This window comes from Leptopilina boulardi, unplaced genomic scaffold, assembly GCF_019393585.1.
Source record: "Leptopilina boulardi isolate dan_hultmark-lab unplaced genomic scaffold, ZJU_Lbou_2.1 LbouV2_144, whole genome shotgun sequence".
In the NCBI taxonomy this organism is placed as follows: Eukaryota; Metazoa; Arthropoda; class Insecta; order Hymenoptera; family Figitidae; genus Leptopilina; species Leptopilina boulardi.
The window spans coordinates 400,848-545,026 of record NW_026137690.1 but is presented as its reverse complement, the minus strand read 5'-3'; the positions used below and the strand labels follow the sequence as shown (position 1 = coordinate 545,026).

The window sequence follows — 144,179 nt, the reverse complement described above, 5'->3', positions numbered from 1 at the left end:
GTTAATTATGCTGAAATTTATGCAATTCAAACAATTTAATTATGTACAGCTATGCGACTAATATAGAAAAAAATTATGTAAAATTATAATATATACAATTAAAATAAATCTACTATGCGTCTACTGTTATACCAAAGATTATGCGGAATTATACGACTAATTAATAAATTATGCGTCCATTATATTTATATACTGAAATTATATATGTATGTTCGATTATGTATACAATAAAAAAATAAATAATTCGCAATTATGAGAAATGTAAAACTAAAATATAGTTATTAATTATGCGTCAATTATGTCTTAAATTCTAAATATGTGAAATTATATGCGTCAATATTATGCCATTAAAATTGGAAAATAATGCGTCTATGTAGTGCTCAAATTAGATAGCCATTTTTATGACCAATTTATATGCTATTAAAATTGAATAATTATGCGTCTAACAATTTTGATAAAAATTATGCGTGATTGCGATTTAAATATATAGATAAATTATGCGTCCATTATGTTCTTTAAATTAATACTCAACGTTTGTTTGATAACAATTATTACAATTGAATTAAAAATAAATTAAAAATTTTTTATTCGCAGTAATTATGCGTCTATTATATATGACAAAGATTATGTGCGTAATTATATATATAAAAAAAATTAATAAGTTAATAAATTAATGCTGCGAATTAGCTTTCTGCGCAATTCTTAGCTGCGCACTAGTATTTTTTCACTCCATACAACTGCGCACTAGTTCTGTGCGCATGTTTAATCTTCGCAGTAGATTTCTGCGCAATTCTACGCTGCGCACTAGTTTTCTGCTTAACTAAATGTTGCGCAGTAGTTTAATATACAATTCTAAGCTGCGCACTAGTATTTTTGTACTTTATAGAGATGCGCACTGGTTTTTTGGGCATCTTAATGCTGCGCAGTAGCTTTCTGCGCAATTCTAAGCTGCGCACTAGTTTTGTGCGCATGTTATTAACCTGCGCAGTAGATTTCTGCGCAATTCTAAGCTGCGCACTAGGTTTCTCCTTAACTAAATGTTGCCCAGTAGTTTAATATACAATTCTAAGCAGCGCACTAGTATTTTTGTACTTCATAGAGATGCGCACTGGTTTTTTAGGCATCTTAATGCTGCGCAGTAGCTTTCTGCGCAATTCTAAGCTGCGCACTAGTTTTCTGCTTAACTAAATGTTGCCCAGTAGTTTAATATACAATTCTAAGCAGCGCACTAATTTCTTTTACTCCCCACGTCTTCGTACTATATAATTATTAAAAAAAAATTGTCCTCTTCTGTAAAATTTTACTATAAAATAAATTTTTAACTATTTTTTTCAAATATTCTTAACTTAATCGCATCATGGGAAAATTTTCCGTTATTTCCTAAATTATTATTGATTCAATTTGGATTATACTAGAGGAATAAAATAAATTTCTTCTATTCATCCTAATAATCGTAATTATTCGGTCATAATCGTTTTGTTTACTTTATTTTCAAATCAATTTCGAAAAAAGTACCTGTTAAAAGAAAATTATGGTATACAAATATCAATAATTTTTACAGGTACTTTTTTATATATATGTATAATCTGATTTGTATATAATATAAAAGATGACAGAAAAAAAAATGTGTGGGACCCGTAAAAAAATCGAAAGAGGTTACATATCCATCTTGTCATAAAGAGATAAAGTTTATATCCCAATTTATTTTATTTGGGTGATGTGTGACAAAATAGTTTCCCTTTTGTGAGAATGTCTCGTCTATGTATGTGTATTTTTTTTTTTGGTGTGAGTGGGTGCAGCTTTGAGTTAGTGGCACTTTAAACGTTTGGGATGAGTGGCACCTAGACGATGTGTAATGGTGTAAAAAGGAATTTCTTGGGGTCGATGTTCTCTCGGTAAGAAAAGGAACCGAAAAGAGGACTCTCCTCTCTTCTTTAGTGGGTCAACGGTTTCCCACAATTCGATACTTATGGGCGTCGATATATTCTCTCTTTATATATATATATATATATATATAACTTACCTATAACACCTGTCTCTCTCTCCCTTCTATTTATTTCCTTTTTTTTCATTCTTTCTACGAGTTGAAAAGATTTCAAAATGTGGAAAGACCCAGTTTCCTAAATCGCAAGGTGCATCTTTTATATATATATATATATATATATATATATGGCATCAATTACAAATTTAAAAAAAATTATTTTCCATTCTTTTAAATTAGAAAAAAAAATTAATATTTTTTTATAATTAAAAAAACAGAAAAAATATATTTTTTTTGTAATTAAAAAAACAAATTTAAAAAATTTTTTGTATTTAAAAAAAATTAATATATTTTTCCTTTTGCAAAATTAAAAAAGTAATTTTTTCAAAATGTTTTTTTTAATTTTTGTAATTTAGAAAAAAATATTTTTTTTTTGTAATTTTGAAAAAGAAATTTTTTTAAAAAAATGATTTTATTTCTTTGTAATTTAAAAAAAAACAAAAATTTATTTTAATTTCAAAAAAAAAAATCTTTTTTTTTTGAAATCTTTTATAAAGTTGAAATTTCACGGCTTTTCAAATTTTATAATCAATTTACGATCGCGAGACTATCATATATATATACATAAAGTGGATCCAATAAAAGCATTGAGATTTTTACAGTTAAATTTTCACATCGAAGAGGTGAAATAAATTTTTTTTTTATTCTTTAGAAAAGTATTTGCCTAACGACCGTGAAATAATAGTATAAAATTTATATATTTGTTAATAATACTAATAATAATATGAATTATAAAAGTAAAAAAAAAATTATTATTAAATAATAATAACATTAATTACAATTATACTAAAAATAATAATAATAATTATAATAAAAATAAAAAAATAATATTAATAACTATAATAAAAATTCAAAAAAAAAAATAATAATAATAATATACTTCAAAATATATTCAATGTATCGTTAAAAAATATTTTTTTCTAAAGAAAAAGTAACGCAAAAATCGAACTTTACTCCCTAGGGGCAAAAAAGATAATTTTCCTCCCTAGAACAAAAATAAAGCATTTTACACCCTAATGGCAAAATATGACATTTTTTTATTTTTGTAATAGTTAAAAATAGACTTAAATAATAATAATAATAATAATAATAATAATAATAATAATAATAATAATAATAATAATAATAATAATAATAATAATAATAATAATAATAATAATAATAATAATAATAATAATAATTTATTCTATGTATCGTTAAAAAAATGTTTATCCCCTAGTGGTTGAAAATTGTACATTTTTGACCCTAGTGAAAAAAAAAATCAATTTTCCATTCCTTATTGGCTAAAATAATGAATTTTCACCTCTAAATATTAAATTATTATACACGTAATGATTGAGAATATATCTGAAATATTATTATACACACACTTGAATTACAAATTTAGTTTTTGAATAATGAATGAGATGCAGAGGATTGTCATAATATTAATAATAATTATTGTGTAAACGATATGAAGAGACTTAAAGGCGACCGTGAAACGGCCTTTAAAAGGTTTTAATGTTATGCGGGATTCCCTACCCGGGGTAGGTATATATACATATAGAATAGACGAGTGAGAAGATAGTTCGCGCTTCTCTCCTTGTAGGAAGCCGTTAACCCACTTGTTCTACCGTTTACTAATGAGAATGAAAATGAGATGACTGCCTTTATTTTAATTTCATCAGGTGCAAAATACTTCCTATTCACCTGCTGTCATTGCTCTCCGATATCTTCATATATTTATATATACAAATACAAAAAAAAAAAGAAAGAGAAAGAAAAATAATAAATAATACACACACACACACATTAATTAAATCAATTTATGTACATTTTATATACAATTTTAACATCTTATATACATATTTTCATTCTTAAGTGGAAAGATTCCCCTATTATAAAAACAAACTTTGTGTGGTTATTATATATTATGCGTATATATACAGTGTGTGTGTGTGTAACAGGTTGAATTTCATATTTTAAATATCATTATATATATATATATATATATATATATATATATATATATATATATATATATATGTAACAGGTTTTTTTTAACGTATATTAGAATTTAACATTTTTTTTGCATGCAATTTTAGGATGAAAAAAAATTACAATAAAAAAAAAAATTTGCGACTTCAGATAAAAATAGTTATTTTATATTTGCTTTAATTTTTCGTTTTTTTTTAATTAAATATTTTTTTTTGACGTTTTTTTTAGTTCTATTTTAATAAGTAAAAAAAAAATAGAAAAATTTTCGATTATGCCTCTATAGGGTGTAAAGTGGTTTATTTTTGCCACTAGGGAGGAAAATTGTATTTTTCGCCCCTAGGGAGTAAACTTCGATTTTTTTTTTTTTCTTATTAATTTTATTAATTTTATAAATGAACAATTTTCTTTTCTCTATAGTAAGAAAATTTTTTTTAACGATACATGGAATAAATTATTATTACTATTATTATTATTATCATTATTATTATTATTCCTACTATCATTATAAATGTTATTTTTATTGTTATTATATAAGTCTATATTTTACTGAATTATAAAAATAAAAAAAAATTCAAATTTTGACTCTACGGTGTAAAATTGTTTATTCTTGCCCTAGGGAGGAAAATTGTTTTTTTCGCCCCTAGTGAATTAAAATTCGATTTTTTTAGTTACTTTTTCTTATTAATTTTATTAATTTTATAAATGCACAATTTTCTTTTCTCTATAGTAAGAAAATTTTTTTTAACGATACATGGAATAAATTATTATTACTATTATTATTATTATTATTATTATTATTATTATTATTATTATTATTATTATTATTATTATTATTATTATTATTATTATTATTCCTACTATCATTATAAATGTTATTATTATTATTGTTATTATATAAATCTATATTTTACTGAATTATAAAAATAAAAAAAAAATTCAAATTTTTTACTCTACGGTGTAAAATTGTTTATTCTTGCCCTAGGCGGGAAAATTGTTTTTTTCGCCCCTCGTGAATTAAAATTCGATTTTTTTAGTTACTTTTTATTTTGCCTTTCTATTAATTTGATAAATATATAAAATTTTCTCTTGAGTAAGAAAATGGTTTAATTAAACCCTTTCCGAGAGGTTAAAACAATTTTTTTTACCCCCCTGGGCTTAAAATGCGAATAACTTAAATCCCTAGGGTTAAAAAAGCGTAATTTACCTCCTGAGGTTTGAAACCTTAAACTATATTAAATTTAACCCCTGGTTTTACAAAAAAAAAATTTTTATTTACATCCTGGAGTAAAATTTTGAATTATGTGTTATATTTAACCCCCCGGGGGTTAAAACTTTAAAATATGTTCAATTTAACACTTTGAAGTTAATACAATTAAATTCATTTTTTTTCGCAATTATATGGATAAAATGATTCGTTTTAACTCCCCATAGGTGTTAAATTAACCCCAAGTGATTAAATTCGACGTTTTAATTCTAAATAAATAATTTAAACATTTTTAACCCCAGGAATTAAAATTCCAATCCTATAGAGGATTAAAACAAAAAACCCGAGAGGTTAAAATAATAACCCTAGGGGTTAAAAAGAGTATTTTAACCCCTAGGGTTATTATTTTAATCTCTCGGGTTACTTTTTTAACCCTAGGGGTTAAAATACTCTTTTTAAACCCTAGGGTTATTATTTTAATCTCTCGGGTTACTTTTTTAACCCTAGGGGTTAAAATACTCTTTTTAAACCCAAGAGGTTAAATTATGAATTTTTTTCTGCAAGTGAAAGAAGAAATAAAAATATAACAAAAAAAAAATTTTTTTTTTTTTGTCAATTATTTTGTCTATATAGATTTTATTTAAATTTAATTTTGAAAAAAAAAAACAAAAAAAAAAGTTTGCGTGCATCAAATCTCAACCCCCCCCCTCCCCCACCCTTCCAACACAGTATATATCAGAGGCATGGTCGCGTGCCAACTAACTACCTATGAAGCATCCCGTGCCAGAGTAAAGCTATGCTAATGTATGCCGCGTATGTGCGTACCTATATGTATATATACCATATATTCGTGAATATGCACGTGCCTTGCATTCCGCGACAAATGCACTCCCAAAGCACTTCCCCAACATCTATAAGATATATAGTTTTTCACTTTTTCTTGATGCATATATATTGGAAACCGTATAGCTATATATAGAAAGAAAGGAAACATAATTTCATCCTCTTTCTCCAAAATCTTTATATCCGTTTTGCAAAGGGAAAAAAAAGAATTTTCTAAAATTAAGAATATTTAATAAATAGTAAATACTGATATTTAATAAAATAATAATAATAATAATAATAATAATAATAATAATAATAATAATAATAATAATAATGATAATATAATTTCTAAATTTTATTTAAACAATATTGGAAATTTATAATATTCTCAAAATAAAAATATTATTCCTGAAATAAAAATTTTATTCTTAAAATGAGAATAATATACTTAAAATAGGAAAATTAATTTACAAATAAGAATAATATTCTTGGAATAAAAATTATATTCTTGGAATGAGAATAATATACTTAAAATAAGATAATAATAACATTAATTATAATTACAATAAAAATAATAATAATAATAATTATTATTATTATTATTATTATAATAATAATTATAATAAAAATTCAAAAAAATAATAATAATAATAATAATAATAATAATAATATACTTCAAAATATATTCAATGTATCGTTAAAAAATATTTTTTTCTAAAGAAAAAGTAACGCGAAAATCGAACTTTAGTCCCTAGGGGCAAAAAAGATAATTTTCCTCCCTAGAACAAAATTAAACCATTTTACACCCTAATGTCAAAATATGAAATTTTTTTATTTTTATAATAGGTAAAATAGACTTAAATAAGAACAATAATAATAATAATAATAATAATAATAATAATAATAATAATAATAATAACAGTAACAGGAAAATATTCTAAAATTAAGAATATTTAATAAATAGTAAATACTCATATTTAATAAAATAATAATAATAATAATAATAATAATAATAATAATAATAATAATAATGATAATATAATTTCTGAATTTTATTTAAACAATATTGGAAATTTATAATATTCTCAAAATAAGAATATTATTCTTGAAATAAAAATCTTATTCTTAAAATGAGAATAATATACTTAAAATAAGAAAATTAATTTAAAAATAAGAATTATATTCTTGGAATAAGAAGAATATATACTTAAAATAAGACAATTACTCTAAAAATAAGAATAATATTTTTAAAATAAGAATAATATTCTTAAAATAAAATAATTATTCTTAAAATACAAATTTTTTTTAAATTGAGAATATTTTGTTTTAAAAATATTATATTCTAATTACAAAATAAGAAATAAAATAAAAAATTTTTGGATTAAATTCTTAAATAGAAGCCAATGACTATATTCTTAAATTTAGAATATTTTTTTTTTATTAGTTTTCTAAGATTGTAAATAAAATATTCTTACAATAAGAATAATATTTTTAAAATAGGAATAATATTCTTAAAATAAGAATAATATTCTTAAAAATAGAAATAATTTTCTTCACCGAAAAAAAAATATTCTTGAAAATAGAAAAAAATTTCTCTTGCGAAAATCCTCTTTAATCAAGAATATTACTCTTATAATCGTAGAATATTTTCCAGTTATTTTAAGAGGTATATTGTTAAATAGAGAATAAGCATAATGTAAGAGGAATCCTTTTTGCGTGATATTCTAGAGGAAAATATGCGCATTCAAATATAGAGGAATCCTTTTAAATTAAGAATATATTTATTTCTGTGTTAAAAAAAATTAATATTCTAAAAATATAAAATAGGAATAATATTCTTAAAATAGGAATAATATTTTTAAAAAAAGGAATAATTTTCTTTATCAAACAAAATATTCTTAAAAATTGAGAAAAATTCTTCTTGGGAAAATCCTCTTGAATTAAGAATATTATTCTTAATTCGAAAGTATTTTCCTGTCATTTTAAGAGGAAAATTTGTTAAATAGAGAATAATCCTCTTAAAGTAAGAGAAATTCTTTTATGTGATATTTTAGAGGAAAATATGCATTAAAATAAGAGGAATCCTTTTAAATCAAGAATATTTTTTCTTCTCTGTTAAAGTAGAATTAATATTCTAAAAATGTAAAATAGGAATAATATTCTTAAAATAAGAATAATAGTTTTAAAATAGAAATAGTATTCTTAAAATGGAATTAATATTCTAAAATTGAGAATAATATTCTTAAAATAGAAATAATATTCTTAAAGTAAGAATAAAAATTCTTAAAATAGGCTTAATATATACTTAAAATGAGAATAATATTTTTAAAATGAGAATATTTTTTAATTTTTGAATTTTTTTTTGTTCATATATATATACTTTAAAAATATTTTGTATTTTAATTGATGTAAGAATAAAATGCAAATAAATTATATTCTTAAATTTAGAATATATATAATCTTTTTTTTCGATGCGTGTAATCGTTACTTTGATTTTTATTATATTTTATGCCTATATCGAAAAAAAAGAGGAATTTCACTTTTCTTATTACAATATTCAAAAAACCAATTGACCTTAAACTTTATAACATTATATAGATTAACGTTACATTTTTATCTACTAAATATGCTTCTTTTTTAACATTCACTTTTCAAAGAACTGAATGTATATATTAGAAACATTTGGAATAATCTATGCACATATATTTTATTCTGATTCATCGCAAGTAATATATACATATATAGTGTCAGTCAAAATGAGCATATAATTATTATTATTACTAATATTACTAAAATTATTATTATTTTTATTATGTTTATTTTTATTTTATTATTTTTATTATTATTATTATTATTATTATTATTATTATTATTATTATCCAATTAATATTAATTACAAAAAAATTGTTTTAATTGCAAAAAATTATATTTATTTCTTTAAAAAAAAAAAAAAAATGACAAAAAATTTATTTTTCTACCTTCTTATTTGCAATCACAGTTAAAGAATTCTGAATGGAGATTTAGAAAAAAAAGAACAAAAAAAAAAAAAAAAACGCACATGAAATGATTTGCTGGTGTTTACGCATAGTACATAAATCCTCAACTTGTTATATAGAAATCAGTTTCAAGATTAGAAATATTATTATGACAGCCAATAGATAATTCTTGCGATGAAATATAAAAAGAAGAAAGAGAAAAAAAAAAAAAAAAAAAAGTAAAATAAGTGGCATTTATATCGATTGAAATCCAGGTGAACGTGAACTGGATGAGAGAAAATTCATATACATATAGCCTATTTACTATTAACTATTATATTATATATATATATATATATATATCGACATACAACCCTGCGAGCAATCTTAATCTATTAACTACCGGAATGTCCTTTCCACTATATATAACACTTATCACTTCACGCCCTGTCGGATTTGAAAGCGAGGACATTTTCGATGCGGGAAAATCTTAATAACCTTCACCATGTGAGAAATATCATATCAATTTTTAACCCTCTCTCGCGAACCATGGGAGATTATTGCCGATTAATATTCAATTTCGCAAATGCAATTTTACTGCTAACATTTATATATGTATATATCATTATTATATATAGTATTAATGTTACCAAGAATGTTGCGAATTTTTGTTACCGTTACTGTAATGTAACGTTACTTTAAGTTATAATACGTTTAATACCGTAATCGATTTTTGTTAATTATTTCATTTTTTTTGTAGTAAAAAATTTTGTTATCGTTACAATTTATCGTATCGTAACGTAACGTAACGTAACGTAACTTAACGTTACTTTTAAAAAATTTATATTAAGGCATATTTTTATTATCGTTACAATTATTTTTTGTTACTCTAAGAAATTTTTTGTTACAGTTATAATGTTTTTTACACTCGCGTTCCTTTTTGTAACGCGTTACCGTTACGTTATTCAACTCTCGCAATACCTTACTATTATGTTACGCAAAATTTCCTCTTTCTGATCTCGTTAAATTATACACATCTCGTAACGCGTTACCATTAGGTTTTACTCACATATCGTAACGCGTTACTCTGTTACGTTACTCACATCTTCTAAGGCGTATTTAGTAACGTTATCTACTTTTATCGTAATACGTAAATGTTTCATAATTATATTTTGTAACGCATTCTTGTAACTTGAATTTCGTAACTCGTTACTGATACGTTACCAACTTTCCGTAATTCGTTACTGTTAAATTACTTATATTTGTATAACAGCGTACAGCCAATTATTTTCCTCCTATAATGAGTAATTGTTATTATATTTATATTTTCATAACGAGTTACCGTTACGTAACTTAAATATCGTAACTCGATACCATAAAGTTTTTTATAACTCGTAACGCGTTACTGTTACATTTACTTATAGTTGGTATCGCGTTACAGTTACGTTGCCTAGCTAGTATAATTGTTACATGATTTATATTCCGTTACCGTTACGTTACGTTTCGCACTTTTTATAACCCATTACTGTTATATTACATTCATTTTGTAATCTGTCACAGTTATATTAATGCCTTATTATTACGTGACTCAAAGCTTGTAACGCATTAACGTTACGTTACGTAACACACCTTTTGTAAAGCATCAGTATTACATTACTTATATTTTGTAACTTGTTACGGTTAAATTAATTCGTTAACGTTACTTCATTCAGATATCGTAACGCTTAACGGTAACGCGTTACCGTTACGTAACGTTACGCAACTCTTGTAACGCATCACTGTTACATTACTTATATTTTGTTTGTCACAGTTCCATTAATTCGTTACCGTTACGTAATGTTACGTAACGCATCTCTTATAACATATCACTGTTACATTACTTACATTTTGTAACTTGTCATAGTGAAATTAATGAGTTATTGTTACGTAACTCACATCTCGTAACGCGTTACCATTAGTTTTTACTCACATATCGTAACGCGTTACTCTGTTACGTTACTCACATCTCCTAAGGCGTATTTAGTAACGTTATCTACTTTTATCGTAATACGTAAATGTTTCATAATTATATTTTGTAACGCATTCTTGTAACTTGAATTTCGTAACTCGTTACTGTTACGTAACCCACTTTACGTAATTCGTAAAAGTGTCAAAATTACTTATATTTGTATAAAAGCGTACAGTCAATTATTTTCCTTTTATAATGAGTAATTGTTATTATATTTATATTTTCATAACGAGTTACCGTTACGTAACTTAAATATCGTAACTTGTTACCATAAAGTTTTTTATAACTCGTAACGCGTTACTGTTACATTTACTTATAGTTGGTATCGCGTTACAGTTATGTGGCCTAATTAAGTATAATTGTTACATGATTTATATTTTATAATGCGTTACCGATACAATACTTAAGTATCGTAACGCGTTACTGTTACGTTTCGCACCTTTCGTACTAAGTTACTGTTACAATACCCACCACTTTTAATGTATTATTATTACATTACTTATATCCTATAATGCTTTTTTGTTACGTTATTTATGTCTCGTAACGCGTTACGTTACGCACCTTTTGAAACGCATTACTGTTATGTTACTTACCTTTTGTAAGCTGTCACAGTTATATTAATGCCTTATTTTAACGTAACTCAAAGCTTGTAACGCATTACCGTTACGTTACGTAACACACCTTTTGTAACGCATCAGTATTACATTACTTTTTTTTAACTTGTTACGGTTAAATTAATTCGTTAATGTTACTTCATTTAGATATCGTAACGCTTAACGGTAACACGTTACCGTTACGTAACGTAACGCATCTCTTATAACACTCTTACATTACTTATATTTTGTTTGTCACAGTTACATTAATTCGTTACGTTACGTTACGTAACGCATCTCTTATAACTCATCACTGTTACATTACTTACATTTTGTAACTTGTCACAGTGAAATTAATGCGTTATTTTTACGTAACTCATATCTCGTAACGCGTTACCATTAGGTTTTACTCACATATCGTAACGCGTTACTGTTACGTTACTCACATCTCCTAAGGCGTATTTAGTAACGTTATCTACTTTTATCGTAATACGTAAATGTTTCATAATTATGTTTTGTAACGCATTCTTGTAACTTGAATTTCGTAACTCGTTACTGTTACGTTACCAACTTTCCGTAATTCGTTACTGTTAAATTACTTATATTTGTATAACAGCGTACAGCCAATTATTTTCCTCCTATAATGAGTAATTGTTATTATATTTATATTTTCATAACGAGTTACCGTTACGTAACTTAAATATCGTAACTCGTTACCATAAAGTTTTTTATAACTCGTAACGCGTTACTGTTACATTACGCACCTTTCGTACTAAGTTACTGTTACAATGCCCACCACTTTTAATGTATTATTATTACATTACTTATATCCTATAATGCTTTTTTGTTACGTTATTTATGTCTTGTAACGCGTTACGTTACGTTACGCACCTTTTGAAACGCATTACTGTTATATTACTTACCTTTTGTAAGCTGTCACAGTTATATTAATGCCCTATTTTAACGTAACTCAAAGCTTGTAATGCGTTACCGTTACGTTACGTAACACACCTTTTGTAACGCATCAGTATTACATTACTTATATTTTGTAACTTGTTGTGGTTAAAATAATTCGTTAACGTTACTTTATTCAGATGTCGTAACGGTAACGCGTTACCGTTACGTAACGTAACGCATCTCTTATAACTCATCACTATTACATTACTTACATTTTGTAACTTGTCATAGTGAAATTAATGCGTTATTGTTACGTAACTCACAGCTCGTAACGCGTTACCGTTACGTCGATGTTACTAAGAAAAACAGAAAAAAAAATTTTTTTTAATTTTTTTTTAATTATCTTGTTATTGACCAGTTCCTTTTATATACGTGTAGTGTATTCTTTCTCGCGGCTTATGTAGATTTTTGTAGGCCCATTTTGTGACTCTCGAAAGAGGCAAATGAGGAAAAAAAAGAATGAAGACAGGATTAGAGAAGAGAAGCCACGTTTCATAAAGTTACAGGCCCCGGGGCTACAGACGTTGATCACTATGGCTGACCCATACACGCGAGAATTCAACCTAGGCTGACCTAGCTTCGTTTCTTCGTGTATATTATATACATATATATATATACACCGACACACCTGCTTTTAAGAGTAGCGCAGTAAAATCTATAAACGACTGGATTTCACAGAAAACGAGTCGTTGCCACGTCTATCTGACGGATAGAATCACGCTTCCGGTACCATCCGGCTCTTTTTCTACGGTCTTTCAAAAAATATCACACGTACCAGATTTTTATCAAAAAAAAAAAGAAAAAAAAACCGCTTCAATAAAGTTGTATATCTTCCTAGAAGAGTCTATATATATTTTTTTCCAGACTCGTGTGAAACTTTTATTAACTGGTATTAACCAGATTTTGTATATAAAAATAAAGAACAGATTTTTTTTTGTTGCAAAAAAAGCCGCTTTGTATAGTTCTTATTATAGTTTTACTCACTAGGGCCGAAAACAACAACTTTACTCCCTAGAGTCTAAAATTATTTTTTAATCCTATTTTACTATATACCTATAGAAGGGAAAAAAACCTTTTTATTTTATTTTCTTTTTTCTTTTTATTCTATAAAAATAGAATATTTCTATTTAATCACTAGGGGCAAAAATGTTTATTTTACTCCCTAGTGAGTAAAATAGTTAATTTTAGTTTCTACTAGGATAGGGAAAAAAATTCATTTTTCCTACTAGAATCGAATAAAAGTTGGATTTGTCTCTTCAAAGAATATTCATTTTACTCACTAGGATCGAAACAAACTGTTTTTCTCCCTAGTGCATAAAATAGTTAATTTTATTCTCTAATAGAATAAGGAAAAAATTAATTTCACCCACTAGGGTCCGAAAACAGTTGGATTTTTCTTCAAAGAACATTAATCACTAGAATCGAAACAAAATGTTTTTCTCCCTAGTGCATAAAATAGTTAATTTTTGTTTCTAATATAGTAAAACTTAATTTAATCCTTTGAAATTTATTTATTTTATTTTCTTTATAAAATATTATTCCCGAGAGATTAAATAAGAAGGGATTCTAAATATCCGCAAAGAGTAAGAAATATAAAATATTGAAAAAATTTTTTTTTACTTTTTTTTTTTTTGAAGCAAGACGTTTAGCATTTTCTTGATATTGCGAAAGATTTATTCTCGCAAGTAGCCAATGACGCGGCAAATGCTTCTGGTATTTACTTGACTGTTTAGTTTTCAGACAGAAGAGCGGGCGAAGGGATATATCATATCTTATACTATATACATTTGTCGGGTGTTTGACGAAAAAATTATATAAAATTAACACTTAACAAATTAAACAAATCGGTTAGCTCATCGCAAGACAAATGGTATATGGACGAGTCAATATATATATACATATAAATATAGTCTTCCATTGATAAACAATAATATTCCGCTCCTAAAAGCGGTTTCGTCGTTTCTTTTATATATACCTCTATACAGAAATTTTTTTCCTTTTTCTTTTTTTTCTGTATTTCTTTCTAATTTTCTGCCAAAATAACAATAACAGGTTGTAATACTTATTTTTTTCGGAAGGTAACGGTAACAGATTACAATTGTTTAAAAAAAATAGCGTTGCAGTAACGCGTTATCGTTACTTAAAAATAAATGTTACTGTAACGCACTATCGTTACCTAAAAAACGTTACGGTAACATTCTATCGTTACCTAAAAAACGTTACGGTAACATCGTATCGTTAACTAACAATAAACATTACGGTAACGCGCTATCGTTACCTAAAAATAAATGTTACGGTAACGCACTATCATTACCTAAAAAACATTACGATTTCTATCGTTACCTAACAATAAACATTACAGTAACGCGGTATTGTTACCTTAAAAACGTTATGGTAACATTTTATCGTTACCTAACAATAAACGTTATAGTAATGCGTTATCGTTACCTAAAAAAACGTTACGATAACGCTCTATCTATTACCCAAACGGAAACGTTATACGGTAACGCGTTATCGTTATGTAAAAAACGTTACGGTAACACGTTATTGTTACCTAAAAATAAACTTTACGGTAACGCGTTCTCGTTACATAAAAAGAAAATTTACGGTAACAAGTCACAATATTAGGTAGAAGTAGATTCAATTTAAAGTTAGAAATACTTTTAACGAATGCTCAATTTAGGCTCAATCTAGGTTTATAGTAGGTCTAATATACGTTCAATGTAGACTCAAAATAATCAATATAGGACCAAAATAGGTTCAAAGGAGTTTCATTATAGGTCAAATATATGTCAAATTTAGATCCAATATAGGTCCAATATAGGACCAATATAGGGATAATGTAGGACGAACGTAGTTTCGATATAGGTCAATTTTAGGTCCAATACAGGTCCAACGTAGTTGCAATATAGGTTCAAAGTAGGTCCAATATAGTTTTAATGTAGGTATGAAGTAAGACCAATGTAGTTTTAAAATAGGCTCAAAATAGTTTTAAGATAGTTTTAATCTTAGGTCGAAGTAGGTCCAATGTTGTTCCAAGACAGGTCCAAAGTAGATTCAAAATAGTTTCAATATAGGCTCTAAATAAGGACAATATAGTTTAAAAATAGCTCCAAGGTAGGTTTAGTTTCAATCTAGATGTAAACTAAGGCGAATGTATTTCAAAAATAGTTTCAAAATAGGTTTAATATAGTTTCAATATAGACTCAAAATAGGGCCAATATAGTTTAAAAATAGGTCCAAAGTAGGTTTAATATAGTTTCAATGTAGGCTCAAAATAAGGCCAATATAGTTTAAAAATAGTTCCAAAATAGTTTTAATATAGTTTTCATCTAGGCTGAAAGTAGAACCAATATAGTTCAAAAATAGTCCAAGTAGTCTTCATTAGTTGCAATGTTTGTTTAACGTAGGTTGATTGTTAATACGAAGTAGGTTCAAAGTAGTTTTTAAATAGGTTCAATATAGGTTAAAAGAGGTCTAATATAGTTTTAACGTAGGTTCAAAATAGGTACGTTCAATGTAGTTTAAAAATAGTTCCAAAGTAGGGCCATTGTAGTTTAAAAATAGGTCCAAAGTAGATTTAAAAATGTTTCAATCTAGGCTCTAAAAAAAAGGCTAATGTAGTTTAAAAATAGGTCAAAAATAGTTTTAATATAGTTTTAATCTAGGTTCAAAGTAGGACAATTGTATAGTTTAAAAATATAGCTCCAATGTAGGCTTGAATTAGTTTCAAGTTTTAATATTGATTTAACGTATAGGCTAAATGTTAGTACGAAGTAGGTTCAAAATAGTTTCAGAATAGTTTCAAAATAGTTTCAGGATAGTTCCAGGATAGTTTTAGGATAGTTTTAAAATAGTTACATAATAGTTTCAGGATAGTTTCCAAATAGTTTCAGGATAGTTTCATAATGGTTCCAGAATAGTTTCAAAATAGTTTCAAAATAGTTTTAAAATAATTTCAAAACAGTTTCAATATAATTTCAAAATAATTTCAAAATAGGTTCAAAATAGGGTTATAGTAGTTTCAAAATAGGCCTTATGACTGTTCTATGTATATTCAAAGCAGGTATAAATATGTAATATAACAACCATATGAAAATTTTCTTCATAGGCTTCTCTCACATGTGTTTTTCCGTCTAATTTTTTTTTCGGTCCTCTTTTTTTAATTAATTTTCTAATTGTTATTATTATTAATTTTTTATTTCATTTATATATATATATATATTCTCTGGTCCAAAGCAGTAATCGTCAACGCGTAGATTTACGTTCTTGACAGCTAGTCTCTTGGTGGAAAAAGAGAGAGGGAGAAGGAACGTGTTTTTCAGGGTCGACGCAAAGATATACGTAGGCCCGTATAAAAGTGCTTTGCCTAGTCCGCTATTCAAGTATATATAATCTTATGTATATGTATGTGTGTGAAGAAAAAAATAAAACGAAATTTTTTTTTACTAAAACTTTTTTTTTTATATATATATACATATATATTTCTTTTTTTTTTATCCTGCTAATACTGGACGATAACGATGTAACGTTTATTTGTTGTCGTCTCTTATATTCGTTGGCAGGAACTTCCACTTGTTTCGTTTAAAAAAGATATGCTTATTTTGCTTTGTCTTATATGGTTGAGACTTGCATGGAATTTCATTCAAGTTACACACACACACACACAAATACTTGTGTCTTTGTGTCTTACGTAATATACAATAGAAGAGAATAATTGATTATTGTATATATATATATATATATATAGAAAAAAAATACTTTATCTTACACACTGCGACTAATTAGAAAAAAATGTCAAACTGCGCTTTGCTTTCCAAAATGAAAATATAACTAACAATATATATAGAAATTTCTCTCCTTTTGACATAATACTGAAAAAAATTTCTCTTCTATTGTTTTTTTATTTGACAATTATTATTATTTTTTTCAAAAAAAAAAATTCGAAATAAACAAATAATATATATATATATATATATATATATAAATGTATTTGTCTTTTCTAAAAAAGAAAAAAAACATAGAGAGGTTTCTCGTGACTTCCCAGGGAAAGCTGGTCCGTATCATTCTGGCTTGCATTTTTTTTTCGTTAAGTTAAAAAGAAAAAAAAAGAAACGTTCGCAATGTCGCGAGAGCGAACACAAATGTCCATAGGCACTTCGATTTCTCAAAAACTAGGAAGTCAAGTCTCTATCTCTCACTCATTCACTCTCTCATATATATATAGTGTGTATATGTACCCATTGCTCCATCATAATGTACGCGCGTATACTAAGACTTTATGGGAGACCGGTTGACATGACTCGGACTCTAAAAATAGCTATATAACAACACACACACATATATATACGTGTATATACATATCCGCGAGAAGAAAAAAAAATTCATTGCTTTTATGTTAATTGTCATCACCTCTAACATTCGCCCGTCATATGTATATACGGAAAAATCAAAAAAAAAGAAAAAAAAATATTTTACATTATGAATTAGTTTCAAAATTGTAAAATTTATTATATTATCGATAAAAACAATTATTATTATTTGTTTTTATAATCCTTTTAGAAGAGAGAAAAATAAAATAGCAATGTATAGTGTAGTAGTGCGCATGCTTTAGGATCATTTTTCTACTACTGCGCAGATATTAGTGTCATAGTATACTACTGCGCATGTATTAGTATCAGAATACAGTTATTGCGCATTTGTAAAGGTCGTGCGATCTTACTGCGCATGTATTAATGCGATTCTATGCTAATGCGCATGTGTAGATGCCATAAAACACTACTGCGCATGCATTATTACCACTCTACGCTACTGCGCATGCGTAGATTCCATAAAACACTACTGCGCATATATTGATGTTATACTACGCTACTGCGCATGTGTAAATGTCATACAAACTTACTGCGCATTTAAAATTGTCATCCTATGCTACTGCGCATATATAAGTATTATACGAACTTTCTGCGCATATATTAGCCTGACAATACACTACTGCGCATGTGTAAGTATCGTACAACCTTTCTGCGCATGTATTAGCCTCACAATACAATGCTGCGCATGTGTAGACCCTACTGCGCATATATTAATATCATCCAATACTACTGCACATGTGTAAATGTCATAAAAAATCTACTGCGCATTTATTAGTATCATTCTAAACTACTGCGCATCTTGAAATGTCGTACTGCGGATGTCTTAACTTCATAGTACACTATTGCGCATAAGTAAATGTCAATACAACGCTACTGCGCATGTATTTGCGTCACACTATGCTACTGCGCATGTGTAAATGTCTTACTACACTAATGCGCATGTGTAAGTAATTTTGAGTTACGCAACACGAAAAAAACTAAACAGTACAGTAATTTTGTGAGATAAGAAAATTAAACCCCTGTTCCATTTTACTCCCCCTCCCTTCCATGTTCATTTTTACCCCATGTGTCAATTTACCCCGTACCTCGTTATTATTACCATTAGCATTTTTTCATTTTCAATGAAGTCCAACAAAAAAAAAAATTCGACTAAAACAAGTAAAATATTCATTGAATTGTCAAAAAAAAGAATAATTTAATTTTCGGCTACTGGAAGAAGAGTGGGGGGATTACCGAGAATTCCCCACTCCGGTTCCATGGCCGAAACGTACTTTCTACTATTTTTAATTGTATTTCGAACGAAAAGGAATAAATAAATTTAAAAAAATTTATTTTTGTTTCTTATTATTATTATTACTATTATTATTATTATTGTCATTATTATGTTTATTATTAATATTATTGTTATTATTATTTTCTATTATTATTATTATTTTTTTTTTCATTATTTAACTAAAATTTGGCGGTTTCGTCCTGATTGAAAATTCAAGGTCAAATTCAAGGGCCTTATGATCTATATATTTTGCAAAGTTCTCCCTTTAAAAATTGAGTAAAATGGAAAGAGGAGCAGCAAAAGGAGAAGAGGGGAGGGGAAATTTGAGGGTGCATCGGCGGTTATATTTGGTGCGCGCACGGCTTTTGCCAAAAAGCAGGAGGTTAAACTTACAATTTTATGTGCATTCCGACACTATGCAGACCTCGTTCAAGTCGTCCCTGGGCCTTGTTTGACTGAGGATTTTTGCCGCGCTCTCCTCCTAAGTCACACACACACACACACACATACATATACATATATATACACTGACTGCCCAAATGGATATCAGGTTTTTGGATCTCGAATCTGATTTCGAATTAAAGTGGGTAACCTTTTTTTTTCGTCTTCTTCTTCTTCTTCCTCTAGGTGACTCGACAGTTTGGATTGTCGCGTAAATTCCATAGATTGACCGGACAAAAGAATATTCGATTGTGCAAAACATTTTTTTTTTTTTTTATTTTTTTGTGGTCGAAAAAAGATTTTCCAAGAGAAATTGAATTTTTTTTTTTTTTTTTGGGGGGGGGGGGTTTGGTAAATTGATTTTTTTTCGGAGAATTTGATAGGGAAGTTATATAATTATGCGTTATTTTTTGTATTGTGTTTCGTATTTTGTTATTAGCCATGTTTATAGTTTTTTGAATTGAAATTTAATTTTTAAGCCCCTCTATTTTGGGGTGGATGTAGTAAAATACGTAATTTTGATATTGCGAATTTGATAACAGTAATTTTTTTTGTGCCTAAACTCTCATTTTTTCAGTTAAAAATAAAGTACGATTTAATACAATCAATTCTAATTGGAGCGATAAAAAAATTTTTTTCTAAAAACGAGGACAAAAATTCAGTTTTTTTTTTGCAAATTGTTGCCTTCCATTACAATTTAGAGTAAAAGTACAAGTGAGAAAAAAGAAAATGGGTGAAATTCTGAGAAAATTGAAAAAAAATCGAACCTTTTTGTTCAAAAACTGTCCGAGATATCGTTTTTGCAAAAAACCCGGTTTTTTTTTTATTTTTACAAAAAAGTAGTCAACTTTGAGATAGTGTAACTTGGAAACTATTAAAGCTATCACGTTGGTTTTTTTTGCAAAATTTCCAGAATTTAGTCAGCTTTAACTTTTGTCTAGGTGACTTTTTCAAAAAAATAATTCCAAGCAGTGTAAAACTGAAAAAACTGAAGTGTACCGGTTTTTTTCCTAAATTCGGGAAAAAATCCGGTTTTTTGCCAAAGCGATATCTCGGTTGATTTTTGAGCTACGAGGTTCAATTTTTTTTTTCAATTTTCTCAGAATTTTATACAATTTCTTTTTCCTCACTGTTACTTTCACTAAAATGCAATAGTAGGCAACAATTTGGAAGAAAATTTAGTTTTTACCCAATTTTCGTGAAAAATTTTCGTTTTTCCGTTAAGGAGTTCGTTATTCCAAATTTTATTTTTTTCTATCCCAAATTAATGGGTTTTAAGCAACAAAAAAAATGCCTTTCGAAATTATAGTACTTGCATTTTATTTTTCCACTACCTTTACGAAGAAAAAGTGCTTTTTTCTTAAATAATTTCTGTTTTTTATTTAAAAAATATACATTATAGAAATTATAATCATTTTTTTCTATCTTTCTTTTTATAGTGGAAATAAAGTAAAGTTCGGAATAACGAACTCTATAAAAGAAAAATTTTTATGAAAAGTAGGCGAAAATTCAGTTTTTTCGAATTTGACACCTTTCGTTAAATTTTAGTGTAAAATTAGTTATTACAAGAAAGAAAGTGGGTAAAATTGTGAGAAAATTGAAAAAAAAGCGAACACTTTTGCTCAAAAACTGACCGAGATATGACTTCCGAAAAAACCCGGTTTTTTTTTATTTTTAGCAAAAAAAGTAGTCAACTTTGAATGACTGTATCTCGAAAACTATTAGAGCTACGACATTGATTTTTTTTGCAAAATCTGCAGAATTTAGTTAGCTTCAACTTTCCTTTGAGTCGCTTTTTCAAAAAAATAACAAGGGGCAGCGTAAAACTGAAAAAACTGAAGTGTACCGTTTTTTTTTTGCTAAAGTCGCAAAAAAAACCGGTTTTTTGCCAAAGTAATTTCTCGGACAGTTTTTAAGTAAAAGGGTCCGCCTTTTTTTTAAATTACTCAGTATTTTACACACTTTCTTTTTCTCATCACCACTTTTACTCTATAATTCAATAGAAGGCAATAATTTGGAAAAATAAAAATAAAAAAATTCTAATTTTCTTTGATGTTTAGTAAAAGGAACTAAGGAATAAAAGTTCTAAAAAAAAGAAAAAAAATTCTCTTAATTGAATTATAATTGTAGGTGAAATTTTCCAAATAATCGGAATTTAAAAAGGAATAAAGTGGACAATATATATATATATATATATATATACTCACTGTGGGGTACTTCGCGGCAGGGTTGCTTTTCGACTTATGGGGTCCATTTAACAAAAAAAAAAAAAAAGGGGGCGTTTGGACACCCACACTGGTGAGATGTCGGTCCTTGATAACGATGGTATATACCCAAAAACCTGCGAGGATATAATAGCCTCTTTCTCTCGTTTTCTCTTTCTCTTTTCTTTCTCTCTAAGAATCCACAAGTTGTTATAAGACCATGAGATGATCTTTCCACAATATTGTATGTGTACAGATATAATACTTGACTTCTGAACAAATTTTCTATTCATATATTGATAGATATATACAATACACACTAAACGTTTCCATTGTCGATGATATTCAGTTTCATTCAAATTTTCATACAATGGATATATATATATATATATTTGAGCTTTAGAAATGTTAATTTTTCCTCAAACAAATATTATGACTGTTATCAAAATTTCAATCCTCATAATCATCATCATCGTAAAATTCAATATCTCCGGATTGTTTCTCAATACTTTTTTTCTTCTTCCTTTTTTTTTTTGGTTATAATCTATAAGATGGACCACCACAGGTGATTTGTCATTTATCCTCAAATTTCAGGAAGCTAAATAGTAATAATATATATTTCTCGAAAATCAATTTTAGAGATCTCTACTTTTTGAAAATGAAAAATCAGGTGAATTCCTTTTGTCAGGTAAAAATCACTATTAATCATTTGATCATTGTTATATCAAAATACTGTTTCATTATTGTCTTCTTATTTGGTAAATAATGCACCGATATTTATAAATTAATGTAGAAAAAAATATATTAAGCAAAAGAAAATGAAACCTATTTTTTATGCAAATTGTGAATTTTTTTTTTTTTTTGCAGATTATTGCCTTCTAATGAATTGTAGAGTAAAAGTGGTGATGAGAAAAAGAAATTGTGTAAAATACTGAGTAATTTAAAAAAAAGGCGGACCCTTTTACTTAAAAACTGTTCGAGAAATTACTTTGTCAAAAAACCGGATTTTTTCCCGATTTTAGAAAAAAAACCGGTACACTTCAGTTTTTTCAGTTTTACGCTGCCCCTTATTATTTTTTTGAAAAAGCGACTCAAAGGAAAGTTGAAGCTAACTAAATTCTGCAGATTTTGCAAAAAAAATCAATGTCGTAGCTCTAATAGTTTTCGAGATACAGTCATTCAAAGTTGACTACTTTTTTTGCTAAAAATAAAAAAAAAACCGGGTTTTTTCGGAAGTCATATCTCGGTCAGTTTTTGAGCAAAAGTGTTCGCTTTTTTTTCAATTTTCTCACAATTTTACCCACTTTCTTTCTTGTAATAACTAATTTTACATAATTTCGAAAGGCATTTTTTTTGTTGCTTAAAACCCTTTATTTTGGGATAGAAAAAAATAAAATTTGGAATAACGAACTCCTTAACGGAAAAACGAAAATTTTTCACGAAAATTGGGTAAAAACTAAATTTTCTTCCAAATTGTTGCCTACTATTGCATTTTAGTGAAAGTAACAGTGAGAAAAAAGAAATTGTATAAAATTCTGAGAAAATTGAAAAAAAAATTGAACCTCGTAGCTCAAAAATCAACCGAGATATCGCTTTGGCAAAAAACCGGATTTTTTCCCGAATTTAGGAAAAAAACCGGTACACTTCAGTTTTTTCAGTTTTACACTGCTTGGAATTATTTTTTTGAAAAAGTCACCTAGACAAAAGTTAAAGCTGACTAAATTCTGGAAATTTTGCAAAAAAAACCAACGTGATAGCTTTAATAGTTTCCAAGTTACACTATCTCAAAGTTGACTACTTTTTTGTAAAAATAAAAAAAAAACCGGGTTTTTTTGCAAAAACGATATCACGGACAGTTTTTGAACAAAAAGGTTCGACTTTTTTTTCAATTTTCTCAGAATTTCACCCATTTTCTTTTTTCTCACTTGTACTTTTACTCTAAATTGTAATGGAAGGCAAGAAGTTACAAAAAAAATATACTAAATTAAAAATAAAATTTAGTCAAATGCAGTAAATCATTTGGTTCATTCAAAGAAAAGTATATTTAACAAAACAATTTAGGTGAAATAACCAATAGTTTTTTTTTATATTTATAGCAATGCATTTGGTTAATTCAAACAAAATTTGAATGATGCCAAAAAAAATTTTGGTTAATTAAACCAAAAATTTAGTGGTTGTAAACACATTTTGGTTAATTCAACCAAAATTTGGTTGTTGTAAACAATTATAGTTAATTCAAACAAAAATTTTGTTTTTGGAAGCAAATATTTGTTAAATGAACAAAAATTTAATTGTTTCAAATAAATTTTGGGTAATTTATCCATAATTAAGTTAATTCAACCAAAAATTTATTTGTTGGAAACAAATCTTGGTTAATTCAAACGAAAATTTAGTTGCACAAAAATTTTTGTTTTATTTTAACCAAAATTTGGTTGTTTCAAATAAATTTTTGGTAATTCAATCAAAAATTTAGTTATTGGTATAACAAATATTGGTTACTTCAACTAAAATTTGATTGTTGCCAACAAATTTTTGTTAATTTAACCAAAAATTTAGTTGTTGGAAACAAATTTTATTTAATATAACCAAAATTTGGTTATATTAAACAAATTTTAGTTCATTCAACCAAAAATTTATTTGTTGGAAACAAATCTTGGTTAATTCAACCGAAAATTTAGTTGCAAAAAAAGTTTATTTTTTTTAACCAAAATTTGGTTGTTTCAAATAAATTTTTGATAATTCAATAAAAATTTAGTTGTTTCAAATAAATTTTTGGTAATTCAATAAAAATTTAGTTGTTTAAAATAAATTTTTGGTAATTCAATAAAAATTTGGTTGTTGCAATCAACTTTTGGTTAATTTAACCAAAATTTGGTTAATTTAATTAAAAAGGAAACAAATCTTTGTTAATTCAACCAAAATTTTGATGTTGCCAACAAATTTTGGTTAATTTAACCAAAAATTTAGATGTTGGAAACAAATTTTGTTTAATCTAACCAAAATTTGGTTGTATTAAACAAATTTTAGTTCATTCAACCAAAAATTTATTTGTTTCAAATAAATTATTCTCTCAGTGTATATTTTTGATACGTTTCAAATTACACATTGATCCCAGCTTTTTTTTTTTTTTTAAAAAAAAAAAAGGAAACTGTATTTTTTTTGCCAAAAATATTTTCTCCCGGAAGAACAAACATATATTGTTTTGCTCCCATATATATCCAACACAAGGGTTCCCAATCACACCTCTATTTTTATGCAAAGTTAAAACCAACCAACCAACCAATGCCCTTTTCTTATAGTGTGTTATATATATAAATTCATAAAACTTGCATATATTATTATTATTATTATTATTATTATTATTATTACCTATTATTAAATAAGGTGCCACCCAATGGAGTATTAAATTGGTATCCCCGCAAACCCACAAAAATACTATAATGTTGCACTCATGTGAAGAAAACCCTTATAAGGATAAATTTCTCAATGCTACAAATAAATTAGCACACAATATATATATATATATATAAATTGATAAGGAATAATTTTTCTTTTTTTTTCTTCTTCATAAAAAGGAAGGGGGTTCTTTTCGTATGGAAATATGGGGTGAAGAAGAGAAGGGGAGCTCATATATATATATATATAGAAGCAAGCAAGCGTGTAAACTGTCCAATAAGTAAAGACCCAAACATGAATGTTACGGACTTGTAGTTGCCTATATAGCTTCTTGTACTTTGTGTATATGTATTTATAACATATTGGTAGAGGGGGGGGGGCCTTAGGGGCACTCGGCGCCATAAAGAATATATATAAGAGACAAGAATAAAAGCGAGTTGACTTATCTGAACCACCGGGAAGAATATTGTATATGTATGTATATAGTGGACCAAGTAGTGGAAAGTCTTTCTCTCTCTCTCTCTCTCTCTCTCTCTCTCTCTCTCTCTCTCTCTCTCTCTCTCTCTCTCTCTCTCTCTCTCTCTCTCTCTCTCTCTCTCTCTCTCTCTCTCTCTCTCTCTCTCTCTCTCTCTCTCTCTCTCTCTCTCTCTTGGAATACAGGGCCCCTGAAGGGATATCGGACCGAGAAAACGATATATACTTACCGCGATCACCAGAAGCGGTGGCCCAATCGTGCTATATTGCTCGACCTTTTTGATCCAGACACACGTGCCCACACAAGATGCTGTTTTTTTTTTCATCGATTGCTATATATATATATGCGAGACAAATTTTCTCCAAAGCTATATACAAAAATACTTCAATTATTGTTGTGGATTATGTAAAAGTAAAAATTAGGTCAAATAAGAATTTGAGTATATAGATATAAGGTTTAGGGTAGTATCAGAATTAGATTAGGACAGATAAAGATTAGGAAAGTATCAGAATTAGGACAGATAAGGATTAGGGAATTATCAGAATTAGGTTATAGATAAGGTTTAGGAAGTACCAGAATTAGGACAGATAAGGATTAGGAAAGTATCAGAATTAGGATATAGATAAGGTTTAAGGAAGTACCAGAATTAGGACAGATAAGGATTAGGAAAGTATCAGAATTAGGACAGATAAGAATTAGGAAAGTATCAGAATTAGAACATATAAAGATTAGAGGAAGTATCAGAATTAGGATATAGATAAGGTTTAAGGAAGTACCAGAATTAGGACAGATAAGGATTAGAAAAGTATCAGAATTAGGACAGATAAGGATTAGGACAGATAAGGATTAGAAAAGTATCAGAATTAGGACAGATAAGGATTAGAACAGATAAGGATTAGGAAAGTAGCAGAATTAGGACAGATAAGGATTAGGAAAGTATCAGAATTAGGACAGATAAGGATTAGAACAGATAAGGATTAGGAAAGTATCAGAATTAGGACAGATAAGGATTAGGGGAAGTATCAGAATTAGGGTATAGATAAGGTTTAAGGAAGTACCAGAATTAGGACAGATAAGGATTAGGACAGATAAGGATTAGAAAAGTATCAGAATTAGGACAGATAAGGAGTAGGACAGATAAGGATTAGAAAAGTATCAGAATTAGGACAGATAAGGATTAGGAAAGTATCAGAATTAGGACAGATAAGGATTAGGGGAAGTATCAGAATTAGGGTATATAGATAAGGTTTAAGGAAGTACCAGAATTAGGACAGATAAGGATTAGGAAAGTATCAGAATTAGGACAGATAAGGATTAGAAAAGTATCAGAATTAGGACAGATAAGGATTAGGGGAAGTATCAGAATTAGGGTATATAGATAAGGTTTAAGGAAGTACCAGAATTAGGACAGATAAGGATTAGGAAAGTATCAGAATTAGGACAGATAAGGATTAGAAAAGTATCAGAATTAGGACAGATAAGGATTAGGAAAGTATCAGAATTAGGGTAATAGATATAAAGATTAGGAAGTATAAAAATTAGGAATGCAATTTTTGATCATTTACTAAAACAAAATTATTTCAAAATTATAAAATTTATCTGCGCATGGGAAACGGATGCAATTATTACGGTCTGTATTGCTGTACCAAAAGCAAAATCAGAATTCATATGCGGACAGCAAACTGAATCAATATTATTGTTTGCTTATAGTATTTCTCTACTGAAATAAAATCAATTTCAAAATCAAAAAATTAATTTACATATAGAAAATGAATCCAAATTTTTGTTATAGTATACTGCTCTACCAAAAACAAAATCATTTGAAAATCATAATTTGCCTTCATAAAAAAACGGATTCAATTTATATGGTCATTATTTCTCTGCCAATAACCAAATCAATTTCAAAATCATATAATTCACACAGTTTTTCTATACTAAAATTAAAATCATTTTAAAATTATATAATTCATTTGTATATATACTGAGAAAAATATGCTATTGAATCAACCGCATTTCTGCCAAAGGTTTAAAAATTATTGATTCAAAAGCATATATATTTATAAATTCTATAGCCTTTATGCTTTTGAATCAATAATTTTTATGCCTTATTTGGCAGAAATTCTATTGATTCAATAGCATATTTTTCTAAGTGTAAGGCAAATGGAATCAATGTTTGGTCAGATATATTTCTCAAGTGAAGCAAATTTATTTTAGAATCATATAATAATTCATTATAGAAAAAACGCTGGATAAATTTTGTTGTGGATAATTTTCACCAATATACTAAAATTCACGTCTTATACCGATTTTGGGGTAAAAATTCTACTTTCTTTTTAGTGTGGCTCCTGATATATATTATATGTATATAAAAAAACTGATTCAATTTCTGCTCAGTATTTTCTCAACCAAAATCAAAAATACATAATTTTAAAATCGCGCACAATTCATCTGATGCACAACAAAATTGAATCAAATTGCTTATCACAGAAAATTAAAAGGTATTAAAATAAGCTGCAACGCTTCTTATTTTAATCCAATTTTGCTTATTTTAATCCCTTTTTGGTAATAAAATAAGCAATATTGGATTAAAATAAGAATAGCGTTGCAGCTTATTTTAATATACCTTTTAATTATCTGTGATACTCAGTATATAATTCTCTACCGCAATAACAAAATCAATATTTCAAAATCATTAAAATTCATTAACATAGAAAATGGATCCAATTTTTGGTTGAAGTTTATCTCATCTATATATATATATACTGAATATATTAATTCCATTCGAAAAATCTTAACTGTACATATATATAATCTTATCTGGAATTTATCTAAACATATATTTTTAACTTTTTAGAGATTCTTTTTTGGGTCCAAACCATGTGAGAGGCTATAATGATCGATATAACGGTGGCAGTAGTATAATATAATAATTGGAGTTTCTATTTATAAATATATATATATATATATATATATATATATATATACAGGATGACATATTGAATGACGTGAGAATTCGACCCACTTTTGTCAGGATATGGAATTCAGATATGGGTGCATCGCAATTTTTTGGACATCCAAAACGAATGGACCAGACTTGCGCAAGACACACATATATATATATATATATCAATAAGTTAAGATTAACCTTATATTTAGTGCACGGAGAGACCGCCGGTTAGAAAAATTACTAAAAAAATTTACAAGTAGCGGAAATAAGGTTACATTGTCAAACATTGCTGTAGACTATAGTAATTTCTATTCCAATTTGTGTGCAATTTTACTATAGGATACAGGTTTTATTAAGTATGCTGCTAATAGAATTTTCGATTTCCTACAGCAATATATGACAAAGTAACCTTATTTCCGCTACTTGTAAATCTTTTTAGTAATTTTTCCAACCGGCGGTCTCTCCGTGTGGTGTGCTCTCGGGACTGGTCCCGCGGTTATATACATATATATATATAACAAATGAGAACATTTGACGGGATTAATTTATGTCCAGTTTGGTATAACGAAATGCATGATATACCAAAAAAGAATTCTTGGATGAATCTTAGCAAGATGAGAGCTCAATGGACCAATGACCGAGAGAGAAAGAGAGAGAGATTTCTCTCTTGTATCGTCATTGGTACGAGAGAGAGAAAATTGACTGGAGACACCAAAAAATGAGTGGATGATGATCGGAGATGCCTCAAGAAATGTAAGAGAGAGAACGAGAGAGAGAGAGAGAGAGAGAGAGAGAGAGCACAAGAGAGAGAAGGAAAGAAAGAGAGATAGTTGAAGAAACGACAAGTACGAGGACATCGTTTTTAGGAAATACAAGTTTTGTGTACCCCCCCCTCTCTCTCTCTCTCTCTCTCTCTCTCTCTCTATTGCTGCGTTGAATCTCATGCCTCTCACTTTCCGCCTCTCCAAATCCATGAACATCAAACTCTTATGTTTATCGCGGATTAACGGTGAACCGACGCCCATTCCCGAGGAATATATATATATATATATATATAGTCGATGGTTATGAAACTCCATGGACCTTATCTGCAAAATTAACAGGAGGCCCAAAAAATATCCTATATATATATATACCAAAGGCAATGAAAAAATTTACATTCCTCACGATCTACTAAATTTCGCCGAATATGTTCCAAATTTTATTTAGACAAATATGTATATATATATGTATATATCTCATAGTTTTATAATTAATAAAAATTCCAAAACTGTGACTGTTTCATAGAAAGTTTTTGCTTTTTCAATACATAAATAACCTCAAAAGTCAAGGACATACGTTGAAGGGCAAACATAACATTGAAATTCTACACTAGGTTAAGAAAAAATAACCTTAAACAGACAGTTAAGGAATTATAAGGTTGAAATAACTACCTTGAACATAACCTTATACACTAAGGTAAGCGAACATAACCTTAAAATTAAAAACTGAAACATGTAGCATATAATCTAAAAATTAAATTCTAAGATAAGCAAACACAGAAAATTAAGAGGCATTAAAATAAGCTGCAACGCTTATTATTTTAATCCAATTTTGCTTATTTTAATCCATTTTGATATTAAAATAAGCAAAATTGGATTAAAATAATAAGCGTTGAAGCTTATTATAATACCATATAATATTTTCTGTGAACATAGCCTTAACATTAAAAAGTAAAACATGTAACATAACCTTGAAATTATATACTTAGATTAGCGAACATAACCTTAAAATTAAAAACTACAATAAATAATATAACCTAACAATTAAACGCTAAGGTGAGCAAACATAGCCTTAATAACTAAAAAAAATAACATAACCTTAAAATTACAAACTAAAACAAGTAACATAACATAAAAATTAAATGCTACTCAGTGGTAAAAAAAACCGCGTTCTTAAAACTTTTTTAGAATGTTTCATGTCAGTCAAAGAATATTCTAGAACATTATTTGAACATTAATGTTCTTAAAATATTTCAGGACATTATTTGTCGGACAAAAAACGTTCTTAAAACGTTTTTGCCCACTGGGCAAGATAAACAAACATAACTTTGAAAACTAAAAAACAAGTAACATAACCTAAAAATTGAACGCTAAGATAAGCAAACATAACACAGAAAAAAAGCGGGATAAATTTTGTTGCGGGTAATTTTAACCAATGCTAATTCACATAGATGGTGGCGCCCTCAACTAGGATAAAATTTGTTGCAGTTAATTATTCTTATACCGATTTTGGGGTAAAAATTCTACTTTTTTTTATAGTGAACCTTAAAAACTAAAAAACAAGTAACATAACCTAAAAATTGAACACTAAGATAAGCAAACATAACCTTAAAAACAAGGAAAACCTAAAAATTAAGCGCTACAAGATAAGCAAACGTAACCTTAAAATTAAAAACTAAATAACGTAAAAATTAAAAGCTAATATTAGAAAACATAACCTTAAAATTAGGTTAGTAAGTTAAAATATAAAACCAAGATGAGAATATAATTTAAAAGTTTAAGGTCAGAGTATAGTCTTCGCTTAAAGAACGACTATAACCTAAGATTTTAGGTCCAGATCAACATACAAACATAACCTCAATATTTGATAGAAGATAATGAGTATAACAAATAGAATCAAAAACTAAAATATTAATAGCGATATAGAGTGAATATAAACTATGGAATATTAAAGTTAATAACTGCTGTATACGTTAAAGGTCAAACATAACCTTAAAATTTTGGAAAATGGTCTTTTCTTTCCTATTACTTTAATTATTTTTTTGTATTATAATTAATAAATTATTTCATTTATTTGTTATTTATTTTTATTTGAAAAAAACTATTAATTTTATTTTAAATTTTGCTAAAAAATTAATATATTTACAGAAAAAAAAAGTAAATTTATACAAATTAGGATATAAATCAATATTTTAAACTTAATTTTAACCCCAATTGAAATTTGTCAGCAGTATTCAAAAAATTCAATCACCACACACATATATACATAAAGATAAATTTATGAATAATTTAAAATCTCCCCCCCCCACCCTAAATTTTGTCAAGGGGGAAAATGATTATTAATCTTGAGATAATAATTTGATCCCCCTCTCTCAACTCATACTATATATATATATATATATATATATATATATGTCTGGCTAATCGTCATTAATAGCGACGTAAATCAGGAGACACAAGGATAAAACCGCGCGCCAGTTCGTCACAGTTAAGGTCTTTAAATTTTCTATATATAAGGGTAGCAAATGGTAACCATGGGTTTTTGGGATGTAGGTTCATATATATAGTATAAAGAAAAAGAGAGGGGGATTTAAATAGCCGATTATATATATATATATATATATATAGAATATAAGGCAAAAGCGGGGGATCATAACTGTTATAGTGCGCCTGCAACATTTTCAACTGAATAGAGGCAACAGTTGCGGTTTATGAAATTAAGTCAACCACGACGACGACGACGACGACGACGACCAAAACGAGCGACATATAACCCCCTTAAAAAAACCCCCCTTCCCCCACCGCTACAACTACTTTGATACTAAACTTAAAAATTTATCGCCAAAGGGCATATAATAATAATAATCATAAATATACTCCATTTTAATAGGATATAATAATAATAATAATAATAATAATAATAATAATAATAGTAATTATTATTATTACTATTATTATTATTATATCCTAGTAAAAAAATAATTTTTTTTTTCGTATTGTTAGCAAAAAAAAAAACAGGATTTTTTTTTGGTAATTTAAAAATTTTCTGCAGTCAATATTGCGCAGAATGATTCTAAATAGATAATTTATTGCGAAAAATACCTTTGCGCAGCCAATAAGTACCGAATAATACTACTGCGCAGCCAAAGTATGGGAGATCTACTGCGTCTGCGCAATGGTGTCTTATACTATTTAACGATGCGCAGTAGTAAACGGCGCAATATACAGATGCGCAAAAAAATAAAAAAACATAAATACTATTTTGTACAATATTTGACAATTACAAAAAATAATTCTGCGCAGTCATAATAAATTGCGCAGAACATATTTTGCGCAGTCAAACCGAATTAACACCTTATTGTAATTCGACTGCGCAGCAATAGTACTATACGAAATCTACTGTGACTGCGCAATGATAGTACTATTTAACTATACGCAGTAGTAAACATCACATATAAGGCCATTCTGAGTAGATAAATATGGTGAAAAATGCCTTTGCGCATCCAATATTAGTGCGTCAAATAGTTTTATTGTGCAGCAAAATTTATTATGCAAGATTGACTGCGCACTAGTGCTTGTTACTATCTAACGATGCGCAGTAGAAAACAGAGCAAAAAATTGGCTGCGCAAAAAACGAAAAATACTATTTTGAATTATTTAGTTTTAGAATAAGTAAATAACTTATTAATTATTATTATTTATTACTTTTTATTATTTTATTAATTATTGATTAATATTTATTTATTTATTATTACTATTATTATTATTATTATTATTATTATTATTATTATTATTATTATTAATGTTATTATTAAATTAATTATTCATTATTATTTCGAATATAAAAAAATAAAATTAATTTTAAAAAAATTGAAACATTTGGGAAAAAAAACTTTTTTTTGCAATGTCCTCTCTATGTATATATATATTAGAATATATGAAGTGTGCGGAGAGCGTGTATAATATTCAGCACGAGTGTTCGCGCGCGCGGCAACTTTTATCTCTTCTATTAACCCCACGAGGTAATTAAATTAAATGATCCACGGGCTCTCAATCATCTGCCGTGGCGGTATTGCGGCCCCGTAAGTACCTATATTTATTCCGTCGCCCTTTTGAGCGCCAACAAAACTTTCGTTTCAAGTTTGCATCTCAAATGTGATGCGCGCGCATACACATACACATACACATCACTGACTGTGTGTGTTGACGTATCTTGTTGCAAAAATTGAATATATATATTCTATGGAGAAAAACGCACCGCAAAACCATTACTATCACCCCCCCCCCCACACACACACACACACACACACGCACAATATACCGCATTAAGTCAAAAGGTCTTTAAAACGTATAAATAAATTATTTTTCAAAATATCTCACATAATTTTTTACCATCAAGGCCGGTTTTAAAGGATGGAGGGGGGATGGAGGACAAATCCAGAGTACCAAAAAAGTAAGTAAATTAAGTTACAAATTTATTTTGATCAAAGATCAAAGAATTAACTTGTAGTTTATTAATTCCTGCTCATCATTTACTTATAGTTAAGTTATAGTTAATTTTTTAAAATTCAAAATGGCGGATCCAATATGGCGGATGGAAAAAAATGTTTAAAATGCTCTAAAATTTGTTTCTCGAGGGTTGATGATTACGAATTTGGCATCAGATTTTCAAAATTTAAAATGGCGGATCCAAAAAGGTTAGACAACTTTTACAAAAGAATGCACCAATTTTCCTGATAATTGTTACTCGGGGGGATTTTCGGGGTTCGTACATCGGATTATGAATTCGATGTCAGATTTTTAAAATTCAAAATGGCGGATCCAATATGGTGGCCTTTTGAAAAAAAAATTTTTTTTTTGAAACACTTTGAAAATTTGTTACTTGGGAGGGGTTTTCGTGGTCGCTGATTACGAATTTAGTGTTAGTTTTTAAAAATTCAACATGGCGGATTCAAAATGGAGGACAACTGTTTTCAAAAATTGATCCAATTTGCCTAAAAATTATTATACTCGGGGTTTTTGGGGTCGTTTATTATACGAACCCGATGTCAGATTTTCAAAATTCAAAATGGCGAATTCAAAATGGCGGAAAACTTTTTTTTTTAAATTAATCCAATTTGCCTGAAAATTGTTACTCAGGTGTTTTCGGGGTCGCTGATTACGAATCCGATGTTAATTTTTCAAAATTCAAAATAACGGGCTTCTATATGGTATGTCCAATTTTATTTTTCTAAATATTTTTTATGTTATTGCAAAAAAATATTTTTTTAAAATTCTCAAAAATAACATTTTTTTTAAAAAAAAGGTAAAAATTTCTGCACAGGTTGCAATATAGATATAGTATGTGTACAAATCTGAATGTTCATTCCATCGAAGGGTTGCTATACTGCTGGTCTCATGTATATAGTGTGTTGGCTTTTGCGCGCACGTGTTAGATATAGCAAATATGTATATATATATATATATATATGTATGTAGAGGAAGAGAGAGAGAGAGAGAGAGAAAGTATAGAAGAGGGGTGACTTAGCTGTGAAGCTCCCTTGGGAGTTACGTACCATTTTGCATAAATCGCGAGACACCCCGTGTCGTATCTACGAACCTCTCTCTCTCTCTCTCTCTCTCTCTCGGGGAGAGATTCTGGAATAGGTTTGAACCCATTCGCCTAAACCCCCTTGGGGTATATATATATAGAAGAAGATGGTGGTGCGGAGCGCGGATGAAGAAAAAGGAAAAGAAGAGAAGAGGGGGGTGGGGGGTGGGACGCGCATTGAAAAAAAATAAATAAAAGAGAAAAAAAGCAGAGAGAGAGAGAGAGAAAGAGACAAAGAATAAAAAGTATGTAACCAAGAAATTTGATATCGTGTCTGTACATCTACTTTTGCACAGACGCAAAACACCCTCCAATCCCGCAACCTCCATCCCTTTTTCACGTCTTACCTTTTGCAATACTACCATTTTCATTCGCGAATCATGCGAGAATATTGTTCCGCGTTTTATGGCTATTCTTTCAAGTTCACCGCGTGGAATAATAATCAGCGCGTCAAAATGTAATTTTATATCCACTGTCTCTTCCTCTTTCTTCTTTTTTTTTGTGCTACCTAACATGAATTTAATCCTAACATTACTTAACTTAAACTAAACTAACCTAATATTATACCTAACCTAACACAATCTAACCTAAACTAACCTAATATTACCTAACCAAACACAATCTTTTATTACCTAACCAAACTCAACCTAACCTAAACTAACCGATTAATATCTAACCTATCCTAACTTTAAAAAAGTCTAACGAAACCTAACCTATAACACAACCCAAACTAAACCAACTTAATCTAACATAGCCTAAAGTGACATAATTTTAACTAACCTTAATTAATGTAACCTATTCTAACACAAACTAACGCATTCTAAAGTAACATAACCTAAAATTACCAAACATAAACTAACGTAATCCAACCTGACTTGACGTAAATTAACTTAACAGAGCCTAATCTAATAATAACCTTTAATTACCTAACCTAACATAAATAATCTAACACGTAACCCAACCATGCCTAACCTAAACTAACCTAAAGCAATTCTATTTGTACAAGCTGAACTTACCTAACTTAATGTATCGTGATCCAACCTGACCTAACGTAACCTAACCTTACATAGCCTAATCTAACCTGACCAAATATTACCTAATCTAACATAAATAATCTAATGTAACCTTAACTAACCTAACATAACCTAACTAAATATTATCTAACATAACCTAACCTAACTAAATATTGCCTAACATAACCTAACCTAACTAAATATTGCCTAACATAACCTAACCTAACTGAATATTACCTAATCTAATGTAACCTAACCTTACCTAACGTAACATAACCTCACATAAATAATCTAACGTAACCCAATCTTGCCTAACCTAAACTAACCTAAAGCAATTCTATTTGTACAAGCTAAACTTACCTAACTTAATGTATCGTGATCCAACTGACCTAACGTAACCTAACCTTACTTAGCCTAATCTAACCTGACCAAATATTACCTAATCAAACATAAATAATCTAATGTAACCTTAACTAACCTAACATAACCTAACTAAATATTATCTAACATAACCTAACTAAATATTATCTAACATAACCTAACTAAATATTATCTAACATAACCTAACTAAATATTATCTAACATAACCTAATCTAACTAAATATTGCCTAACATAACCTAACCTAACTAAATATTACCTAACATAACCTAACCTAACTAAATATTACCTAATCTAATGTAACCTAACCTTACCTAACCTAAATTAACCTAACGTAAACTAACATAACCTTTCGAAAACTAAAACAAATAAAACTATCCAAACATAATCTAACGTAACCAAACCAAACTTCATAATATAATGTAACTTAAACTATTACTTAACTTAAATTAACCTAAATTTGTAAAACATAATCTAACATAATCCAACCTGATCTAACGTAACTTAACCTAACAAAATCTAACCTAACCTTACCTAATCTAAAATAACCTAATATTAACTAACCTAGATAATGTAACCTAATCTATAACCTAACCGAATATCTCGAAAATCTGTTAATAATTTTTAAGTTAAAAATATTTATTAAAAATCACTGTCATATAGTTTGTTTTTTTAATTTTTCTTTTTTTGTTAAAATTTTTTAGTGTTTTCTCTTTTTTTTTTTAAATAGGGAAAATAAATATATTTACGTGTCTGAAAAGTGGATCCAGTGAAAATGGAAGCTGCTGTTTGTTTGTGTGTATATTCATCTCAACAGTTAAAAGGGGACGAGAGTTAAAATTTTCCTGTTACAATTTTGAGGTCCTCGAATATATATATATATATGAAATAAGCATTAACTGCACCCTGAGCCATTGTTTCATTTAATTCTGAGCCATCTCCCCCCCCCCTTCAACCCCACCACCACCCCTCTCAAGAGTACACACTGCCCCTATATATAGTTTGGTGCAGTCAAGTTATCGTCATAGCTATAAAACAATACGGTCCTCTTTCTACAGTAGAACGAGAGCGAGAGAGAGAGAGAGAGAGAGAAAGCATATTGTGGTTATTGTTGAGGAATAAGCCATTTTGTCGTCATGACCACCTATGTCAGTTTTCCCGGAAATATAAATATACTTGAATAATATACTATATATATATATATATATATATATATATATATATATATATATATATCTTTTTTACAATTGCAAAATTTTTTTTTCTTTTTTTTTTGATACTTCATAATAGAAAAATTAAATTTTTGTTGTTAAAATTATTACCATTTTACCCCACGTTTGTTCACTATTACCCCACTACGTGTAAAATTTACCACATTACCCCTAAGTTTATATACGCAATTGACTGTTTTGTGTTTTGAAGAAGAAAGTAAAAAAAAAATTGTGTAAGCAAAAATTTTTAGGAAATTACTATTTTACCCCGCTCGATTATACTTTTACCCCACTAAATACATATTATGCTATACTTTTAGTGAAGTATACACATTACCCCTATATAGGTGTCAATTATTCATTACATTTTGTTTCAAGAAATAAAGTAAAAAAATAGTGTAAGTTAAATGTTAGAAAATTACTATTTTACTTCACTTGGTCACTTTTACCCCACTAATACATTTCTACTATACCTTTAGTAATGTATACATATTACCTCTATATTCAACTATATTCATAATACATTCAGTTTCAAAAATAAAGTAAAATATAGTTAAAGCTAGAAAACTGCTATTTTATCCCACTATATTATTTTTACTTTAGTATTTATATATATTTTACTTGTACGTACCACATTACCCCTGTGTGGGGTAATAATTATTCGTTATGTTATATATTAAAAAAAAATAAAGTAAAAAAAAATTGAAAGCTGAAATTTTATAAAATTACTATTTTACCCCCGCCTGTTTACTTTTACCCCACTACTTGTATACTTTGCATTACCACATTACCCCTAAATTTCAACTACTCATTGTGTTTTATTATACAAACAAATAAAGTAAAGAAATCGTAAATGTTGCAATGTTAGAAAATTACTATTTCACTCCTCGTGATTACTTTCACCCCACTACTTGTATTCTTTATTTTACCACATTACCCCATGGATCGACTATTTATTGCACTATATTTTGAAAAAGAAACTAAAAAAATAGTATGAGAGTTAAAATTTTAAAAAAGTACTATTTTATTCCTCATGTACAGTTTTACCCCGCTACATGTTCACTTTTACCCCGTATATGTCGATTTATCCCACAAAATCTGATTTTTTCTCCCGAAATTTTTTTTTTATAAATTTTCAATTTTTTACTCCTATGTATACGTATATATACTTGATTTATTGTAAAAACGAAAATTGAGTCATTGGACAATAATAAAGAATGATGCCAATATTTTTTTTTCTATTCTTTTCTACTCTTTTAATTTTCGGTTTAGAAATTTTTTTTTTCATGACGTCATTTTGACATCGAATACCAAAAATGGTTACGATAATTATAAAAGAGAGAGAGAGAGAGAGATGAAAAAAAGAAAGAATGAAAGAGAGAGAGAGAGAGAGAGAAACGAAAATATGAGGTTTCTCTTTCGATAATTTTGATGGGCGGCCAATATTAACTCACGAATAATATACGGTGTGTGTATGTAAAGATACAAAAATATATATTTGTCTCTTTGCATTGTATGCAGATGAAGAAGGCTGGGCGACAATGACTATTATGATGTGTCCTAAGAGGCAGCGCGGGGCAAAATTTGCTTTCGTTTCTTTGGCTCGTGTCATATATTCAATGAAGAAAAAAAAAATTAAAAAAAATTTTTTTTTAAAAAACCTACATATATGTACCATATATATACACACACACACTTATCGAGACACTTAGGCGCACAACGCCATGGCATTATCCATAAATTAACATATCATCAATTTCAATCCAAATTGTCGCGTGATTGGCGTGACAATAAATTTTTGTTATATACTCGTTGGAAATTTTTTTTTTTTTTTTTTTTTTTATAGGAAATAATTAAAAATTTTAATTTAGATAACTAAAAGAAAAAGAAATTTTTCTCTATATAGCGAAATTTGGATGTGCAATATTACCCCAATATTGCTTGGATTTGTTTAATATTCCCCCAATATATTTTATACGCAGTTTTTGACTCAAGATGCCCAAATAGTTACAAAAAAAAAAAAAATTCTGTATTTCCTTGATCTTTACAGTAGGCAGTGTCATATTACCCCAATATTTTCTGTCATTTGCAGTTCAATATTTCCCTAATATTCTTTGACGCTCTCGATATGCCGCTAATATGCTCCAATTGCTAAAAAGAAAAAAAAACATTTTTCTCTATTTTCCTGATATTGATAGTTAGTAGTGCCATATTACCCCATTGTCAAAAGATTATGATTCAATATTACCCCAAATGTTGACTGATAGTGTCAATTCCAAATACCCAAACAGTTAACTGGAAAAAACGAATTTTTCTGTATTTCTTCGAACTTTACAGTAAACAGTGTCATATTACCCCATTACCTACAGATAATGATTCAATATTGCCCCAAATGTTGATTGACACTGTCGATCTCAAATACCGTAAATATTTAAGTGAAAAAAGTAATTTTTCCGTATTTTCTCGATTTTTATAAAAAGCAGTTCCATATTACCCCAAAATTTCTTGCAACAGGTAATTATTCAGTATTGCCCCAATATTGTTTAAAACTGTCGATCCAAAATGCCCTAATGGCTATAAGTGGAAGAAACAAATATTCGAGTGTTTCGGTAATCTTTACAATAAACGATGCAATATTACCCCAACTTGACTTGCAAGTTACGGTACAATATTACCTCAATATTGGCTGATACTTTCGATCCAAAATGCCCCAAAGGAAAAAAAAAACAAATTTTCATGTATTTTATTTATTTCTACAGTAAACCATGAGCAATATTACCCCAACATTTTTTTGCATCTTGCAGTGCAATATTACCCCAATGTTGGCCGATACTGTCAATCCAAAATGCCCTCTTTTACCAAAGTGGAAAAAACTAATTTTTTTCATCTACTTCATTGATCTCTTTGCAATAAGCAAGTGCAATATTACCCCAATTTTTTTTACAACCTGCGATGCAATATTGCTTCAAAAATTTTCTGCAAATTATGATTCTATATTAACCCCAAATATTTCTAATAGTTTTCTGTGCTTTATTACCCCAATATTGCCTAAAGTAATATACCTATACGATAAAATTTGCAACTGAATGAAAATATTGCGCCTTGTTTTTGTCACAATATGCAATATTACACCATACATAATTACCCTAATATTTCCTGTATAGCTTATGCAATGAAATATTATCCCCAACAGTTGCTTGAAGTATATACGATAAAATTTTTAGCTAAATAAAAACATTACCCCACGTTTTTGTCACAATATACAATATTACCCCAATATTTTTCTAATGCAGAATTACCCTATATATTTTCAGTAGCTTGAGTTGCAAAATATTCGCCTGGTGTATTTACAATTGAATTTTCAAAAAAAAAAATTTTTCCCCTTATTCTTGTGGCAATATGCAATATTACCCCAATATTTTTCTTGGTACAGAATTACCCCAAAAAATTTTCTGTTACAAAATTACCCTAACATTTCTGTGTAGCGCAATATTTTCCCAACAATATCTAAATTATGCAACAATTTTAATAACAAAATGAAAACATTACACTTTGTTCTTTGCAACAATATATACAATATTACCCCAAAATACTTTCTTCTCCCTCACAATACAAATATATTACCCCATTTCTTTTCTTTCTACGATTCAAATATTTTTTCTCAATATTATTTTTCTGCAAATTACCCTAAATTATTACCATTAACCTTGTTAGTACAATATTACCCCATTTTTGCAATATTACCCCAAAATTTATTTTTAAAAAAATTACAAATTCACTTTCTATTTTTTATGTCAATTTACAGAAAAAAAAAAGAAATAAATTCCAATTTTGAAGAACACTTGACACATAAGAGAAAAAAAAGGGGGGGTAATAGTGTACACGAGGGGGGGTGGGGAGAAGAGAGTTAAGGAAAAGCAGTACCGAGAGTGGGTTTTCCATTTGGGTCGATATGACTCCTGGGGGGTTATTTGGTGCACGGATACAGGAGTCGCGTACTACCGGTGAGTGAAGGGGGGTAAGGGGGATGTAGGGGGGGAGGGGAGAGAAGAGAGCAGTTTATAGATAGATACGCGAACGATGTGGTGTAGGAAGAGGTGGATTGGTAAACCGGTCACGTAGTGCTCGGCGATGAATGGACCCGCCGAGTTGAGCCCAGAGAGCCAGGAATTGGCTACTGGGCATACCACCGACCACCTACCCCACACTGCGTCAGCTTCATCCGCGCCCTTCCTCCCCCCCCCCTTTACCCCCTTCCTCCATTACTCTGTCTCCCTTTTGGAATTACAAAAGAGGTTCTCAAATTGAGGCAACTTGCCCCCAAAAATAAAATTTTTTTCTATAAAAATGACTGTAATTTGAATTTTTTTTTTCTAATATACGGGGTAATGTGACATATGAGATTTTTCATTTTTAACAAATTGGCAACAATTTTTTCTCTAATAGAAATTAGTACCGGGTTTTTTTTTTACTAACAGAGGATTTGGTTTTAACGATAATAAGTAATATGCAAAAAATAATTAATAATAATAATAATAATTATTATTATTATTATACAAATAATAATAATAAATATAAAAATAGTAATACTAGTAGCAAAGAAATGTAATTTTTTCTAAATTTGTTTTTCTTTATCGCTTGATTATTAAAAAAAAAAGGAGACTAGTGCAATACGATCAATGGAACTGGAGTGGGGACTTACCCCCACTTTTTTTTAAGTAGCCGAACATGAAAATATTTATATTTTTAACAATAATTTAGTAAAAGTTTTACTTGCTTCAGAAGATTTTTTTTTTTTTTTAGAATTATAACACAAAATGATTACAATGTGAAAAATAAATTACGAATGTTTGGGGCAAATTGTCATCTGGGGTAATAATAAACATCAATCAGGGGTAAAATGGAACATTAGAACTTTCGATTTTTAACAAATTATTATATAGCAATAATTTTTTTTTAAATAAAAATTATTACATGATTATTTTTCTAAAATTACGAAAAAATTTAGTTATAACGCTAATAATAATTTATAGTAATAATTAATAATAATAATAATAATAATAATGATAATGATAATAATAATACATATAATAATATAATACTATTAACAAAGAAAGGTAAATTTTTGTAAAATTATTTTCTTTATCGCTTAAAATATTAAAAAAATTGCATAGTCCGATTCGGTCAGTGGAACTGGAGTGGGGACTTCCCCCACACTCTCTTTCCAATAGCCGAACATGAAAATTTTCATTTTTTTCACAATTGAGCGAAAGTTTTACTTGCTCTAGGCGAATTTTTTTGGCAAATGATAAAAAAAAATAATTACGATGATAAAAATACAGTACTCGTGTTATTTGGGATAAATTGACACAAGGGGTAATAATGAACTTCGATCGGGGTAAAATGGAACATGAGCTTAATTTCCCCGAATTTTCATTATATATTATTATTATTACTTTTATTATTATTATTATTATTATTATTATTATTATTATTATTATTATTATTATTATTAAAAATATTATTTTATTTTTGCTATTCCTTTTGCAAATTATTTTTTACTATTTTGTGTAGATATTTAAAGGAAAAAAAACAATTTTTTTTTCTCTATTTTTAACAATTCTCCACTTGCATCTTTAGCGATTGGATGGATTTCCAAACATGAGTGTTGGGAATGTTTCGAAGCGTGATTCTCGTCTCGTTGTCACCCTCGTATTCGGGGCTTTTGGTAACCGAACCTCGTCCTCACACCCTCATTTTCTGTGTATGTATGTATGTATATTTGTGTGTATGTGCCCAGGTCGCTCTCCGTTATACCCCTTTGCGCAATCTAAACCAAGCCTCTGATCTACCATAAAGTCATTTCATAACCCATCCCGAGGGTTAACTATCCCCCCATACATCCACCCCCCTTTTTGACCCCCCCTTCACTCTTCCTCTCTCTCTCTCTATCTCTCTCTAAAGTACCAAATCCCGAGTTAAACGTGACTCGACCGGTCTCACAAACTCGTCACGGCAAATCCCTCTAACCCACCATCCTCTCTCACTCTCTCTCTCTCTTTTCTATATTCCCTGAAAACTGCATTCAAGAAATCGATAATATTCACTATTTTCAATTTATTTATTATTATATGGATGGAGAACTTGGTATTTTTTTTTAATTCACTATCTGAAAACAAGAGGTAAAATTCTCATTGAAAAATAGTTGGAAATAATGGTATTTTTGGGGTAAAAGTGAACATTGTGGGGTAAAATGGTACAAGAGGGGGTAAATTAAAACAATGAATCGGTTTTGTTATTTTTATATTCTATATTTGATTTTAAGAAAAAATTGCAAAAAAAAACGTGTATGGAAATAATCTTTTTGTGAGGGGTAAAAGTGACTACACGGGGTAAAGTGGAACAAGATGGGCCAAAATTAAAGCTGAGGATAGTTTTTGTTAATATTTATAAATTGTATTTGATTTTTAGGCAAATTTGCAAGAAAAAACGAGAATGACAACAATCGTAGTTTTGGGGTAAAACTGAACATTGTGGGCTAAAATGGTACAAGCGGGGCTAAATTAAAACAATGAATCGGTTTTGTTATTTTTAAATTGTTTACTTGATTTTTGAAAAAAAAATTGCAAAAAAAAATGAATATAGAAATCCTCTAATTGTGAGGGGTAAAAGTGAACACACGGGGTAAAGTGGAACAAGAGAGGCTAAAATTAAAGCTGAGGATAGTTTTTGTTAATATTTATAAATTGTATTTGATTTTTTGGCAAAATTGCAAGAAAAAACGAGTATGATAACAATCGTATTATTGGGGGTAAAAAAAACACAGTGGGGTAAAGTGGAACAAGGCAGGGGAAATTAAACAAAAACTCGGTTTTGTTATTTTTAAATTCTATATTTGATTTTTGAAAAAAATGAATATAGAAATACTCTTATTGTGAGGGGTAAAAGTGAACACACGGGGTAAAGTGGAACAACAGAGGCAAAAATTAAAGCTGAGGATAGTTTTTGTTAATATTTATTATAAATTGTATTTGATTTTTAGGCAAAATTGCAAGAAAAAACGAGTATGAAAACAATCGTAGTTTTGGGGTAAAAATCAACACAGTGGGGTAAAGTGGAACAAGGAAGGGTAAATTAAACAATGAATCGGTTTTGTTATTTTTATATTCTATATTTGATTTTAAGAAAAAATTGCAAAAAAAAACGTGTATGGAAATAATCTTTTTGTGAGGGGTAAAAGTGACTACACGGGGTAAAGTGGAACAAGATGGGCCAAAATTAAAGCTGAGGATAGTTTTTGTTAATATTTATAAATTGTATTTGATTTTTAGGCAAATTTGCAAGAAAAAACGAGAATGACAACAATCGTAGTTTTGGGGTAAAACTGAACATTGTGGGGTAAAATGGTACAAGAGGGGCTAAATTAAAACAATGAATCGGTTTTGTTATTTTTAAATTGTTTACTTGATTTTTGAAAAAAAAATTGCAAAAAAAAATGAATATAGAAATCCTCTAATTGTGAGGGGTAAAAGTGAACACACGGGGTAAAGTGGAACAAGAGAGGCTAAAATTAAAGCTGAGGATAGTTTTTGTTAATATTTATAAATTGTATTTGATTTTTTGGCAAAATTGCAAGAAAAAACGAGTATGACAACAATCGTATTTTTGGGGTAAAAGTGAACATTGTGGGGTAAAATGGTACAAGAGGGGCTAAATTAAAACAATAAATCGGTTTTGTTATTTTTAAATTCTATACTTGATTTTTGAAAAAAATTGCAAAAAAAACGAATATAGAAATACTTCTATTGTGAGGGGTAAAAGTAAACACACTGGGTAAAGTGGAACAAGAGAGGCTAAAATTAAAGCTAAGAATAGTTTTTGTTAATATTTATAAATTGTACCGTAAAATGGGGTAAAGTCGGCGTTTGGGGGTAAAGTCGGCCGGCGCTTTAAATCATTTTAAAGTTTAACTATTACTTTTTTCCAGAAGAAATCCGAGTTTTATTAAAAATGTAGTTAGAATTAATGTAAATTAATAAATGAAGTACAATATTTAAGTGTTTAAAGCGCCGGCCGACTTTACCCGCAAACGCCGACTTTACCCCATTTTACGGTATCTAAATAATTAAAAAAATTTTTTTACAATTTATTTCTTTTCTTACTAATTTGCAAAAAGTTGTTTGAAAATAATTATACCTTTGGGGTAAAAGTGAACACGAATGTCAAAAATTAGTCAAATGATGATAAATTAAACAAAAAAAGCCATTTTTCTCGTTTTAAAAATTTACATTCGAATTTTTGGGGAAAATTTGAAAAAAAATACTCATAAACAATGATATATATTTTAGGGTAAAAGTAAATACGGGGTAATAGTGAACACGTGAAATAAAAACAAAACTAACAATAATGATATAAATAGTGTTTTTTTGGGGTAAAAACAAAACACTGGGGTAAAAGTGGACCAAGCCTTTTTGATTGAAAGATTAGTTTTCTCAATTTAAAAGAACTTTAAACATTGTTTTTTATAATAATTAAATATAATAATAAATTTTCACTTACCATTTTTTTTTCTTCATCAGCTGAAGAGAAATTTAAATATAGAAAAAGTAAAATTTCTTTCATATTTTTCATATTCTATATCTCTGCGCTTTGAAAGACGATAAAAATTAAAGAAAGAAAAAAGTTTCGAGGAAAAAAGAATTTTTTTTTTTAAATTTTAATTTAAAAACTCAATAACGAAAGAAAGAAACGTGTCTATAAATTAACTTAGTCGACAAGTGAGATCTGTGAAAAATAATAAAAAAAAAAAAAAAAAAAAAAGGGTCCAATGAAGTTAGAAAAGAAACCCTTTCGTTAATTTCGCCTTAGCAGATGGTGCATATTGTCGACGACTTTACGAGCAATCATCCTCCACCTTTTACAAACTTTTAGACTCTTGAAACTTTATAAATTCTTTTGCTCGCGCTTGTATTGTGTGAGCCATATTTTTAAATTTTGTATACTTATTTATTTTGTTAAAAAGCAAATTCATTTACTATACGATTGAAAAAAAAAATTTAATTACAAAATTTTGAAAATAATTTTAAATTAAAAATAAATAAATTCAGAGTAAAATAATACATTGATGGGGTTAAAAGTAGACATGTAACAAATTTTTTTGATACTACAAAATTTTCGACTTTATATTGAAAGTTAAATTATAATTTTTATTTTTATAAATAAAAGTCGGGGTAAAATTGAATATGGGGTAAATTGGAACATGTTTTTATTGTTTAAATTTTGTTTCTAATTTACGCGAGGGGTGATTTAGAACACGTTTTAAAACTACTAAATTTGCAACTTTCGATTTGAAATAGAAAATAATTACGGGGTAAAATGGCAGACGGGGTAAATATGTTGTTGGTGTTTTAATTTCGTTTATAATTTAGAAGGGATAATTTGGTACACGTTTTAGAACTAAAAAACTTAAAGCTTACGATTTTAAATAGAAAATAATTACGGGGTAAAATTGAACACGGGGTAAATTATAACATATTTTTGCTTTTTAATTTTGTTTTTAATTTATCTCGAGTAATTTGAAACACGTTTTAGAATTATAAAATTTGCAACTTTCGATATAAATAAATATTAGAAAATAATTACGGGGTAAAATTGAAAACGGGGTAAATTGTAACATGTTTTTGCTTTTTAATTTTGTGTCTAATTTTTTCTGCGATAATTTGGAACACGTTTTAGAATTATAAAATTTGCAACTTTCGATATAAAATATTAGAAAATAATTACGGGGTAAAATTGAACACGCGGGGTTAATTGGTACCTTTTTTAAAAACTTTTTAATTTTGTGTCTAATTTTTTCTGCGATAATTTGGAACACATTTTAGAACTATACAAAATTCGAAACTTGCAATTGTAAATAGAAAATAATTACGGGGTAAAATGGAACACAGGGTAAATTTAAAAATATATTTTTATTGTTTCTTGACTATAAATATAAAATTTCTAAAAATGAAAAAGATGTCAAATAATGTTAAATTATTATTAATATTTAATATTTTTAATATATATACTAAAATAGATTTTAAAAATTAATTGCGCAGTTTTTTTGTATTAAAAAAAAATTTTTTCTCAAGAAATAATAAATTGAAGAAAAAATAGATAAGTGATACGAAAGTTGAAAATGAATTTAAAATGAAAATTTATATAAGAAATTTATATGCTTAATAAATTTACACCTATATATATATATATATATATATATATATATATATATATATATATATATATATATATATATATATGAGAAAAGGAAATATTTAAGGAGGGGGATTAGTGAAATAATGCACATCGAAGTACATAAAATAGTGTCTTAATCATAGTAACCCACTTGCTACAGCCTTTAATCGTAGATTTAACATATAGTAAATGTTAGTTCTAAGTATTAATATGCACATTCACACGGGATGATAGGTTGGCAGCTGCGCCGAATATTTCCTCTCTCGTTCTTTATTTTTTATTTTTTGTTGAGAAAAGTCCCAAAAAATTTCCTTCAAGAATCAACTGCAACAGAAATAAAAAAAAAAATTTTTATTAAAAAACCATTTTTTAATAATTACGAGAAATTTTAATTTTATCACGGAAAAAAATCTTTACCTTAAACAATGATAAGTTTCACTGGAACATCGATATGTTTCACTGAAACAGCGAAATTTTTTGCTATTCTAGAGAAACTTATAGCTGTTCTAGATAAATTTTTCATTATTAAAATTATTGCCGATTTTAGTTTCACTGAAACAGCGATATGTTTCCCTAAAACAGCGAAATTTTTTGCTATTCTAGAGAAACATATAGCTGTTCCAAATAAATTGTTTATTGTAAATTGGGGGTAATGTTACCCCAATTGGGGTAATGTTACATACAAGTAGACGGGTAAATTCTACTTGGAGTTTTATTTTTTCAAATTCTTTTTAATTTACCATTTTTTGTAACAACATTGGAGGGAAAATAGTGTTTTAAGGGGTAAAAGTGAATATGGGGGTAAAAATGTATAAGTGCGGGGTAAATTGAAACATTGGGTAAATTTTAACTGCTATTTCTACAAATTTTTTTTAAAGGAATTTCTCCAAAAAAAGATAAAAAAAAATTGTTATAAATTAATAATTGATAAAACGTAAAATCCGGGGTAATATTGAACAAGTGGGGTAAAAATAAACAAAATTATTTTTCAACATAGGAGAATATATAAAAAGACAAAAATATTTTAGCTATTTTAAAAGAAATAGTACTATTCACGCAGTGAAACGCGATACCTGCGCAAGTAAAACACAAGGGGTAAAATTGTCCAAAATGGGGTAAAATGGAACTTCAAAAGTTTTATTTTACCAAAGGTAAAGTGTATAATTTCCAAATTTCTATTTTACCAAAGATATAGAGTGAAATTTCCACTTTTTTCCATATTTTATTTCTCACTTTTACATGTAATATAAGACACCAAAATGAAATTAGTTCTTTGCTGGGGTAAAACGAAGCATGGGGTAAAATGTCATTTCAATGTAAAATAGAGTCAAATGGAATTTTAATTATTTTTTCAACTTTTGCTGCTTTATATTTCTCATGACTATACAAGTAATATAAGAAGCGAAAATGAAATTATGTCTTTTTGGGTAAAATAAGACTTGGGGTAAAATGTCATTTTTATATTAAAAATGGGGTAAAACTGTACTTGAATCATTTTTCCACTATTGTTTGCTTTATATTTCTTATAATATCTGTAGGCAATCTGTAGGCACAAAAAATAAAATTTATTTTTTGAGAGGTGGGGGTAAAACGAACAAATGGGGTAAAATGTCATTTTTATACGTCAAATGATACTTAAATTATACTTTTCCACTGTTATTTTTCAAATATTTCTCATATCTACAGGCAATATATAAGACACAAAACTGAAATTATTTCTTAGGGGGTAAAACGACATATATATGGGGTGAAAATATCATTTTTATGTATAAAACAGAATCAAATGAAAGTTGAATTATTTTTTTTTTCGTTATATTTCCCATACTCACAGGCAATACACAAAATGCAAAATCGAAATTAGTTCTTGGAAACGGGGTAAAACGACTTGTGGGGTAAAATGTCATTTCTATACGTCAAATAATACTTAAATTACTTTTCCACTGTTCTTTTTCTAATATTTCTCATATCTACAGGCAATATATAAGACACAAAACTGAAATTATTTCTTAGGGGGTAAAACGACATATATGGGGTGAAAATATCATTTTTATGTATAAAACAGAATCAAATGAAAGTTGAATTATTTTTTTTTTCGTTATATTTTCCATACTCACAGGCAATACACAAAATGCAAAATCGAAATTAGTTCTTAAAAAGGGGGTAAAACGACCCATGGGGTAAAATGTCATTTCCATGTGAAATTACACAAATTTTGTACATTAAAAACAAATAAAAAATAATTTTTACAATGAAATTAATATACAATTTTTGAATTCAAATTAATTGTATATATATATAATATATAGACAGTTTTACCCCATCTTTGTAAATCGAAGAAACTTTGTTTACATGCAATTTTATTTACTTGATATCAGCACATACATATACATATATATATATATACACGTTAAGATCTATTTCGCAAAGAGACGATGCAAGCAAAAGGGTTATATATACCCAGAGAGGGAACGATATCTTGGAAAACGAACATTGTGATGGTGGGGGGGAGGGGTAAAAGGGTTCAAGAGGAAGGAAGATAGTTATTAATTGGCTACATGATAAAATAGTGTTAGTCTCCATTCATTGTCCAGCTTTAAAGACCCCCCTTGGTTTTCTCTCCTTAAGAGATATGGGGCCACGCGACTTCTCCCTACCTTTTTTACCCCACCCCACTATCACCCCCCCTCCCCCTCCTTCATCGGTTTTTACCTTAACGATACTCCGACGACCTTTGCTGTTGGTCAGTATAATACACGTGTACTTGCAAAACGCGTTTGCGTGATTCTCGATTGCAGAATGAAAAAAAAAGAGAGAGAGAGAGAGAGAGAGAGAGAGAGAGAGAGAGAGAGAGAGAGAGAGAGAGAGAGAGAGAGAGAGAGAGAGAGAGAGAGAGAGAGAGAGAGAGAGAGAGAGAGAGAGAAAAGGGGGTAAAAAGGAGAAAGAGAGACTAAACAAGAAAAAAGGAAAAAAAAATTAAATGAAAAAGAGAAACAGGATAAGGACCTGAGTTTCTTCGTGGAAGATAACTTCGACAGAAGAAATTCAAGAGCGAGGAGCCATCGCGCGAGTTGAGAGAGAGAGAGAGAGAGAGAGAGACTCCTTTTAACGAAGCTTATTTATGGAGCCGGCACGCGCTTGTGTGCGTGCCAACATTTCTTTCTCTTATATATCCTATTGGTTTGAGTGTCGGTTTTGTGAAAAGAAATAAATGGAAGGGTGGGTGGGTGGGGGGGGGGGAGGTTGAGGGAGAAACGAAGGAAGAAGGCAAAAAAAAAATCGTCCAAAATAATGACAAAACTAAATTGAAAACTGTATTTTCTTAATATATATCAAACCATTAATTAGCTTGTAACTTTTTTTTTTTTTAATTGTTTATTGGAAAAGCATTTTTTTCATGACTTTTCTTTTAAGACACAATAAATATATAAGAAAAAATTCAAGTATTAAAAAAAAGTATTTATGTTAGTATTTATGTCTTTTGGGGTAAATTGACATATATGGGGTAAAATTGAACATAAAGTGGGGTAAAATGGAACATTAGTGTAAGTTATATCACAAAATATACGGAATAAAAAGAAAGATGAGAAGGAGGTAAAATGAAGAATCTAGGTTTTTCGGGGGGGGGGGGGGTAAATTGATATACATACGGGGTAAAAATGAACATAAGGTGGGGTAAAATGGAACATTAGGATATAAGTTATCACAAAATAAACGGGACAATGGTATAAAATGGAACATTTCTGTTTTTTTTTTTTTAATAAATTGATATTTGGAATAATAATGAACATGGGGTAAAATAGAACATATAATTGGGGGTAAAATGGAACATAAGGGTAAATTTATACATATAAGTTATTATGAGAAATTATACGAGATAAAAATAAACATAGAACGAGGGTAAAATGAAGCAATTATATGTTTTATAGGGGTAAATTGAACTTCGATTTGGTGAAATTGAACATGTAACTGGGGTAAAATGGAACATTGGGGTATTAAAATTCATTTATGTATTTATTTAATATAATATATACAATTTATGCCAATTTTTATATTACATGGAGTCGCAAGGCAAAAGGAAATATACATATTTATTGGGGTAAAGTATACTATTATTAGGGTATTTACATTTTTTGGGGTAAACTTAGACATATGGGGTAAAATAGGGGTAAAATAAAAAATTTAAATAATTTCTGACAATTTGTATTGGATAAATAAATAAATATAAAACGGAGGTAAATTGGAGCATTCGTATTTTTTAGTGGGGTCAATTGACACATATGGGGTAAAACTGACCGTGCATTAGGGGTAAAATGTAACATAAGGGTAAGATTTATCCTATTTGGATTATTATTATTATTATTATTATTATTATTATTATTATTATTATTATTATTATTATTATTATTATTATTTACTTCTTATTTGTATTATACAGATTAAAAATGATTAATATAAAAAATACATCGTGTGTAAAAAATGAGCCATAAAGAGAACTCAATAAATTTGTCAAATGACAATAAAATGACATAGGAAGTGCCGAGATATATTCCAATTAAGGCAACACATAGTTAACTGCATCGTTTTTTTTTTTTTTTTTTTTTTTTTAATCAGAAATATAATACAACACTTGGACGTTTATTATTATCAGGAGTGTAAAAATAATTGCATCAAATCGCAATACATTTTATATATATTTAAATATTGACAAAAAAAAATAATTTTTTAGAATTAAAATTTAATTGAAAAATTAAATTTAAAAATCTTAATCTTTTTCTTTTAAAATAACATTTTTTTTTTTAATAAACTTTTCTAAATTGTTTTGAAAAAAATATTTTTTTAAATTATATAATTTTAATTTTAGATGTATTTCTTTTTGCAGTTATACACTTTTACCCCGTTATGTCTATACTCACCCCATTTAATTTTAAAAAATTTTTTTCTATATAAATATATGTTGCGTCTATATATATGTATATATAGGTATATATCGTGCAGTGTTTTTCGATTTTTTTTTTTTTTTTTTTTTTATTTTTATTTTTTATATATCTTTGCCGAGAGAGTATGAGTACGCGCTATAGGCCATAAGGGCTAACAAGGCGATTACTCATGCCTCCCATAAGAAGAAGTTACAAGCGGGTTCGAAGGTTTATTGCGGCAAATGGCGAAATTTGTACCTTGCTAACGATTGACGGCGCTTTTTGTATAACATCTTTTCTCTTCTACTATATATATATATATTTATATACATGTTCATATACATATATATATATATATATATATATATATATATATATACTGACCACAAATCCAATTGAAACACAAATATTTTTCCCAAAAATAAAGTGTTAATTCTTGCGCCGTTTAACATGAAAATTCATGCTTCCAAAAGCTCTTTATTATATTGCCCGCAACTAACTTTATTATCCGCACTTGTATCTCAATTCTTGCGACTTTTTTTTATCCCTTAACTGGCACCGTGGGTCCAGTAGACCCGAGCATTTTTTCTCGCTTAAATTAATTGAATGTATTTGAATTGAATTCCATTGGAATTCTAAAGAATTTCCGATGGGATTCCGACGGAATTCCGACTAATTTTTTTTTCAAAATTTTTAGAGTCCTAATTCCGTCGGAATTCCGTTAGAATTCCGTCGGAACTCCGTCGGAATCCCATCGGAAATTTTTTGGAACTCCGATGGAATTCCAATTAATTTTTTTTCAAAATTTTTAGAGTCCTAATTCCGTCGGAATTGCGTCAGAACTCCGTCGAATCCAATCGGAAATTTTTTGGAACTCCGTTGGAATTCCAACGGAATTCCGATTAATTTTTTTTCAAAATTTTTAGAGTCCTAATTCCGTCGGAACTCCGTCGGAATCCCATCGGAAATTCTTTGGAACTCCGATGGAATTCCGACGGAATTACGTTGGAAGTTCCGGCAAAATTCTGATAGAACTTCCAGGGGGGAACTTTCCGGTGAATCTTTCCAAGTGGGAAGCCGGGATTATTATAACCACAATTTTGAGGTTATGTTATGTTTTTTTTTTAAATTTACTTTTGAGTTTACAAAAATATTACCACTACTTTACAAGGGTCTTAAAATTGCTTCTACTTTAACATAATTTGATTGTTTTTTGTGGCTATGTTCAAAAAATTAGTCGCACAATTCTAGAACCGAAAAATTTTTATAAAAATTTTTTAAAGGGAAAAATCACATTTTTTTGGTGGTAAATTAACATATACGAGGTGAAAGTGAACATTTAATGAGGTAAAACTGAACAAGGGGGTAAAAAAGCAATTTTCTGAAATATCAACTTTTTCTTTATTTTTAAAATGAAATACAATGAACTGTAAACACGTGGAGGGGTAATGTGGTACAGTAAAGTAAACAACTAGCGGGGTAAAATAGTAATTTTCTAAAATATTAACTTTTTCTTTTCCTCATTTTTACAACAGAAGAAAATGAATACTAGACGTATGACTGGAATGTGGTACAGTATGCAAGAATCGGGGTAAAAGTGAACAAGCGGGGTAAAATGGTAATTTTCTCAATTATTTGTCATTTATTTTTTTATTTTCAAATACAGTGCAATGAACACTTAATTCGTGGGGGTAAATATGGAAAAAATAAGTAGCTATAGCGAATACTAGACCTATGAATGTAATATGGAAAAGTAAACAAGTATCGGGGTAAAATTGAACAAAATAAGTAAAATAGTAATATTCTAAAGTATTTGATTATTTATTTCTAAATTATTTTTTTTATTTTTAATACAATGAACAGTCGACACGTGCGGGGGTAATATGGTAAAATTCACTAGCAGCGGGGTAAAATTGGACAAACGGGGTAAAATAGCAATTTCCTAAAATATGATCAAATTTTTTTTTCTTTTTTTTTAAATACAACGCAATGAAGAGTGCGGTCACGTGGAATAGCAATGTAGTAATGTAAACAAGTAGCGGGGTAAAGTTGAATATGTGGGGTGAAACAACAATTTTACAAAAAAAAAAACGGTGTAAAATAGCAAGTTTCTTAAAAAGTAAACCCATTTCATTTTCGTTATATTGTAAAACGAAATTTAATGAACAGTAAACGCGTGGGAGGCGGTGGTAATGTAGTTAAGTAAACATGCATCGGGGTAAAACTGTATAATTGGAGTAAAACAGCAATTTTCTAAAATATTAACGTTTTCTTTTCTTTTCTTTATTTTGATAAGACATGGCAATGAATACTAAACATATGAATGTAACGTGGTAAAAGTATGCAATAATCGGGGTAAAAGTGATCTTGGCGGGGTGAAAAGGTAATTTTCCAAAGTATTTCCTTTTTTTTTAATCACAGTACAATGAACAGTAAAAACGTGAGGGGTAATGTGGTTAAATCGAATAAATAAATAGGTAACCAATATTAGACAATATAATAAAGTAAAATAGCATCGGGGGTAAAACTGAACAAGTGTGGGGTAAAATAGCAATTTTTAAAAATTTTAACTATTTTTTCATTTTAAAACTCAATATATGAAAAAAAAAACGACACGTGGGGGGCAATGTAGCAATGCAAACCTATATTGGGGTAAAACTGTACTAGCGGGGTAATACGGTAATTTTTTTTCTAAAAGTAGATATTAGCTATTATTTTCATTTTAAAATAAAAAAAAAAAAAAACAGTCGACACGTGGAGGGGTTCTGTAGTAATGTAAACCTGCAGTGGGGTAAAATTGTACAAGCGGGGTAATACGGTAATATTTTCTAAAATTTTATCTTTCACTATTTCTATCTCTTTTACTTTTTGAAATAACATACCATATTACCCCAAACATAGTTGGGGTAATATGGTACTTACTATGGTACAAAAAAAATGAAAATACAAAGGAAAAAAAGCCAATTGTAAAACAGGACAACAATTTAAGAGTCAGACAGTAATACTCATGTATATATATATATATTTTTTTTTCTCGGAGAGAGAGAAAGAGAGAGAGGGAGATTATTATCAGCAACAAATATTGCTACTTCTCTTTAATGGAAATATTAAAAGTTAATTGGCTTTAGGTAGCGCGCAGGAGTAGCGAGAGTTAAAATGATTGTACTTTATTTCAATGAATGATATATATGAAGGCTAGTAGTGTCCATTTTAAGAAGTCGATTAGGAACTTGTGTATAAATGAGAATTAAAAGAGCATATGGAGAGAAAGAGAAAGAGAGAGAGAGAGAGAGAGAGAGAAGATGGAGGAAGCGAGTAATAATTTCTACTTATGCCAGGGGCGCCTGTAAAACTCGATTGAATGTAGTGCAAGTGTCGGAACGATGCGTTCAATTTTATTCAACACATACATATATATATATATATATATATAAAGAGCCTGTACGCATACTTTGTAAAAAATAAACTTTGTGTAACACACCATTGACCACAATCAAACTGGATTTTCCAACCGACAACGAATGTCCTTCACATATAACGGGAGAAAAAAAAATTTCTACACGCAAAACCTCCAGCACAGTATAATAAACATAATATTGTAATTAAAAAAAAAAAAAAATAGAAAAAAAAAATTATATATATTATTATAGTATCAGTAAATGAGAAGCAGATACTAAAATCATGTAAAATTTTTAAAATAAATCAAAATTTGGTCTTAGATATATGTTTGAAAATATCTATTTTTGAGATATTCTAACCTAAAAGTGAAGAAAAAAGGAATTTTATGTTATGTAACGTAAAAAGAATTTTTTTTTCTCAAGAAGATCGTTAATGATTCTAAAAGGTCTTGACTTCATTTACAAAATGCCTTTTGAAATTTTAAATAAGATTTTACCGTCGCCGAGTAATATACACTAGTGAAATTTCTAGGTTAAGTGATTTTAGCGATTTTCAAAAAGTAAGAAGCAGTACCGCAAAATTTGAATATATTTTTCTGGCGGTTTTTAACGCAATAAATCAGAATCTAAACTCAGAATTTGCATCAGCATTTCTGCTTTTGAGATAATTATTAACATAAAACAGCGAAAAAATTTTAATTTATAGGTTATGTAACGTCAAAACAAATTGTTTCTAAAAGATCGTTATGGGTTCTCAAAGAACTTGTTTTTCCCCTTAAAAATGCATTTTGAAACATTAAAAAAGATTTTACCATCGCAGAGAAATCCACTATTGAAATTTCTAGGTTTAGTAAATTTGGCGATTTTAAAAAGAAAAAGGACAAGATCAAAAATTAAATTATACTTTCTTGACTACTTTTAACGCGCTAAATCAGTATCTGCATTCAGAATTTGCTACAGCATGTCTGGTTTTGAGATAATCTAACATTAAAATTGCAGAGGAAAATGTTTTTTGAGGTTATGTAACGTTAAAAATAATTTTTGCAAATAGGTCATTACAGATTCTGAAAGGCCTTGTTTTCCCCTTCAAAATGCCTTTTGAAATTTTAAATAAGATTTTACCGTCGTCGAGAAATCCACTATTGAAATTTTAAGGTTAACTGATTTTAACGATTTTAAGAAAGTAAATAGCAAAACCGAAAAGATAAATATATTTTTCTGACGATTTCTAACGCGCTACATCAGAATCTGCATTCAGAATTTGATGCAGCATGCTTGGTTTTGAAATATTTTAACATAAAATTAGAAAAAAAAATAATTTTGAGGTTATGTAACGTCAAAGATAATTTTTTTGCAAATAGGTCGTTATGAATTTTGAAAGGCCTTGTTTTCCTCTTTTAAAATAAATTTTGAAACGATAAAAAAGCATTTACCGTTTCCGAGAAATCCACTATTTATAATTTTTAGGTTAATTGATTTTGGCGATTTTCAAAAAGTAAGTAGCAGTAGCGCAATATCGATATTATATTTTCATAATGGTTTTTAACGCGCTAAATCAGAATTCGAACACAGTATTGCTCTAAAGTTGAAGATTTTTCCGATATTCTAATCTAGAAGTGTTAAAAAGGATTTTTTAATCGTTTTTGAGGTTATGTAACATAACTGAACCAAAATCCATATCATTCTATTCTAATATGATTTTTATATACGTCTTTTATCTGCCCTTAAAAAAGCCTGATTTTTGCCAATATTCTAACCTAAAAGTGCAACAAAATTTTTTTTTTATCCAATTTTAAGATTATGTAATATCGAATTAAGATTTTCTAAAAAATTTTTTTAGATTATACAGAAAATGAGTATACACTCAGAAAAAAGATATGTTTGAAACAAATGTACCATTTTTTTTATATTTACCCAATTTTTTGGTTAGTTTAAACAAAATTTGTTTAATTCAAGTAAATATTTATTTGATCTAAATAACTGTTTGCGGTTTATTTTAATAAATTTTTTGAACAAAGAAAAAATTTGATTGAGCTAAATAAACGTTTAGTTTATGCAACCAAATGTTTGGTTAACTGTATATATCAATGCATTTATTTTGTTGATTTAACCAAAATTTGGTTGCTTTAAACGAATTTTTTTTTGAGTGTTGGGGTAAAATGGAACACAAATAAATCATGATGGAAATCGTCGTTGTTCCCACAGACCATCATCCGGAAGGATCTCCCTATTTTGTCTATATATATATACTCTCCAGAAATGATATTCTTTTTGCTTGCAACCCTTTATCTGTTACGATGAGGCAAAACCTCAGGTGTCCAGTAGTTTGACGAGACAAACAAGACAAAAAACCCCCCCGTGACCGTTGTGCGTTGGTTAGCAACCGAATATATATATATATATATATATATATATATATCGACAAACTTTTACACACAACTGCCATTCTGGACCGTTTGAGGAAGCTGCATCATCTCTCTGATTGTGCATATATATATATATATATGTATATATATTAGAGAACTTGATTCCAAAACAGGATTTCCGCCTCATAAGAGGGAGTACAAAAATTTTTGGATTATATATATTTAAGCAATAATCCTATATTCAACTATTATTAATAAAAAAAAAAAAAACATACGGGGTAAAACGACACATGAAAACAAATGCAAAACCGGGTAAAAGAGAATAGAATTTTTTTTTAAATTAAAATTAATTAAATAGAAATAAATTAAAATACCTCCCCAGGGGGGGGGGGGTAATGTGGAAATCTGGGTAATAGTGAATGGAAATTTTCTCTAATTTCCAAGTTTCAAGTTGCATGGGGTAAAATAACACACACGGGGTAATATTGAAAACATTATCAATAAAAATATATACATAATCATTTAAAAGTATTCGGGGTAAACTGACACACGAGAAAATATGCCAAACGAATTGTAAAAGTAAATAGAAATTTTTTTAATTTAGTTTTTTAACTACACGGGGTAAAATAATACACACGGGGTAATATTGAATACGTAATATTGAAAATATTAACAATTAAAATATAAATAATTTATTAGATCCATTTAAAAACATATGGAGTAAAATGACATACGTGAAAGTATGGCAAATGGGGTAAAAGTGAATAGAAATTTATTTAATTTTACTATTTTTAAGCTACGTGGGGTAAAATAACACATCCCCGGGGTAATATTGTAAACGTTCTATTATTAAAAAAAATTGTTATCAATAAAAAATACATAATTAGATCCATTTAAAAAAAAATACGGGGTAAAATGACACACAAAAAAAACATGCAAAACGTGGTAAAAGAGAATAGAAATTTTTTTTAATTTATATTTTTACAGTTACATAAAATTGAAGTGTTAAATAACACTCGGAGGGGGGGGGGGGGTAATGTGGAAATTGGGGTAATAGTGAATAGAAATTTTCTCTAATTTATATATTTTAAGTTATATAGATAAAATTGAAAATGACACACGAGAAAATATGCCAAACGAATAGTAAAAGTAAATAGAAATTTCTTTAATTTAGTTTTTAAGCTACACGGGGTAAAATAACACACACGGGGTAATATTGAATACGTAATTTTGAAAATATTAAAATATTATATTATATAAAAAATATTTATTAGATTATTATTATTATTATTATTATTATTATTATTATTTATTAGATCCATTTAAAAAAACATACGGGGTAAAAAGACACACAAAAAAAATATGCAAAACGGGGTAAAAGTGAATTTTTCCAATTAGACAATCTTTCTCTCTCTATCTCTCTCTCTTCTAAAAAATATAGCAATTTTCGAAAAAAGAAAATACTTTTCACCAAAAAAAAATGTAAAATTCTTAATTTAATAAATATAAATATATAAATTGTATCTAAGAGAATAATATCTATAAAATGCGGTATGATTAATGATAAATGATTCGCTTGAAAATTGTTTGTGGGTCCAGATAATTCTTGGCGTCACGATAGAGCGTGATACTTCCTGCTGGCAGAATATATATATATATATATATATATATATATATATAGGGATGTGTAAGGTGAGGAGAGTCGAGGTCGAGGTCCGGTCTTAAAAGTTTTGAACTGACCATTTCAGTGACCGGTATCAAGAGGAGTGAGAAAGAGAGAAAAGAGGGTTTTGAAGAAGAGTCTTTTTTTTGGCTTGATGATGGGGGGAGGGGGGCAAGGGGAATGAAAAGAATAAGAGAAAGAGTAAGAGAGAGAGAGAGAGAGAGAGAGAGAGAGAGAGAGAGAGAGAGAGAGAGAGAGAGAGAGAGAGAGATGAAACTATAACTCCCTAACTCCCGAAGGCTAGAACTCCTAGGGAATCCGGGCGAAACCGGTCGAGTCAGATCGAGAGCGCGCACCCGCTGGCCAGTCGAGAGGTTTGCTGACTATTTTCTACCTGGTCGCCTCTCTTCAGCTTCCTTCTCAATTCTTTATTCACGTTTCAAAAAACTAAAACCACAATTTGAAACTGACTTTATCTCTCACTCGCACAAATATTCAATTATTTTCATCAATATTGTATAATACAAAATATGTGTAAATTTCAATTTTTTTAAAAATGTTTACATTGTTTTCTATATATGTTCGTGTTTGTTTTGTTTTCTTTTTTATGTTTACATGATTCTGGGTTTAGAAAAATTTACATAATTTTTTTTTTTTTTATTGATTTTATCTTCTCTTGTTTCTATGTTTTACATATATTTTTATGCTTCTATATGTTTAAATTTTTATATTTCTACGTTTACATGTTTTATGTTTCTACGTTAACACGTTTTATGTTTTTATGTTTACATGTTTTTTTAATTTTTCTACTTTTTATGTTTCTACGATTCTATACGTTTTATGTTTCTACTTTTCTACGTTTTATGTTTCTGTTATTATGTTGCTATGTATTATGTTTCTACGTTTTATGTATCTATGTTTATATGTATCTATTTTTTATGTTTCTACATTCTATGTTTTTATGTTTACATATTGTTCTTTTTTTCTACGTTTTATGTTTCAATGTTTTATGTTGTTATGTTTTTATGTTTGTATATGATTCTGTGAATTTATGTTTTTATGTTCCTATATTTCTATTTTTTAATGCTTTTATAGTTTTATTTTATTAATTAGAAATGTTTCTATATTTATATGTATTTATTCTTTATGTTTATACGTTAACACGCTTTATGTTTTTATGTTTCCATGCTTACGTTTTTCAATTTTTCTACGTTTTATGTTTTTATCTTTTTATGTTTCTACGATTCTACGTTTTATGTTTCTATTTTTATGTTTCTATTTTTTCTTTCTACGTTTCTACGATTTATATATCTATGTTTACATATATATATATATATATATATATTTATGTTTCTTTTTTTCTACGTTTTAAGTTTTTATGTTCTTTTATTTAAATGCTTTAATTTTTGAATGTTTTAATGCTTCTATTGTTTTATGTTCTAAATTTTTTATGTTTCTATGTTTTTTATGTTTCTACGTTAACACATTTAAAATTTTTATGTTTCCATATTTACATGTTTTTTTAATGTTTCTACGATTTCACGTTTTATGTTTATATTTTTCTACGTTTTATGTTTCTGTTTTTATATTTACATAATTTTCTATTTTCCTACGTTATATGTTTCAATGTTATATGTTGTTATGTTTTTATGTTTGTATATGATTCTATGAATTTATTTTTTTTTCTGTATTTCTATGTTTTAATGCTTCTATTGTTTTGTTATTGATTTTTTATGTTCCTACTTTTTTACGTTTTTATGTTTCTACGTTCTATGTCCCTATGTTTTATGTTTTTGCCTTTCTATGTTTTTATGTTTCTAGGTTTTATGTTTCTACTTTTCTACATTTTATGTTTCTACTTTCTTTTGTTTATGTTTTTATGATTCTACGTTTTATGTTTCTACTTTTCTACATTTTATGTTTCTATGTTTTGATGTTTCTACGTTCTTTTGTTTATGTTTTTATGTTCTTATGTTATTTTATGATTATGTTTAAAAACGTAAAATTTTGTATAAAAATAATATCCACCCTTTTTTCAGAATACATGTACCTCAAGTGTATATATATATATATATATATATATATATATATATAAATACTTGTATAGATATATATTATATATACATATATATGTGTAATATATATTTATGTTGAGGGAAGAAAGCGTATAATGATATTAATCAGGGCGGCGTTCGGCTTCCTTAAAATTGCCAGCAGGCTCAATTTCTCACTTAAAATCTAATTAGACCTTCCCCAGCGTTGCAGATATATACTCTTTGCCTGCAAGCGGTGACTCTCGCCGTGTAACTTACGTTTCATGCTGATCTCAAACAGTTATGGTTCAAGTCCAAAAGCCAAACCAAGTAAAATCTGACCCCGGGATATACAAAAAAATTAAAAATTAAAAAAAAAAGACCTCATCTTCTTTCTTTCACCCTCCCTCCCTCTCTCTCTCTCTCTCTCTCGATCCATATAAGACCCACTTTACCAAATTGCAGTTTCCTCGCTATATACATGCAACACAAAACTTGGGACTCCCGCGTGCACGTTATTCGAAAATTCGTGCACTTTCTATATATAATAGTTTCTTGGAGATGATGGAATGATGAGATACGATAAAATTCAAGGTCTATCTTCAATATTTTATATATATATATATGTGTGTGTGTGTGTAGGCGCAAGAGCCTTAGGAAGATGCTACCATTTACAAGAAGAGTCTGTCTGTTTCTTTTTTCTCTGATATATTGTAAGAAAATATTTTAAATTTAGCTATCTTATATGAAAATTGCCGTAGAATTTAAAATTATTGCCGGCAAACATAACCTCAAAATTATGTAAAAGGCTAGGAATGAAGAAGCGAACATAAATTTTAAAAATTTTAGTTCAAAAGGCAAACATAACCTTAAAAACCTATGTCTGAGAGAGCAAAGAGCTATTGGCGAACATAACTTTAAAATTGAAGATCAAAAGGCGAACATAACATTAAAATTTAAAGTCAACGATTGAATTTAACTTCAAAATTAAAGATCAAAAGGCGAATAAAAAATTGAAAAACTTTTAATCTGAAAGTTTAAGTTCAATTGCCAAACATAACCTTTAAATTGAAGAACGAAAGGCGAAAATAATCTTAAAATTTTGTTCCTTAATGTTTTCAGATCAACTATGGCGAATATAACCCTTAAAATTGAAGGTCGAAGGCGAACATAAGTCAAACATCAATTTAAAGTCATTGATTGAACATAACCTCAAAATTGAATGTCGAAGGTGAACATAACCTTAAAATTTAAAGTCAACATCAACGATTGAACCTAATTTTAAATTTGAAGATCAAAGGCGAAAATAATTTCAAAATTTACGAAAATTCAAGTTACAAGTCGAATATAATCTTAAAATTTAATTTAAAGTCAAAAATCTAATATCTAAAAATGTAGGCCTAAAAATTAAAGGCCGAAGGCGAACATAATCTTAAAATTCAAAATCAAATATCGAATATAATCTTTAAATTTAGGCTTAAAAATTGAAGGTCTAATATTTCAAAATTTAGATATCAAAAATTAAAGGTAAAAGTCGAAATTTCAAAGTCAAAAATAAAACATAACCTAAATATCGAAGAACATAAGGCGAATATAATTTCAATATTTTTAAGCATCGAAATTATCGATCAAATACGTACATAACCTTAAAATTGAAGGTCAATGCGAAACATAATTCTAAAATTCAAAATCATAGTCCCAATGGAAAAATAAGCTCAAAATGTATAGTCCAAATCAAGAAGCAAACATAACCTCAAAATTTTAGCTAATTGTAAGTTAAACAGTCAAACATAATTTTAAAATTAAATAAAAAAAATCAAGGATCGACTATATAATTTTAAATAACTTTATATTATCAAGTAAATATAATTCAAATAATTTCAATATAAAATTGGTTTTAAAAAACGGAAAGAAAATGATTAAAATTCGATAATTTGTTTAAAAATCGATTTTCCATGTATAACGTTTGGGTATTTAAATATATATTATATATTTTGTATATACATATATAATGTACCTGCAGCAAAGGTGAAGGAAATAAATATATACCTGCGATGATGAAAATTAGCATTTGTAAATATAATTTGTGAGTATAATTACAGACGATTGACCAGATTATTAATTCAAAGGTCAATCCCCACGATTCACCAGCTGTGAATATATATATATATATATATATATATATATATATATATATATATATATATATATATATATATATATATATATATATATATATATATATATATATAGGGTGTATCAAAAGTCCCATAAATGTTGGATAAATCTTAAACAAAATTGCAATTTTTGAAAAAAAAAATTTTTAATAGGGTAAAATGTCCCAATTACTGTGATGTACGCGACTTTAATGATAAAATAATAAAAGTGTAAATGAAATAATGATTTAATTCTTTTTGTTAAATCACTATTAGTGTGTCTATATTAAAATAGAAACGATACTTTAAACTTGAAGAAATAACAAATATATTATTAAAAATATTAACTTTTTTAAAAATGGCATATGCTGGTATTACTGTAAGTTTGCATGAATTACTGCGCGAATGGTGTGCACCAATTACTGCAACGCTAAAAGTGTTGATTTAGAGGTTAGGTTGACTCAATTACTAAGTTTTACTAATTTTATAAAAATCGCAGTAATTGGCACATCAGCAGTAATTCATACACTTACCCTACAAGTTTATAAAGCAAAAAAAAAATCTAGTACGTAAATACTACAAACGCGGGTTTATTTTTACTATCATATTATGTCAAAAATTTATTATTTTAAATATGCCATCGACTAATTTTTTAATACCACAGTAAACATAACCTCAAAAAAAATAATCAATTTCTGCTAAAATAGAAACAATTTTAATTATATAATAAGTTATAATATATTTTTATAACCTCAAAAGTCAATGGCAAAGAATGAATATATGTTTTTGTTATTGTGTGTTTAATTTTCGAACATAACCTCAAAAAAAACAACAAAATTATGTTAAAATAGAAGCAATTTTAAATGGTAATATTTTTTTAACCTTAAAAGTCAGTTTCAAAAACCAAACATAACCTTAAAATTAACTTTATATTAATTCTTAACTGGCTAACCCTTAACTGTGGTAACGGTTACCATGGAAACGGTGCTATGGTAACGGTTACTATGGAAACGGTTGCTAAGGTAACGGTAACTATGGTAACGGATGCTTATTATTGTGTGTTTAATTTTCTTACATAACCTCAAAAAACAATCAAATTATGTTAAAATAGAAGCAATTTTAAGTGGTAATATTTTTATAACCTTAAAAGTCACTTTCAAAAACCTAACATAACCTTAAAATTAACTCTATATTAACCCTTAACTATGGCACAATTCGAACGTAAATGGCACGCAACGAGTCTGCTGGACCCAATATATTCAAACATGTATATTGTACAGCTGATATTGAATATATTTGCACAAAAATTTAATCTCAGGTAGCTTATGATGTGTTTTTTGAAATTTCATTAGTTTTACAGGGATTCATTTATTTTACGTTAGTTGAAAAAAAATTGTGAAAAATAAAAACCAAAAAATTGCCTGTTTTTACTTAAAAATTCATGAGTTATTTAAATTTTAATATTATCAGTTAAAAATTTAAGGTTATGTTGTATATATTATTCTTTAAGGAAAAAATTACCACAACAGCAGGACTTGCCAAAAAAGGTATTTATTTTGCAGAATAAAATGTGACTTTAGGTTAAAAATAAAAATTTATAATTATTATTAATGTTTGAAGCTATAATTTATTCTTTTGTAACGAATAAGTTGGTATCAAAAAATTTAGAAAATTACTAAGAATATGTCAAAATAATATATTTAAATATAAAAAAAATATTCAAAAGCTATACATTCAATTAATTTGAGCGAGAAAAAATGCTCGGGTCTACTGGACCCATGGTACCAGTTAAGGGTTAATTTTGGGCCTTACAAATTTTTTGGTCCTTGAAAATTCAAATTAACGTTATTAAAAAAAAATATCCATAATTAGAAGTAATAAAAATTTTGTATTAAAATTTTTTTTTCCAAAAATGCAATTTTTAGAAAATATCAATCCGTATAGGAATTTTTGATACACACCGTATGTTCATAAAGAGAGGAATAGTGAGAAAAAAGTGTGTGCGAGACAGAGAGAGAGATGTTATTTTTCCAATTGTGCAACATAAGTTCATCCTTTTCAAAAAAAGTCGACTTATATTATTATTGTAAAAGTTAAATGATGACTCGTCCATAAAGAAACGTGGTTGTTGTTGGGTCATATAATGTATTATATAGACGAGAGTGGATGACGTATTGCCAACAGATGAGAAGGCGTTACCCATATTTTCATCCCAACAGTTGCAAGACGCGAAATGCGACAATCGGTAATCGACTGCACACATTTATTGCGACAATCAATCCTATAATCGATCTGTCACCATTATATCAACTCAAAAGGATTTCTATTTTATTACCTTCCCTCGACCTAATTGTTTGCGGGCACGCTGTTGCAATTTCATAATTTTTTTTTCTTTAATTTTTTAATAATTTTTTCCTCTTATTTTTTTAAAACAAAAAACGAATTTTTTTTTGCATAAAAAAAAGACAATTAATTTAATGTACAATTTTTAAATAGAAATAAATTTTTTTTTGGCTAAGGAAAAAAATTATTAGCAACCATTGCTAAGGAAAAGAAATGGTCATGGAAACTGTTGCTATATGATAACTGTTCCCGTAGAAACGGTTGCTAAGGTAACAGTTTCTATGGTAACTGATATTAAAGTAATGGTTGCTAAGGTAACAGTTACCATGGAAACGGTGCTATGGTAACGATAACTATGGTAACGGTAACTACGGTAATGGTTGCGATGATAACGGTTACCATGGAAACGGTCCTATAGTAACGGTTACTATCGAAACGGTTGCTAAGGTAACGGTAACTATGGTAACGGTAACTATGGAAACGGTTACCATGAAAACGGTGCTATGGTAACGGTAACTATAGTAACGGTAAGTACGGTAACGGTTGCTATGGTAAGGGTTACCATGGTAACGGTACTATGGTAACGGTTACTATGGAAACAGTTGCTATGGTAACGGTAACTATGGTAACGGTTGCTATGGTAACGGTTACCATGGAAACGGTGCTATGGTAACGGTAACTATAGTAACGGTAAGTACGGTAACGGTTGCTATGGTAACGGTACTATGGTAACGGTTACTATGGAAACAGTTGCTATGGTAACGGTAACTATGGTAACGGTTACTATAGAAACGGTGCTACGGTAATGGTTACTATGGAAGCGGTTGCTAAGGTAACGGTAACTATGGTAACGGTAACTATGGTAACGGTAACTATGGTAACGGTAACTATCGGTAACGGTTACTATGGAAACGGTTACCATGGAAACGGTGCTATGGTAACGGTAAGTACGGTAACGGTTGTTATGGTAACGGTTACCATGGTAACGGTACTGTGGTAACGGTTACTATGGAAACAGTTGCTATGGTAACGGTAACTATGGTAACGGTTACCATAGAAACGGTGCTACGGTAACGGTTACTATGGAAGCGGTTGCTAAGGTAACGGTAACTATGGTATCGGTTGCTATGGTGACGGTTACCATAGAAACGGTGCTACGGTAACGGTTACTATGGAAACGGTTGCTAAGGTAACGGTTACCATGGAAACGGTGCTATGGTAACGGTTGCTATGGTAACGGTTACCATGGAAACGGTTGCTAAGGTAACGGTAACTATGGTAACGGTTGCTATGGTGACGGTTACCATGGGAACGGTGCTATGGTAACGGTTGCTAAGGTAACGGTAACTATGGTAACGGTTACCATGGAAACGGTTCCTAAGGTAACGGTAACTATGGTAACTGTTACCATGGTAATCGTACGAGTGTACGACAGACGGACAGACGGACGCCAAAAATTTTTTTCCGAAAGTTATATGTATACATATAGCTATATATACATTAATCTTATTTCCAATATTAAAACTTGATTCACTTTGAATATGGCGTATAACATATTTATATTGATAATCCCTTTTTCAAAATAAATTGTACCACTTAAAATTTAAATTAAAGATGATAATAAATTGCTTTGTTGCATATTGTGTACCAATCAAGATTCTCAAGATGATCCGAAATATATAGATTATATACCATTTAGAATGTTGAATATAGCTGACAGATACTATACATTTATATATTTACATTTGAACGCATATGTGGTTAAACGGATTATTATATTTCAAACAATATTGTAAGGTAATTTGTTAATTTTTTTTAATTTAGGTGTTTTTAAAATTTTGAATATATAGAGTTTTAAATATAATTGAATGTTAAATATATCTTTAAAAAAAATTTAATATCATAACGGATTATGTATGGTAATTTAATTTAGTGCCAAATAGATTGCACTATTTAGAATTAGAATTCACTAAATGTACTAATTGTTATAAGTAAATATTGTATGACATTTACAATCTAAAATACAGATGGTATTAAACATAGTTAAGGTGTATACCATTAGAATCATGATTCAAGATATACTGTGCCATTAAAAATTTGTATTTCATATATATAGTATACTAAATTGTATATATATAACTACTAAATTTATGTATATCGTACCAATTAAAATTTGTAGTTCAGATGGTTCTCAATTAATTACATTTTTAATTTTAATCATTTATAAATATGTTTGTTAAACTTGATTATATACTAAAAATCCGGATTTAAGCCGAATTTAGTGATGTTAAATTGATTCGATATTTATGTATATAAAGATTTTATAGTTATTGCCGTACAGTACTAAAAATTTTGATTCTACCTGATTTTAGTGGAATTAAACTGAATATTTAAATTATGAGTATATTTTGTATTAAGATTTTAGTTTCCGCGTATACCATTGATAATTTCAATTTTAACCCGATTTTAATGACAAAAATTGATTCTACATATATTTTTTATAAAGATTTTTGCGGTTTCTTGTAATACTGAAAATTTAAATTTTACCCAATTTTAGGGTAATTAAACTGTATTTGTATAAAAAAATTTTAATCTGTTATAGCACTAAAAATTATATAAAAATTTCACTTTGTTATACCACAAAAATTTGGATTTTACCTGAATTTATTGTAAGTAAACTAATTGGACTATGTGGTCTAAAAATTTTGATTCTAACTGATTTTAGTTGATTTAAACTGAATATTTAAATTTTGTAATTGTATATAAAAATTTTAATCTGTTATAGCATTAAAAATTTGTACAAAAATTTTACTTTATTGTATCACAAAAAATTGGAATTTTTCCTGAATTTATATAAGAATTAAACACTGATTGCGGATATTTTTTTCATTAAGATTTTAATTTTTTCTATACCACAGATTATTTTGATTTTGATCGATTTTAGTGTAATAAAAACTAATTCGATATTTATATGAAAATTTAAGTTTGATAAATACAGAAAAAATTTGTATTTTATATCTATATATATGATTTTAATGAAATTTAAACATAATTTGTATTAAGATTTTAGGTTTTTGTTGTACAACTCCAAAATTGGTTAAAAATTTTACTTTATTGTACCATAAAAAATATGGATTTTACCTGAATTTATTGTAAAACCAAAACTATAATTGGACGTTTGTATAAAAATTTTAGTTTATTGTGCGTTTCACGAAAAATTTTGATTTTACCAAATTTTAATAGAATCAATCTGCGATAATTTAAATCGGATATTTGTAAAAAGATTTTAAATTATTGTAATACGGATATTTAAAAGTCAATTTCTATACCAATTGTCAATAATAAAAAAAATAAGAGAGATGTGTCAATCTAACAATAAATGCAAAGCTATTATTATACCTAACAGAAGAAAAAAAAACCCCCTTAAAGATGATTATTTTCCCTGGTTAAATCTCTTTTACTGTTTACAAGAAAAATTGTATACGCTCGCGCACCTTTTGTTTCGCATTTGGTGTCTAAAATGGGAACAATTGGAATTTTAAAATGGAACTTTTACGAGCTGAGGCATCAGCGAGGATCGATCGAGAAACGTTAGGATCTTGGCTACCAATATTATATAGACAGAATCAGAATGAAGGCCAATGTTGCTCACACAGCGGGAGTGCGATCTCAAAAAAAAAAAAAAAAATTTTCTAGAGAACTCTCTTTTGCAGATACATACATATATATATATATATATGTCGACACTATATGCCACTATATATATACATAAAATACCAAATAGAAAAACAGTTTATAATCCCAAAAAGTTAAGATCCAATGACAATGGATCCTGCAGAGCGTAATAAGGGGCCGTTTACAGGATTACACACGTTTATATTGAAGGTATAGGTAAACGATTTTTCAGGTATTACCTTGACGATCCCCTTTTAAATGGTGTTTTCTATTACTCGTGTGAACCATTATATATATTATTATATATTTATAGTAAATTTAAAATGATATTAAAAGCGACTAATACAAATTTTCCTGTCCAAACAAATTTATATGACACTATACATATATATTTTGGTAATATTCAATTATGTAATTACTAATTATAGTATTTTAATTAATAAAAATTATTTTTTTTTTCATTTTTAACACTTTTGAATTATAACTATTTATTATATTTTGATATAATAACGAAAAAGTGTGTATGAACAATTGTATAAATATTGTCTGTTTAAATTTCGGATATTGACCCTAATATTTTTTTTGTAAGTATATGTTAGGTAAATTTTTACTAGAAATACATATATGTCAACTTAATGAATGTTTGTTGATAAAGATAATAAAAAAAATGAAGAACAACAAGAAAAGGATTATCAATATAGTGGAATAAAATATATATTTAAAATAACTTTGTGAAAAGGAAAAAAAAATTAGCAAAAAAATGCAGAGCAATAAATAATTTATTTTTAATTTCTATTGGACCTACATTTCGCCTACTTTTAAACTACGTTACACCTACTTTGACCTACAAAAAGTCTTCATTGAACCTTTTTAAACCCTCCATTAAACCTACATTGGACCTTTTTGGACCTTACATTAAGCCTACCTCAAACCTTTTTAGACATACATAACACCTACCTTTTTTAAGCCTACATTGAACCTTATTTCACTCTACGTTAAGCATAGTTTAAAACTTTTCAAACCCTACATTTAGCCATTTACATTGAACCTATAGTAGAACCTAAATTAAACCTTTATTGAACCTACTACAACCTACATAAAACCTAAATTAAATCTCTCTAAATCCTATATTAAACCTACGTTGGACCTTCTTAGACCCTACATTAAGCCTACATTGAACCTTATGGACCCTACATTGAACCTACTTTGAAACTACTTTAAACCTACATTGAACCAACTTTGAAACTATGTACATTAAAACCTACATTGCACCTACGTTAGGACTACATTGACCCTATTTTGATTCTTTATTAAGCCTTCATTGAACCTACTTTAACGCATACATTAAACATTTATTACTTAACCTACAAAAAGTCGACTTTGAACCTTTTTAAACCCTTCATTAAGCCTGCATTGAACCTACTAGAACGTTAAATTTACCTACGTTAAAAATATATTGCCTCTATTATGGTCCTTTATTAAAACTTCATTGGCCCTACAACTTTTACCTAAAGAAAGCATATTGTGAATTTACCTTGACCTACATTAAACATTTATTAGACCTACTTTAACCTACATAAAGTCTACATTGATCCTTATTAAACCCTACATTTAGCCTACATTAGACTTTTATGGACCTTACATTAAACATTTTTAGACATACATAAGTCCTACTTTTTTAACCCTGCATAAAGCCAATATTAAACCTTTTTACCCTAGGCATTAAACCTTTTTAAACCCTAAATTAAGCCTATACATCAAACCTATTATAACTCTTCAATTACCCTGCTAGAATCTAAATTAAACATTTATTGTATCCTACATAAAGCACCTATTAAACCTGTTTAAATCTTACATTAAACCTAATATAACCCTACATTTAGCCTACATTGAACCTATTAAAACCCTACATTTAACCTTTATTGAACCTACATAAAGCCTACATTAAACCTTCTTAAACTCTAAATTAAACATACTATAACCCTACATTTAGCCTACATTGAACCTACTACAATATATATTAAACCTTTCTTGAACCTTCATAAGGCCTACATTAAACCTACATAAATCCTGCATTAAACCTTTTTAAACCCTACTTTAAACCTAACGTAACCCTACATATAGCCTACATTGAACCTATTAGAATCTAAATTAAACCTTTATTGAGCCTGCATAAGGCTTACACTAAACCTATATAAAGCCTACATTAAACCGTCTTAATCCCTAAATTAAACCTACTTTAACCATACATTTAGCCTACATTGAACCTACTAGAACCTGAAGTACACCTTTATTAAACCTTTATTAAACCTTTATTAAACCTACTTTAACCTACATAAAGCCTACATTTAACCTGGGTAAACCCCACATTAAACCTGATATAAGCCTACATTTAGCCTACATTGAACCTACTACAATATATATTAAACCATTCTTGAACCTTCATAAGGCCTACATTAAACCTACATAAATCCTGCATTAAACCTTTTTAAACCCTACGTTAAACCTAACGTAACCCTACGTATAGCCTATATTGAACCTACTAGAATCTAAATTAAACCTTTATTGAACCTACATAAGGCCTACATGAAACCTACGTAAATTCTACATTTAACCTTTAAAACCCTACATTAAACCTAATATAACCCTACATTTAGCCTACATTGAACCTACTAGAACCTAAATTAAACCTTTATTGATCCTACTTTAACCTACATTTTTTTGGTAACATTGTTATTTTTCAACTTCTGACTATAATAAAGAAATTAGTGAAAATTTGTCATATCTATTCAATGAGATCTATATTGTATGATTGATCGTTTTGGAACTATATATATATATATATATATATATATATATATATATATATATAGGATTAGTATACAGGAGAACGTCATTTAACCGTTAAATACGACGTTTGAGAATGTAATAGTGGCAATTATCGTGTTAGTAACCGCATTTAGAAGACCCGTGCGACTGGGGAACCTTTCTCTATGTGTGTATATATAATTATTATCGCGCTTATGCGATCCAATATAAGTAAGAGTAAATCTCTTCTTTTATATATATATACACAAGAGAAATAACAACTTTGTCGTGGAATTTCAATTGCTACTGTTTTTATATCCGATAAAATTGTTGCAGATGATTAAGATTGCAGTTGTCTGTGCAATTCCAAAGAAAATACTTTATTAAAAAGAAAAGAGTCAATTTATCAAACTAAAATCTTTTCACAATTAATTTTATTTTTACTTATTATTATTATCCTACTTATTGTTAGGCTTATATACATACATATATACTATTAATTTCGAATAATAATAAATACTGCAAATAATAATAATAATAATAATAATCACTAGGAAAAAATTTTTACCTGGAACAGCCATAAGTTTCACTGGAACAGCGATATATTTCACTAAATAGCTAAAGTTTTCGCTATTCTAGAGAAACATATCGCCGTTTCAAATAAAGACCTTTTTCTGTGTATAATAATAATTATTATTTTTATGATTATTATTATTTTACTATTATTATAATTGTTATTTTATTATTATTATTTTTATTATTATTACTATTATTATTATTATTATTATTATTATTATTATTATTATTATTATTATTTGCTATTAAAAATGTGAGTAAAAATAAATAATTCGAAATAAAAATTCGTAACGGTTAAAATTTATGTATTATATTCAGTATATTTGGCAAAATATTTCGGCAAAATAAAGAATTTAAAGCGACGTAAATTTCACTAGAGAAAAAACTCGGCTATATAAAATTTAGTTGGATATAAAAATTCGGCTAAATAATAATTTCTTGTTTATAAAAATTCTATTAATAAAAAAGTTGGCTAAATGAATATTTTCTTGTTTATAAAAATTCGGCTAAATAAAAAATTCGGCCAAATAAAAAAATTCCCTGTGTACATACAAACTCTATTAATTAAAAATTCGGCTAAATGAATATTTTCTTGTTTATAAAAATTCGGCTAAATAAAAAATTTGGCCAAATAAAAAAATTCTTTGCATACATATAAAAATTCTATTATTGAAAAATTCGGCTAAATTATTATTTTATTGTTTATAAAAATTCGGCCAAATTCAAATTCCTTGTGTACATATAAAAATTCTATTATTTAAAAATTCGGCTAAATTATTACTTTCTTGTTTATAAAAATTTGGCTAAATAAAAAATTTGGCCAAATAAAAAAATTCCTTGTGTACATATAAAAATTCTATTAATTAAAAATTTGGCTAAATTATTATTTTCTTGTTTAGGTATAAAAAGTCGGTCAAATAAAAAAATTCCTTGTTTACATATAAAAATTCTATTAAATAAAAATTCGGCTAAACTAATATTTTCTTGTTTATAAAAATGCGACTCAATAAAAAATTCGGCCAAATAACAAAATTCCTTGTGTACATATAAAAAATCTATTAATTAAAAATTCGGCTAAACTATTATTTTCTTGTTTATAAAAATTCGACTCAATAAAAAATTCGGCCAAATAACAAAAATTTCTTGTGTACATATAAAAATTCTATTAATTAAAAATTCGACTAAATTATTATTTTCTTGTTTATAAAAATTTGGCCAAATAAAAAAATTCCTTGCGTATATAAAAATTCTATTAATTAAAAATTCGGCTTAATAAAAATTCCCTGTTTATAAAATTTCTATTACTTAAAAATTTGCCTATTTTTAAAAATTCGACTGAATAAAAATTCTTTGTTTGTAATTCTTATAATTTCGAAAGAAAATTTCTCAAAGAATGACGAACAAATATGATAGAAAATCCTCTCATTTTATCATTTGTATATATATATATATATAGTGAAAAGGTCTACTGGAGCAAAGGGATTTATAACAAACGGGTCGCCACGTACGTTAATATATATATATATAGAGAGAGAGAGAGATAAAGAGAGACAGAGAGACTTTTGCGAGGTGAGACAAGGTGAAACGAAGAGGCCAAAGCGAAGGTGAGGTCAGAGGGATATATAATCCTTCGACTCTGGTACCCAGCACGATCCTTCTTTTCGGATGCTGCGAAGATTCATGCAGAGAGATGTATTCTAATGATCGTGAAAATTTCACGCGTGTGTGCTCTCTCTCTCTCTCTCTCAAGAGAAAGAAAGAGAGAAAAAAATCCATTTCTTCAATAGATTTTTCTCTTTCACTTTTTTCTAACTTCCTTCCTTACTTCCACGTAATGTTGATTTTCAAAATAATAAAATTTTTACTACCTATTACTATTCAATATACAAAACCAATTTTTTTTTTCATTCATTTATATATAGAAGAATTTTTATTTTGTATTCTTTGGGAAAATTTCATTTAAAATCAGATTTTTTAATGTTTTTTCTTCAAAAAAAAAAAAAAAAAAAAAAAGTTAACTACTTAATTATTAATTACGAGTTAATTATAATAATAATAATTTATTATTTACGATAATTAGGTAAAATTAATTATTATTTATAATAATCAGTAATTAATTATTATTTTATAATATTCATATTTGGAATATTTATATGCTGTGTCATTTTTTAACATAACCTCAAAAAAACAATCAAATTATGTTAAAATAGAAAAAATTTCAATTATATGAGTGATATATTTTCATAACCTCAAAAGTAAATGTCAAAGAACGAATATAACCTCAAAATTTAATTTTTTATTCTTATTATTATTATTATTATTATTATTATTATTATTATTATTATTATTATTATTATTATTATTATTATTATTATTATTATTATTATTATTTAATATTAAATAAATTAAGTTTATATTATAAACATAATAATTAAATTGTAATTAAATTGAAGACATAGAGGGGATTTATTCTATATTTGCGACGCGCTCTGATGAATGAAACCAAAGAAAAAAAATATTTGTATGTTATATTTTTGTTATTGTGTGTCTAATTTTCAAACATAACCTTAAAAAAAACAATCAAATTTTATTGAAGTAGAAACAATAAATTTTAAGTGGTAAAATTTTTGTAATCTCAAAAATGAATTTTAAAAACCGAACATAACCTCAGAATTTTTTGGTTATATTAAATACAGTAAGTTAATTATATAAAAAGTAATAATAATTAATTTTTTATAATTAAATTAAAGGTAAGGGAGGTTATGTTCTATATAATTGTGACGCGCTTTTAAAAAAAGAAATCTAATTTAATCATAAACATAACCTATAATTTTTCTTGCTTCTTATGTATTTTAGGTAAACAGAAAGTAATACCATAAACATAACCTATAATTTTTCTTGCTTCTTATGTATTTTAGGTTAATAAAAAGTAATAACATAAACATAACCTATAATTTATTGCTTCTTATTTCTTGTAGGTTATGTTTATGATATTGTTTAAATAATCACGGAAAAAAATCTTTATATCTGAAAGAGCAATATATGTTTCTCTATAGAATAGCAAAAACTTTCGCTATATTTTACTGAAATATTTTGCTGTTCCAGTGAAACTTATTCGCTGTTTCAGGTAAAGATTTTTTTCTGTGTGTATATAATTTATAAACATAACCTATAATTTTTGCTTCTTATATTTTTTTTTAGATTAACAGAAACTAAATCAGAAACATAACCTATAATTTTTCCCTTTTTATTTCTTATAGGTTATATGTTTAATTTTTAAATATTTTTTTTAAATTCCAATTCAAAAAACAAAAAAAAAAAAAACATACTTGGAACAGTGGTCAAGTTAAAATGATGCGTTTTTTGTTTTCCATATGGGAAAAATGCTGTGTTTAATACATATAAACCATGCATCAGAAACGAGATTTTGTGGATAAAAGTGGATCCATAATTCCTCGTTTCCTTTCTTTCGTGGACGCAAACGTAATTAATGAACACCATTGCAGAATATATATAGAGAAAATATACATATATATATATAGAAAGAGAGAGAAATATATGGCATGTCCCTTATTTAGCGTGGGCTCAAAACCTTTAAATCTCGAAACAGGTGAAAACCATGTCTAATATATGGTTTGTGACTAGATTTAAGACCTTATGTTTCGTTTCCGGAATTCCTCTTTCTCATTTTTTTTTTTTTTTTTTTTTTTTATTTTTTTTTTATGATCTGATATCAAATTTCTCTTTTATATTTAATATCAAAATGGTTTTTATTCGTAGAAAAAAAAGAACCCGCGTGGTGGGGGGGGGGGGGAATTAAGTCATCGAAAATTATAGCACACACAGAAATTGACCACGAAAACTTTGAATAACAAAATTCCAAAAGAAATTTTTTTTATATGACGAATTTTTATAAAATATGCATATATACCTAACCTTTTATCAAAAATTTGATATATTTTATTTGTGAGGCAAAAATATATTTTCTAATGGCATTTTATTTGTTTTCTCTGTTATATAAGAAACAAAGAATTATATATAGGTTATATGTTTTGATGATTATTAGTTTCTGTTAACTCAGCAAAAAATTATAGGTTATGTTTATGATATAGTTTAAAAAATATTACAAACATAACCTATATTAAGTTTCCGTTATAATCTATTAGGGATATTGAGCAAAGTATTATAGGTTATGTTTTAAGATTTTGTTTTTTATTACACTCAGAGAAAAGCGATTTCTTTGATTTAAAGAAACCAATTTTTTTTTTTGACTTTTTGTTCTTTTATTCAAAATAAAATTTTCTTTGAAACAAAAAAAAGCTATATACTTAGTTTCAAAAAGGTTTCTTAGTTTTAAAGAAAATTTTTTTTTGATTCAAAGAAATTTTCATTGAATGCGAAAGAAATTTGAATTTTTTTTTATTTAATTCAAATAAATGTTTCTTTGACCCTTTAGCAATGTTAGAATTTCTTTGATTTAATGTAAAAATTTCTTTCATTCAAAATAAAAATTTTCTTTGAAACAAAAAAAGCTTTTTGATTTCAAAGAAAAACATCTTAGTTTCAGAGAAAATTTTCTTTGATCAAAAAAAAAAAAAATTTCTTTAATTCAAAAAAAAATTTTTCTTTGAATCAAAGAAATTTGTGCATTAAATCAAAAAAATTCTAACATAGATATATATAGGATCAAAGAAACATTTATTGGAATTAAATAAAAAATTTCTTCAAAATACAATTTTTGTTTGAAACAAATAAATTTTCTCTATATCAAAAAAAAAAAAAAATTTGTCAAAAAAAATGATTTGTTTGAATCAAAAAAATATTTTTTTTGGATGCAACGTAAAAGAGCAAAAAAATAGATTTATGTTTATGATATATGTATTTAGTTTAGACAATATAAACATAACCTATAAAAAATAAGAAGTAAAGAATTATAGGTTATGTACTTATGATTTAGTTTAAATTATATCATAAACATAACCTATAATAGTTCTTTTAATTATTGTTTTTGAGTATATTTTAAATAAAAATTAGTTTTTGAACTTCTTTTTTTTCGTTTAAGAAAAACTGTAATGGCCCACTGTAAACCGTGTTTTTTTCAAAGGCTCCCATTTTTTTTTTTTTTTTTGGTTCTGAAAATTAATATCATACCTGAGATGATTAATTAATGTGAAAAATTGAGAATGTTTTTTTTTCATAACTTTTTGGATGAAAAAAATAAACAGTGGCAACAGTGGGCCATTTTTTAATTTTCAAATCATAGTATTATTAATTAAGAAAATTTTTTTTTCTGAGCTTTTTTTGCGTTTGTATACAAAAATAACTGACATGACCCACTGTTGACCACTCTCGATTTTTTTTCAATTAATTTCAATCCATTAGCGTCAAGATGAATGGACTTTTTTTGTCCGTTTTTTTTTTTTTTGGTTGCCCGCGCCTTGTTATTGTATAATGGACGGATGAGTGTAATTTTTGTCCATTGGCACGCGCGCTACTGTGACTTGGCATTTTTTCACTTTAAAATTCTCTCTCTCTTGTCGATTAACTCGTTACTGCGTGAGATTCCATTGTATCGTGATTATTCCCGCTGGAATGGTCAAAAACTCCCAAAGAAGAAAACCGTGACGGATTTTATATATATATATATATATATATGAATGAATGAATGATGGTTTCGAATCGCCGACTGATGTGAAAAGTTATTTCCAAACCCCCTCTTCTAATCTAATTTTAAACGCATATAAAACTGAATAACAATATATCAAGATGTCGAATTAAAGAATAAAAAAAAATTTTTTTTATTGATTTTCTTTTTTTATTTTTTATTTAAATCAAATATATAATTTATTTGCATTAAATAAATAGCGTTTTTATTAAACTAGGGGAAGGTATAGTCATCAGTGGACCACGTCTTAGTTTTTGTATGTTTAACTTTTTTTTTTGCAGTAAATAATAATTAGACGTTTCTTAAAAAGTGCGTTATTTTCGACTATTTTTTTCCTGGTAGTCAACAGTGGACCACCCTGGAAAAATTATATACTTTTAAACTTGTCAAAAATTTTAAGACAATGCGCATACCTAATATACAATAAATAATTTAAGGGACTAATTTTAGAAAAAAAGAAACCAGGCAGTGGTCCACTGATGAGGACGGTCCATTCATCAATGGACCACTTGTTTATATTTTAAATAAAATGATTATTTTTAATAAATATTTAAATTATATGATATTTATTGAATTTTAACAAATTTTAAAATGATTTTTCCAAGGTGGTCCACTGATGACTATATATACCAACAAAGAAAATAGTGTGAAGAAACACTTTTATAAATAAATAATTATTCAATAAATATTTAAATTGTATGATATTTAATGAATTTTAACAAATTTTAGCATGATTTTTCCAGGGTGGTCCACTGATGACTACCAACAAAGAATTCATCAATGGACCACTTGTTTATATTTTAAATAAAATAATTATTTTTAATAAATATTTAAATTATATGATATTTATTGAATTTTAACAAATTTTAGCATGATTTTTCCAGGGTGGTCCACTGATGACTATCAACACAAAAAAAAAAAAAATAGTGGGGAAAAAAAAACTTTTTTCAAAATAAAACGTCAAAAAATCTTGCTTTGACAAACAAACATTATCGCAATCTTCCGAGGAATGATGATTGAAAAAAAAAAAAAATTCAACAATAGCCAAAAAGTTAATACTTAAATATTGTAAGAGGTTAAAATCTAGAATACATATGCATTTATGTGTGATGAAGACGCGAAAGAAGAGATAATCAACGTTTAGCGCGTGCGATGTTTGCGTCAATGAACGAGCGACAGACGGAATGTCAGAGAAGCCGGAGAGATTCAAAGGGGCCTCAAAGTCCTCTCGTATCAAAAGAAGGACGGACAGACAGACGGACAGAGAGAGAGTAAAAAAGATCGACACCCTTCGTTTATCAGAGAAACCTGGATGTCCCACATCACCCCACCTCATACCCTTCCTTACTTCCTAACTCGCAGGGTATCGGGAATCCGATGCTGAGAGAGAGAGAGAGAGAGAGAGAGAGAGAGACCTGTGGACAGCTGGGCTCCTGTGGACCCCATTTGCGCGCATCCCCCCATTTGGCTTGTCTTGGCCAGGGCTGCTCACCATAAGAGTATATAACAAACGTGAACAAAAACACCAAGACTATAGATTGCTCACAATGCCCACATTGTCACTGTATATATATATATATATATATATATATATATATTTTTTTTTTTAACAAAAGCTTAGCTATCAGAGATCCTGTTCTGCATCGAAAAATCGCCATGGTCAAAAAAAAGGAGAGAGAGAGAGAGAAATAGAGACACTGGCAACAGTGGGCCAGGCAGGCAAGTAATCTTCTTCTAAACAATGTGGAAGCATTTTTAGGATGAATATATATATATATATATATTTAATTTTGAAAAAAGTGGTTATTTTTGAAAAAATTAGGACAAAAATACTTCTGTTTCAATTTCAGCAATTGTAAAATCTACATTCTAATCGAATGCAGTTAGGAAAAAAAACTGAATTCATCACGGAGAAAAATAATTAGCCTATATATTAGCTATAACATTTAGTGACCTTAGCTATAACTCTAATTGCTATTATATGGATAGCAATTATTGTTAGCTAATTCAGCTAATAATTAGCTTCCATAGCTATAATATATTTTGCTGTAGCAGCTAAATATATTAGCTACCAGAGCTAAAAATTCGCTATCCATATATATATATATATAATAGCAAACTCATTTTTCTTCACGTGCAAAATGAGAATTAAAAATCAAGAACAAAATTTGTTTTAAAAAATATAGTTAAAAGTTACCCCCCCCCTCATTACAAAATTTGAGATTTATTAAAGATAATTTATAAATACAATATACTAATTTGAAATGTTTCCCAGTTCCCCTCATACACGCGGAAAAAATTGCTTACAAATGCTAAATTGATATTTGATATCAGATAGCTATAAAAATTAGTATAACCACAGCTAAATTTTTTGCTATGACAACGAAAAAGTTTTGCTATAATATAAATATCAGTCATAATTTTTAAAAATTTACTGTCACACAGCAAACTTTTTTTGACCCTAATATACACTGTAAAACGAAAGGTATTAATTTAATACCGATTTTAGGTACTAAATTGTTATTTGGTTCTATTTTGATACCTAAAATATAGGTATACTGTTTTAGTACCTTCTTTTTACGCAGTGTACTGCAAATTTATTCGCTGTCACCCTATATGTTAGTTATAACGTAATTTGATGTGACAATAAATAATTCGCTCCCACAGAAAATTTTTTTCTATACGTATAAGTATATATTTTCTCCAATTATTCATTATCTAGTATGAAACACTTGCTTTTTTAGCCGTATACTATTAAACCAATATCGACGAACTAATCACATTTCGACGAATTTTTTCTTTGATTCTTCATTATTTCTCTTTTCAATAATTTATTTAACAATATTCTGCAGTACCATTAATATGAAAATATCATAAAATAGAACATAACCTCTTTTTACAGTTTTTTTTTCCATTCAGTTTCATTTTGAGTAACGTGAAGTGTTGTCTGATATACCTCATTTTGATGCAAATTTCATAATAATGACTGAAAAAAAATTCTAGTTATTAGGCTATATTTAACATTACTTTCTAGTTAAGTTAACCAAAATTCTAGTTGAATTAACTAGAATTCTCGTTAAAATAACCAGAATTCTGGTGAACCAAACCAGAATCAGAATGTTAAATATACCCTGACTAGAATTCTATATATAGTTGGAATAACCAGAATTTTGGTTATTCTAACTAGAATTTTTTTTCAATTTAGGTGCAGGTGTAGGTGTGGGTGTAGTTTTTTCATTCAATCTGAATAAATATAATTAAAATTAAAATTATTAAATTTTAATTAATAAATTAATTAAATTAATAATAAATAAATAATTAAATAAATTAAAATCGACATTAAGAAATTATTTTTAAAAAATAATTTCAATGAAATTGCCTAAAAACCAATAAATTATTAAAAAGTCTTGAAACAAACATAACCTTTAAATTCAAGTCATTTTTGACGGGAACTCCACCTCCACTTGCGGCTATATTGAAAGTCTTGAAATTTACATAACCTTAAAATTTATGTCATTTTTGGCGGGAAATACAGAGAGAGATGAGGAAAGGGGAAAAGACTTACTGCTTTATTAGGGTCTTAAAACAAACATAACCTCAAAATTTAGGTCAATTTTTGGCGGAGGAGGGGAAATCAGAGGAGGGAGGGGGATTTGCGGCTATATTCAGAGCCTTGAAACGAACATAACCTCAAAATTTAGGTCATTTCAGTCGGGGGAGGGGAGGGGACTTGCGGCTATATTCAGAGCCTTGAAACGAACATAACCTCAAAATTTAGGTCATTTCAGTCGGGGGAGGGGACTTGCGGCTATATTCAGAGTCTTGAAACGAACATAACCTCAAAATTTAGGAGGGGAGACTCCCCCCTCCTAGGTCAAGAATTCTTGAAACAGCGGCGGCGGAGGCGGCGGCGATATCTTTTTGTAATATAGGAAGATATATATAAAGCCCAGAAAAGAAAATTCAATTAGAAGCAAATGCTTCTCGCCTTTCTCACAAGTGGTAAAAAAACACCTTGAGAGCAGATAAACATATTTTCAAATGTACGCCCACGTGAAAGGACGACGTACAGGTAAATGCATCTAGAATATATATGTATATATATTATATATATATATATATATATATATATATATATATATATATATATATATATATATATATATATATATATATATAATATACAAGACGCAAATGACATCAACAAAAGATGCAAGAGCCTCTTTGAGAGTTACTAACGATTGCCTCAAGCTTAGTTTATATTATATACCTCCTATACTACTCTTTTAAGTCTTTTAGAAGGGGGCATGAGGGAATATACAAAACCCCACTTTTCTCTCTCTCTCTCTCATTGGTTTTAGAATTTACAACGTACGGTGACTTCTGTTGCTGTGGGTTGCAAATTTCTTGCTTAATTGCTTCTGGCGTTAAGGTGAAGGGAACACAAGTGTATATGTTTAATTATATTGTCGCTCCATTCGAGGTTAGAAACATACTCAACGCCAGACACTTGCAAAATGTTTTGCTAAAAGGTGTGCGAGCATGTATATATCTTTATGTATATATAGATGTAGACATAAGAAATGTCGCGTACAAATATTTTATACTAAAATAGATTTCAATAAAATTTCTTGAAACCAATTCACTACTTATACATTAACACATTAATTGAATCCTTAACTTGCACGATGGGTCCAGTAGACCCGAGCATTTTTTCTCCCTCAAATTAATTGAAGTATTTGAATATTTTTTATATTTTAATATATATATATATATATATATATATTAGTTTGACATATTCTTAGTAATTTCTATTAATAAATGATGAATTCAATGAATGAAACGAATTTCTCGAAATGCAAGAGGGAAAAAAAATTGCCAAAGAGAAGTATTAATTTTTTTTTTTTTATATATAATTTGCGTTTCTTTAAATAAGAAAACTCAAAACAGTTGTACAAAAAATGTTACAATTACGGAATAATAATTTTTTAGTGTTTTTATTTTTCAAATCTAAAAACTTTTGAATTTTTGTTTACAGATCAGTCGTCGAATTAATCCAAAAATAATCTGATATTAGTCAGCAATTAATTCGGACGAAAATAAGTCCGAGTTCAGACTGGAATTTCGAAAAATTGCGCTAGAAATTAGTTCGCAACAATATGTTGTAAATAATATAAATAAACAATAGATAAATTTTCTTGGGTAAAATTCTGAGCTATAATGAAAATTGAACCTGAAGAATTTTTTTTTTTTTTTCTATTGTAAAATCAGTAAAAATAAATAAATATAAGTTTTCTTGGATGAATTTCAATGAGCTAATGGAAAATTAAACCCAAAACAAATTAATTTACCCTTAATACCATGGGTCTAATAGACACGAGCATTTTTTTCTCGCTCAAATTAATTGAATTTTGAATATTTTTTAATATTTTAATATATTAGTTTGAAATATTAGTAATTTTTTAAGTATTTTTGATACAACTAATTCGATACAAAAAAAAATAAATTATCTTTAAACATTAATAATTAGAAATTTTTTGATTTTAACCTAAAAAATTCACATTTTATTCTGTAAAATAAATAAGTAAGTTCTGTAAGTAAGTAAGTAAGTATTGTAAGTCCTGCTGTTGTGGTAATTTTTTCCTTAAAGAATAATACATCATAACCTTAAATTTTTGAGTAATAATATTAAAATTTAAATAACTTATAAATTTTTAAATAAAAACACGCAATTTTTTGGTTTTTATTTTTCACAATTTTTTTTAACTTCCTTAAAATAAATTAATGCTTGTAAAACTAATCAAAATTTTAAAAAAACACATCATATAAGCTACGTCAGATTAAATTTTTGTGCAAAAAATATATTCAATACCGGCTGTACAATACACGTTTTAATACTTTGGGTCTAGCAGACCCATTGTGCTATTTGCGTTCGAATTGTGCCAGTTAAGGGTCGAATTTTGATACCAAAATTATCAAATTAATACAAATTGATACAGTTTGATATAAATTTCAGTAACAATTTGGTATACTTTTAAATTAGTGTATGCCACTCTGTTAATTTTGATTGTATATATCATTTTGGAGTGTAACGTTTTGATTCGAAGGTATCAAATATATTGATCCAAATATTGGGATCATTTTTCAGAAATGATTCGGAAATCGTTATCATTTTTTGTTACCTAAATTGGTATCAAAATACAACATATAGTCATGGTTGACAAAAATTTGTAGTTGAATAATAAGAAAAAATTTGATACCTCAATTTTTGGTATATGAAAAAAATACCCCAAAAAAATATTACTCACTTTCAGTTCACTTTTGACTAAAACCATTAACATTAGAACCTGATTTTTATTTAATTTCAACCTTGGAGTGTATATGATTTTAAGTTCGAAAATTGATTTAATTTATAGTTTTAAGATAAAAAATTACGCTAGTTTCTAGGCATTTTAATTTTAAGATGTTATAACGGTTTCAGTATTTCTTTTTTTGTGTCCGATTTTAAAAAATTAAATTATAATGTTAAAAGAACGATTTTAAGAGTGACAAAATTTATTTAAGAGAGTCGGAAATTTTTTTGGCAAGAAGAGACCGAATCCATACAAAAACACGATTGCAAAACGAAAAGTAATATAATGAGGGGTTCATTACCTCCTGCCGCCGTCAGATGGCAGCAGCATGCAGAGCGCACAAAGTCGCAGCTGTTATTAGATTACTTTTCTACTTTTTGTTTTGCAACCATATTTTTCTATGGATTCGTACAGTCATTTGGATTTAGGAAATTTATAAGATGAGGATTTTGGCTGATTTTGTTAAAAGTGCATTCGTGTTTCGAGAAAAAAGTATTTTAAAATCAATACTATTTCACGTTCAGAGCGATAATTAAAGCTCTCTTCTTGCCAAAAAGAATTTCAGATATCGTTCCGACACTCTTAATAATGCATAAATATAAAAACAAAACAAGAAAATAACTTCATTGTTAATAAATTTATATGAACCCAAATCTAAAACATCTATTATCTATATATATATATATACGCATATTAGTATACATTCTGGTTCCTCATAAAATACAATTTTTAAATATTTAAAACTCAATTTGTTTTAAATTGGACACGTAAGCTGATTTTAAAACCTATTGAGAAAAATTTTTTTATTTATCTTAGAACAATAATCAAAAAGAATTTTTAAGTGCCAAAATTCATTTTTATTTAAACCTCTCCTTCTGGTGCATACCGTGATACCATCAGCAACAAGAAAAAACTAAAGAAACAATAATATTCTACATGCAATTACATCTTTTTCTTTCCCCCAAATTATATAAATCATCAAATCAAAACTCTTGTGCCGTTAAATAACAGCAATTACAAGGTGAATGAAAGAGAGAGAGAGAGAGATTTAAATGATTTGAACGCGTGCGGGTCTTCAATTCACCGACGAAGTGGAAGGGAAAAAAAAAAAAATTAAAGCAAAAAAAAAAAAGAAGAAGAGGAATCGCTGCTACATGTATGTATATATATAGTATAAAATAAGAATCTGCATAAGCAATGCAAGGAAGTAAGTCGATCGGTGCATCGATAAAATTGAGAATGCATACACGCGCTCCTCTCTCTCTCTCTCTCTCTCTCTCACTTTTAATGAATGAACGACGTCTGGTGAATGTGGCAGAAAGGGGAGAAGGAAGGGGGGAGGGGGCGATACTTGTTCAGATGGAAGGGAAACCAGGATGAGTAAAAGATAAAGGGGTGGGGAGGAGGGAGGAAGGTAGAGGAGAGGAGAGGCAACTCACTCGTATACGTTAAAGTCAAGTTCCTGTATAGAGAGTGAGAGAGAGAGAGTGAGTCTCTCTCTCTAAACCCGCCACTAGAGAGAGAGAGAGAGAGAGAGACTCCAGGATAGTATGTGGCCAAGTTCAGATCTACATAATGTTTATTATGCTAACCTAGGCCAACGCTCTTGCATCAACAAGTGTTATATTATCATTCAAATAAAATGTTTTAATCTGCATACGCTTTATCGCCCTAGCCTCACATATATACATATATATATATACAACTCGTGGGGCCACCGCATGCGGAATGTGCACGCGGCACGAGACACAAGCGTTCCTCCACACGCCAAAGGGCGCACGCATCTCTCCAATATACACGGAGTCGACATTAATGATGGTCAAGGTCGCCAAAGAGAGCCACCTCACTCAATGGCATAACTTTATATATACACATGTATATAGTATATATACTAACATCAACATTTACATTTGCGCGCATTCTATTATTGTAAAATTGATTATTAAAAAAAAAAAAAAAAAGTGAACTCATTTTTGTTGCGCATCATCATTATGAGATTTTTCATCAAAAATATGTTAACTGACTTCACGTTGGTCAAAATGGAACCTGAATGGCAAAGAAATGTAAAAGGAGGTTATATTCTATGATATTTTCTTATTGGTATTACTGAAAAATATTATATTGAAAAGAGAAAAAATGAAGAAGTAGAAATTCGTCGAAATGTGATTAGTGCATCGAATATTGTGGATTAATAGTGCGGCTAAAAAAGCAAGTGTTTCATACTAGATAATGAATAATTTCTATACACGTATATAGAAAAAAATTTAGCAGCAAATTATTATTTGCTGCCACACATCAAATTACGTTATAACTAACATATATAGGGCAACGCAGCGAATAAATTTGCTGTAGGGTCAAAAAAAAAAGTTTGCTGTGACAGTAAATTTTAAAAAATTATGACTTATATATTTATCATAGCAAACTTTATAATTTTCGTTGTCATAGCAAAAAATTTAGCTGTAGTTATACTAATTTTTATAGCTATCTGATATCAAATATCAATTTTAGCATCTGTAAGCAATTTTTTCCGCGTGTATGAGAGAACAGAGAAACATTTCAAATTAGTAAATTGTATTTAAAAAATTATTTTTAATTAATTTCGAAAATTTTTAACGGGAGTTTTAACAAAAGTTTTTGTACATTCATTTCTATAACACTTTGCTTATTCTCGTGGAGATTTTTTATTATCAAAATAATGGTAATTTATTTAGTATATTATAATAATTTTAAAAAGGTGTTGAGTTGTATATTTTTTTTTTGACGTTTACACCAGATATAAATTTTTAACACCAATATTTTTTACTTTATAATAAAAGACAATTAAAAAGTAGTTTTTTTTTTATTATTTATGCAACGGAAGAATAACAGTAAAAAGTATAATTTTTTGCAGTAGATAAAATTTGTCACCGGCCAAATGGACCCAGTCTAGTAATAGAAGGTCAAATTTAAAACAAATAATTTTTTTTTTATCTTAATTCTAAAATTTTTCTAACATTGTTTTTTTGATACAAATTTTCTTTTTGCAATTTTGACATAATATATTATTTTAAGAGCTAGAGGTAAAAGTAGAAGTAGAATTAGAAGTAGAAGTAAAAGTAGAGGTACTAGTAGAGGTAGAAATATATTTATTACGTATAGAGGTTATATTACGTAAAAGTGTATATTTCTTTTTTTTAAAAAAAAACTATATCCCTCTACATATATATATATATATAGCGAAAAGTAGAAAAATATAGAAAAGCACTCAATCATATAGAGGCGAGACTTTGCAGCGACCCCAACAATATATATAATATGATGATGGGGGGTAACAAACAAAAACTAGAGGAGAGGTGGTTTATTCTTTTTCCCGTTTTGTGTGTGTAACAGTCGCGCGCTAATACGTCTGTACGACAATGCAGTCTTTCACATATTGCACGCGTCCAACCGCTAATTCCTCAGGGTTTTTTTTGTCTCTTTCACTTCTCTCTTTTTTTTTTGGAGATCCCCTAAAAATTCTGAAATAACTGAAATTGAATTTTCGGGAAGCACACTTTTTTTTGCCCAGGAATCCCTCATTCTGATTCTCTCCCTCTCTCTCTCTCTCTCTCTCTCTTTCCTGCAGAGAAGCCTAAATAGAGTCCTCCGATTTCACAAAACGTTGGGAATCATTAGTTATATAAATGTATTTAACTTCTATATGCGTATATAAATATGCTTGATGGATTATTATGGAGGAGAAGAAAAATTGATTTTAAAATTATTTTTTTGGGTTTTCGAGCAATTTAGAAGCATTTCGGTGTGAGCTTCAAGTAAAGATTATTTATTGTTTATAGTATGGGTTTTTTGTTTATTACACTGTGGTTTAATAATAATATGAGATGGTACTTGTATTATACTAAATCCGCAGTTCAGAATCAAAATTAAGTAATTTCTAATGCCAAATCCGTAGTTTGGTATCAAAATTCCATAGGTACTAATGCTAATTCTGTAGTTCAGAATCAAAATTTCGTAGTTGGCTAATACAAAATCAGTAGTTCAGAATCAAAATTCCTTAGTTGCTAATACTAATTCTGTAGTTTAATATTAAAATTTCGTAGTTACTATAATAATAAATCCGTAGTTCAAAACAAAAATTCCGTAGGTGCTAATACCATAATTCTGTAGTTCGGAATCAAAATTTCGTAGTTTCTAAAATACAAAATCCATATAGTGCAGAATCAAAATTCTGCAATTATACTAATACTAAATCCCTTATTTAGAATCAAAATTCCCTAGGTTCTAACCCTAATTCCGTATAGTCAAGAATCAAAATTAAAAATACTGTATACCAAATGTTACCAATATTACACATAATTTCCTTCCAAAATTAAAATTCCTTATTTTTAAAATTTGTTATACCATATTCAAAGAACAAAATCTAATCTTTTATATAAAACGAAATGATCAGTCATAGAAATATATAGGCAATAGCAATGAAGATAAAATGTATTATTATCCGTTAATCTTTAAAACGGCGAGAGGGACCACTTTAGATCCCTTTATATATATATATATAGTTATGGGTTTAGTACCAGATAAATATATTATCCGTTTATCTTTTTTTTTCAAAAAAAGGCAAATCATTTTAGGTTCCTTTAACTTTTGGTTCTGCCACAAAGAAATGGATAAAACTTTGTTCCCTCTTCTTTACAGAAAAAAAGATGTAACAAGCGATTAAAACCATAGTGACCCTTTTCAGAATCATTATATCTGATTCATTTAATATTGGATTTAAAATGTTTCCAAAATGGTTTAAAGTAGTTTTAATCTGATTCTATAGGGTTTTATATTATTAGGTTCTATTAGGTATTATCAGCTACTATTAGATTATATAAGGTTTTATTAGATTCCATAAGGTCTTATCAGCTTCTATTAGTGTCCATAAGGTTCTATAAGTTCTTATCAGCTTCTATTAGTTTCCATAGACTTTTATAAGGTTTTAGTAGCTTCTACTAGGTTCTTTAAGGTATTAAGGAGTTTATATTAGGTTATATAAGGTTTTATTAGATTATATTAGATTTTAAAATGTTTTAGCTGCTTCTACTAGGATTAATAAGGTTTTATCATGTTTTATCAGGCCTTATAAGGTTCTATCAGATTCTATAAGGCTTTATCAGGTACTTTCATTGAGTTTTATACATTTTTAACAGTTTTTATTAGGTTCTTTAAGGTTTTATTAGGTTCCATCATGTTCTACAAGTTTTATCAGGTTCTATTAGGTTTTGTAATATTCTATCAGGTTCCATTGAGTTCTGTAATGTATTATCAGTTTCTATTTGGTTCTTTAAGGTTTAGCAGCTTCTATTAGGTTCTGCAGTGTTTTATCAGGTTTTAAAAGGTTTAATCAGCTCCTATTAGGTTCTGTTATGTTACTATAGGTCCCATCAGATTTTAAAAGTCTTTATCAGCTTTTATACGGTTCTGTAAGGTTTCATCAGGTTCTTCTAGGTTCTTTAATGTATTTTCAGGTTCTTAAAGATGTTATCAGCTTTTATTAGGTTTTGTAAGGTTTTACCAGGTTCTATTAGGTTCTATTAGGTTCTGTAAGGTATTATCAGGTTCCATCGTGTGTTATAAGTTTTTTCAGGTTCTATAAGGCTTTATCAGCCTCCATTAAATTCAATAAGGTTTTATAAGGTTCTATAAGGGTTTATAAGGTTTTATTAGATTATATAGGGTTCTTTAAGGTTTTATCAAGTTCTATAAGGTTTTATCAGTATCCTAAAAATTTTTTATCAAATTGTAAAAATTTTTAATCATCTTCCATAAGGTTTTTTAAGGTTCTATATACCTTATTAGACTGACACATTTAAATTTCCACACCGGTGATTAAAAAAAAAAAAAAAAAAATTTCTTTTCGACATCTTCAATAAAATATATAACTTGTGTGTGTGTGTGTGTGACAATTTGGACGCAATAAATATGATTTGGATTAATATATATCTGGTGGGAAGTCGCCTTGTGGACCATTAGATGACGTCTAATATAGTCGCATATATGGAGATCATTTGTTTCATTGAGTGAATATGAGGTCTCGTACTAGTAAAACGGGACAGACACTCGCCAAGTTCATCTCTCACTCTTTTTCTCTCTTCTTCTCACTATATATAATTCCAGCCTCACTCTCTCTCTCTCTCTCTCTCTCTCTCTCTCTCTCTCTCTCTCTCTCTTTCTCTCTCTTTCTCTAGGTCACTCACACGCGCATCAGGGTGGGATCTTTCCGTGCCACCTGTGTCTTCATTATTCTGCAATGCAAATAGATTGCCGGCGTATTACCATAATTAGATTCAATATTTGTAGCTCGTCACGCCATTACTATAATTTATCAAGGTATATACCCCATCTCTATTCGTCAATTTGTCAGCGCTAAAGACAACGGGGAAAGATATATATGTTACTTATATATGCGTATATATATATATATATAACACATATTTTATTATATTATATACTGGTCTCGGAATCATTGCGATTATATATGCGTAAATATTGTATACATATATATATCTTTCTGCATTATAAAATAATTTCGCAGTAGCTGTTAAAAAAAAATTTCTGAACTGAATCTTAAAAATTAGGTCAAAGATCTTATTGATAAGGAAGAACATTTTTAATTTAAGATTCAAAAATGGCGAATATAACCTTGAAATTAGGTCAAAAATGTTGGTTATAAGACGAACATAACCTCAAAATACAAGGTCAGATAGACACGGTGGGAGAACATAACCTTAAAATTCAAATAAAATATCAAGATCATTTGGTATATAAAAAAATTAAAAAACGAATATAACCTAAAAAATTTTTTGCAAGATAAAGGGAAAAACCTATAATATAACATCTGATATAATAATAATAATAATAATAATAATAATAATAAGAAGAAGAAGAAGAAGAAGAAGAAGAAAAGAAAAAAGAATAAAGTAATATTAATAATAAATAAAATAATAATAATAAATATAAAAGAAATAATAATAGTAGAAATCATAATAATAATTAGATAAAAAATTTCCTAAGATGTAGAAGTACAATAATTCAAATTTTGAAGTATATACATAACCTCAATATGTAGGGTAAACTATTATATGTATTTAATATATATAGTAATAATGTAAAATTTTTTCAATATATATATATAATGGAATAAAAATTTTGATTTTGTATTCAATGCTCATAGATGTATATATATATATATATATATATATATATATATATATAAATCAAAAATATGCACATATATTAATATAATATGAAAATTATTAAAAATTAATTTATGAATTTATTTGAAAATGTTTAATAGATTAAGTGATATATATATATATATATATATATATATATATATATATATATATATATATATATATATATATATATATATATTGGTTATATTGATAATAGACGCACGAGAGTCAATAAAATGTAGATGAAGTGAAAAAAAAAATTTAGATCAAAATTAACAATTTTAAGGTTATTAGCCTAATTTGCAAAATCAAATAGAAACAACTGCTTCATTAATATTATATATACGTATGAATATAATATATAAAAATATTTTAAAAAATACGTTAACCAATAACTATTTTTATTAATTATTCTTTATTTACTTTTTTACATTATTATTATGTTATATATTATAATTACAATATATTACATTATGCTATATTATATCGCGTTACATTATATTATACTACATTATATTATATTATACTACATTATATTATATTATATTATATTATATTATATTATATTATATTATATGCAAAAATGGTTTTAATGAAAATCAAAATTTATTATTGTTTATATTATTGTTATTATTATCATCGTCATCATCATCATCATCATAATGGATATGAAAGATTGAAACGAATGTTTTTCGTTTAGGCAATATGTCGCGGTGGACGTTTGCCCTCAATTAACTTTATAAGTGAGTAAGGAGGCGTGCGCTTGTCTGTCCGTCTGTCAGTCCATCCCCACAAATACTCCTCGTAATTTTTATTGCACTATTATAAATATATATAAGTGGCAAATCTCTCTGTCACACGTAAATGATTACATTTTTTTTTATTTTTTCTCTAGGCATAAAAGCTGCCTCTAAAATAAATATAATATAATAATAATAATAATATAATATAATATATTATATATATATATATATATATATATATATAAAAGTTAATTAATTAATAATTATATAAATTATAATTTATACAATATTATAATAAAAGAAAACTATCATCACATATTTTTATAACTAAAAATATATGAAGAGAAAAATATTTGTTTCTGTTTATACAATAAATTTATTAATAAATTTATTAATAAAAATTTTAAATATATTATATGTAGAAAATAATGAAAGAAAAAATTTTTTTTTTTTTATTATTTACCAAAAAAAAAGCAAATAATAATTTAATAATAATTTAAATCGATGAACATGAACTATTTTTTTATATTAAATTTTACGTACCTAAAAAATAAAACTACTAAACTTGAATTTCTTTGAAAATAAAAAAAAAAAAAAAAAAAAGGAGAAGAAGAAGCAACGAACACTTGTATTAATACAGGTGTATAAATTATATTATATACACATACAGGAACAATTGATAAGAATTTCTATATTGACCTATTTTTTAATAAACCAATTACAAATATATATAGGAAAATATATAAATGAGAAACAATTTCATCTATGTCAAATATATAATTTTTGGTATTAGAGTTAATTTTTTTTTTTTTAAGTAAAAAATTATTTTGGGGAAATTCAAAAAAAAAAAAGAGAGAGATAGAAAATAATGCTGGTTATGACGGGCTGAGTTTCTAATTAATGGATTTAATTGATCGGTCAACTGTCTGGCCTTACATGCGACTCTCGCTGATATATATATATATATACACGTGGCCGTGGCTTTTAACGCCTATCGACACACGATCTCTGGGTATAAGATAACAGATTCTTTTGATATAATTATACAACTACTATATTACTACTATTAAAGAGAAATTATAATCCGCAGAATTTAATAAATATCAATCGAATTCACACCTACTTTAATTTTCCGCTTCATTTTCCGCCAAGTGAATCATTATACAGTGATAATAATAATAATAATATTAATAAAATATTAATAATAATAATAAAAAAAAATAGAAATAAAATAAAAATAACCCTTAACTGGTACCATGGGTCCAGTAGACCCGTTGTGCTTTTTACGTTCGAACGCGGAATTGTGCCAGTTAATAATTTTATTTTCCTTATAATATTTTATAATATATGTGACGTTTCACGAGGAAAGGGACCCTATGTCAAAAACAAATTTTAGGTTATGTTTAATGATTTTTAAAATATAAATTGATAAAAAGCGCAAATCAAATCTTAATGTATTGATGTTTAATAATCTTCATTACAAGGAAAATATTTAATAAAAATTAATTTTTATTTTACACAATTAAAAAGAAACCTCAAAGTAAAACTATCACTAAACATAACCTAAAAACTTTTTTTACGTAAGGTCCCTTCTCTCGTAAAACTGCCAGTACTCGGCCAGTACTGAATCAGTAGTGGTTACCAATACTGGTGCCAACTCTGGCGCCAATACTGGGTGCCAGTACTGCGCCAGTACTGCGCCATTAGTAAATTTTTGATTGGGGTAATATTTTAATAATAATAATATTTTAATAATAGTAAATATTAAAATTAATTATATTAATAATACTATTAATGATAAATAATATTAAGAATATTATTAGTAATAAATTATTAATTATACTGGAATATACTTAAAGGAGAATAATATTATAATCAATTTCGCAAAATGTCAATAAATTATTATTCAGAAGAATCGAAAGTTCTCAAATGCAATAGACGCAGTTTTTGTTTTTCTAAATTTGGATGCGATAATAATCTGAGTAGAAATGCCCACACGATGCTTTCCATTTTATTTAATTGGCTACATTTCAAGGTCACGATACGTCAGCCAATCAAATGAGTGGGAGCACCATGTGGGCGTCTCCACTATGACGCTAAGGTCGCTGCGCAATATTGTAAATTTCTTTCAGAGTATTGCCTTTAAGCTTCATTCACAACTATTATGAACTATTATTATATAATTACAGTCAATAAATTTACTATTAGTACTTATAATAAATAAATAAATAAATGAATAATTAAATACTTTTTATTAAACAAAAAAGAGCTTCAAATTTAAAAAAATATATTTTTATTTTAAATATTTTAACCTCAAACCACCCAGCGGCCTTTTCAACTATAAAAATTGATCTAATTTTGAGGTTATATTTTCAGATTTGTTAGTATTTTGGCCCTGAAGATACTATATCGGACTAGAATTTTATCATAAAACCCAGTGACCTTTTGACATAGAAATTAACCTAATTTTGAGGTTATGTTAGCCGATTTGAACCTAAAAAACAATCTTGCGGCTTTTTTACTTAGAAATTGATATTATTTTGAGGTTATGTTAGCCGATTTTAAGCTCAAATTACTTTGCGTCATTTTGACTTAGAAGTCGACCTAATTTTGAGATTATGTTAGCCAATTTTAACCTCAAACCACTTTGGGGCGTCTTAATTTAGAAATTGACCTAATTTTAAGGTTATGTTATCTGATTTCAAGCTGTGAACTTAGCGTCCTTTTAACCTATGTCTATTAATCCTTATATTAATCACCTAATTTTGAGGTTATGTTTTCAAATTGATTACTAATTTGGCCTTGAATATTAACAGAGGTTAAAAAGTTAAGCGACCGCCAGGTCTGAGGTTTAAACATAACCTTAAAATTAGATCAATTTCTAAATCAAAACGCCGCTGGGTGGTAGGATGTTAAAATCGGCTAACATAACATCAAAATTAACCTAATTAACCTCAAAGTTCAGGATCAAGAGAGCGAACATAGCGTCAAAATTCAAGGTAATTTAAAAGTTTTTATATTGAGAAGTTAAAATCACTAAATATAACCTTAAAATTAGGTCTAAACTCGTATAGCTGAAATACGAATATAACCTCAAAAATTCAACATTAAGGAGGTTGCAACCCCCTTAATAAAAAATAATATATATATGTATATATTTTTGTACAATTTAATTTTTATTTTATGAACACATTTGTTTACACTGTTTATATAGAAAAGAAATTTATATATGCGATTTGAATAATTGAAGGATCAAGAATGAAAAGCAAGAATCGAGTATATATATTAAGAGTCTATAACAAATCAATTGTCGAGGTATAAAAAAAAATTAAATATATGTATACGTATGTATATAATATATAAAAGAGAGTGAATGAGTGAGAGAGAGAAAAAAAGGAGTGAGAGATAGAAACACGTTCCCCTTGTTGCTAATCTCGCGTCTAATCTCGCGAGGAACAAGTGTCTGAGATTTTCCAGTCGATTCGTTCGTCCATTCATCGTCCGGTGTGTGCCTACTCGCTTGTTAATAGCGTCAAACGAATGTAAGTCAGCCAAAGGTTGGCATCAGGTATATGATACTGACACGATCACAGCTACCTTTTCATATAGAAATGTGTATATATATATATACATACATTCAGTATTCAATAATTTTATGTGGAAATTTCTACAATTAAATACGCCCACGCACATTTTTATTGACCTATCTGTATATTTTACAAGAAATTCTAATGTCTTATAAGTCCCTCAATAGATAAAATGACAGATATATTATTTTCTTTTTTTGTTTTGAGAAAGAAAAAATTTTTTTTTATTTTATCTACCCTTGACGCTATAATACGCATTTATTAATATAGCGAAAGCTGTCAAAAGGAATAAATACAATTTTTATACAAAAATACTCAAAAAAATTCTTAAGACAATGGCACAGTAGTACAATATTATCTAAAATATACAAAAAAAAAAAAATACTTTGACACTTTAAAATACCCCAATACTACTATATTAAATATTTATAAAGTACTTCCCAAATACTTTTAAAATAAAAAATACTTTTACAGTTACAAATAGACATACTTATAAAATAATTCGATACTTTAAAGTACTCCAATACTTCTAAAATACTTCATGAATACTTCTAAAATAAAAATACTTAAAACGTACTTTTTAAATTCTTATAAAATAAAAAAGTACTTAAAAAGTACTTTGGTATTTCCAAATTACCTATATCTACTTTAAAAGTACTTTATTATTTTTAAAGTATTTTTAAAATACTTCAACAGTTAATAATATAAAAATACTTTAGTACTTAAAAATACTTATTCAGTACTTAGAAATACTTCAGTACTTAAAAATACTTCGATATTTAAAATATTTCAATATTTAAAATTAAAATACTGTGATATTTAAAATACTCCAATACTTCTAAAATACCTCAAGAATACTTTGAAAATAAAAAATAATTCAATATATACAAATTCTTCTAAAATACTTTGGTAATTCAAAATATTTTTATACTTCTAAAATAAAAAATACTTCAAAAGTATTTTAATATTTCTAAATTACATCTACTTTAAAATTTTTAAAATATTTTTTAAAATACTTCAATATTGTTCAATGATATAAAAATATTTTCGTTCTTTAAAATACCCCAATACTACCATATAAAATACTTATTAAGTACTTCCCAAATATTTAAAAAAAAAAAAAATACTTTTACAGTTACAAAATAAACGTACTTATAAAATAATTCGGTACTTTGAAGTACTCCAATACTTCTAAAATACTTTTTGAATACTTCTAAAATAAAAATACTTAAAACGTACTTTTTAAATCCTTATAAAATAAAAAAGTACTTAAAAAGTACTTTGGTATTTCCAAATTACCGATATCTACTTTAAAAGTACTTTATTATTTTTAAAGTATTTCTAAAATACTTCAACAGTTAATAATATAAAAATACTTTAGTACTTAAAAATACTTATTCAGTACTTAGAAATACTTCAGTACTTAGAAATACTTCAGTAGGGGAGACCGAGGAGGAAAGTAACAAAAATCAGTTTTTTTATGCTAGCATTAAAAATATTTGTCGGATAAATTTGTCCAATATATTAAATGAAAGCTTGGACATTCACCTTTTAAATAAAATTTGAATTAAACATTTATAATAAATTGACAGTTCACAGTATAACTTTTACGCAAGCTCTTCATCTGTTACTTTCCTCCTGACCCCCGAGGAGGAAAGTAACAAGCTCCTAGGAGGAAAGTAACAGTATAAAATTATGTAAAATTCTTTAGACTAATGACTATTATTAATTAGAAATATTTTTATTAGGAACACATAAAAGTTTAAGTACACTTTATACTTATTTGGCACATATTTGGGACATATTTAGCACATATTTCGAACATTTTATGAATTTAGCTCATTTTTTTTCTTAAAGATATTTTATGCTTACCTAGATCACAGGTTTTTCTTAAATAAATCTCTGTTATTCGTAAAATTAAATACGATTTGCTTCAATCATTAGTTAAAACATGGACAATATCGACAACAGGAGAAAAGTAGCGTGTTACTTTCCTCCTCGGTCGCTTTTTTCTTGTATGTCAACAAAAAAGTTAAAACTACACAAATGTTAAATTGTTTGTTTAAGCACAACTTAAAGACAGATAATAAGGCTACAAAATAACGAAAGGCACATTTTGAAAAACAATAAAATTAAAGAAATACGAGACTTTGAAAATTTGAACGAAAACTTACTTTTGACGTTTTTTCTGCACGTCACACCGGAATCAGACCTAACCTTTCCTGTCAGGCTCGGACACACTATGGAGGAGGAAGGGGGAACAGTGCCGACTAAAAATATGTTTGAACCATGTCTATCCGATAATTTGTTTAAAAGTTATAAGCTTTGTTACTTTCCTCCTCTGTTACTTTCCTCCTCGGTCTCCCCTACTTAAAAATACTTAGATATTAAAAATATTTCAATATTTAAAATTAAAATATTGTGATATTTAAAATACTCCAATACTGCTAAAATACCTCAAGAATACTTTGAAAATAAAAAATAATTCAATATATACAAATTCTTCTAAAATACTTTGGTAATTCAAAATATTCTTATACTTGTAAAATAAAAAATACTGAAAAAATACTTGAATATTTCTAAATAACACCTACTTAAAAAGAAGTCCAATTTTTTTTCAAATACCTCTAAAATACTTTAACAGTTCAATAAACAAATGCTTCTAAACTATACTTCGATACTTCAAAATACGACAATACTTCTAAAATAAAAAATACTTCAAAAGTATTTTAATATTTCTAAATTACGTCTACTTTAAAATTTCTACAATACTTTTTAAAATACTTCAATATTGTTCAATGATATAAAAATATTTTCGTTCTTTAAAATACCCCAATACTACCATATAAAATACTTATTAAGTACTTCCCAAATATTTTTAAAATAAAAAATACTTTTACAGTTACAAAATAAACGTACTTATAAAATAATTCGGTACTTTGAAGTACTCCAATACTTCTAAAATACTTTTTGAATACTTCTAAAATAAAAATACTTAAAACGTACTTTTTAAATCCTTATAAAATAAAAAAGTACTTAAAAAGTACTTTGGTATTTCTAAATTACCTATATCTACTTTAAAAGATCTTTATTATTTTTAAAATACTTCTAAAATACTTCAACAGTTAATAATATAAAAATACTTTAGTACTTAAAAATACTTCAGTACTTAAAAATACTTCAGTACTTAGAAATATTTCAGTACTTAGAAATACTTCAGTACTTAAAAATACTTCAGTACTGAAAAATACATAAGTACTTAAAAATACTTCGATATTTAAAATATTTCAATATTTAAAATACTGTGATATTTAAAATACCTCAAGAATACTTTGAATATAGAAAATACTTCAATAATTCAATATACAAATTCTTCTAAAATACTTTGGTAATTCAAAATATTTTTATACTTCTAAAATAAAAAATACTGAAAAAATACTTGAATATTTATTCTAAATAACACCTACTTTAAAAGCAGTCCAATTTTTTTTAAATACCTCTAAAATACTTTAACAGTTCAATAAACAAATGCTTTAAAACTATACTTCGATACTTTAAAATACGACAATACTTAAATAAAAAATACTTCAAAAGTACTTTAATATTTCTAATTAACATCTACTTTAAAATTTCTACAATATTTTTAAAATATATATACTTCAATATTGTTCAATGATATAAAAATAATATTTCCGTTCTTTAAAATATTACAATTTTACTAAAATATTTCTAAAATACTTCTATAAAATATCTAAAATACTTATCTAAATATTTCTAAAATACTTTTAAAATAAAAAATACTTTAATAATTATAATGATACAAATACTTTTAAAATAGTTCTGTACTGACAAATAATCTTATAATTTTAAAATATTATACTTCAAGAATACTAAAAATAAATTTTCTTCTTACTAATTGCATTGTTTAGTTAATTTTTCTATTAAAAAATTAGTTACTTTTTACTAAGTAATTATTTATTTTTTACTAATTGATAAAATAAAAAGTCAGTCAAAATTTTACTATAATGTATAGAATTCTAAACAATAAAAATGGGCTCCAGACTAATTCAAAACATTTTGCAAAAAAAAAATTGTTTCTATTTAGAATCAGTTGGGGTAAATGGGGAGAAAATCCCTATATTTTTTACAATAATTACGTAAGTTTCCTCCTTTAAAAGTTAATATTTGTGGGTTTATTTTTTTTAAGTTGTTATTTACATTCCCAGGATTAATTTTATGTAGCAGAAAAAAATTTAGATAAGTTTTAAACGCATGAAACTGACTGTCCCCATTTACGTCAAAAATTTGAAAACTCAGGTTAAATGCGGGAACAGCTTGTTATTATTAACCGCAAATTGACAAAAATCAAAAATTCAAGTCAATTTCTGTTATGGGAGTCATAAGGAATAAATAAAAAAAATTTTGTATGATTTTTAAGTCTATTTTCTTTGAAATGCGAGACAAAATACTAAAACAGTTTGACTTTGATTTTCAAGTTTTTATGCATTGAGCGATAACTTGAATTATCTTGCTGCCAATTGTCAAGATAAATCTTTACTCAGAACCCTTTTATAAGTGATTTGAGGTTAAAATATTGACGTTGAACTTCATTTTAAAACTGTAAATTAAGCTCCAACACTTTTTGTCCTAATTTACCCTAAATTGACTCTATCTAAATATTTCTAAAATACTTTCAACAAAAAAACAAATTTTAATAATTAAAAATACAAATACTTTTAAAATAGTTCGATACTTTAAAATAGTCTAATACTTCTAAAATATTTCGGTACTTTAAAATAGTCTAATATTTCTAAAATACTTTCAAGAATAGTAAAAAAAATTTCTGATAACTAATAGCATTTTTCAGTTAATTTTTCTATTAAAAAATTAGTTACTTTTTACTATAAGTAAAATTAGTTATTTTTAACAAATTATATACTTTTATAGAATTTAAACTTAATAATTTATAATTAATATAATTTATAGAATTATATATTTTTAAAAAATTCTAAATACTTTTATAAAATTTGAAACTTATTTTCTTTTCATATACATATTGCAGACAAAAAATGGGCTCCAGATTAATTCAAAACATTTTTGAAAAAATAATATTTTTCCTATATATATATATTTATAGGTACAATTTCTGTAATAAATTATACCTGTACTCATACCTACGTTCTTAAATACCAATTGTAATTATGATAATTAAATTATATTTTCACCTTTAATTTACTACTTACTGTAATAATACTATAATTTCCCAGTAATATTAATTGAAAAGAAAAAATTTTTTTTTAGTAATGATGAAATCTTACGTTTTATTTAAAACAACGTTTAGTTACATTATATATATATATAGATATATAGATATATTGATGATGAGTCGGTATATAACTCATCGACTCTTTAATTTTCCTAGAATGGCCATATTAGTGAGGCGTGAAGTGAACCGACACAGAAGTCTTTGATTTAATAGTCGCGAATGCCCACTCTCTTGACAACAACTGCCCAAGAGAGTGTCGTTTCGATCATGAAAACGAACGGACGGACGTAGGTACGTATGTAGCACTTGCGGCACGCGTGTGCGGAGGAAACAATTGAACGTTATACATCTATCTCTCTTACTCTTAGATTTCTCTCTCTCTCTGTCTCTCTTACTCTTAGATTTCTCTCTCTCTCTCTGTCTCTTCTCTCTCTCTCTCTCTCTCTCTCTCTCTCTCTCTCTCTCTCTCTCTCTCTCTCTCTCTCTCTCTCTCTCTCTCTCTCTCTCTCTCTTACTGTTTCTTTTTCTGTCTCTCTTTCTAAAGCTTAATAAGCACCGCTACCTACATTCCATTTCCGGCGAGTTGACGTCACTTGACAATCTGACTGCAAAGAGCTCATACACAGAATATTTCTACACTATAGAGAAAAAACTACAGAGTTAAAATTAACTCCAAAATTAAGATAATTTAGATTATACGTAAGTCCCTAAAAGTAAATTTGAAAAGGAAAGTTAGTTAACAGTTTCAAAACCCTAGGGGAAAAATGGTATATTTTAAATCCTAGAGGAAAAATGGTATATTTTAAACCCTAGAGGAAAAATGGCATATTTTAAACCCTAGAGGAAAAATGGTATATTATAAACCCTAGAGGAAAAATGGTATACTTTCAACTCTAGGGGAAAAAGGAAGGTCAATTTTTAAGAATAAACTTAATTTACCACTAGGGACATAAAATGATATTTTAATCCCTAGGGGTAAAATGTGATATATAGGAAAAACACCAATAGCAATATATTTATTTAGATTTATTTTTCAAACAGTTTAAAGTTGTAAGAACTGTTATGAAAAAAAATATATTTTAGAATATATGTAAAATAACCCCTACATTTAGCCATTTTGACCCAAATATTAATTTCAAAAAAAAAAAAAAATTTGTAAATAAAATTCCTCTTTTTCCCTCATAGTAATATTTTTTCATTGATATTTCCAGTTGTATATATAATTTAAATTGTCTATGATTTTTTATACAATAACATTTTATAATCAGGATAAGTTACAATTTTTTCTCTCTTTTTATTTCTCATCAAAGATAAGAAAATGATATATAAAAAAAAATGAATATATAATTAAAAAGATTCTTTTAGCATTTGAAAAATTGCAACTAAGAACTGCATTAGTTTTTTGAATTCATTTTTTTTTTGTTATAGACGCGCGCGAGTGAGGAAGTTAATGAAAAATTTATAAGTTTATAATCGATGATATAAAACCGAATAGTGAATAGCACACATGATGATTATTATACTTTTCTGTTATGTGTGCCAATTAACATATATTATATATGAATATCACGCTACTGCCTCTTATTAATAATTTAACGTTTATTTTTTTTTAATTTTTTTTAATATTATTATTAATCTTCTATAATAATGTGTATTATTAAGTGAAGAGCTTTGGGGGTATATTAACGAAGTATTTCTCACGTTTAATTAATTACTTCCTCTAGATTTATTTATTTATTTATTTATTTAGAAACGATTTACTTTAAAGAGAACGGTATAATCATTACTAATATCGCAAAAGTCGAGCGATTGAAAATAAATATTTGAATGAAAACAACAACAAAAAATTAAACGAAATATTATACCTCTATTTCTTGGATAAAAATAATCGTCAAATGTATGTTTTTTTTGAGAATGTTATAAAATGCGCTTCCACGTAATTTTTCAATCTGTCCTGGCATCTTTATTAACGTTGAAACGCGTTGCTCAGAAAACCGGATTAATTAATTCCTTCGGCTTCGTTTTTTTTTTTTTTTTTTTTTTTATTACCACGCATTGCACCATATCATTAAACGCACAAGGTATATATACTGACGAATAATCGAATGATGTAGAAGCTTGTCGCGAATGATTTATCGTGCTCGCTCCCCAAACGATTTGAATATATTGAAGATTGCGCGTTGAAAAATAAGAAAAAAAAATAAAAAACAAAAAAATAAAAAGAAAAATGCCACGATTATCGTCAATATTAACTTTTCAATTCGAACATATAGCGTCTCTATTTCGAAATACAGACACATATATACGTATATATTAAACAGATTAAACTACTGAATTACTTTAATTAGGATACGATTCATATCACATTATTAAATAAATATATATATATATATATATATATATATATATATTACAATGTATATACATATATTATTTTTTTGAAAAATTATTAAGATACCATTTAGATAATTTATGTATTTTAATAATTATGTTCTAAAAAAAGATAATTAAACAGAAGATAAAAGAAACCCTTCAGAAAAGAAAATTCCCTTTTTTAAATAATGCAAATTATACACTTTTTATCGATAAAAAAAAAAATTTAATTGATCTTGATGATATAATTTTCAACCGCTTGTGCGAATAAAGAACAATTTAATAAACAAATTTTTAGAAAAAAAAACTTTTTTTTGAAAAAATTGTATCAGCGTAAATGTGATAAATATATATATATATATATATAGTATAGTATAGTATAAAACATATTATACATAACTATTTTTATTATATTTATTTTATTTTATAATATATTTTATACGTGTAAAATATATTATAAAATAAAATAATTATTTGTAAATATAAATTAAAATACAAATAAAAAATAAAATAAAATACAAATAAAAAAAAATAAAATAAAAAAATATTATTTAAAAATAAATAAAAATTAAATTCGTACAAAAAAAATGATGATGTTATTCTTTTTGTCACTAATTTCATATTGTTTAAATTTTGTTAATCTAAAAATGGGCTCCAGATTAATACAAAACATTTTTTTTTCTTCAATGTTGTATCTCTTCATGTATAGAATTCTGATTAGTTTTACTATAAAAATTTTTGCAATTTTTTTTGTCCTTATTTTTCTTAAAGGTTTTTTTTTTAATTTTCTAAACAAAAAAGGCTTTAAATTAAAAATAAAACTTTATTTCCAATGCTTTCCCTTTTTTTTTTTAACTTCCTAAACAAAAAAGGCTTTAAATTAAAAATAAAACTTTATTTCCAATGCTTTGGCTCTTTAGGTCAAATTCTGTTTATTTCTGTGATGATGATAAAAAATTTGTAATAATTTCTTTTAGGTTATGAGACTTATTTCATAAAATTTTGTAATATGAAAGAAACAAGAAAATTAAAAATAACAGTAACTGACAAAAACATGGATAAAAAAAGAAAAATTTTGACAAAAATATAAAAAAACTAAAGTAAAGAATATAAAAGAAATATAACATAAATAAAAAATAAATATATGAAATATGTAAACGTATATAAATTAAATTTGAAAAAAAAATTATCACAATTTGTCATCATTTATGTGCGTGAATCTTGTAAAAGAACTATTATGACTAAGCTCCAAAACATTATACATTCCTTACAATGTATATATTCATTAAGTAAAAATAAAAAGAAACCGAAATATAAGAACATAGAATAAGAAAAAAATAACTATATACATTCCTTAATAAACTTACAATTGTTACTGACTGTCAACACTCACTGACCATAGACTATAAAAAAAGAATATAGAGCGCCGACTCGCCAAGTATACCCGAAATATGAAAAAAGTGGTCCCTTCCAGGGATGGGAAGTTACAGTTAATGTCATGTTAAAAAAAATATTGAATGTTCAAAGATAGTATGTTTTTTAACAATGAGATAATAAAAATAATAAAAAATGAATATATGTCAATAGCAAATGTATATAAATATAAGTATAAATATAAATCTATAAAAAGTAAACATAAGCAACTTAAAGTTCTGTTCACAAGTTTATGAGTATATATATATAAAGGTCGGTACATTAAATAATTTATGTTCGTTTTTGATTATTTTATAAAAAACGAAAAAAATATAAGTAACTAAATAATCATAATAATCGTTTCTTAAAAAAGACAGTGCATGCAAAGCACATATATCGAAATATCTCGATGATCGAAAAAATCGAATGTAAGAAAAAAATGAACTTTGCTTATTAAATTATTGTTCCACTTATATAGTTTGCATAACTTACTTAATTGCAATAAATATACACTTGCAAAGAATTTATTTGTTGTAAATATTTGCAGCTGTTATGAATCAGAAATGAATCCTAGATTTAATTGAAATCACCTGATTGGCCCAAGACATAAAATAACGCGCGCTTTTTTAAAATAATCAAAATTTATTAAATTGTAATAAAATAATTGTAATAAATTAAATTATTATAAAAATAATATTATACCTTTAATAAAAAAATGTTTTCAGTTTAAAAAAAAAGTATTTAACAATTATTATTATTTTCAGACAAATTTATTTTATTTTTTTTTTGTTTGAAACTTTTTCTATATAATTACATGCCTTTTTGCATTTTGTTAACAATATTATTAAATATTTAATAAAATAATTGTAATAAATTATAAAACATAAATTAAAAATTAAATTGAATAGACAAAGAATAGAATAAGCAACGGAGACGGCTAAAGGCCGTCGGAGGCGTTAGTAATATAATATATATTGTAATATAAAAATAATAATAATAATATAATATATTATAACATAAAAATAATAATAATAATAACTCAATAAATAATAATTTATAATTATAATACAGATTTGAAAGCACGTGTTTTTGACAGTCAACAGTTATTGACCATAGACTATATGAAAATGAATAGAGCGTCGAGTATACTCAAAAATATAAAAAGTGATAATTTGCAGGGATGGGAAGTTAAAAATTAATGGGATGTTGGAAAAGATGGGTGTTAAAAGATATTGTACGTATGTAAAAATAAGGCAATAATAATAATAAAAATTATACCTATATAAATATATAGCATATGCATATAAATATAAGTGTAAATATAAAAATTTTTAAAGTAAACATAGCCAGCTTAAGGTTCTATTCATATGTCTATGAGAATATAAAGGTCAATACACTAAATAATTATTGTTTGTCTTAATTATTTAAAAAAACTAAAAAAAATTATTAATAAAAACAACTAAGTAAGTAATAATAAATAGTAATAAATAGAAATAAATAGAAATAAATAGAAATATATATAGAAATAAATAGTAGTAAGTATAGTAGTAAATATTAACAAATATTAACAAATAGTAATAATTATTAATAAATATTCTTAAATAGTAATAAATAGTAATAAATAGTAATAAATAGTAATAAATAGTAATAAATAGTAATAAATAGTGATAAATAGTAATAAATAGTGATAGTAATAAATAGTAATAAATAGTAATAAATAGTGATAAATAGTAGTAAATAGTAATAAATAGTAATAAATATAGTAATAAATATTGATAAATAGTAGTAAAATTTGGTTTAATGGCTTTTTATAGGACAAGTAAAAGATATTAAGAAACATCTTTAACGTTTCGGAATCGGTACCGATTCCCTCATTAAAATTTATTTCATCTAAAAGAGTAATGTTACAATTAGAACTATTTTAAGGTTATAAATTCAAAAAATGAGAAAAAAGAAAAACTTGAAGAAATTCTTGTAAAACTCCGTTTATCGTAACGTCTTTATAAAACGTTGCGTTGCTTACACAATATATACTTAACCTATAACTTATTTTCCACATGTCATATGATTCTATTTTTTTGTCAGTTAATGGTTATGATTCAACTAAAATTGATCAAAAAATCCATTATAATATTAATAATTTAAAAAAAAAAATTTTCAATTCTCATTTTTAAATAATTTAATTTTTTTACACAACTTTTCTCAAATTATAAAAATTTCTTAATAATGCTATAACAGGTATATGTTCTGATTTTAATATAACAAAAAAGATTTAAAAAATTTTAAATTACTACATAAACAATATATTCTTTTCAGAAATGATCCTTTATTTGATTCACCAACTATTCTTAAAATTTAATTCCTCAGAATTAATTGGTATGTATTTTTTTTTTTTTGAATTTATAACCTTAAAATAGTTCTAATTGTAACATTAAGGCACTCTCACACCTTTTTTGCTGCCTGCCTGCAGGTTACTATGGCAACGCATGAGTGTGAGTGAGACAGAAAATTGGAATATTCAAAATTTTAAATCTTCTATCGCACTCACTCTCATGCATTGCCATGGTAACCTGCAGGCAGCCAAAAAGGTGTGAGAGTGCCTTTACTTTTTTAGATGAAATAAATTCTGATGAGGGAATACCGATTCCAAAACGTTAAAGATGTTTCTTAATATCTTTTACTTGTCCTATAAAAAGCAATTAAACCAAATTTTACTATATATTTATAATTAATTGAAACATAAAGAATTTTAATTGATAAATAGTGATAAATAATAATAAATAATTTAAAAAAATTATAAAAAATTTTCAGTATCAATTATTTTGATTTGGAGGTTATGTCAAGTATCGATATGCAAGAAAGCAGAATAAAGGCAATATAACAAAATTCGTATAAACAAATAATGTATAACATTGAAAAAAGTAATCTGCTTTCGAATATCGTTAAAAAAAATTATTAAAAACCAAAAAAAAAAATTTTGTGCAAAATTATTTTTCCATTTTCGCCACTGAAAACAAAAAGTAGAGAAAGAGAAGGAATTTAAAAAATGTACGCAATATATGTGTATATACATATAATACATAAAGTGAAATTTGAATGATGCAGCAACAGCACGTACAATTCGAAGCGTGGATACACATATAGGTACACAAGAGAATAAGGTATATACATATGACCATACGCAAGAAGAGTGTATACACAAGAGACTTCTCTCGTATACGTTAAAAAAAAAAAAAAAAAAAAAAAGAACATATATGTGCAGGTTCTCTCTCTCTCTCTCTCTCTCTTCTCTCGCAGGTGGTGTATAGGTACATGAGAGCGAATGCGTAGGCTCGTTTACTTAGCCAACGCCATACCTGAGTTATTTATCTGTCTTTTGCCCAGCAGCACACGAGAATACCTATATATACATGCCACAGCACTCCTAGGATAAACTACGCGTGGGTCCAGAGTTGTTCAAGGCCTCCTCTTTGCCTGGCTGCTTTGCTTGCTTGACAAGCCAAGAGTTGTGTTTGTATGTATATATGTGTATGTGTGTGCGATTGGTTCGCCAAAGACTACGCAATACGTGGTGCAAAGTGGATATAAAAAAAAAAAAAAAAAAAAAAAAAAAAAAAAAAAAAAAAAAATGGGAAACGAGCTGAGAAAAAAATATCCCGTCGTCGTCGTCAAGGCGCACCGAGGACATTTCTCGACTGCTGCAAAACGCAACACCTTCTTTTGTTTTTTTTTTCTCTCTCTTTTACGTGCGGTTTTGATTCTAAACAAATTATATTCTAATTGTTTTGAAAACATTACAAAACAAATGTCGAAATTTGATATTATGGAATTTTTTTTTCAATTTATATTTGATGAAGATGAAACATAACCTTAAAATATCAAAAATTTGTGTTCATTTATGTGGAGTTTATTGGAATTTTGCAAAAAGAGATAAAGAGGAAGAGAAATGTTTTGTATTAATCTGGAGCCCATTTTATTATCATTAGTTCTTCTATTTTATTGTCTAACATAACCTTAAAATATTGAAAATTTTAGTTATTCATTTTTGTGCACAGTTCATTGGAATTTTACAAATAGAGAGTCAAAAGAAAAAAAAAAAATTTTTTATTAATCTGAAGCCTATTTTATTATTATTATTATGTTATTTTAATATTTTAATTTATTAATTAAATATTAAAAATTTAAATCAAATTTTTGCGATCTCAATGATGATTACAAAATTATTATATACCTTGTTGTTATTATTTTTTATTATTATTATAATTATTTATATAATTTTATTATATTATTATTATTTAGAAAATTTTTATCTGTTTTTAACATGCAAAACGAAAAGTCACTATAGATAAAAGTAGTATTGAAAAAATACAAATTGTGAAATGACTATACCCAACCCTGCTTTCGTAACAAGTAAGACTGTGTTTACAAGTCACTGGACAAATTTTCTTTAACCGTGTCGTTTCGTATGTAACGAAATTTTTTTTCCGGTTGTAAAAAATGTATTGTGGAACAGCCTTAACGAATCTTAGCTGAGTGAGGGATTTGTCCATAGTGGTGCATTTGAGAGGTTATCTTAATTTTGAAATTTACCGCTAATTAAAAAAAAAGTTTAGTTTCGTTTCTATCACAAAAAGTATATTGTTAGTTCATGTCCATGTCAATAACATTGCACGTCACATATATATGTTTTGAAAAAATTTTTTCTTTTACATTTTTATTGTTTTTATTAAAATATAGACAAAGAGTATATATTTATAAATTTGTTAAAAATGTCAACAAATTTTACGAAATTCCTAACCTAAAAACAAGTATTTTAACTTCTACATAGAAAGAAATCAGTTCGATCGTCGAAAAATTGCAAAAAAAATATTTTGGATTAATCTGGAGCCCATTTCCAAACATCTAAAAAGTGTAAACAAATTTTATGAAATTCTAACCTAAAAACAATTATTCCAACTTCTACCGGAAGTACTCAGTTTCTACATTAAAAATCGTCGAAACAGTGCAGAAAAAACATTTTATTTTAATCTAGAGCCCATTTCCAAACATCTAAAAAATAAAAATAAATTTTATGAAATTCTAACCTAAAAACAATTATTCCAACTTCTACCGAAAGTATAATTATATATATAAATTTCAAAATTAAAAATCATTGAAACAGTGCAAACATAAATATTTCGCGTTTTAATCTGGAGCCCATTTTTCAACTTCCTAAAAATGTAAACAATCTTTACGAAATTCTAACCTAAAAAAATTATTTCAACTTCCACCGGAAGTAATCAGAATAAATTTTAACATTGCAGATATTCGAAACAGTGCAGAAAAAAATGTTTTGTTTTAATCTGGAGCCCATTTCCAAACATCTAAAAAGTGTAAACAAATTTTATGAAATTCTAACCTAAAAACAATTATTCCAACTTCTACCGGAAGTACTCAGTTTCTACATTAAAAATCGTCGAAACAGTGCAGAAAAACATTTTGTTTTAATCTAGGGCCCATTTTCCAACTTCCAAAAAATGTAAACAATCTTTACGAAATTCTAACCTAAAAAAATTATTTCAACTTCCACCGGAAGTAATCAGAATAAATTTTAACATTGCAGATATGCGAAACAGTGCAGAAAAAAATGTTTTGTTTTAATCTGGAGCCCATTTTTCATTCAGAAAGAACTATATACATATAGTAATAGTTTAGTGATGCGTCTGGAAAAAAAAATTATAACTTTTATCGACAATATTACATTTAAAAGTCTATAAAATTGAAAATTCTCTAAATCATGTGGATGTTCTCATGTTATCTTTAGTGTCGATGCGCGAGTTTAAAGGGGGTAAAAAAAAAAAAGAGTTGCGTGTATGTATATGTATGTGTGAGATGGCAATTATACGCAGACGCGAAACGTTGCGACGCCTATATATAACAATAATTTTCGGGTAGGTGTGAACGAAATATCTTTACTCTGGGAAGGGGTGGGTGGGAGGTGAAAGCATAAGAGAGGAAGGAAGGGAGGAGTGGGTGGTTTGGTACAAGAATAGCAGTGGAGAGAAAGTGAAGAGCGCATGTCTAGAAAATGAAGGGGTTGACAAGCGCAAGCGTCGTTTCACTTTTACTGATTCCTTTTACCCCTTTTTTCCACCCCCCCCCCCTCCATCGATTCTCTTCTCTCTCTCATTTTATTTTTCCCTCTCTTTTAACTATTGCTACGAGAAGAGGAGTGGGAGTAACTCACCTTTTTTTACCCTCATTCCCTTATATTTTCTCCTCCCTACGTTTCTACTCTCTCTCTCTATCTCTCTCTCTCTAATTTTTCCTCCTCTAACCCCCCTTTTTTCTAACCCTATTTTCTCCCTTCCTTACTCTCTTTTTTCTTCCCTCATTTTTCCTCCTCTCACCCTTTTTTTCCCTACCCCCCCGAGAGTCTCTAATTCTCCCTTTCTATTTCGACTTTTTGTCTCTCACTCTCTCTCTCTCTCTCTCTCTCTCTTCATCCCCCTTTTCGAAATGAACGCGTGTCATCCACCCAGAAGGACGATTTCAAACCCTGGCACCTGGTTTTACAATGTTTTTACGTGGTTTTTTTTTCACGAACCGCGTTTTTTTTTGTCACTTTCCTCATCGTTATTGCCGGGCATTTTTGGATGTTTAGCCCGTATATACGCGACGAGTGTGGCACGCGTCCGATTAGTTCGAAACAGGGGTGAAAGGGGGGTGCAATTTTACCAGATGTTGGGTAGAAAATCTGACAGGATTCCAATTCCCCTATATATATATATATATATATATATATATATATATATATATACGCTTGTTGATGTTTGATTCATTACTCATCTCCCCCCCCCTTCATTTATATATACGTATATACGTGATGAACCCACAAAATATGTAGCGATTTTCCCATTTTTTTTCCTCTAAATCTTATTATACCGGGGTATTATTTATATATATTTGTATGTTTGCCTATCGGATTTTGATTGAAGAATTTATTTTTCAAAAAAAATTTCACCATATGTTGGATATATATATATATATATCTAAAATTATTTCGAAACGTTTATTTATAAAAGTTTATTAATAATAAATAATTATTATTATTATTTAATTAATAATAAAGTTAATTTATAAATATTTAAAGAAAAATAGTATTAAAAATTTTGATATTTTTTTTTTGGTAGAGAAATTTTTAGAAATGTATAATATAATTTTGTAAAAGAAAGTAAAATGAATCTGACATAGTTTAAATTTTAATGTATTTTGAGGTTATTACCCCCTATATTGTGTGCACACTTGTGAAACAACCTTTAGACAGGTGAAAAGCAAAATTTTTCACTTATGAACTTGTGGATCGACCTTTACACTGTGTATGAATCTGTGAAATAACCTTTAGACTTGTAAACCCGCCTTTAGGCATGTGAAATAGTCTAAAACAAAAATTTCCGTTTTTAAACTTATGAATCGACCTTTATACTGTGTATGCATGTGTATAACAACCTTTAGACTTGTGAACCCACCTTTTAGACTTGTAAACCCACCTTTAGTCTTGTGAAAAAGCATAAAACAAAAGTATTCAGCTTTTAAACTTATGAATTGACCTTTACACTGTTAACGTACTTGTGAAACAACCTTTAGACTTGTAAACCCGCCTTTAGGCTTGTGAAATAGTCTAAAACAAAAATTTCCGTTTTTAAAGTTATAAATCGACCTTTATACTGTCTACGCATGTGTATAACAACCTTCAGACTTGTGAACCCACCTTTTAGACTTGTAAACCCACCTCTAGACTTGTGAAAAAGTATAAAACAAAAGTATTCAACTTCTAAACTTATGAATTGACCTTAAAACTGTTTACGCACTTGTGAAACAACCTTTAGACTTGTAAACCCGCCTTTAGGCTTGTGAAATAGTCTAAAACAAAAATTTCCGTTTTTAAAGTTATGAATTGACCTTTACACTGTTTACGCACTTGTGAAACAACTTTTAAACTTGTAAACCCACCTTTAGACTTGTAGAACAACTAAGAAATTATTTTTTTCGTTTTTATACTTATGGATCGACCTTTAAACTGTGTATACGCGCTTGTGAAACAACCTTTACATTATGTGTAAACTTATGAAACAATCTTTAAACTTGTAAAACACCCTTCAGACATTTTATATTTCTTTTAATTTAGTATTATTTTATTTTTAATATTTGATTTTATTTAAATATAATTTTGACAATTAGAAAATAATGACTAAATTATATTTAAATATATTTAAAAATTTTGTTTTATTATTATCAAAACCAAAAATTTTTCATCACAAATTACTATTTTTTCTTCTTTTTTTAATTAGAGGATAAAAAATTAAAAGTAGAAAAAAATGATAATTATGATAATTTTTTGTTTAAACAGTAATATTTATAGGAGGACATCAATGATTAATGGTGTATAATATAAAATTAAATTAAGAAAAAAAAAGAATTCAAATTATCACCGTCAAGAGAAAGAGAGAGAGAGAGAGAGAGAAAAAAAAGAGAGCCCCCTATACAATTACGTCTGGTTTAATGATCAAGCAATCGTTTTCGTGCTCGATAAGTATTATAATTTCGTTTCGGATTCCGGAAATTATTCAGTTCGACCCGACACGTGTTTAAAGCTCGTGATTTCCACAATGCACTCCTTAATTATGTCTCATATGCAGACACCATATATACACATATATATATATATATATATATATATATATATATATATATATGAAATTATTAACTCAAATGACAAGTAAAAAGTGCGATATGTATAAATGAAAATTGAAACAAAAATCATTTAAAAATATTGCTCGCGATTTTTTTTTTGACAATAGATAAATTCGATTTTTTTCGATTAATCGAAAATCTAATCGATTAATCGAAACTGTAATCGATTCATCGAAGCTCAATTCTATTGAACTTTTCGAAACTGTAATCAAAATTATAATTTATTAATCGAATCTCTAATTAAACTGCAATCGATATATCGAAACTTGAATCGATTAATCGGCAGTGTAATCGATTTATCGAAATTAGAATCGATTAATCGAAAGTATATTGTATTTATCGATACTGTAATCGAATATCTAATCGATTTATTGAAACTGTAATCGATTAATCGAAACTGTAATCGATTCATCAAAGCTCAATTCGATTGAACTTTTCGAAACTGTAATCGAAGTTATAATTTATTAATCGAATCTCTAATCAAACTGCAATCATATATCAAAACTTGAATCGATTAATCGGCAGTGTAATCGATTTATCGAAATTAGAATCGATTAATCGAAAGTATATTGTATTTATCGATACTGTAATCGATTAATCGAAGCTCGAATCAATTAATTGAAACTCTAATCGATTTATCGAACAAAAATCGATTAATCAGAAGTGTAATCGATTTATCGAAACTAAAATCGATTAAATATCGAAAAAGAAATCGATCAATCGAATCGTATAATTGAAATCTACGCATCTAAACGACGAGAGAGATTTGAAAAAAAAATTCGAAATGACGAATGTATAACAAATTGAATAAGAGTATTACGTGAAATATTGGTGAGATCTTCCCATTTATGTCTTAAACAACCATGGACTATTTTTAATAGTCGACCAATTAGAACGCGAGCCATGTTTAGAAAAAAAAATAAATTAAATTGAGCGCGATTTGATTCGATCTTTTTTTTTTTTTTTTTTTTCTATCTCTATTTTACTCTCTCTCTCTCTTTCTCTCTTTATTTTACCTTGACTCATCATGAAGGACTTTAATTAAATTTTATCGAAACAAGAAATAATTATAATTGGCATTTAAAAAAGACTTGACATTTTATCGAATGCGCGTATAGAGTGCAGGAAGTGCATTATGGCGATTACACGTAAAGACCGGATCGCACCTTTTTCTTAGTGATGATTGGTATTGAATGGCATGTGATTTTATAATCTTCGATCATTATAACCCGCGCTCACCCAAGGTTATTGATGCTACAATTATTTTATTTTTTTTTTGTTTTGTTTTTTTTTTAAATGTTTTTGGACCTGTTTTTCAAGTGTTTAATTTTTTTTTTTTGAAATTTCCAAAGTTCATTTTTTTTTTATTAAATATAGAAATTAAGAGAATGAACAAAAAACATTCTTAAATATTTAAAAAAATTATTTCTATTCAAAATTCCAAGGAAAAATAGGAAAATATATTTAAATTTCCTTGTAAACAAAAAAAAAGTTTATTCAAATAAAAAATTATTAATTTTAATTTTGGTAATTTACAAAAAAATTAATACTCTAAATTTCAAAAAAATCATTGTATTGTTATAAAATAAAAATAAAATAAAATAAAAATAAAATAAAAATAAAATAAAAATAAAATAAAAATAAAATAAAATAAAATAAAAATAAAATAAAAATAAAATAAAATTAAAAATACAATAAAAATAATAAAATAAAAATTAAAAAAAAATACAATAAAAATAATAAAATAAAAATTAAAAAAAAATACAATAAAAATAATAAAATAATAATAAATTAATATAGAAAATAAAAAAATAGAACAAAAATTAAAAATAAACTATTCTGACAAATTATATAATATATGTCCGCATGCGGGCAATTTGAGTTAAATCGATTTTCTTAAGGTGAGAAAAATTCACCATTGTGCAGTGAATGTTTAAAAAATCGTTTAGCAAAATCTCTGAATCTAATTACATAACAAATTATCACAATTACACGCGGCAGAACCCCAGACGAGTTTATTAAGCCATAGGCATCGTTCAATATTCATGAAGTTGCTGATATTTTTTTTAATTTTTTTTATATATATATATTTTTTTTTTTCTTGGAGACTTTCTGTCCATCACGCAAACCTTACGAACTAACCAATTTCAGAGGAAGACGCTTAAAAAAATATATATACATATATATATATATATATATATATAGTAATTGCCCTTCTTGAAGTAAAATTGCGATGCCTCTAATATAAATTTTTGAAACAATAATTTTTCGACATATTTATTAAGTACAGAGAGAGAGAGAGAGAGAGAGAGAAGCCATTAAATGATAAATTTTTACAGTTTGACGCGTTTTTATTTAAAAATTATTAAAAAAATTTTTTTTTTATTTTAATTTTAATTTAATTTAATTTTTTTAAAACTACGTTTCATATAATTTTAGAATTATTTCAATGAATTTTTATTTATATAATCTTGTTAATTTTTTTTATATTAACTTTATTTCTATATTTTTATGTTTATTTTATTTTTATATTTTTATATTTTCTTTTATATTTATATTTTTACGTTTACTTTATATTTATATTTTTATGCTTACTTTATAATTATAATTTCATTTCATTTATTAAGTTGAAATTTATTTTTAAGTTTACTTTATTTTTATATTTACTTTTTATATTTTTAAATTCACCGTTTTTATATTTTTTTTATATTTACATTCATATATATATATATATATATATTATAATATTTTCCTTTTATATATATGTCTATTTTTTATTATATTTATTGTTCTATTTTAACAAATATTCAGTATTTCAAATTGGCGACTTCCCATCCCTGGGAATGATCACTTTTTTTTATTTTACTCGCTTTTGGCGCTCTATGTTCATTTCCATATTCTATGGTCAATAAGTGTTGACAGTGAGAAACATGTTATTGCATACTTTATGTGCTTTATTAGAATAAAATTTTTTAAAAAATTCAACTTTCCACCTTTTTAAAAAATAGAATACGAAATTTTTTTTGCTTTTTGTAACCTTTTTATTGTACTTATATATTTATTTTTTAAAAATCGTTTCCGTTTCTTTTCTCGCGCGGCAAAATTATTCTAACCTAAAATATATTTTCGCTATTAATTAAAAAAAAAAAAAATTTGTATTTTACAAAATCTGTTTTTATTTATGAAAATTTAAACTTAACTTTCAGAAATTGGTGATAAATATAACAATTATTATATATTTATTTGCGGAAGTAATCAAAAATTCTACAGGAAGAGCCACAACATTGAAGAAAAAAAAAAATGTTTTGTATTAATCTGGAGCCCATTTTTAGATTAAAAAAATTTAAACAAAAATTTCATCGAAAAAAAAAGTTCTATAATTATTTTTCTAATTAACAATTAGTTTTATATGGTTTACATGTATTTAAAAAATTTGTTTTGTGTTTAAAAAAAAATTGTTGAAAATTATTTTTTTTATTTTTATTATTAAAAAGTTCCTTAAATTTTGGAAACTTTTTTTTTGTTTTTATTTTATTATTATTATTATTATTATTATTAGTAATTAATTTTATTTATTAATTGTATTGTTAAAAGTTCCTTAAATTTTGGAAACATTTTTTTTTATTTGTTTTTATTTTATTATTATTATTATTTCTTCATTTTATTTATTATTTTTAGTAATAAAAGTTTCTCAAATTATTAGTAATTAATTTTATTTATTATTTGTATTGTTATTAAAAGTTACTTGAATTTTGGAAAATTTTTTTATTAATATTTTTATTTTATTATTATTATTATTTATTTATTTTATTTATTATTTTTAGTAATAAAAGTTTCTAAAATTTTGAAAATTTTTTTCTATTTGTTTTTAATTTATTATTTTTATTTATTCTTATTTATGAAATATTCCTTAAAAAAAAAAAAATTTTTTTCATTTATTTTTTTGAATTGTTTTTTAAATTTTGGTTCTTATAAAAAAAAAAAATGATTTTGATTCATCAATTGTATAATATTTTCCACAATTTTTTTCTGTAAGAATTTAAATAAAAAAAAAACATCTCTTTTTTTGCCGCCATTTTTTTTTTTTATCACACACAGGATCCGCTTTCTGTGTCCATTGTTGATTTTTTTTTCTGTCTTTCTTTCTTTTTTTTTTTTATATTGAAGAAAAGAGTGGAAGCAGATTCGGCGGGTGCTAAAGGCGACACTTGTTTTGAAATGATTTACGAGACAATTCGGCAACTATATGGTCCATTCTGGCGGTGAAAGAGGGTAAATATAGCTTTTTGGGGTTAACAGCCAATAACACAAATGGAGAAAAAGTGATAAAATTCAATAATTTATTGTCATATTTTTACATGAGAGAAAGAGAGACAAGAAAAATTGCGCGCATTTTTTTTTTTTTTTTTAAAAAAAAAGTTTAAGAAAGTTTTTTAATCAGAAAAAAATGAAAAAAAAACAGAAAAATTTAATTCTAAATTAAATTACAAAATTTTAAATTAAATAATTATATTTCTTATCGAATTTTTATTTTTCTAATTCTAATTTACAAAAATAAATATAATAGAAAAATAGTTAAAAATTCTATATTATATCTACTCTTTAATTAAATATATATATTAATATCAAAAAATCAACATAATCGAAACGGAAGCTCGAAACAAAATTCCAGGTCAATTATTTATTATTCTCGCGCAAGTGTTGACAAAATGTAAGACAGGAAACATTCTTGAAAAAAGAAAGAGAAAAAATAACAGAATGAATAAAAAAAAAAAAATCTGTTTCACTTTTTTTTCCTTTAATAAATAAATCCCGAAATTAAGGTAAATTTATCAAAAAAAAAAAAAAAAAGAAAAATAAGAATTCAAAAAAATATGCATTTAAAGTAAAAAAAAAAAAAAATTTCACTTTATTCCAGATTGATAGGTTGATATAATGCGCATCTAATCTTTTTGAATATAATTTATATATATGAACGACAATAATAGAAGATATTTAGCATAAAACTTGAATAAACATATTGGGCCGTCTGTAAAACAAATATTAAAAATCATATTTACCGTATTTATCGAAAAAAAATTTTTTTTCGATTATATTAAAAAAAATAACTTCATACTTTTTCAATTTTTTTTCTCTTCTTTTTTTTTTTGGCAATACAAATTATGTTAAAAGCGATGAACTTGATAAAAATTTGATTAAAAAAAAAAAAATTTCTTCCCGCCTCTTTCTCTTCAAATATTTGGACAAATAAAAAACGTCAATTGAATCCAAAGTTTATACACACACACACAATACAAGAAAAAAAAAAAAAAAAAAAAAAATTCCACCTGATTTGACGATGATGACCCGATTCTCGGTTGACGCTGGAACACACCTGATTAAATGTCGAAAAGATCGCAAATAAAAAATATATAAATGAAACATCGAAAAAGGAATCAACGATTAAAAAGAAAATTTTTTTTTTTACAAGAAAAGGTTAACGACCAGAATTTAGTTTTTAAAATTTAATTTTTTTTTATAATAATAATAATTATAATAGAATTAATAATAATAATAATAATTATCCATAAGCAAAAAATAATGATAATAATAATAACAATAATAATAGTAATAATAAATAGTTCTATAATAATTAGAATTCTAATAATAAAATAATAATAATAAAAATATTACTACGGATTGAAAAAAAGTGGCCCACTGTTGACCGCACTGTATTCCTTTGCATAAAAATAATTTCAAAATTAATAATAATAAATTTAATTAATAAAAAAAAAATTAATTAAAAGTGACCCACTGTTGCCCACTATAAAGTTTATATAAAAATATGAGGCAAATTAATTTAAAAAATTAATTAAAAGTGACCCACTGTTGCCCCCACTATAAACTTTATGTAAAAATATAATGCAAATTAATAAAAAAAAAAAATTAATTAAAAGTGACCCACTGTTGCCCACTATAAACTTTATGCAAAAATATGACGCAAATTAATAAAAAAAATTAATTAAAAGTGACCCACTGTTGCCCAATATAAAAATGTATGTAAAAACATTTCCATAATTAATAAAATAAATTAATTAAAAGTGACCCACTGTTGCCCACTATAAACTTTATGCAAAAATATGACGCAAATTAATAAAAAAAATTAATTAAAAGTGACCCACTGTTGCCCAATATAAAAATGTATGTAAAAACATTTCCATAATTAATAAAATAAATTAATTAAAAGTGACCCACTGTTGCCCACTATAAACTTTATGTAAAAATATGATGCAAATTAATAAAAAAAAAAATAAATTAAAAGTGACCCACTGTTGCCCACTATAAACTTTATGTAAAAATATGACGCAAATTAATAAAAAAAATTAACTAAAAGTGACTCACTGTTACCCACTTAAAACTTTCTGTAAAAATATGACGCAAATTAATAAAAAAAATTAATTAAATGTGATCCACTGTTGACTACCATAAAGTTTACATAAAAATATGCTCAAATTAATAGTAATAAATATAATTAATTATATTTTTATAATAATAATAACTTTTATAATAAATTCCATAATAACAATAATAATAATAATAATAGTAATAATAATAATAATAATTTGTTTATAAACAATAATAGATAAATAATAATAAGTAGTAATAATAAATATAAATTTATAATAATAATAGTAAAATAATAATAATAAAACTTTAATAATAATTTTAGTTTAATTTTCAATTAGAAAAAATTAAAAATTTGTGAAAAGGTTTTTTTTTAAATAAATGTAAAGCCAGATTATTGTTGTATACTTTCATCTCGTTTATTAATTAAAATTCAGTAGTAATTTAGTTTCTGCCATTCTAACAAAACGTTTTACCACTCGCCAGATTCTCTTGTTTTTTTTTTTTGTCTCTTTATTTTTTACGTTAATAATAATTAATATTTAATATAATAATATACAGAGGGTTGGGGGGGAGGGGAGGAGTCGCTTGCTTCTCTAAAAATTATATTTATATTTTTTTTTTCGTCGATTTTTTTTGTTCTACATTGTATATATATATATATATATATATATATATATATATATATATATATATATATATATATATATATATATTTATGAGAATCTTTCCTTTTTTTTCACGATCATTCAAGATTCAGAGAGTTCTATTTTATTAAAAAGAAAAAAAAGCAAAAATTATTAAAAACATTTTTTTAAATAATTTTTTTTCAATTACAACTTTTTTCAATAAATTTTGCTGAATAAAAATTTTGTTGAATAAAAATTTTGTTGAATAAAAAGTTTGTTGAATAAAAATTTTGTTATATAAATTTTTTTCAATAAAAATTTGTTCTTATATAAAAATTTTTTTATAATAAAAAAATAAAAATGTTTTAAATAGAAATAAATTTTTTTTTTTTTTGTAAAACAACAAATTTTTAAAAAATTTTGTTTTGAATTAAAAAAATTAAAAATATTTTTATTTATGTAAAAAAATAGGAATTGTTGTAAATTTTTCAAAAAAAAAAAAAATGATTCTTACATATTTTATTTTTATTTTATTTTTTTATCAAAAAAAAAAAAAAATACAGATAGAAATCTCTGATCCTTACAAAATTTTTTTTTTTTTTTTTTTTTCATTATAGATTCGGTTGTTGACAGTCGATGACAATTTTTTTTCTTTTTTGTTTCAGAAACATTCAATATATCCTCACTTCCCATTCAAAATCACAATAGCACACTTTTTTTCAACGTTTTTCTGTACACACGTTTTATTAAAATAACAAAAACCAAAGTATATAATAATAATAATATAATAATAATAATAATATTAATAATAATAATAATAATAATATAATAATAATAATAATATTAATAATAATATAATAATAATAACGAACGATTGATACTCTCGCATTTTTCCTTTTCTCGCCAGTATTATTTAACCCCCGTTTAAAAAAAAAAAGAAAATTTTCAGAGAGACGGCACCGTGAAACTTGCTTCTTTTCTTTTCTCTAAAAAAAAAAAAAAAAAAACACGCCTGTTTGGATTCTGATATTCGCAGAATTTTTTTATAGGCGATTTTTTTTTTTTAAATTTTTCATTCATTTATTCTTTTTTTTTGAAGGGCAAAAATATTCACAGCGCAAAAAAAAAACAGTTTTTCTTTTTTGAAAAAGAATCATGTTCATTAAAATGTCTTTTTTTTTTTGAAAATTATGGAAAAAAATTTTTTCTTTAAATAATTTTCTTCTAATTTTAATAATTTGATGAAAATTATAAAAAATTTATTAATTTTTAATTATTGAAAATGAAAATAATAATAATAATAAATAATTGAATTATTAAATTAATAAATAAAAAAGAAATTAATTTTTTTCTAAATAATTCAATTATTGAATTATTCAATTATTTAACATTCTTTTTTTTTGCTCTAAATAAATTTTTTGTTTTTTTTTTCTTTTTACGATACTATTTTTATGGAATGTAATTTTTTTTTTTTTTTTAATATATTTGTTATTTTTTTGGAAAAAAATGGCAAAATTAAGTTTTTTTTTTTTTTTTTTGGTAACTTAATTTTTTTTTAAGACCCATTTCAATTGAACAAGTTCCTCTCTCGACGGTACAGTAATCACAATGTTATTTATTTTTAATTATTTATTTAATTTTTTTTTTTTTTTGGAATGTGAGAGCTTCCATCGTGACACTGGCAACGTGAGTCAAATTAATTGTCATCAGTCTGTTTTCATTTCTTAAAAAATTATATAATTATACACATATACATATATATTATATATATATATATTTTTTTATATTACATTTTTTTTTCCTTTTTATGCTATATTTTTAAAATCTTTCTTTTCTTTTATATATAACAATATTCAACATTTTTTTTATTTTATTTTTTTTTTTTTGCAGAGCGTTTTTTCATCCTTTTTAAAAATCACAAAAAAATTCATCGAAAATTTGGATTTTTAAAAAAGAGTTAATTCAAATTTTGTTTTTTTTCATTTTTTTTTTTTTTTTTTTTATTTAGAATTTGACTCAGGTGTGCCACTGTTGGGGAAAAAAAATGTAAAGCTGGTCTGGAATGTAGTCTCTTAACCAGTCTTTGGTAAGCGGACGCTTCGCGGACAGGTTCGACGTGGTACGGTTTTCAAATTCTTCGGGGGGGAGGGGCAAGGGGGAAAAAGAGGGGGGAGGAAGTCTACCCATCGGAAAAAGGAGAAAAAAAAAAACAGTGACTAACAACAATAATAACAAATTTCTACTAAGAACAACATTATTTTTATCTAAAAATTAATATTAAAATTATATTAAAAAAAAAAAAGGGGGAAAAAGAAATAGGGCGAGGGTTTGGGGGTAAATTTAGTTTCAAAAAAAATTTGTGTTTTTCTTTTTGATTCTTAATTATATTAATTTTTTGTTATAAATTCTAAATATAGTAAATTTTTCCAAAAAAAAAAAAAAAAAAATGTAAAATTTTCCTTTTTCTTCGTTAGAAAATAATTTTTCTTTTTTTTTTTTTTTTTTTTGAAACGGTTTTTCTTTTTAGAAAAGAATTTTTTTTTAAATAGATTTTTCTTTTTTAAAGAATTTCTTTTGAAAACAAATTTTTCTTTTTAAAGAAAAATTATTTCATATTTTGTAAAAAATTTTTCATTTTTGAAAAAAAAATTTTTCGTTGTTTAGTGAAGAAAAAGGAAAAAAGAAAATTTAATTGATCATTTTTAAACGCGATAATCAGAAATACCAAATGGCGAGAAAGAGGTAAAAAAAATTTTTTCGCGTTTTTGTTTTTAAGTGCAAAAAACGTGTTTTTTTTTATTAAAAGATGAAAATTTCTTTTTGAAAGGAATTTTTTTTTTGTTCTTTCTATCGTCGAATAGTTAGACTACCACGTCGATACGAGTTTCACAATTTCCCTGTCCCTTTTTTGTTTTTTTTTTTTTTTTTACTATTTGACGCCTGCTTTCCATTTATATACAACGATAAGAATAATAATAATAATAATAATAATAATAATAATCCTAGTATGTACAGAATTCAGGAGAAACCGTATTGTGGTTGCATAAATTCAGGAGAACAAAAGTAATACTAGTATTATACAAATATACATATATATATATATATATATATATATATATATGTATATGAATTTAGATCCCAGTGACCGCCCGCAAATTTGAGATTTTTCTTTTTTTTAATTAAAAATTAAAAATTTTTAATTAGAAAAATTTTTCAATATTTAAATTTTTTTTAAATATTTCAAATATTTGAAATATTTTTATTTACCTTTAAATATTTTAAAATTGTTTTCATTTTGAAATTATTATTGTAAAAATTAATTTAAAAAAAAACGATTTTAACAAAAAAAAAATTATTGTACAATAATATTTTTTAATAAAATATTATTATTATTTTCTTATAAAAAATATTATTATTATTTAAAAATTATTATAAATTATTAAAATTTTCAAGGGGAAAAAAATTTGCCATTAATGAGTTTTATAAATGTGGGAAATTTGACACAAAAATATTTAATATAAATATATATATATATATATAAAGAGAAATTATATACTTTATACTTATATTAATTATATATGTGTCAAAAATATATTTTAACGCAAATTTATTTGACATCAATTTATGTGTCTTAAAATCAACTGGAATATATTTGACCTGTTATAATATATATAAAGGTGTAAAAGAAATTGAAAGAAATTGACGTAAAAAAAACTCAATCTTCAAAATTTAAAGAAAAAAAAAAAAAAAAAAAAATTATTAAATTTAGCCCAACTTTTGACGTCGATAATAAGCTTGAGTTAAATTTTAGACTTTAATTCCAATCAATTTAAAATTCTCTACTTCGAAACAAGTTTTAAACGAGAAGAGAGTGCAAAATGTCATTTTTTGAATTTATACACGTTTTTTGGCACATTTTTCTTTTTTTGAAATTTTTGAAAATATAATTTTTAAAATCTTAAAATATTTTAACACTTTGAGTAAAATTTTACAGTTTTACTTTCTTTTTTAAGAAAATTTTAATTTTTAATATTCTTTCAAATATTGGAAAGTTTAAAAAAAAAAAATTTCAAAATATTTCTAAGTTTTCGATAATATTTTTAATATTTAAACTTTTAGAAATACTGAAAAATTTTAAACATTAAAAGTTTTCGAATTTTTTTCAATATTTAAACTTTGAAATATGGAAAAATTTTCAAACATTAAAAGTTTTAAATATCAAAAAATTTAAAATATTTAAAAAACAACAATTTAAAATTTTCACTATTAAAAATATTTTAAAATTTTAACACTTCTTTTTAAATCGCAAATTCGGTTATTAATTCACTTTTTGTCACGATTTCACGATATTTTTTTGTCAATTTTATATCTTGTATTTTTTTCCGAATTTCAAAATTTGACAATTCTCACTGTGAATATAATTGACAGATTTTTCGAAAATAAAATTTTCTTAATTTTCCATAAAATTCTAACTGAAAAATTAATTTTTTATCATTTTCGGTTTTTCTATTTTCAATTTCCATTTCGGTTTTAATACACTCACGGTAAAAAAAAAATTTGTTTCTTTTTTTGCAATTATTGTTTCGTTTTTAAAACTTTAAGTTTCAAAAAAAACTTTGATTATAATCGAGTAAAATGATTTAAAATTTACACAGTCGCACTAAACAAACAAAAAAAATCTGAAACTTTCTTATATTGCAAAAATTTACTTTATTATAAGTCTAAATTTTGCATTTATAACTAAAAGTAAAAATTTCACTTTACTATAGTAATTTTTACAATTTTTTGTTTCAGTAAAATTTATCACATATCCAATGAGTAAATTTTAACTTAATTTTTAATTTTTATAATTTTATTTAGTAAAATTTGCCACATTAATTTGGTTAATTTTATTACAATAAAATTGTACAATTTACTCTAAGAATATAGTAAATATTTTACTGTTTTGTAAATAGAAAAATTTATACCATATTAATTTAGTAAAATTTCCAATATTAATGTGCGAAAATTTACCTAATTAATGTTATAAAAAATTTTCTTTACGACTATAGTAAAATTTACCTTATTAGTGTAATAAAATATACCTGATTATTATTGTAAAATTTACTGTAATAAAAATAGTAAAATTTACAATACTAATAAAGTAAAACTTACTCTAATAAAAATTAGTAAAATTTACCCTAATAAAATAGTAAAAATTCACAATATTAATAAATTAAAATTTATTCCAATAAAATCGTGAAATTTACCAAAATTAATAAAGTAAAATTTACCATATTAACAATCTTATTAAATTCATTCAATGGATAAAAATTCGATATTTTTTTTAACTATTTTTTTCTATTTTCGAAATAAAAACATTATTTTTCAAATTGAATCCGATTTTGACACTATATATAATTATAAGCGATTAGCGAAATTAAAGATAAAAAATAAAATTATTATTTTACACAAAAAATTGAAAATTTGAAAAAATTTTGAAAAAGAAATTTTATTCACTGAATTTCTATTTTTTACACTCGTGTGAAAATGACAATAAACCGAAATGATTTTTTATTTTTTTTTTTTTCGAAAAAATCTGTCACTTTTTCCCTAATATTTGAGAAATTGATTTTACTTTTCTAATTTCGAAAAAATACAATTTTTTTGTTTTTTAACTTCAAATTTGTATATTTCTTATGTCAAGAGAAGAAAGAGAATCAAAATTTCAAAAAATTTTCAAAAAAAAAAAAATGATTACCAATTTTTGTCCGACGGCAAATATATTTACAATCTGTCAATATCAATTTTCACCGGTGGAAAAAAAAAAATAAATTTTGCACAATTTTCACTTTTTACACTCGTTTTTTGAAAAATTCCACCAAAATAATATTTGTAATAAATTTTAAACAATAATAATTTCACTCGAATTTTTTTTTTTTTTTTTTGTTTTTCAATCAAAAAAGCAAAGAGGTCTGAAAAGGGATCATCAAAAAAAAAAAATTATCGTGAACGAGAACGACGCGATAATGATGACAAGTAATAATATATTAATCATTACTATATATTCATCTATATTTGATTCTCAAAAAAAAAAACAAAAAAATCATGAATTTACTTTTTTCCTTTTCTTTTTATATTATATATAAATATTTTTCTCGTATGTATATATATATTCATATATACTTACTCTTTATACAGAAGGGATTTTTCATGAGGGGACTCGATGTTCAAGAATCGCACGTCTCTTGCATTTTTTTTTTTTCGAAACAAAATTTTTTTTCCCCATCTCTTTTTTTTAAAACATTTCGTGGAACAACCGTTTTTTTATTTAAATCGTTCTCGTTTTTAAAATCGTAGTTTTTAAAATCAGTTTTTTTTTATAATCGTTTTCTGTTTTTAAAATAGTTTTTTAAAAATCGTTTTTTGAAAATCGTTCTCCTTTAAAAAAAAAAAAAAAAAAAAAAAAATCGTTTAACAATTATTCTCTTTTCGTACATTTTTTTTTCTTTAAAGAAATCATTCAACAACCATTTTTCTGTTACAACAACCGATTCTTGATTTTTGGAAATTTCTTTGAAAATTCGATTTTTACATTTTTTTAATCGCGCACTATCCTCCCCTTTTTTTTTTGCATCGCAAAGACTTTGTTTTTGAGACGCGCGCGACGTCGCTCACTTAAACTAGCAAAAAAAAAAAAAAAAATTTATGTTTTTTTTTACTTTTTAAATCTGTGGTACATTATTTACAGTTCATATTTACTTTTATGTTACATCATTCGTTTTCACGGGTTTGGTTTTTTTTTTTCCAATATTTGCTTCAAGCAAAAAAAAATCGCCCGACGAAAACCACTTTTCTCTCCTAAAAACGCGATTCCAATATATATTTGTTTTTTTCATTTATTTATAATATAATATATATTTTTTTGTTTTTTCTGTCCTGCATTAAAGTCCTTTAAATAACAATTGTTCATTTGGAAAAAAAAGAAAAAAAAAAAAAAATTTTTAAACTCGTTGAAAACACGCAGTGAAAGGAATATCCGACGGTAGAATTAAGACACTGAGGTTTTAACGAGTTTGGGAATTTTTTTTTCCTCCTTTTTTTTTCGTGGCAAAAATAAGGAAAGCCTCCCCCGGGTTTTGCAGACCCGGATTTTTGTTCCTCGTGATTAATCCCAAGTATAATCCTTATAGTAGAGCTACGAATTTGAATAGCTGCTGGTGCGCGCTTGTAAATAATGATGATAGAATGGTGGTAGCACTGATTCAGGTGTTCCTGATGAATTTCCTTGGGTTGTGACGAGGCCCAATGGGGGAGGCCCCGGCGAACGCTAGTGAGCCGCTAATGAATGTGCCGTGAGACCCTGAGGACTAAGCATTGGTGGACTATGACTGTGGCCCATTGGCGAACCATGTAAATGATCCTGCGGATGATAACCCTGATGAAGACCACCTTGACTTTGATGACCTGGCGGTAGACCCTCCATCATACCGTCGCCAAGTGTATTTGGTGGTGTCATACGTTTCTCCTTTTGCCGTCGATTACAAAACCAAACTCTAACAACTTCTTTTTCAAGTTGTAAACTATCAGCCAAACTCGTTATTTCCTGTGCTGATGGTTTTGGTTGTTTATGAAAATGTTGTTCCAATGCACCCTTAACCGAAACTTCAATTGATGTTCTCTTTTTTCGTTTTCTACCTTGTGCGGCAATTTTATCAATATTTGTCGGCGAACCCGTTGATGAATCAGCCTCCTCTAACCATTTTTGTAATAGTGGTTTTAGTTTACACATATTTTTAAAACTCAATTGTAATGCCTCAAACCTACATATCGTCGTTTGGGAGAAAACATTGCCATAAAGAGTACCAAGTGCGAGGCCAACATCGGCTTGAGTGAAACCAAGTTTAATTCTCCTTTGCTTAAATTGTTTGGCAAAGGCTTCGAGATCATCGGATGTTGGTGTATCCTCCTCGCCGGCACTATGATCCCTATCCAATGGATGTCCGGGATGTAAAGGATGTCCCGATGGTGGACTATGATTGTGGGCGTCACGTAAATGATGAGGCAAACCGGCTTGATGATTGTGTAATTGATGTGGATGCTGATGGGGATGTTGATGGAGCATACCATTCATTGCCGCATGATAGACGGATTGTTGAAGGGTTGTTGGCGATGCTGCGCCACCAGTTGGATTATAATGTGCTGATGGTACAACTGGTGCATGCCAAGAATGTGGCGATGCCATACCAGGTGATTGATGGGGTCCACGATGATGCATACCCTGATCGGTAGCTGTTGCGGCGGCTGTTAATGGTTTAACATCCAAATTTGCTTGATGTGGATGATGATGTGGATGATGGGTGGTATGATGCATACCCATTGATGCTGCCCATGGATCGGGTACCCATGGATTTGCAGACGAGAGACTCGCTGCCGAATGTGATAATCCATTTGGCGACGGTGATGAATTCACCTGATGATGATGATGATGGTGATGATGATGTTGTGGCGCGGGCATATATTTCATTTCCCCAGCGTCGGCTGCACTGCGGGGTGAACCCGACGAATAGCCACCAACGGCGATGTTCATTCCGATCGTGGAACCTGAACCACCATCCAGGTCTGAAGATACTGCACTACTAACCGGCATGTACGTGGTAGCGGCCATCTACTTCCTTACACTTTAACTAAAAATACCTCCTTGAGGTAGTTTCGTGCCACCAGGCACACATTAAATACCCTCCTTTTTTAGGGTTGAAAAAAAAAGCTTCCTTTTTTTGTATCACCAATTGTTCAAGTTCCTCCAAAATTCCCGTATGGTTTACACTGTCCGACACATTTGAACTGACATGATTAAAACACAAATTACACACGCACTTTTTTGCACGATCCTTGTTTGGGGGTTAAAAAAAAAAAAAAAACACTGTAACTCCTTGAAGCACTGTAAAACCGGAAATGTGTTTTTATTTTTTTCTTTTTGGTTACCGAAAACACCCACGGGGGGAAAAAAAAAAACTAAGAGCCGAGGGAAAATGAGAGAGAGAGAAAAAACAGTAAATAGAGAAAGATAGACGGACTGAAGGAGAGATTCGGCTAGCTCTCATGCGTTATGCATGTCATAGCTGAGAGCGACTGACTGCCTCGCCTCGCAGCTCGCCTGAGGTTCCCTAAGGTCCCGAGCAGGTTAGGTTTCTGTCATGCGCGAACATTTTCATAAAGAAGTGGGGATACCCTACCACCTAATGTTGGTGATGAAAATACGCCGATTGGTCAATGTAGCAAGGTGGCCGTCGGCAGCTACGTCATCGGTAGGTTGGCACTCGATTCATATTGCTCCGCCTATTTCATCCCACTTTTGGGATCTTTTCCAACAAAACACCCCAGGCGCCGGTCCTTTTATCCCTTTGCTGCTGCTCGCGGCGCACTCGGGTTCTACTCATTCTCTCTCTCTATCTATCTTTCTCTCTCATGCGCGCGTGTGTTATAAACCCCCTATATATGAAATGAAACCAAACCAACAACACAACCAACTTGGGTCGTCGCAACAACGCTCCTGTGTCGTGTTTCGTGCTCCCGTGACGTTTCCAATTTTTGAATATATATACTACTTGAAATCTTTTACCTTTTTTCTATATATGTTTATTACTACACAAATTCTACTAACATGCACCCTTAATTTTTCCCTCTATGGTTAGTATTTATAAAATTAAAAACATGCTTTACGTACCTAGTGGACAGGTGTCATATTTTCAATTTAGAAAATAATGACTTCTTACGATTTGATTTTCTAAAGATATAATAATAAATTTACAATTATCCATTTGGTCTTATTTTGAACAGTAATGCCAAAGGAATTGTAAATAATTACGATTTGGTTTTCTAATACAATTTTTTAAACGATGATTCTTTCTCGGATATCTGAAACAAAAAGAAAAGTTTTATTAAATAAAAAAAAATTGTTTTTATTATATATATACCGCTACGATTTGGTTTTCTATAAAACAAATTTTCCAAATGATTCTTTCCTCCTTTCTGCATACTGAGAGAAACTGAAACAAAAAGAATATATATAGTATTAGTAAACGAAAAAAATATTTTTATTCTATAAAATTTGGTTTTATGATATAAATTTTTTAAACTTCAGAATGAATCCACCTTGCAATACTGATATCTGAAACAAACAGAAAAATATTAATAAATAATTAGTAGAACGGAAAAATTTTTTATACGGAAAATAATATTTAAGGATAAAAAATCAATTATATTTGAATATTAAAAACTTGTGTAATTTTATTCCTTATTATAAGGGGACAATTTTACAGAGTGTTTTTATGCCGCGCGCATATCCCACACGGATATTCGCGCGTAAAAGACAATAATTTAATTTCTCGGTGCAACAGGTTAACAATTGTAACTAATATATACATTTGCTATGGCGATATTGAATATCGGAAAAGGAATTCATTGGATTTTTTTTTTAATAAAATTGACCTTATATGGTAGTCGGAAACTCAAATACCCACATATATACACATATATACATATTAAGGTGTGTATATATAGCTTTAACCTAACATTTAGGTAGCACACATTTTTAGGTATATATATATATATATATATATATACATATGTATATATTTGCAAGTCGATGCTCCCAAGAATTTGGCTACTACTACCTGAACAACTTTAAAAGGGATTTTTTTCGGGGGGTCTAAACCGAGACTGCAGATGGGCAGTCATCGATTGCGTCCTGTAAGGGGAAGTTGCATACCCCCACTCTACCCGCCGGGCCATAAACACGGAGCTCGAGGGACGCATGCACCGCGGGGGGCCTGACCGACGTTCTCGGGCCTAATGACATTTTCTATTTATGGCCCTTAATGAGTTTTTCCAAAAAAAATAAAAAAATTTTAAATATTAACAATTTTTAATTTTTTTTAACATATTCTTATTCCTCGTAATTTCACGATTACGAGCATATGTTGTTCGAATTAAAAATGTTAATATTAAAAATGTTTATAATTATTATTAAATAATATTACATTTAATTGTTTCTTAATTTAATTATACTGTTTAAAAAACAGTATAAATTAACAAACATTTTCCTTCACACTTACAGGCTTAGGACTGGCAGCATTTCACTTATTCGTGAAGGCTGGCGTGTTTAAAAAATGTGTGTTTATTTATACAAAACAGAAAATCAGAACTTTTAAAAAATTTGCTTGTAAGCCAGTATAATATGAAAGCTTTATTAAAATATATTTGGTTTTATTTAATACATATTTGACTTGTAATGAATGTAAATTTTTATAATAATATAGAGGCCAGTCCTAAGCCTGCGAGTGTGAAGGGAAAATGTTTGTTAATTTATACTGTTTTTTAAACAGTATAATTAAATTAAGAAACAATTAAATTTAATATTATTTAATAATAATTATAAACATTTTAAATATTAACATTTTTAATTCGAACGACATATGCTCGTAATCGTGAAATTACGAGGAATCAGAATATGTTAAAAAAAATTAAAAATTGTTAATATTTAAAATTTTTTTATTTTTTTGGAAAAACTCATTAAGGGCCATAAATAGAAAATGTCATTAGGCCCGAGAACGTCGCTTAGGCCCCCCGCGGTGCATGCGTCCCTCGAGCTCCGTGTTTATGGCCCGGCGGGTAGAGTGGGGGTATGCAACTTCCCCTTACAGGACGCAATCGATGATCGCCCCTGCAGATTGACCAGTCGCGCAACAGGTACTCATTCCGTGTGATTAATTACCCCCATGTCCTGTGAGCCACGGTGTCAATATATAGAAACGGACGAGAGAGAGAGAGAGAGAGAACTATATATATATATATATATATATATATATATATATATATATATATATATATATATATATATATATATATATATAGGGAGACAAAAAAAGTAGCTTGTTTCGTTGGGCACCAGGTTTAGTACATTTAAATGAGAGCCACAGGTAGGAGAGCATTATGCAGTACGTGCCAGCCACCCCGTTAAGGTGGGGTGAGTTAGATCATCGCGTATATGTATATAGCGTGCGCACTATATACTCAGCCGCGACTCCACAGGGATCTTCGTGTGTCATATATATATATATATACATATATATAGGTATATATATATATATATATATATATATATATATATATATATATATATATATACATATACACACAGTGTTTCGTAACGACTTTGCCACTTTCGCACCCGACAGATCTGTTTTACAAGTAAGACATTTGCACCGGCGGTTCACGATTTTAATATTAATACACCTGCCAACTATGCGCCTCAACTATACTAGCTATCCTATATACATATATATATATATCTATATACACTTTGATTGGATCTTATCAAACTTGTCCCCTTTTTCTTTACGCTTCTTTTAAATTTGATTATTTTTCTTTGCGAAACCTATATATATATATATATATGTAACGAATTTGAATTTTGGAAGATTTCCACTATTTTTAAGTTTTGTTTATATAAAAAAATGATGATAATTTTATTGAGAGGAAGAGTTTTAAAGTTAAAAAGGTGTCTTAAAATAAGGGTTATGAAAAACTTATTTTTCCTTCATATAAAAAAAAACTTTTTTATTATATATATCACTCCTTATCCCTATGGGAATATAAGGATAGTGATTATCTACGCTTTCGAAATGATATATATGAACTAAAATTGGGTATATATGTGGAAAATTTTCACAATTTCTTAATATATATATATATATATATATATATATATATATATATATATATATATATATATATATATATATATATATATATATATATATATATATATATACTTGAAACGTCGAGATTTAGGGATCTATGTTCGTTTTTTTTTACGTAATTCCTTCGAAATCCTATAAAGGTCGAAGAGGTGAAAGCGTGTGGTTGCGCCTCTCCTCATCCTCTGACATATAACGTATATATCAAGCAATCGAACCGTTTACAGTTTTTTGACCTAAAAAGAAAAAAAAATGCCTTTTAGTATAACCCGTGTGTCTTTTAGGCGCATATTTTAATTTACGTCCCTCTCGAAAAAATTTATAATGAATGTCATTCTAAAAGCTTATCAATTTGGTGGGTATATATAAAAATAGAATTTTATATAATACCGCACTGGGTAAAACGAAATGTATTTTAATATCGACTTTAGGTATACTATAATAATTGCGTCAATTTGATTCTATTTTGATACCTAAAATAGGTACTGTAATTTCCTTTTACAGTGATTAATATATATATTTAAAATTATTTTTAATAACAAATGAAAATATTTTTAAAATCTATATTTGTTTCTATTATTTTTCTTTCGCATCCGCAAAAATTATGCACGGAGAAAAAAGAGTTTGCCTATTATGCGGATGAATTTTTAGCTCTAGAGCTATAATATTTAGCTGCCACAGCAAAGCATATTAGCTATGGAAGCTAATTATTAGCTGTATTAGATAACAAAAATTATTATCAATAGCAATTATGGTTAGCTAAGGTTACTAAATTTCAACTAATATAGCTAACTATTTGTCTCCGTGCGTGTATTTTTGAATAATACTACTTGAAAAATCTTTTACCGTTTCTTTATTTATGTTATTACTACAAATTCTACTAACATGCACCCCTTAATTTTTCCTCTACGGTTAGTATATTAAAATTAAAAACATGCGTTACGTACCCAATGAACAGGCGTCATATTTTCAATTTAGAAAATAATGACATCTTACGATTTGGTTTTCTAAAGAAAAAATTTACAATTATATCCTTTTGGTCTTATTTTGAACAGTATAATGCCAAAAGGAATATTGTAATATAATTACGATTTGGTTTTCTAATAATACAACTTTTTTAGCGATGATTCTTTCTCGTACCTGCGCACACATATCTGAAACAAAAAAAAAGTTTTAGTAAACGAAAAAAAATATTTCTATTATTATTTATAATTACTATTTGGTTTTTATATATGAAATATAACTTTTAAAACTCCGTGATTATCCTTCTTGCAACTGCATATATATAACTGAAACAAAAAAAGAAAAATTAGTAAACGAAAAAAATATTTTTATTTTAATATATATGAGATTTGGTTTTCACGTATCAGTTTTTAATCTTCGCAACGATTATCTTCTTGTTACTGCACGTATATCTGAAACAAAGAAAAAAATATTACTAGTATTAATTTGTCTTTTTTGCATATATTAATAAAAGGCATCTTTCTGAAGTGGTGGGGATAAGTCCTCGATTTTTGATGAAGGGGAGACACCCCCCCCCTTGCTTTGAAGGTAAGAAGGGCACTCTTTAAATTATATGCAAACATAAACGTTTAGGTATATATAGTAAAGTGTTTCGCTATGTCAATGATTAGTCTACCAACAAATATATACATATACATACACATACGTTTTGGTTTTAAAATTTAGTTTTGTCTGAACAGAGAGAGAGAGAGAGAGAGAGAGAGAGAGAGAGAGAGAGAGAGAGAGAGAGAGAGAGAGCTTCTAAACATATATGAGATATACGCAAAGACTCCTCCTCGGGAAAACATGACAGAGGCCATACACCTATATATACTCTCGCTATCTGTCCGTCCTAAACAAATATTTCACAGGCATTCAATCCAATTTGATACAATGGGGAACACGAAATCAAATTAAAGGCGCATTACCCTTCGAGAGAGACAGAGAGAGAGAGACCTATACTACAAACTAAACCGAGAGCGAATATGTACGTGTGTGTTAGAGAAAGATAGAGTGAGAGAGAGAGGGAGAAAGCGCCTCGCGCGGATCGATCGGCGCGACATAGAACGAAGGAACCAGAATTGCAGAGAGAGAGAGAGAGAACATAAATACGTTCGAATCACAAATAGATTGGAAAAATAAAAAAAAAAATTCCTCCTAAATCTGCTGATTCTAATTGGAATTTGACAAACTCGAGTCGTAAATTATTGATTTCTATATGGATATGATGGTGAAGGGGAGGGGGGGAGATTATTTAAACTCGCGCTATTATTTTATGTATACTATATACATATATATAGTATATATATATATTATTGTAGGCAACATTTGCTCTCATCCAATAATATCCAATAAAATCTGCTCTCACTTAGGTTAGAGGAAATAAGTGTGCGACTATATAATGACAGTTTTATTGCGGTTCATTATATATATATATATATATCGAAAAATTCTCTATAGGACACATTACAAGTTAATTAATATTCGACGGATTATATAAAACAGACACACGACTTTTGTTTCTTACATGCCGAGTGGTGAGTGCGGCGTCTATCTTATTTTCAACTTAGAATAAAAATTCGTTTACTCTCTTTTAGTAATTTTAAAATTTCTGAAACTATTTATATGGGTATATTTTAATAAACTGTGGTGAAAAAAAAATTACTAAACTGTAATTAAGTAAATTTTACTATATATAGGTAAATTTTATTTGAGCAGTTAAGAAAGATGATTAAACTAATGAAATAAATATTACTAAACCGTTATAGGGAAATTTTATTTGACCATATAGTACTAGAAGAAAGAGTACTAAACTAATAAAGTAAATGTTACTATATATTTGGTAAATTTTATTTAACCAGTGAAGAAAAAATACTAAACTATTTAAGTATAAATGTTACTAAACCGCACGGGTTAATTTTATTTAGTGAAGAAAAATTACTATTAATAAATCAAAAGATAAAAATTTATAATAAACCAAAAGGTAAAAATTAATAATGAAATCAAAAAGGTAAAATTTCCTTAGCCAGGTTAAGAAATTTTTCCATTTTATTTTCATTCGTATTGCAATATGTGGGTAAAATTAATTTTAACCAAAAGGTTAATTTTAACCACTTGCTTAACCCAAAGGGCATATATATAAAAACGTTACTTAACCTCGACTTAAAACCTATATAAGCGGTAAAAGTTATATACTTAAAATATATTTATATATTTCTAATGTTGAAAAATTTTCTGTTATCGTATGTGTATATCAAATTGTATATGATGAGTGCATATATAATTATTTCGAAATTTCGTTCAGCAATATATCGTTTAAAGAATATATCGTATATATTAAATAATAGTTGACATTTTTGTGTAAAAATGTGTAATTTTAAATTTATCGTTCCTATATATAATATATATATACTTTTTTTAATAGAATGTATCCTTCTGCATTTAAAATATATATGCGTATATATATATATATAACTATTATACCTAAAATTACATAAACTTTTTGGCGTTCCACAATGTCAAAACTTTCTACAATATCAAAAACTTGTTCCCGCGTAGCACACCAACATTACCCAACTCGATCCCTGAGAGTTTGATGCAATCTTCAATGAACAATCTTAAACTTCGTATATATATACATTCCAAATTTCACATATATGTCAAATATATTCAAAATAGAGTTTGGTTAAAGTAGCCAATTTTATCTTTTTGTTAGAAATAATGCGTTTAGTTATATTTAAAATTTGGTTCATTTAACGAAATTTTATATTTGTTAAGAAATAAACATAGTTAATTTAGCCAAATTTTTGATATAATTTAAAATCTATATGCGGATTAAATTAAATTTTTGAAATCATCTATAAATTTTTTGGACAAATTCCTCAAATTTCATTATTCGATTAATTTTTGGTTATAAATCTTTACATTTCTAGTTTATACAAAACAAATTTTAGTTAAATTAATCATTTATTTGGTTAAAAATACCAAATTTTTCTAAAATCTGTTTAAATTAACCAAAATTTTGTTGTCAAATTCAATTACATTTCGTTATGATTATAAACTATAATTTAGTTATTTTTTTGATTTTAATATATTATTACCAAATTTTTTTTCTTGATTAAATTATAAACATAATATTTCAGAAAATGAATCAAAATTTCGTCAAATATATATATATATATAAATATTAATCTAAATTTTGTTAATTTAAAACCACTTTCTTGGTTTTTAAAATAAAATGAATAATATTATCTGAAAATTTTTTGGCCTTACAATATTACATTTATGTAAACGTATATATACGTGACCTTTTACTATTCAAGTTCATTTTTTTTTTTTTTTTTTTTTTTTTGAATAAGAAAAATTTCACATTATTTACATTTTTCTTTTTATAATAATCGATATCTAATTCAAAAAAAGTCACACATTATATGTATTCAGTTTTTTTGTGAAACAGCGAAAAACACCTGAATAACTTGATATGATCTGTTTTGTATATATAAACCAACAAAAAAACTAAAATGTGGATTCTATTTTTAAAAGTCAATGAATATATGTCAAAAAAAAAAAAAAAAAAAAAAAAAAAAAAGTACAGCTATGAAACGAAAATTCCAAATTCAAAATTTAAAAAAAGAAGAAATAACCAAATAAATCAAAAATAATAAATACAAATAATAATAATAATAATTTTACTATTATAATAGTAATTATAATAGTATGAAAGTAATATAATTTTAGTAATATAATAGTATAATAGTAATTATTACTATTAGAATAGTACACACGTAAGAAAATATTTATCTGGAACAGCGATATATTTCTCTAGAATAACGAAAACTTTCACTCTGTTTTAGTGAAATATATATATCACTGTTTCAGTGAAACTTATCGCTTTTCCAGGTGAAAATTTTTATCCGTGTGATAATATAAAAATAATAATAATAATAATAATAATAATAATAAAATAAAAATATAGAGTTATAAAATTTAAAAATTCTTTTACAAAAAAATAGTTTTAAACATTTTATAATTAAGAAATATAGGAAAGATTTTAAAAAATAATTAATTCGAAATAGAAAAATAAAAAAAAATCCAGAAAGATATTTAAAAATACACGTACGTTTACAGAAAGAATAAATTTATTTATTAAAAAACAATTTTAAAATTTTACTCAAAAAAATGAAGAAACTTTAGAAAAAAAATTAATTTAAAAAATAGAAAATTTAAAAATCTTACAGGAAGAACAAATTTTTTTTTTTTAAATTAATTTTAAACTTTTTACTCAAGAGAAAAAAAGAGAAACTTAAAAAAAAATTAATTCGAAAAAACGATTTTCCACTATAAAGGAGACTAAACTTTTTTCAAACAAAAAAGAGAAAAAGAAATAATCCTCTTTTCTTAGCGATTAAAAAACAAAAACTTTTCGAATGAATTTTTTTTTTTTTTTTCTTTAAAGAAACAAAATTTATTAAATTCTAATTTGAAAAAAAAAAAATAAATGTAAAATTCATCATAATATAAATGCTGTGTATTTAGAACGTGTCGTAGGTCGTGACAACGAGACAGCTATTAAAAAAAAAAAAAAGAAAAAATGGAGAAAAAAAAAGTGTGGTCCACGTGAATGGGAGACTAACCGATGTAATTCGAGCGGCTTTTACGGGACGAATGAATATTTTAATATTTTAAAACGAGAGAGAGGGAGAGAGAGAGTGATATATATATATATATATATATAATATACTATGAGGGATTTTTATGAAACGCGCTATATGACTTTTCCCTATTGTGAATATCTTTTCAGCAAAAGCTCGCGAGCACTTTCTTCAATGAGTGCAAGAGAGTGAGAGAATTTACTGAGATTAAAGAAAGACAGTATGGTGTACAGGGTTTTGTGAGGTATCGAAGAAAAAGAAGAAGATGAAGAAAAAGAAGGGGTACTACACACTAAGTTAAAACCCTCAGTACAGTGGTGGGGGAATAAGAGAGAAACGTGACGAGTAGAGAAGGATGAGGTTCCTACCTCTAGTTCTGATACTTGGCGGCAGATGGCAGCATCGCGTGGCTTCACTAACAGGGACAATTGTTCAGCGACCCTCCCTCCCTCTCTCTTTCTCTACCACTCCCTCTCTTTACGTTTTATTCACATCGAGGGGAATGAAATTTTTCGCCTTGAAATGAGTATTATGCTGCCATCTTTGGGAATTTAATGGAAGTTTGTGAACGTAATGTACATAAAATGGAAAATATGAAAAGTAATAGAAAAAATTAAAAAATAAAAAAAATATTATATAAAATAAATACAATTAATAATATAATATACAATAATAATATAATAATAATAATATTATAATAATAATAATTAATATTGATTGATAATCTAATAATAAAACAAATAAAATTTTGATCAATTAAATAAACTGGATAAATATTTATTTTTTAGTTTTTTATTTGTTTTAAAATACCTTACTGTATGTTATAAAAAATATTGATTTTTAATAATAATAAATAATTGTTGAAATAATTTTACATTTAAAAATTTAATCAATAATAATTATTGTTTTTACTGTTCTTAATATTATTTATTTAATACTAATTATTCGTTATTTTTAAAATTTTATCCAGTATTCCATAATTTTTAAATTAATTAATAAATTCGATTAATAATTGTAAGAAATTCCAAAAAATTTACTATATAATAATCATTATTGTTATTACTGCGTTTTTATTAATACCTATATTATTTTTTTAAGTTCACCTTAGTATTTATAACTATTTATCAATTAATTAATTAAAAATAGAATTTAAACATTTTATTTTATAATTAAATTTGTAAAAATGAATACATTTTTTTGATCAAGAATAAATTTCTGACTTTATATTTAAAAAAATATTAATATAAATTAACTTCTGTATTTAATTTATAAATATAACTATTATTATTATTATTATTATTATTATTATTATTATATATTATTTTTATTATTAACAATATTAATATTAAAAAATATGTATTTAAATTAAAAAACTTTTACTAGTAAATATTAATATTTTATCATGAATATAAAACAAAAATTTTTTAAAAATCGTTTTACGTTATTTTTTCAAAAAATCCTCCACTGTTTTTGTCCCATAAGTATTGTTCTTTGTTAATGTTTTTTATTATTCATCATTAATATAAAACAAACCTCTTTTTGTAAGCCTCTTCACATTTTTTTATATCCTCTTTCGTTTCCATATATGTAAATATCTGAAATAAAAAGAAAACAATTTATAATTTAAGTAATTACTTCATTTAGGGTCAGTTGCGGGGTAAATATGGTGACAAAATCACTATTTTTCACAAATTACTTAAATTTCATCCTTTAAAAGATGATTTATTTCTTTAAATTTGTTATTTATATTCTCAGAATTAATTTTATGCAGCAGAAACAAAAATTTTCTCGCGCATTCCCTAATATGACTCCCATATAACAGAAATTCACTTGAATTTTTGTTTTTTTTGTCAATTTGGTTAATGTAAAATTTGATTAAATCCTCGGTTAAATCTAAAATTCGGCTATAAATGTAAAATTTGGTTAAATAAAAAATTCTGCTAAATATAAAATTTGATTAAATAAAAAAATAGCAAATTAGGTAAATTTTTTGACATTTTAATTATAAAATAAAATTTCAATTAAATTCTGTCAAATGGAATAGTCTGGTGAAATAAAAATGTCGTTTCAATTAAAAATTATGACATTTCGATGTAAAATTTTCAGAACATAAATTTCTGAGATACTTTGTATATATATATATATATATATTATATATTCAAGAAAAATAAATGAAGAATCTTTGAAGTTTACAATAAATAACTTTATATATATATATATATATGTACATCAAGGACTTTCCTCTCTGATACATTTTCAACTTTGTAAGTCACGACACGAGCGTCTTATCGAAGCAGGACGGTAAATTGCGATTCTTGGTCGCTCGAAACGTTTCTAATTGCCCAGCGGTGTACGCGTAATTTCATTCGCAAGACATTATTCGCTTTGGCGGCCATTAGCGAGACGCGCACCCAACATATATTATATTATATTATATTATATTATATTATATTATATTCAGTATTCGCACAAACATGTATAAAAATTCATAAATAAAGCTTGGGGAAAATGTATATATATATATATATACTTTTTTGTATTAGGAAAAGATTCCATTGCAGAGGAGAATAAAGGAAAAAGAATAATTAATATAAAGGGTCGCCACTAATTACGTCACGCAACTCCTTCAAAACTGCAATTCTGACGTCTTACACTTCTAATAACATCTTATACAACAAGAGTGAGAGATCTTTAGATAAGGTATATCGCTATATACTCTCATAATTGGCAGAACTAATGAATGGATTTATAATATCGCGCATTCGAGTTAATTTGTTATTGAATTTATTTTTGCACACGAGGTATTATTATTATTTTTATTTCATTTTTTGTATTTATAGCTGCACGTATTTTTTTTTTTTTTGTCTTGAAATTATGTTTTTCAATTTTTTTTTTAAATAATTTTTTGGTCTTTTGGTTTTAATTTTAAGGCAAAGATTAAAAAAAAAATTTTCAACGTTTGTATTTCAAATTTTAGTATACCTAACCTTAAAATATCAATTGTAGTATATAATATAATCGGTATTTTAAGGTTATAGGTGTGCTGTAAATTTTAAAGATATTTAAAATTTAAGCGGTTATATGCTTTAAATACCAATAACAATAATACATAAATTTAAAAAATTTAAAAACTTTACAAAGAGAGAAATCTCTCTCTTAAATTTAAAGTTACTATACTTAAAATTTTAAAAGCATTACAGAAAAAATTTTAAAGTTCCTTTACTTAATTTTAAAACTCAATCAGATGCAACAAGATCAAAATATATTAAATTTTCAAAACTACATAAAAAGATGACCTCTTCCATATATATATATATATATATATATATATATAATAAACAAAAAAAAAAGAGAAGTCATCCATAAAATTTTTGGTGTATATATGGGACCCCCCCTGTGAGGCGCGCTGCCTCTGCGTCTCTCGCACAGTCAAATTCTCACGAAGAATTATTATCATTCCAAATTCTTCGAACCTAATGGAACTTTAATGGCGCGGAAGAAAAACCACCCATAAAACGAAAGTGTCGATTCGATTAAACTTGCCATTTTAGAATGTAGGGCAATATACACATTGCGGACGGTATGAGGACTTTCAATTAGGTTTTTTTTTTGTGTTTCGTTTTAATTCCAT

General features: G+C 26.9%; 1 protein-coding gene across 1 annotated transcript; it reads right to left on the bottom strand.

Moving 5' to 3' along the window:
• Nucleotides 1–47,992: 47,992 nt before the first annotated feature.
• LOC127291553 (POU domain protein CF1A) lies at nt 47,993–131,306 on the bottom strand. Its single transcript, XM_051320741.1, has 2 exons — nt 128,324–131,306; nt 47,993–48,199 (listed from the first exon to the last, which is right to left on the bottom strand). Exon 1 carries the CDS (start codon nt 130,799–130,801, stop codon nt 129,464–129,466), a length of 1,338 nt encoding a protein of 445 aa, XP_051176698.1. The 5' UTR covers nt 130,802–131,306; the 3' UTR covers nt 47,993–48,199; nt 128,324–129,463.
• Nucleotides 131,307–144,179: the final 12,873 nt, after the last annotated feature.

What these genes read in the sequence shown, in the direction of transcription:
- LOC127291553 (XM_051320741.1), bottom strand. Translation starts at nt 130,801, where the DNA reads ATGGCCGCTACCACGTACATGCCGGTTAGTAGTGCAGTATCTTCAGAC.